This window comes from Diplotaxodon limnothrissa, linkage group LG13, assembly GCF_057381915.1.
Source record: "Diplotaxodon limnothrissa isolate DT_005_m linkage group LG13, D_limnothrissa_male_GT1.1, whole genome shotgun sequence".
NCBI lineage: Eukaryota > Metazoa > Chordata > Actinopteri > Cichliformes > Cichlidae > Diplotaxodon > Diplotaxodon limnothrissa.
This window is the reverse complement of record NC_140608.1, coordinates 14439344-14558257: the sequence shown is the minus strand read 5'-3', so window position 1 is coordinate 14558257 and position 118914 is coordinate 14439344. Positions and strand designations below refer to the sequence as shown.

The 118914-nt window shown below is 41.6% G+C and overlaps 9 protein-coding genes and 1 non-coding gene across 22 annotated transcripts; 4 read left to right on the top strand and 6 right to left on the bottom strand.

Annotated features, from left to right (window-relative positions):
* Positions 1-1278: 1278 nt before the first annotated feature.
* ubtd1a (ubiquitin domain containing 1a) lies at positions 1279-7585 on the bottom strand. 2 transcript variants are annotated; one of them, XM_085369301.1, is made up of 5 exons: positions 7534-7585; positions 7100-7186; positions 2483-2710; positions 1822-2007; positions 1279-1703 (listed from the first exon to the last, which is right to left on the bottom strand). In XM_085369301.1, exons 1-5 carry the CDS (start codon positions 7583-7585, stop codon positions 1489-1491), a joined length of 768 nt encoding a protein of 255 aa, XP_085225427.1. In that variant the 3' UTR covers positions 1279-1488. The 2 variants fall into 2 exon arrangements, with proteins under 2 accessions (XP_085225427.1, XP_085225428.1); XM_085369302.1 differs by lacking the exons at positions 7100-7186; positions 7534-7585 and adding an exon at positions 5655-5727.
* A 3044-nt stretch (positions 7586-10629) lies between these two features.
* Positions 10630-15575, bottom strand: zdhhc16a (zDHHC palmitoyltransferase 16a). The gene is made up of 11 exons (XM_085369300.1): positions 15539-15575; positions 14372-14629; positions 13625-13819; positions 13438-13526; positions 13078-13106; positions 12834-12967; positions 12580-12663; positions 12395-12480; positions 11113-11236; positions 10897-10967; positions 10630-10764 (listed from the first exon to the last, which is right to left on the bottom strand). Exons 2-11 carry the CDS (start codon positions 14603-14605, stop codon positions 10662-10664), a joined length of 1149 nt encoding a protein of 382 aa, XP_085225426.1. The 5' UTR covers positions 14606-14629; positions 15539-15575; the 3' UTR covers positions 10630-10661.
* Positions 15576-15944: 369 nt separating this feature from the next.
* On the top strand, positions 15945-19448 carry mettl18 (methyltransferase 18, RPL3 N3-histidine). The gene is made up of 2 exons (XM_085369299.1): positions 15945-16139; positions 18403-19448. The coding sequence occupies exons 1-2, from the start codon at positions 16035-16037 to the stop codon at positions 19369-19371; spliced, it is 1074 nt and encodes a 357-aa protein (XP_085225425.1). The 5' UTR covers positions 15945-16034; the 3' UTR covers positions 19372-19448.
* Positions 19449-25285: 5837 nt separating this feature from the next.
* Positions 25286-35853, top strand: sufu (suppressor of fused homolog (Drosophila)). 3 transcript variants are annotated; one of them, XM_085369940.1, is made up of 12 exons: positions 25286-25614; positions 25962-26096; positions 26367-26503; positions 28628-28770; positions 29691-29776; positions 30270-30342; positions 31514-31667; positions 31774-31876; positions 32316-32450; positions 34272-34410; positions 34494-34562; positions 34660-35853. In XM_085369940.1, exons 1-12 carry the CDS (start codon positions 25466-25468, stop codon positions 34747-34749), a joined length of 1413 nt encoding a protein of 470 aa, XP_085226066.1. In that variant the 5' UTR covers positions 25286-25465; the 3' UTR covers positions 34750-35853. The 3 variants fall into 3 exon arrangements, with proteins under 3 accessions (XP_085226066.1, XP_085226065.1, XP_085226067.1); XM_085369939.1 differs by having other exon boundaries at positions 31511-31667; XM_085369941.1 differs by lacking the exons at positions 34272-34410; positions 34494-34562; positions 34660-35853 and adding an exon at positions 34038-34117 and having other exon boundaries at positions 31511-31667.
* Positions 35854-37254: 1401 nt separating this feature from the next.
* On the top strand, positions 37255-49771 carry LOC146620014 (E3 ubiquitin-protein ligase TRIM8-like). Its single transcript, XM_085369934.1, has 7 exons — positions 37255-37529; positions 38069-38657; positions 43598-43693; positions 44031-44264; positions 44500-44531; positions 48358-48473; positions 48580-49771. Exons 2-7 carry the CDS (start codon positions 38088-38090, stop codon positions 49218-49220), a joined length of 1689 nt encoding a protein of 562 aa, XP_085226060.1. The 5' UTR covers positions 37255-37529; positions 38069-38087; the 3' UTR covers positions 49221-49771.
* A 6946-nt stretch (positions 49772-56717) lies between these two features.
* On the bottom strand, positions 56718-63319 carry npm3 (nucleophosmin/nucleoplasmin, 3). Of its 2 annotated transcripts, XM_085369298.1 has the most exons (6): positions 63174-63319; positions 62886-62971; positions 62655-62774; positions 62487-62580; positions 60761-60870; positions 56718-56923 (listed from the first exon to the last, which is right to left on the bottom strand). In XM_085369298.1, exons 1-5 carry the CDS (start codon positions 63244-63246, stop codon positions 60761-60763), a joined length of 483 nt encoding a protein of 160 aa, XP_085225424.1. In that variant the 5' UTR covers positions 63247-63319; the 3' UTR covers positions 56718-56923. The 2 variants fall into 2 exon arrangements, with proteins under 2 accessions (XP_085225424.1, XP_085225423.1); XM_085369297.1 differs by lacking the exon at positions 56718-56923 and having other exon boundaries at positions 60018-60870.
* A 3442-nt stretch (positions 63320-66761) lies between these two features.
* On the bottom strand, positions 66762-79062 carry oga (O-GlcNAcase). Of its 4 annotated transcripts, none has more exons than XM_085369930.1 (19): positions 78556-79062; positions 78071-78122; positions 77881-77978; positions 77625-77755; positions 77356-77527; positions 77160-77258; positions 76774-77058; positions 74898-75056; positions 74600-74790; positions 74092-74367; positions 73800-74003; positions 73147-73321; positions 71656-71709; positions 70174-70259; positions 68954-69058; positions 68067-68158; positions 67794-67986; positions 67538-67697; positions 66762-67258 (listed from the first exon to the last, which is right to left on the bottom strand). In XM_085369930.1, the coding sequence occupies exons 1-19, from the start codon at positions 78719-78721 to the stop codon at positions 67122-67124; spliced, it is 2835 nt and encodes a 944-aa protein (XP_085226056.1). In that variant the 5' UTR covers positions 78722-79062; the 3' UTR covers positions 66762-67121. The 4 variants fall into 4 exon arrangements, with proteins under 4 accessions (XP_085226056.1, XP_085226057.1, XP_085226058.1 ...); XM_085369931.1 differs by having other exon boundaries at positions 74107-74367; XM_085369932.1 differs by lacking the exon at positions 71656-71709.
* A 2744-nt stretch (positions 79063-81806) lies between these two features.
* pprc1 (PPARG related coactivator 1) lies at positions 81807-91050 on the bottom strand. Of its 2 annotated transcripts, none has more exons than XM_085369294.1 (14): positions 90954-91050; positions 88983-89069; positions 88697-88846; positions 88444-88518; positions 86283-88356; positions 85281-85334; positions 84432-84492; positions 84109-84179; positions 83277-83994; positions 82998-83186; positions 82816-82894; positions 82616-82737; positions 82147-82298; positions 81807-82039 (listed from the first exon to the last, which is right to left on the bottom strand). In XM_085369294.1, exons 1-14 carry the CDS (start codon positions 91032-91034, stop codon positions 81939-81941), a joined length of 4014 nt encoding a protein of 1337 aa, XP_085225420.1. In that variant the 5' UTR covers positions 91035-91050; the 3' UTR covers positions 81807-81938. The 2 variants fall into 2 exon arrangements, with proteins under 2 accessions (XP_085225420.1, XP_085225421.1); XM_085369295.1 differs by having other exon boundaries at positions 84109-84176.
* Positions 82383-82522, bottom strand: LOC146620011 (small nucleolar RNA SNORA50). The gene has a single exon (XR_014906729.1). It is a non-coding gene; the product is annotated as a small nucleolar RNA SNORA50 (small nucleolar RNA).
* Positions 91051-98990: 7940 nt separating the features above from the next.
* Positions 98991-114166, top strand: ldb1a (LIM domain binding 1a). 5 transcript variants are annotated; one of them, XM_085369293.1, is made up of 11 exons: positions 98991-99065; positions 107778-107880; positions 108183-108227; positions 108434-108509; positions 109292-109394; positions 110014-110186; positions 110273-110395; positions 110496-110573; positions 110709-110832; positions 111007-111149; positions 113063-114166. In XM_085369293.1, exons 1-11 carry the CDS (start codon positions 99038-99040, stop codon positions 113114-113116), a joined length of 1050 nt encoding a protein of 349 aa, XP_085225419.1. In that variant the 5' UTR covers positions 98991-99037; the 3' UTR covers positions 113117-114166. The 5 variants fall into 5 exon arrangements, with proteins under 5 accessions (XP_085225419.1, XP_085225418.1, XP_085225416.1 ...); XM_085369292.1 differs by having other exon boundaries at positions 111007-111155; XM_085369290.1 differs by lacking the exon at positions 113063-114166 and adding an exon at positions 112178-113056.
* The last annotated feature ends 4748 nt before the right edge of the window (positions 114167-118914 follow it).

Here is a 118914-nt window from a genome sequence, read left to right as displayed (position 1 = left end):
CTGCCATTTTAGGTACACATTTTCAACTGCTTTATCACAAACATCTTATCAGCCAATCACATGGCAGCAACTCAGTGTATTTAGGCATGTAGACATGGTCATGATGACCTGCTGAAGTTTAAACCAAGCATCAGAAAGGGGATGAAAGGAGATTTAATTGACTTTGAAGGTGGTGTGGTTCTTGGTGTCAGATAGGCTGGAATGAGTATTTCAGAAACTGCTGATCTGCTGGGATTTTCCTCACACAAACATCTCTCTTACAGATGATGGCCTGAAAAAAAGAAAATCTAGTGAGCAAAAATGTCTTGTTGATGCCAGAGATCAAGGGAGAATGGAGGACATGAAGGTAACATAACTCAGATAATGTATGCAGAAGAGCATCTCTGAAGGCACAACATAGAGATGGGCTACAACAGCAGAAGACCAGCTGGTGACAATCCTGCGATGCAAGAACAGTCACACGGGCTTACCAAAGTTGCACGATCAAAGATTATAGAAATGCTGCATGGTTTGATGAGTCTCGGTTGCTACTGTGTTATTCAAGTGGTAGGGCCAGAATTTAGCGTAAACAACACAAAAGCATGGATCCATCCTGCCTTGTATCAATGATTCAGGCTGCTGCTGGTCGTGTAATGATGTGGGGGTTATTTTCTTGGCACACTTTGGGCCCCTTAGCACCAACTGAGCATCATTTAAATGTCAGCGCCTACCTCAGTATTGTTAACCATATTATGACCACAGTGACAGTGAGTTAACTGAGAGATTTTCATCAGCAAAAGGGGGTCCAACCCTTATTGGGAACATCCAGTTCCAATTGCAGATCTTGGTGCCAATAAATAAATGAAAAGAACAACTTTAAATTTATAATATTTATTAAGTTATTCAAGTACAGTGAGCATCATATTTGTACATCAAACTACACCTTCTTGTTCATAGTGATAAAATTAAAAAAGCAAGTCTGGTCATCTCTTATTCCCTTTAAAAAAGGTGCCTTCATTACATTCCCTGTCTTTACCATGAATGTACAGTAGTGAAATGAAAACAGTGTGCACATGAGCAAACAACATACAGTGAACGTTTCTACTACCTAAACAGATGAAAGTAAAAGAGTTAGAAAGAAAGATTTTTGTCTAGATTCTGAGGTGAACCATATTTAATTTATTCATAAGCACCAGAACAAACAAACATGACAAGAAGGGAAACCCATGTAAACAACAAAGCTGTGAGTTCATGGCTTCACAAATAGACGGACACTGGGATGTGCATCTTAGGGCTCTACTTTTCACCTAAAGTGTTTCAGTGCTTTTTTCCCCATTTGGAAAAAGGAAAAATAGAAAAAGGAGCAATACAAAAAGCAATATATTTTTATATAAAAATGTACACAAAATTCCACCGCAGAATTAACTGGACAGTAATGTCACCAACTCCTGTTCCAGCAGCCCACCTCTGGCACATTCATGATCTTTTCTTCACCTTGCTTTATTTGCCTCAGTTAGTTATGACTGAGGGATTTATATTGACAATCACTTGGACGACAAATTCCTTTTGGATTTTAGTATCTTGCAGGCGAGTCTTGTCGGTCAGAAGCTTCCCAGAAAAGAACCACCTCTGGCGGGACACATCAATTTCTTCCTGTTCTTCTAGTAACTTCTTTAGCTCAGCGATGGTGTCTGCCATGCTGGCTGTGAGACGCACATCCTTTCCTAAGGGAGAAGTAGAGTTGACACAGATCTTTTTATCCAGGTAAAAAAATCTCATTTCCAACAATCCATGCATAACGTGATTTTTAGAGATATACAGATGCATAATTCCAAGTCTTACCAGTTGATAATCGCACCCGTAGCTGGAACTCTTCTCTGCTCGGAGAGGGCTGAGATTGTTTTTGCGTCGATTCGGAAACCTTGCTGTCGCTGGATGTTTCAGTGATGAGGTTGACAGGCGGGGCTAAAGTGTACGCTGGGAGCTGATAGCGGTTGCCCAGCTCATCGTAACACTCTGTGAGAGAGCCTGCAGAAGAGAAATAACCCAGATAAACAACCAGTTAAAAAAACCAAAAAAAAAACCCTTATCCCTCTCCACAACATACACAACTTTAACCTTGAGCTACACATGTCCCCTCATTTCAACTGTTAAGAAATCCTGTCTGAGCATCACTTTTCTTCCATTAGTAGCAGTTAAAAGCAGATGAGCATGTGAGAAGACTATGTGAGGACTGCTTTTTTTTCCAGCTAACACCACCAGGGCTTTCAGTGCATCAGACCACTCACAGTGGTCATGCAGTACTGCGACTATTATGTAACTACTACAACAGTAATCTCTGCACAGTTGATGGGATTCAGCAAACTGTTCTTTGACTTTTACAAATGATTACAGTGAGCTCTGCATTTACAATGGGAGGTCTAGTCCACTTACAGCGTATAATTTATAGCCAAATTATGCTTTCATATCTCAAAGGGGATTTTGTGTATGTGTGTTTGCATACCATGTGGTAATGTAATGCAGGCACCATCCACGATAGCCTGCGCTAGCTCCAGGTCATTGCACTCTGCAGCCAGGGCTGCTGCTCTGAGTGCGTCCCAGATTTCCTTGCGTCCATCAAAGGCCGGAGCTGTATCCCAAAATTCATCCCTCTTGCTCCTGAGCTGGCCCTCAGTCATCGGGTACTCACTCTTCCATTTTGGACGCTCTTTCTTTAGAGGCTCATTGCGTCCTTAACAAAAAGAGAGGGAGGGGTAAAAAAAAAAAAAGAAAGAGAGGTGTTTAATCTAATTTTACAGACTGCTCTAAGAAATGACCAAGAGACTGTGACGCAGAAATAATCCGGGCTACGCTTTTGAAAACAACTTCTAGTTTATAAAAAGTAAAACAACAAACAAACAAAGAAAAAAAACTTTGTTGCTAATTTATTCTAATTACATAATAAAGAGATTACATGGTGCGAATCCAGGTATCTGGTAGTAAACTACTTATTACGTCGATGTCTACTAAAGTGGATAAGGACATCACTGCTCCAAAAAAACGCCTGAGCTCTGTACTATTACATCAGACAGCCAAGGTCAGGAAATATTTTTGTTTTACTCTGATGTGAAGTGTCCTTAAAAGAATGTAGGTATAAATGCACTGAATGCATTAAATGTTCTTGGTTTGAGTCATGTAAACACAAAAAGGGACAAAAAGCTCATCTTAATACCTTGTACACACACACACACACCACAGTCACTATCTGTGATATTTAGCAGTTTCTGCATAGGCTGACTATAGCCAGTAACCAAAATGCGCTTTTTTTTGGTCTTGTTCTTTCGTTTTCTTTAAATCAGAGCTCCAGCAGCAGTATTTTGTACACCTACTGCAGGTGTTTCTTTGCTAGCTATTGGTGTATAGCTGCAGTACTGGTGTACCAAAAAGTCAATTTGCTTCACAGAGAAAGGAAAATCAAAGTGATTATTTATAGTGCTGTGGATTACTGCAGTGGCCAGTAATACACACATGCGCACGGACAGGCGCTCACTCACAAGCAAACACCAGTGGATTATAGGCAGTAAGCAGGTCCCACATAACAGGATTTATCTGTGCCTATCCCTTAAGGCATTGGATAGAAAGATGACAACCCTTTAGCCAATGAAAGGCAGCCAACAGACACAGATCTGCCACTGCACGCACGCATAAATACAAACACAAAGCCACTACAACTCAATTACACTGTCACTTTATCGAATTACGGAGTGTTTACAAACTGCTGCAAAGCGTGGTTTTGTCCCTTTCAAACCTGATTTTCCAACAAGATCAAAGGAAGCCTTTATAAAATCTTAAATAACATTTAGCAATGATACATATCCCAATAGACATAGATATTAAAGACATCTTCTGTAGCACTGATCTAGAAACCAGCTGAAATATTATAACACTGACCACACAGTACAAGAGGCCTCAAAACATTGTTACTAAATTCCAATGTAAAATTATGTTTTGAGTTATATGACAAATTTGCTAATTTCAGTTGGTGAATTCCCCCAAAATTTGTCTGGTTGAATTAAATTTGTACATAGACACCTTAATCCTAAAGACCGATAACAAAATGAGCACATATGGTTATATTAAATGTATTCTTTTGAACTGCTTATTAAGTTATTCTGCCATTTATTACTGTTTTTTACTCATTAAAATTTTTTACATTTAAGTTGTTTACTTTATTCTGTCTCATGTGATTTATATTCCTCCCACATTACCCTTAGGATTGAATTAAACAGACATGTCCAGCCTGAGCACATCAGAATGTTAAAGCTTTGCAAGTTCATTTATATCAAACTTTCAGCCTGAGCTTTCACGCAGAAGTACGACATTTATATTATTTATAATTTACACTTTATGCATTAAAAATGACGTGCAAACTGGAACTGTCCCACACTTCTAAACCCATGAGCAGAATACCCCTAAAATCTAGAGACAGCTATATAAAATGATGCCACCCTGTTCCAGTGTTTGCAGCTTTATTATATTCTTTGCTTTTACTTCTCTTACAAAAACATTTATTTTTAGCCCGTGTAATGTTGATTATGCAGCCAGGCACACATGCAAAACTAAATTAACATGCCAGCCAAACAAATGCAAATTAGATTGTTTGTCTGGAATCCTAACAAGTGACCCTGCCAGTAGACATGGGAAAATACACAGTGACAGTTTTGGGATTGTGCAAGTCTAAGACTTTCAGAATGAGAGTGCAGAACAAAACATGCCAGATTTTATTTCCTGGTTGTACATTTTGTTACATAACAGTATGTACAAGCATTTTTGCTTTGGTTGTGTTTACTAGATTGAAGCAGATGCAATCAGTGCTTCGTGATGACGACCTACAAAATATAAAAATGTTTCATCCACCTCGCTGCTGTACTCAGTTTGTCAGTGTTAGTGTTTGCATAGAGGGAGATCAGATTTGACAGCATGTCCTTTAGCTGTAAGACTAGCTCCCTGGAAAGATTAGCACTTTAAACTGAAGCGAGTGAGCAAGTTTGACTTTCCTGAGCTAAAATGTGCAGGTGGAAGTAAAAAAAGAAAAGAAAAAAAAGAATGGTACAAGTAAATCTCTGCAATAACAGGAATGAGATTAAAAGGTCTAATGTAGACCTGCTGCTTATGCAGTATGATTTTATATATCATTTTAAACAACCACTATAAGCAGGATCTGTGAGCAGTGTTGTATCTACCTACTGTAAAATGTGCATGTAAAACTAAGTTCATAATAACTGTATAATAGATAATAGAAAAATACACAAAGTCAGATATGTCAACATCTGTGCAAGTAAAAAAATGATCAACAAAGTCTTCATACATTTAAGATACACTTAAGGTGCAAAAGCTTTGCAGCTTTTACACCTTAAATGTTTTAACTAATAAAATGATGATCCATTAAAGCAGGCTTTAATGGATCATCATGAAAGTATTAAAGTCAAAGGCAGCACTGAAGATACAATTTGATTTTCATTTGTTATTGTAAATCAGTTTTTCAGCTGCGCTTCAAATGCTAATTTACCAATTACCACTACATAATGGGATTATAACAGCAAAAACATTAGTAAAGACTATAACACATACCCCTCTGGGGCATTTTATTGCACCCAGAGTAACTTTTTCCACCCCTGACAAAAATCTATACTTACTTTTAAGCAAAATCTTCAAAGGGGAATTTGGAACCTGATAGTAATTGTATTCCCTTGAGTTTGGTACTCCCATTGCTCTTCTGTCGCTGAGGTTTGATATGCGCCAAACTGCTGTACATCAAAAATCCTTAACGATGAGCTACAGTGAACGATCCCGAGGAAGAGGACAGTCTCCGCTCGGTCGGACCAGCTTGAAGAAACAAATGCCTGATCTAGTTCACCAAGCTGCGCAGACTAAGAATCACAGCTCTGCTAATCATTGTTACATTTCCCCAGTTGCTGAAAAATGACCCCCACCACTTTTATCCCCTTCTACTAACAAACACACCACAACCCCAAAATAACTTTGAATCAATTCATGGAAACAGGTAGAATATAGGAGGAGAGCAAGTTGAGTGTCCTTGGCAGAAGGTGGCGTCTTTACACAAGAGCCCTAATCCTATCAGCTCTATTTAGAGCTGGGATAAAAATACTCAGAGGCAAAGTGCTAAACCTATTAGCACACAATAAACCGTTGTCAGACAATTACAGTCTGATTCAAAGGAAAGCCAATGTCTACTTCGAGGAAATGTCCTGAACAGGCGATTCTTTTTCTTTTCTAAGGCTGTGATAATTATAGAAATACGATGCTACTTTCTCACAACTGACAATGAGGCAGTTCATTGAATTTCACCAAACTGTGAGGTCTGAGCTTATGATGGTGATCGAAATGTCTAAGAGGTCATGCCTGTCTTGCAGGTAATGTATTTCCTTCTGCATATGAATGTGTTTTGCACATAAAGCACATCATGTACCAAGTAGGTCAATCTCTGATTGAAAAACTCTCTGTTGAGGCTCCTGCTGCTGCTCAATGCATAATGAATGGCAGTCTAGCGCAGCACACAGCACACAGGCTCTGTGAATGGATTGAACAGTGTTTATATAATCTGTCCTATCAGGCCAGGTCCTTAAACCCAGATTAGACACATGACTAAGCCACGACACATTTAACACCTGAAACTATAAGTATTCAGAATAACAAAGGTGTAGCTAGGATGCAACACCTGAAACCCTGAGGCTTTATCTTACAGCCCATCTGGCAGGTGCTACATGAATGTATATGTAGTGTAAATAAAAATGCAGAAAGTGTCTCGTTGTATTGGTTGAATTCAATGACAGTAAGTCCCATTATTATGTAGTGTTTAACTGATGTGCTTAAATACATCACTATACAGTAATCTCCCTACCGCGATGGTAATATTGGAAAATAATAATTTAATACAAAAGTGCTGGTCAAGGAGGAATATTAGAAGGGTCACTCAAGCTCAAGAGTTACATCACCACAAACTGCAAGTCAGCAAAGATGTAGAGAAAGCCATTGCTGGTTTGTGCTTTGCGGACATGATGTCCTAAGTATGAAGCTGCACTTATTTCAACATCTGCGAAGCCAATGTCCAGCTTCTTACCTCCGCGTTTTTTGCTCCTTGTCGAGTTTCGGGCACTCCCTTGTCCATCCATCCTACTCCTCCCCACACAGCCTCCCATCACTGTCCCTACATTTCAGATCAAGGAGAAATCTGTCATATTTTACATATTTTCGAATATAAACGCTTTGAAATGAACGTGCAATAATGTCACATAAATAAACTGTTGGTAATGATGTGAAATTAAGTGCCTTATATGAAAAGCACCATCAGGGAATGACAGCTCAGCACGCCTTGTTCTTATGAGGTCAGACGAGCTGATGTGTTTACGTCACGTGTACCGCCAGCTGACGGGGACACGCGCCTGAAGCTAATGCCAGCTGATTATTGCCCACGCACGCGTCCAGAGTTGTGTTTTTGCACTCTTACATTTTTTTAAATGAATCCAAATCAATGCATATATTTATTTTACATACCGGAAATCCAGCCTGCTAGATTATGCATTCGTCTGCAGTTTGCCTGCCACATCCGAACTTCAGGTGAAGTTAGAGCCTCACGCGACGATCAGCAGAAGAGGTAATCAGCCAAGTAGGAGGACAGGCACAGACCCAGTGTGTCTGTGCAGAGGCGATGTGTCCAGGTGGCCTCTGCAGAGCCTTTAGTAAATCTCAGCCGTTTCTCCAAAAATATGCGATCAGTATCCACATTTCCTCCAAATCATAGTGTACACAGCCTACCAACACAATCCGTCCACACTGATCCAGAATTAAAGACTTGCAGTCTGTACGCATGCGTAACTTAGAGCGGTCGCGTCAGAACAAGACAGGAAACTGCTAAACCGCTCCTTCGGGATAATAGGATGGCTGAAACATAATTTAGCCGTCTTTTAACCACCATTTAGAGTTTGAAACGACAGGAAAATGTCTCTAAAATAAGTCCTGTCAAAGACAAAACCTTTAAAATGAATTTATTGGGTTATTGCACAATATATTGTTACATTTTTCAACTGGGGTTTTATTCTGAAATGAATGGCGGAAGTTTTATTTATCATTCTTAGGTTAATTGATGCTATACTGTGGTCTCCATAAAACGTGACATTTCTACTACAAACAACTGCAGTTTTAGTTAATTCAAGAAAAACACCACCGGCACAACTGTTACTCATCTATCTACAGTTTCAACTACATGAAAGTGCACAATCTGTCACATACAAATATGCTATTTCAACAAAGTTTCCGAAGAAAAACTAATCAAGCTTCTGAAATTTACAGCCTGTTCGGTCTATTTTGGTGGGTGGGTGCTCCCCTCCACAACACTGAATCTGAGTAACATGTTGCCTAACAAAGTGTGAAACACTAAATCAGTGTGGGACAGCTCATCTGACTAAGGTGTCCACAAACTGTGAATATGTTAAATCCTGACTAATCCTGTATTTGTGTTGTGAGTAATTAGTAGTTATGAATAACTATGGATGAATGCATAAAATGTGTAAATGTGTGTAACATTCTTGCGTTTTCTAACTTTTATAATCGGGGACTGTTGTTGTGATTTGGCGCTGTGTAAATAAAATTGAATTGAATTTTAAAATGAACCACTCACAGACAGTTGTGTGTAGACCTCTCGCAAGCATCTTATTTTTTTTATTATTTTTTTTTTCCTATATTTAGGTGACAGCACACAGACTGTCCACATTGAAATATCTAAATTTGCTATACGAGGACATCAGTGACAGTTTCAGGGCGTGAACATCATTCTACAACCAACTGACTCCCATCAACCCACACCTGTAGGACACACCTGCACAAATATAAAGGCATCTCTGTTACAAGTTATTGTGTTGTGAGCTAACATTTGCAGACAACATCCCCAACCTGTTTTTCTTAGCAGTGCGCCCAAGTGAATCACAGAGGTCACAAAAGCTTTAAAAATGTCAGCCTGCTCCAGAGTTTCCTATAGTTTGTAGTCTCCTGTCTATATCAGTGGTTTATTTCATGATGAGCAGTGTTTACAAGCTATAGCTTTTAAAAGTTAATCAGGAGCAATGAAAAAATAGCTTTTACTCCATTTTTGCACCTCACCAGCTGGTGACACCATAGGTGGCTGTCTAGTGTTCCTATGCCCAAAAAGTCACGATTATGCTGTATCCTTGTCTAGGCACATGGTAATCCATGCCAAGTTTAGTCCTGGCACAAAAAGCACAGCTTATCCGTTAGTTCATTTAGAGTGTACACAAGAAAGTGTAAAAAAAGAAACACATAATATAAATAACCTGACGTGTCTGATGAGGTGAGATGCATCAGTGTTTTGTTTTGGACAAGGTTCAGTCTCCCACAGTGGCATGACATATAATTCCTGAATACTGAGTACATAGAATTGAGCATCCAGTTCTCTGAGGGCTAAAAGATTATGTAAGCCACTCATCTCGCGATCTCCCTCACCTTGTTTTGACCTTCACAAAAACACATTTGGTTGCATATGCATCTGTCAAAACTGCCCACAACTAATTTGTACCATACATGCAATGCTAAGCTCGGCCCACAGCCATCATAAATCTAGCTCAGTAATTTCTCGCAGCAGTTCACATTATCACTTGTTACAGAAATAAATAAATAATAATAATTTTAAAAAAAGATTTTTCTTTCTCTTTACTATCAATTATTCAGATCTTTTAAACAATGAAGAGTCCAAAGCCCATATTTCACGTGTTAAATGCTGACATCTGCTGGGAGACTGTGTATTGACAGGTGTGTTTGTGTGTGTTTCAGTGAGTGGGCGGGTGTGCCAGCATTTCCAAATAATCCACCCCTTCACGCTGCATCCCTCTGCGTAACACTGTGACATAACCCCAGAGCTGCAGTTAGGAAGTGACCCTAAAGCAAAACATACAAAAGGCAAAAAAAAAAACCCCCACAAAAAAACCTCTGAATATATTGCTGACATGTATGTTGATATATATCCACAGCTAAGTATTTACTGTATAGTGTTATAAAACAGTGACAGTACCCCTTAAAAACACAATATTAACAATGTAGAATTTATTTAATGTTGTAAAGATTAACTTAATACGTACAAAATTCCGATAAATAACATCATAATGGTACTGCAATTCCCCGTGAGTGTTCAAATCAAATGATAATATCACACTAGGGTGTGCAAACAAGACAGGCGGAGGTGCCGAGATAAACCCGATGTGTCCATGACCTTAGTGTTTTTCTTCTGCTACTTCTTCTTTTTTTCCTTTAAATAAAAAACAGCTCAGGTCGAAGCTGAGATGGTTTGCTTAAAAAAAATTATTTAACAGTTCAGTCAGTATATTTGGCTTATAAAACTATCGAATTCATGCTCAGAGTCAAGTAAAACCAGTTCGTAAGACTAAGTAAAACCCAGTACAGAACAAACTGTGACACATTGCCTTGTTGAGCAATACAGACTGCAGAAGCAAGAGCAATGCAACAGCAAGTTTTTTGAGGTATCGGAGATTGACGTAAATCCTTTCACTTAGGTGTAGCCACCAAGCAGGAATCCTTTAAGCAAACCCGATCAAGTAGGTTGACAGAGAAAAGACTGGTAAATTAGACAAGAATGGATGCCTTAGCAGAGTCTGTCATACAGGTATCAAATCCTTTTTAACTGGGAAGACAGCCCACGTCAAGCCATCACCATGTGGGGGGTGAGCAGAGGGAAGGAGAACACGCGTCACCCAGTGACTAAAACCAAAAGACAAAAACAAAAGCAGAAATTACAAGAAGCACAAGGTAACATTAGTCACATAAGGTGCAGAAAACAAAACAGATTTCTGTTTCTTAGAAAACAGAAATCTGAGAGGGAGAGAGACAAACCTTCTCTTCTCCACACCTAAGAAGATTTTCCAGTTATTCAACCTGCTGTAGTTAAAGGGGTTTCTGTAAACCTGACAGAAAAACAAAAGAACAGGAACATGTTACAAATGACCAACGTCACTTTAACCAAAGGAAAATATATATATTTTGAGGATTTGAAGTCTCCTATGTCTTATCACAACATAACCTTCACATTTTATTTATGTTCATGGCTACCTTTCCCCATTTGGCCATCCGCTTTGTTTCTTTGCTGTTGATATGTCTTTCAATACTCGTCTCTCCTCTGGAGATGAGAACTGCATGCCAGAAGGTCAAAGCTCCCAGTGCCACTCCCACTGTGCTGTTACAACAAAGCACAATTCACTTTATCCTCTGCATGGATGACAAAGACAACAATCCTGCTCTGATTCAACTCTACCTTTATACCCTACTGCTTTGAACAAGAAGTAAGAAGCAAAACGAGTGTGAGATTACATACCCAGAATCCTTCGACCGATAACACTTTCTTTTTTTCCTCCTGCTATCTTCCTAAAGCAATGGTTAGATTTTTTTTATATTTCTTTGTAATTATCTTTAAATAATATCCATTAGCTCAATGCTCAAAATGAAGTTTGTGACCCCCTTGAAATTACCAGGATTTTTGAATGGATTATTAAAATTATGTATTCAAATATGTCACAATTACAAATATAATCTATTACTTGACTGAAAAACTCTCATTTTAATTCCTTTGTTGAGGAAGAAGCCATAGTCCAGGCTGAATAACCCTTTTATAATTTTATAATTAAATAATTTCCCCCAGGGATCAATAAAGTATTCTGATTCTGATTCTGATTCTGATTGATTAAGTTAGCAGTTCAATCAGACTTTAGCAAAAACTTTGGACCAGTAAATATTTCTGCATGTCTTAACTGGACAGCCAGGCCACCATCCCAACTGGTTAAGGTCTTTAACTGTCACTCTGGGGGGTTTTCCCCTCAACTGTTCTGTTGTTTATTTTTTTATTTACATGTGTACTTGCTTGTTGTAACTATCCAACCTCTCCTAAGCGTCAGGCTTCTGTCCTGACATTCTCCCGAAAAGGTTTCTTGCCACAGTTTTGGATTCTCAGTCTGGGTCCTAACAAAGCAGCTCCAAATCATGATGCTAGCTCCACCATGCTTAGTGCTTTTTTGTCTACCCATAAAATGCAGATCGGTGTCTTAGACGTGTTGTGGAACATCCAAGTGCATTGCAAAATTGCAAATTTTGCAGGTGATTGGCTGTTACCATTTATTTGTACACACTTTCTTATTGTGAATAGATGAATACCCAAGTATTTAGATTTTTTTTCTACTCCACTAAAATTTTACTTCTAATGAACTGGAAAGTTCCAATCCTGACTGTGAACAACACGACATGACTACATTTAATGAGAAATCAAAAATCCTTGTAAGTCAGTTATTAAAGTTTTTCTTGCATGTATGTGTGAAAAAGCAACATAAAATGCACTTTTTACCTGGTGAGGACCCACATGTAGATGATGCTCTTATGAATCATCTTATCCTTAAATGTGTATGGAGGAGCAGGGGTCTGATAGTGGGTCTTTCCAAAACAAAAAACAAACAAAAAAAGATAAGTAACTGAAAAAAAATAAAAATAAATAAACTCAATAATGCTGTGTGTTGGCTTTTGAAGCGCTACCTGGCCAGAAGGAAGAAGCCCTATAAGCAGTCCCATCCCTGTTACCGGTATTCCAGGCTTTTCCAATTCCAAATGTTTGAAGTGCTAATGGAACAGCCCACAAACCCAAGCATTAAAGACAGAAAAAAAGCAGAGTCAATAAAGAAATGCTAAGGCCCCAAAGAGAAAGACACCAGACATGGAGGCTTTAAAACAAATCTAACTACAACAAAGCACCAGCAGACCTACAGGCAGCAACAGCCCAACTATCTCACCTCGAGTGCATTGTATGCATCTAGGAACAGGTTTCTCCCACTGATGCTACAGTAGACACAGCCCAAGGTCATGAAGAGACAGAAGGAGAAGAAGTAACGGTGATTAAAATGGCCCACACAGTTATTCAACCAGGCTGAGGTGCTGACATTAAGGAAAATTATGTCCATCTCTGTCTATAAACATATACATTTTCTGACGTGCTTCTGAAATAATAAGCTGGAATAAATTCAGCACAAAGGATACGACAATGATGGTCCATTTTCAAAATGCATCTGCAAAAGCAAGAGAAAAACATTAGTTTGATAATTGGTATTTTAGTTGTGTGATTTTTTTTAAGGGAATGTATTCTAATCATATCTCAAACTGCAAAATAATAGTCTGGGAAGACTTAAAGCATGATAAGATTTTATGGAATGAAGATAGCAATACTAGAAAAACTAACCTAGAGATACAAGAAGTCAACTGTCAATGAAAACATCTTAATTTTGAATGTTGCGATTTGACGTAGCCACATTAAAGGTCTTGCAACCACCAACATACTTTAGCTTTGACATTCAAACACCTGATACTTATTAACATGTAATAAAACAGATAAAAACTCACCTGTTACAGATCCCACAGTGGTGTGTTCTTGCTGGTTTAGGAATAATGCACTTTTTGCAGACTGATACAACTGGACTGTCATGTTTTTCCTACGACAAAATAAAAGTTTGTTTTGTTTTGTTTTTTTAAATACAAAATTGCCAGTTTAAAGTACAAAAAAAAAAAAAAACTGTAGCTGATATCTTACTGTAGGGGGATACCCAGGAGAGGTGTTGGCGGCTTTGTAGTAATGGAAAGCAATCATGATGAGGTTCCAATGTCCATAACAAACATGCCAAGCGATCCACGGAGGAGAGTAAGTGTTGAGGATCAGAGGCAGCAAGACCACATAGGCTATCCCCACGATGGAGCTGGTCAGTATCACCACCAGGTAAACAAACACCTTAAAGAAAAAAGAATGATCAGACAATGTGAGCAGTTATGCAGGAAATCACATTAGATCTACATTTAAAGCTACATCCAAGAACACACATTTTTTTCATTACTGTCAAAACCCTTGGTGCAGGCTACTATCAAAGAGATTGTATGTGCCTACCCCCTCTTGTATTTAGGTCAGGAGTGTCTACACCCCAGATCTGAAACATTTTAATGAATGAGGATCTGTTGCTATCCAATAAGAAAGAGAATTGCCCCCGCGAAATGTTTGTTGTGCAGACTTGATATGACACTACCAATAATGATTATCTGAAGTTAGGGGGACTGTGATCATAGGAGCTTTGGTAGTTAACAAAATCAGACGTTCACAAAAAAAAAATGTCATTGTTTGTTGTTATTATACCACAAACAACAACTGTGACCTGTGTATGGAAGATCATATTTTGACCAATTCCAAGAAGGTTAATGTCCTTATTTTCCATCACTGCAGTGGTCTCCAGAAAATAAACAAAAAAACAACAACAGCAACTTTCTCGTAACCATTTAAAAGCACACTCACCAGACCAAACCACCGGGTGACGTAATCCACAGTCAGGAAAACTGGTTCAAAGACTGAGTCAAAAACCACATCTGAGTCTGTGAGCGAGTTAAAGTAGAGTGATTTTGCCAGCAGTCTCATATAAGCCCATATTTCCCTAATCCACAAAGGAAGCCTGTTCTGTCCCCGCCTGCTACACAACCGCAGCCGCACACAGCGCAGCAGATGAAACGCAGAGCTCGAACACCACCGCATTCTGCATTTGTAAAATGCAAGCACCTGCAGGAAGAAAGAAAACATTACGATTAATGAAAGTCAATCGTAAACTCTCACTTCCACACCTCTCCCAACCTGATGTGCAAGACTTAAAAAAAATGTGAGGAATGTGTATGCTGCTATGTCTAACACAAATTTCATATGTACAACAGGAATAATAAAAAAAAGGAATTCAACACAATTTGGCAACACAAAAGGAAAATGATAAGTTTGTTGATAACAAACAACCCAAGCCCCAAGGATACTCCATTTACTCTTACCTATAAGAAAAATAAATACATAGTTAACAGCAGCTGAAAAAGAGAGAACACGTCTGCCCTAATCAGCTCGGTTGAGCAATGTCTGACTTACCAATAGGTGAATTTCAGAGCCAGACAACTTGGACTTCTTTTTCCCAGTGAATTTGTTTTGACCGCTAGTGATATCAGTTTCAGAGAGCTGACACCTAAACTACTTCATTAGGTACGACTAAAGGCGTGAGTGAAAGAGCCAGAGCATTTGCAGGTACATACAACAGAAATGCACAGGTAACCAGAAGAACATGTGTTTCCAACATGTACCAGTCTTGCTGTGCTGCATTCCAGACAGGGTGGAGTCTGGGTGGAGGCTTTTGGCAGCTAGATAAGGTGTGAGGGGGACAATGATTTTTGTTGTGGAGTAGGCTGGTCACCTGCAGTTAATGACAAGCAAGCCAAAAACCACTGCATGGCGATCAGCCATAGCTGTCACCTCCCTGAATAAAGTAACACTCAATGTGTCCATAAGACATGTTGTTGTGAATACTCTCCGTGAGTCATAGCGCTCCCAAATCCCTTATTTTTGGATGTCACATACTGCTCTCCTTTTCAAATATTCGTCTCGCGCCGTGCATCATATTTTACTGATATTTTACAACATTTCTTTTTTACTCACTGTTTTATGAAGACGAGACCCCCACCGAGACCACCACTCCCGTCAACATTTTCAAAAGGAAGACAAAAAACGGGATTATAGCCACATATTAGCGAGGAGGAGCAGGATCACGGACCTGTGACAGTTAAGAGCGGAATCCTCCAATTAATGCGCATGCGCTGGAACACCACCGAACGGCATCGTGGTAGTCTGAGTCAGGAAGTGATTTCAACAGTTATTTTTACTTCAGGACTTGACATTTATGTTTCTGAATTTTCTGTATTTTATGTTATAACACGTACACATACGTATAACGATTCGGCTACATGCATAACTGAAATATAACATATAGCATAACTGGTGGGGGGGTCTCAGACTTTTGGGACATGTAGTTTTTTATCCATAGCAGCCTTGCTAGCTACGCATGCCATGTTGAGCCAGCCTTTGGTAGAACCTGTTTGAAACTGTGATCCAAATCTTCTATCCTCAAACTTAGTGAACGGTGGTGTCAGTCAGCATGTCGTTTTGTTTTAACTTCGACCTTCCAGCACAAACAACAGGCCCCGGAGACGTGGATGGAAATGAATTGCAGCACGGAAATAAAGATCATGCTGTCGTATCTGTGAGTAACATTAGCTTACCTATGATGTGCCATAGCTTAAGTTACTCAGAGTGCTCTAAGTACCGCCGCGTAACTAGTAATAGCAGAAGTAACGTTCAAGCTAGCAATTGCGGTGCTGTAAAGCAAGTTTAGACTTGGACCCTCTGCGAGAGTGTGGGAAGAACATTTATGGCTGCAGGCAGAAAACTTACAAAGCCCCAGAAATGTATCTGTCTGTCATAAATGCCGTTATGTAAGTAGTAACAACAGCACTGCTTTCCTATTCTTTTCCTATAACTTCCCATTATTTGTGATCCTTTGATATTTTTATCAAAGGATCACAAATAAGCCCGGGGCAACATCGAAATAAAGCAAAAATAATAAGGTTCTTGAACATTATAGTTTATTTTTTAACTGTGGAAAATCATCTGTAATAAAGCAATTGACTACAAGTACAGCAGACAAAATCTGCCTAGGTTTGCCTACATTTCAATATATTCTGTGATCTGTACATTAGAATAGATTACATCTAAACACGTGAATAAATATTTAAAAGCTGATATGAAAAAATATTGATTAAAAATACATCTAGTTTACTGCTACAAATGATAAATAATTCCGAAAGTCTTTAAGTAGAAAAATGAGAAGAGATTTGTGTAACATTTACCAATTGTAATGTAGAATAAATAATTTAGATTTTTTTTTTAAAGACAAGCAAATAGAAGCTTTTTTTTCCCGCCTGCATGGCAGCCCTGTCAAAATTATATTTAGATAAGACTTAACATTAAATCAAAGTGTAGAATAGTCCAAAAACAATTGTGAAGATAAACGTATAGAGGGGCGTCGGTGTAACGGTTAGCGCATTCCCTTAACAAACCAAAGGTTGGTGGTTTGATTCCAGCGAAATGCACAAATCCTCTTTGGGGTTACAAGTAAAAACATCCCACAGAAAAAGAAGCCAAATCAAACATGCAGCCCTAAACTCTGCGGCGACCCCTTGTGACGAGGGAGCAGCCAAAGTTAGCTTTAATTTGTAAAGATAAACCTGTCTTATGTTAAAGGGGACAAAGGTAAAAATCCATCCTCACTAAAGCACAAGCTGTTCAATTAAACAATGCTGTAAATTCTGACCGCATGAGCTTTAAAAAAGCAATAAAAATTCTTTAATTTTGTGTGTATCCACTAGAGAGCGTAGGCTGTTAACATCTGCTTGTTAACATTACAGGATAAGGCATGTTAAAGCGGAAACAATCCAAATTGTTAAAGTACTGTGTGCTTTGTTATTGTTATGTATGACACAAAACTTCTGAGGTATGCAACAGACTTTACTGGCATTTAAATCTAAACTGTTCGGCTCCACTGAGTTAGACGACATGAGCATTTACACCTACCAGTCCAGAGAAGCAAACGTCATTTCAGTCACGGTGACTCACATGGCTGATGCATAACATTCTCATGTTTGAGTGATTTATCAGTCAACTGACCTTTTACATCATTATTACAAGAAAACAAATCACAGTGGTAAAAGCATACTATACCTGGTATGTACACACAGAATTGAGTAAATCTTTGTTACAACATTTGAATAGACTAATTAACTTTAAACCAAACAACAGACTTTTATGTTTTAATAACTGACATTGTTGCATTTTATAGGTCCCAAAGAAAATTTCGCAACATTTATGTGCAGATGTTAGCCATTCTTACAGTAACATCAAGCCACCCCCCATTTTCAGTGTAACTGTCAAAGCGGTTTTAACATCACCACTAGTTATGACATCTTTTTTCCTGCATGCCCCACTTCATCCATCCATATTTTGGAGCAGCTGGAGCCTGTCCCAGCTTTCACAGGGCAGGAGGAAGGGTGCGTTGTGGAGAGGCTACCATTCTCTTACAGGGCTAACATAGAAAGAAAAATAACCACGCGTGCTTGTTTTTACACCTACAGCAAAATTTATAATCGCCAATTAACCTAACATAAAACTCCACACAAAGCCATGTGTGTGGAGTTTCAAACCCAGGACTTTCTTCCTGTGCGACAACAGGAAGACAGTTAACCACCACACCACTGTGCCGCCTGTGCTCCACTTCAGAAAATGAAAAAACGTTAGAACGCTACATACCAAAATATTTGTTACTCATTAACACTAACTTTAATAAATAAAACTGCGTTATTGTAAAACGGAAAACTCTTGCTCATGTCACAACATGTGACCATCACCCACATACATTGCTGAGGCGTGTGGTTTTATTATCAACTGTGCATACTGCTTTCTGTTTGCAGGTAGAGGACGGCCCCAAACCAGCACAACCAGTAAAAGAGGCCAGCGAGCACTTTCCGCCATCCGATCCACAGTTCCTCCTTATGGATGCCATCTTTGAAACGGTTACAGTTGGAACTCTTCCTCCTCTGCACTTCCTCAATGAGACTGTTTTTGAGAAGACTGCGTCAGAGAGAGAGGACAGCGAAAAAATTCTTTCACGCACAGCGGAGCAGAAGTCTGACCTCATCTCTGGTGTGTACGAGGGAGGGCTGAAGGTGTGGGAGTGCACGTATGACCTTCTGGAGTTGATTGAGAAAGATGGAGAGACCTTTGGGGGGAAGGCGGTTTTGGATTTGGGCTGTGGCGCAGGGCTGCTGGGAATACTGGCTCTGAAGAGGGGAGCCAGTCAGGTCCACTTCCAAGATTATAACAGTACAGTCATTGAACAGCTCACAGTGCCAAATGTAATGCTAAACTGCCAAGAGGATGATGAAGTAGACAGTGAAGATGACAAAGAAGGGAGTGGTAAGGGAAAAATGAAGGAGGAAGACTGTTCTAAAAAGAAGGCGAAAGGGCAGAAGGAGATCACAGAAAACAGCCCACCTCCTAAGAAGCAAGCCATAGACTTAGCCCAGCACCCATTACTAACCAGGTGTCATTTTTACTCTGGTGACTGGAGCACATTTCTCGCTTTGGTTCTAAAGGCAGATCCACCACCCAAATATGATCTTATATTCACATCAGAGACTATCTACAACACTGCGTACTACCCTGCTCTACACGAGACCCTGCGCAAACTGTTGGCACCAGATGGTCTGGTCTACCTCGCCACCAAATCCCACTACTTTGGTGTAGGTGGTGGACTACATCTCTTTGAAACATTTGTGGAGCAGAGGGATGTTTTCTCTGTGGATCATCTGTGGGATGGAGAAGAAGGACTTCAGAGACATGTAGTAGTACTGCGTTTTAAAAAGTCAAAGGACGCTTGAGTAAGGAATGTCAGGAACTCATCGGTTTTATCTGTAATTGATTTATTGATGAAAAACTGAATGAAAATAAAAAATAGAGCAAGGCTATTGCTTGATTATTGTGTGCAGTCCTGAATCAGCCAGCTGTGTCGTTATGACTCCTGTCTTTATTTTGGTATGTTAAAACTGCCGTGGTTAAACAAGGAAAAGCTGCAATGAAAACACACTATTGGCTCATATTTGCTCTTTTGTTACCTACACCTTCTTTCACTTCCTATATCGAAATTTGAATATGTCTGCCAGTAACTGAAGTGCAGTTGAAAGGGGCTGTTACAGGTCTTTAGATGCATGGAGAGGAAAGAAAGGAAATGGGCTCAGTGACCTTTGCGAGTGATTTCCCCAGTGTTCAAACACCAGCATGAAAGCCAGGCTTGTTTCTGAAGTCCAGCACAAAATGTCAATTGCAACTTATCCCACTAGCTCAAGGATGTAGTTTGAAAGTGGATTCTGGAGTCACTGAACATCAATGGTGGGACTCTGTGGGGTCTCTGTAGCTCTTATTCTACTGGTTTCCTTTCAGTGAAGTTCACCACATAATCTGGCAACAGTGCAAAATTAAAAAAAAAAAACATTTTTGAAAATGTCTACACATATGCCTATGCAGGAAGTATGGGCAAATATCCATCCAAAATCAAGAAAAGGAATTTTGCTGTAATTTTTCCATCTCCATGTGGAATCCCCTTTTTGTCCAGCTCAAGGAAATCCGTCTACTTTTTTTCGAATAGGGCTTTTTTTTCTGGGGAAGTATGCCTCAAGTCCAGACCAGTTTCTCGCATTTGAGGTGACTAAATAAGAGGATGAGGAAGTCAGAGGGTTTTCACAGGGTCACTCGGCAATGAAACTGAATAACACTGCCTGATGTGTTGTTCTGAAATTGTCGTTTTAGCCCGCCGACCCGGTCTCATCCGTGTGACTAAATACAACCTGTACGTGTGTCGTGTTTGACTATGATCGGAAAGCAAACAAAGGTTCTTTTACAATACAGCCCTATCAGACCCCAACTGAATAGATGACTCCAGCTACACAAACATTCTCAAGAATCTATCTCATCCTAAACATACCCGTGACGTCAGCACTGTAGAGACCCACTGATAAAATAATATTTAGCAAAGATTAAGAAAAAAGAAAAACTTTTAGGAAACATAATGTCACCAGCTCTAACATGACTGTGCATTTCAACACCCACAGTGTGTGGACAGAATTTCCAGCAGCTTATTATGTAAATATACTGTAGTGTTAAACGCTATTTCACTCAGAGAAACATAAAATACACCAAACATGGTTTCTGTTTGCATATGCCTGGCCGGCAAACTTCCACTGTGTCCGCTTCGTCATCGTCTCTCATCTTGACAGCTGTTCAGGGCCTGTGGGGGAATTCCTGGCCCCTCCAGTAGACACAGCCTTTCCCCTGCTTACTTTATGGGAACAAGGGGGCAGGGCAAGTCAGATGGTTTTCCTCAGAAACTATTATGTGTTGATTCACTGTGAGGGGGCGTGTTTTACACTCCCACTGCTTCCTTCTTACTGGGAAGTGACTGTCGGGCTTACCGTACAGAGGGAGTGTATGAAAAACAGAGAGGAGGGAGGCTGATGGGTGATGTGAAAGGTGGCAAGATATTTAAGTGCTTCTTTCTGTGAATGTCAGACAGTGTGCTGCATCCATCCCTGGGACCTGGAGGACATTGGGGAGCGAGCAGAATGTGCAGGTGATTTGAGGAGGAATGTATATTTGCCGAGTTTGAAGAAGCCTGCTGCTTTCTTTCTGGTGAGATGGGACTGCGAAAGTGTGTTGTTTTTAAAGCTTGACTATGAAATAATCCTGGGAGGCCTTTATGAGGAGGTTTGTTTATGACATAACCAGGATCAGGAAAGGAAATCAATGAAACCGAGGTAAGTATATTAAAAGAAAACTCTCAGTATGGTCAAATCGAGTGTGTGGTTTTCAAAAAGCTTATACAAAATGACATGTGTTTTTTGGGTGTGTGGGGGGGGGTTGAACATTTTTTAATTAGGTCAAAGAAATGCTAACTTCTTCATTCTTTGAGCAAAAAGCAAATGAAGGCTTTTAAACCTGCCACACTGTGAATTTTTTTTGATGTAGACTTTGAAGAAACAGTTAATGATCTCATAGGGGATTGGCCTTGTCTAGTGATAGGCCGTAGAACCGGTTGTTTCCCAGTCCAACTGCCGGAAAGATATGAGTTTCCTGAACATACTCAGGTGTGGCCTTCCTTCGAAAGTTCATCGTGCTGTACTGTACCTTAAAAGGATGCACCATCATAATGGATAAACTTGGATTGAGATAACACAGACAAATTATCTTCACTGTATCTTCACTGTCAACATTGACTCCAGGCCTTGAATGAGGTGTGGGGTGGTGGGGGGTTTCTTTCTTTTTCTCTTGTTAAATAAAAGAGGCGAGTCTATCACAGTCAGTTAATAGCATACTTACTTTGCAGGGTTCAAAGATACGTCGACTAACTGTATGTCACTAATCACACAGTCCTAAAGCGCTTTTACTGGGAGTGTACTGCTGTAACTGATGAGTCATTTCATGCCTTGACCAGAGTACTATCACCACGATCTGATTCAGTGCTTCCAGTGGACAGACTTGCATTTCAGTAGTTTTGAAGCATTTCCAGGAACACAGATGAAAAAAAAAAAAAAAGTTGGATTGCTCAAATGATCCTGAAACTCTCCATATGTTCTCTAACCACAGAATCGTTTCCGTTCTTGGGAGCTTGTTTCCCACTTTACTTTCATTTTCAACGTATAAAAAAAACACCTCTTAACCCCTGCAAATTAACAGCATTTTTTTTTCAACGACTTCATACACCACTTTGTTAAGCAAATGTTAAATGTGACTAATCCCTTCAGTTGCCACAGTAATGACCTCTTGCTCAATCTTACTCTGGAAGAAGTACAGCTGACGTTATCATTTCATCATTACCCAGCCTTTCTTCAGAAATTGGGATCGGTAACCTAACCCCAACATGCTTCTCAACATGTGTCACTTAACTGCAGCCCACATTTATTGTGAAGTTTTTAGAGTTTACTAATTTTATTATTCTTATAGTTGGCTTTTTTTTCATTATTTAATGGGAGATTTAATGAGATGTGAAAAGAGTTAGTATTGAAGTATGAGCTGTGTAAATCGATAAAGCCATTCAAGGATCCAGAAGTGCCCGAAGAACAGATTTTAATGTGTGCTCTACTATGAGAACTGAATTCCATAGATGGTGACATCTTCAGGTGTCATCTATGGGCTCAGTTCTTTTGGCATGGTACTAGTTTGTCAGCCGTACGGCGCAGCACCAGAATGCCGAAGTTACCACCGTGTGAAATCAATAAAATAATGCTTGGTGTTAAGTTTGTATGGAGATTCCTGTGAATGAGGAGTTAATTTTTAATTGCACATATTATTGCTGTGAATAAAGCATACATTTTGAAATGACTAATGTGTTTCTCAGTATTATTATAAAGTGTCATTATGTATTGTTAATAAACCCAATCAAAAGTCAACCGTATTTGTGGGGATTTAATTAATTAATAGCAATTTTTTAAAAGGAAAAATTATGGTAAAAAGTACGTCAGAAAGTTCAAGAGCTGCTCTGCTACGTATTTAATGCTGACATAATTTTACCAGCTCTTGCAGCATTTCGGCATTATTAAGCTATAGCCATGCTAAAGTTAAAAATGTTAAACACACACCCACACACACATATGTGTGTGTGTGTGTGTGTGCGTATGTTGCCTCTCATAAATGTTATTTTATTTTTTAACATTTTTAACTCCAACATGGCTATAGCTTAATAATTCCAAAATGCTGCAAGAGCTGGTAAAAGTATGTCAGTATTAAATACGTGCTTTCTTTTTGACTTAATTAATCGGTAATGTAAGTTTTGCCTTCAGTGCAAAAATCTGACGTACAACTTACAAAACACCACGTTTTTGTATAGTCATTCAGGACGGGAATGCTCACCTACATATATTGTAGTTATGTAGTTATGACACACCAGAACAGGTTTAAAGCAACTCATTTCTGGTATCAGCGTTGGCAACTCAAGTTAAATTAAGCAGTGTAGTGTTACACTTGGTGGGAATGAAAGACGTATGCAATTTCTATAATACTGTTATCACTAAATGACATTATGATGTGGGTCTTTGTAACCAGCACTGAAACAGTAAATATCAAGTGAATCATTGTGCTCACAGGGCTGCCACATCATTACATCTAAGCTACATTCAAAATGAAAGTGTATTAGCTATCTTTTCCTCTTCTTATCTACGCCCCGCATAAACCATGTCCCCTTTTGTTAATGCACCGTCCTTTTTAGTTTTAATTTGTGCCATTTGCAGTGGAGGCGTTCTCTCAAAACAGCTCCTAGATGTGTCTCTGAAAGTCAGTCTGGAAAAAGCCATACACTGTACACAAAGTCCTTTGATAATGTCTGGAAGCGTCATGACAGGACAATACATCATTTCCAACCTCAACTAAGAAATCTCCCATTTTGGTGTGTGTGTGTGTGTGTGTGTGTGGGGGGGGGGGGGGGGGGGGGTCCTTCAGGCTATACTCTTTTCTGGGACTTGTGCCACAGTGGTTAGAGTGGGACTGAAATCACAGAGAACATACTATACTACATTTGAACCAAATTTCACTTGGATAAACAGCATCACAGGATATAGTTATTTAGGTTGTTATATAATATATAGCAGTAGTTACAAGTGTGCCACTGCATGTGTAGACTAAAGTGTGTAATAAGTCACAAAGAACATATGTGCAAAACAAGGTTGCCACCTCTTAGTGATGAGGAATCTTATATACAGCATTACTATGCTGTAACACTGTGTTTTGTTATTCATGCATTCACTCTATTGAAAGAAATGATTGTGTAGTAAACTTAGGGTCTCTTTAGAAATGTAATAGCTCTTTGGATTCATACTTTTCTCTAAAACAAATAATACTTCCCTCCCTTCTTGTTATCATTCATTTAGAATCCAGGAAAGCTTCTGCAATGGGAAAAATCTTGAATAAACTTTAATTACTATTCGCTGTTTGCATTTTTATTCAAAACATGGAACACACAGTGTAGTGTCTTAGTGACTGCTCAGTCATGGTCACATCTTGACTTGTTGACCTTTTCAAAGGAATAACGTTTCAGGCTGGTTTTGATTGAACTCTCTGACTCTAACTGATAAAGTAAATAAATAAAGTCTAAACAGTGGGTGGATGGTTATTGCATGGGAGTAAAGCGAGTAAGTACTTTAAACAAGTAAGTTGATTTTAAAGGCATGTCAGTATTTCTATTATATGATGTGTTTTACCTTACTATAGTTCACACAAAGCTATTTACTTTTGGAGACTATCATTTTAAAGGACATACAGATTAAACAGTAAAAAAACCAAACAAAAAACCCCCCCAAAACGTTTGAATTATTTCCATTTAACACATTTAACGGCAAGTGAAAAAATCCTAAAATTTAATGCAAGACTTTATACAAGTAACAGACATTACATACTCTATTTGAAAGATTTTTTGCTGGTTATATTCTGTACATACACGTCACACGGGAGTTAAAAGATTTTTTCTCAGCAATGTATTTGAAAGAGTTTCTACTTTTTTGTTGGCTGTTTTTTGTTTTTTTGTCTTTTTAACTACCTAGCCATAATTTGCCTGCTTAAAAACATTAATACCCCAACCCTGAAAGTGCTTGTCCCCTTAACTATTTCATAAGCATCATTTCAGCCAATTACATTTATCCACAAATTCACACAACCGTTATCTTTATTTTCATTGGCTACAATATGCTGCCAGTCACTGACGCAATGGCCTTTCGCCAACCAATGGTAAGGTAGTTTCTTTGTAAAGGATGAGCAACAGGCGACTACCGAGTGGGGCAACAGAAAAGAGTTTATCGTTTGTTATTACACAGCAGTACTTGTCTGAAGCTTTTATGGTTTAGTTTAGCCTAATTTTGAACAAGTGGTAGTTGCCAACGGTAACTGTATATACGTTGTTTCTATAGAGTAACCCGGTTTATTCGAGGTCGTGGCATGGATGAGGTACGGCCTACCAGTGGTGCACAAGCCCACGGGCTGGTGCCGCTGTTTCCTCCTGGGCTGCAGGCTATCTATGGGGAATGTCGGCGACTTTATCCCGAGCAGGCAAACCCGCTTCAAGTAACAGCTATTGTAAAATATTGGTAAGTAACCCATGTTGCTGTTGCTCGTCTGACATGCGTGCGGGCATTATATTTGTACAATATATTTAATCTAAAAATAGCTAAATATTAGCCCAGAACTAGTTTAGCTTCCAAGCTAACATTGTAGCTAACCCAACATCCAGAAGCCATACTGTAGTTACTGTTATTCGGAAAGTTTGAGAATGTCTCTTCTAAGCCATACTGGCTTAAATCCAGCTTTTGAAATGTCTCTCACCACGTTTACACGTATAAATGACTTCCATTGTAACCCAGATGTCTTTACATTGGGGTGTCTACTCACAACAATAACAAAACTGTACATGGTTCTCATTCTTTGCTTCTCATAGGCTCGGTGGACCAGATCCGCTAGACTACATCAGTATGTATAGAAACGTAGGCTGTCCAGCTCAGGACGTCCAGGAGCATTGGCACTATGTGAGCTTTGGACTCAGTGACCTGTATGGGGATAACCGTGTTCATGAGTAAGTACTGTGTCAGTAACACAAATCTTGGTTTTTAAACGCCCCTCTGTGTGACCGTTTATTGAATGTGGGAAGTCATTTTGACCCATACAATATTTTAGTTTTCAGCCCTTTACTAAATGTCCCCTCCTGACCAACTGTGAACTCTGAATAGTTCGTTCATCTCAATAAGTATTTGGCTTTTCACAGCCCTCATGCATATACAAATAACACAAAAGTATAAGTGCTGACATTTTGTCAGTCCATTTTCTCATAAAGTTTGTTTGTCAGATTTACAGGGCCAGATGGACCAAGTGGGTTTGGCTTTGAGCTCACTTTTAGACTCAAAAGAGAGGTGGGGGAGACCGCACCTCCAACATGGCCAGCTGAGCTAATGCAAGGTTTGGCTCGCTATGTCTTCCAGTCAGGTAAGGGCACAAAGCAGTTCTGCAATTTATAAAAATGTTTGCATGGATAAAGGTCATATTAAAAGACAATCAAACAAAAGAATTGGAAGAGGTCAAAAACTTTATTGTGGGTAGTTTTGCAGCAAAAATATTTGTAGTAGTGCAGTAGCAAAGGGCTGATACAAGAGACAACCATTCATTTCATGCTAACATTCATGCTTAGGGCACCGCCATGCTGCCATCTTAAACAACAGAAACAAACTATATTAAGTTGTGATAATTCATCAAATTGAATGCCTTTCAGACTAAAAATAAATTTATTTTCATAAATAAATTTTGTTTTATTTTTGTTGATTTAAACATTGTATGGAAAATAACTCAGTACTCAGCAAAAGACTGGTTAAGTGGTTAAAAAAATAAATAGATCGTTGTACTGTGATGTCATAATTTTATTTTGACGTGGGTGCTGTCTTTTGGGATATCTTCTCCATTCATAGAGCACCAGGTGTCACTCAAAGAGAATGGGAATAACGTTACTGTTATACTATTCCTTTCACTATTACCATATCTCAAACCAGTGTAGCGTCTGTGGGAGATTTTTAGACTGATGTGTTTCGCCTCTTTCAGACATGCATACCCTTCCATTAATCTGATAGCGTCATGTTGGCTTCATATATGAATGTGCACCCTGGTCAGTTCGCCATGAAGATTCAAACTGCAGGCTTACTGCAGATCAAGTTAAGTTTATGTATTGTGGACATGACACAGTCTAAATTGTGAGTTGCATTAACACGCACAAGGTTATGACTGTGCATGTCGCTGCAGTTAATACATTCTATCTAGATGATACATTTCTGGTCAGATCAATGTGCAAGAGTTTGAAATAGCCGCTGGAGCCTTGTACAGTGGACAAAGAGCAAAGATGGCTGGAACTGAACCACCAACCTTTCACTTGCCACTGCACTGTGGGGCTGATATCATGGTTCTCTTATTACTGATCTGAATAAACAGTATCAAGACAGCCACTGAAACAGAAAGGTAAAGTTATTCCCGAAAGAGGGGATAGCTTGTTAAAAGAAATGCATATCATGCCTCTAGCAGTGTTCCAGAGATTTGAAGAATCTACGCAATGGTGCACTGATACTGGTTGGTGGCACATGGTGGCCCAAAATCTGACAGTTTGCTGTTTTGTTTTGTTTTGGGTTTTTTTCCATTTTGCAGCCATCTGTAAATTCTTGGTCATTCACTTAAAAATTTGTAACACAGTGTACTTATTTGTCACACGTTGTTTGTGGTCTAGCAAATGATTTAACTGCAAAGTTTTAATGTGATAACTCTCTATTGGCCAAGCAAAAACATGGTGGTGTGCCAAAGAATGTGTTCTTTGTAAAGGTAGCTTGAAATCCCAGTGATGCATGTAAACAAGCTTAACTAGAGGAGTCTGCTCTAGCTACAACACACATTTATGTGTGTTGTAGCTCTGGGTATTGAAAGGACATCTAATTTCCCTTTTGTTATCTTTTGCTGTTTTTAGTAGGATTGTTTTCACAAGTTCCAAACAAGACAGTTGTGGTAGTGTGAATATATGTACTCTGCATGGGTGTATACACTGTTGCTAAGCTCCTTTGAATCCAAAATTTGTGTAAATAATGTAATTCGATAGACAAGAAGGGAGCATGCAGAAAGAGAAGACTTTTTACTCCAGACTCACCTCTACTCAGTCCTTCTCTGCTTTCCAGCTGGGGTCAATTTGTGTGTGGGTGGGCTAGGCCCCTAAGCTAAACGAATGCTGATTCCTGGCCATCTACCCCCCTCTCGTTTCTCCTGAAGCAAGTCTGGCGTGGGCGCGTGTTACCTCGCAAACAGTCAGATTAGCTTCTACGGAAAAGTAGTTTTTATGGTTTTCTTTCCATATTTGGGTCTCATTTTGACTGTTTTTCCTCTTACTCATGCTACCTCTTTTTCTGATCTGCCTCCCCTCTTCTCATGTTGCTGGACCATTCCGTCAATGTTTATGTACAGTCAGATGATGAAATGTAGGATTGTTTGAGCAGCCATGACAGGGTGTCTGCTAGACAAATTATAATCCCATGATTTGTTTTTATTTTAAAAAATAATGTATTTTCTTTCTCTTCACTCATGCAGAAAACACATTTTGTAGTGGTGACCATGTATCGTGGCACAGTCCACTAGACAACAGTGAATCTCGTATCCAGCATATGTTGCTTACAGAAGACCCACAGATGCAACCGGTTCAGACGCCATTTGGCACAGTGAGTTTTCTCCAGGTGAGTTTTTAATGTCACTTGTCACTAGTGTAATCCACTTGACAGTAGGCTCAAAACGATTCTGTGTTGAGCTAATTAATGTAAGATTTGAGGTATTGTGTTTGTGTCTCTTTGAGTAGGTTTTTGCCTATGCTGGATTATGCAACCTATGTAAAAATTGTGTTGTGAAGTCCTTCAAAAGTCCAACAGCAGAGGATAGCGGTGACTGTAGCTCAGGGGGTAGAGCAGGTCATTTACTAATCAGAAGGTTGGTGGTTCGACTGGCTCTTCCAGTCTGCATGCCAAATATCCTTGGGCAAGATGCTAACCTCAAGTTGCTCTCAGATGCATCGGATTGAAAATGAATGTCTGTGAATGTTAGCTAGAAAGCACTTCCATGTGCTTGTGTGAATGGGTGAATGAGGAAAGTTGTATAAAGGGCTTTGAGTGCTCAGGCAGAGTAGAAATGGGCTATATAAGAACCAGTCCATTTACATTTTACATAGCTTAATGTCGATGATGCTGTTCATGGCTCACATAGTTGTTGGCTTAAAAGTGGCAGCAGAGTTCAGGTTGAACAGGAGAAGCGCAGAAATCAAAGATTTTAAAAAAAAAGCCACAGACAGGTGGCTACAATGGATGCTTTTTATTCTTTTGTTTTTTTAGCTGATATAACTGTGTTTTATGGCTGAAGGACCAACAACGAAGAGTAGCTTGCAGACCTGTTGTTTGCGACACTGCCCCCTTGTGACGGTAAACGGCTGCAACAGTTGCCTGTAGGCAAACGAGGAGAGGAACGCAGTATCAAAAATCCATCTTGAATTGTCAGATGATATTTTGGCATTTATTCAATATTATGTAATGTTACCCAATATTAATAAAATAGGTATGGGGTGTCTTACAACAGTTGGTGTAAAAACCATAAAATATGTGTCTCGTAGATTGTGGGAGTATGTACAGAGGAGCTGCAGGCGGCCCAACAGTGGAATGGACAGGGTATCCTGGAGCTGATGCGTGGAGTCAGAGTGTGAGTAGAACTGTGTAGCAGGTGATCTGGTCAAAGCTAGTTTTACTTTTTATTCTGTTGCTTAGCTTGGATTTACACGTAGGTGTTGATTAGTCAAACCTGCGTGTCATTTTTGTGTAGAACTCTCATGAAAGTCATCATTTGAAGTGGAAAGCATAACTTGACTTAAGCATTACACACATATTTTTTCCCTTTTTAGTGCACTCCATATCTGGCGGATAAAATCGAAATGATTTACCTGCTCAGTCACAGTATTTTTCTCTTGTTTTTCTGTCTTTCCTTTTTTTTTACAGTTGCCTGTAAATGGTCAATCAACTTGTAGGAACTGAGTTGAATAGAAAACACCATTATGTGAATGCCACTTTGTGCTCAGTTTGAGTACATTGTGAGCAGCAAGTGAGGAGCATAGTTACTAGTTAATTTATTAACTTGGTGTGTTTAACTTGAAGTTAATGCTGACCTGAACTAATGGTGATGCTTTTCCTGTGCACAGAGCCGGTGGCCCCTGGCTAATCACTGACATGAGGAGAGGAGAGACCATTTTTGAAATTGATCCACAGCTACAAGTAAGCTTTACTCAATTCTGCACCATGTTGCTTTTATACAGTATGACATAAAGAGGCATTTTTATGGTCTTTAATGATTTATTTATTTTGTGTTCTGTTTTTGGAAACATTTGTCATCGAAACTTAAGCATGATCAAAATCTACTGTTTTATATTTCTTTTAACTCTTCTGTAAAGAGTTAAGCTTAGTGTGACTCAAACGAAACCTGTTGCCACGCTATAGAAGATTAGAACAAGTAGCACTGTCTTGTGTCCTGTGGCTCTAGAGCAGGGATGTCAAACTCACTGTTGGGTAGACTCTGGCCCCCCAGGCCTTATGTTTGGCACGCCTTATCTACAGAAAGCATACAATAGGGTGTGAGCAGAGAAACTGTGGTACTGTGTCAGGTTGTCAGCAGAGGAGAAGTATTTGAGGGTAGTGCAGGACATTTATGAAGACAATGAGACAGGGGTGAGGTGTGCAGTAGGAGTGATAGATGGGTTCAAGAGACCCACTCTGTTGGTGGAGAGGTAGTGGCCCTAACAAAAAGACAAGGGGCTGAACTGGAGGTAGGAGACCTGAACATGCAAAGGTTTTCTTTGAGCGTGACCAGAAATGAGCATATCCTATGAGCATTGGATTAGAAATGAGCATATAAGAGCAGTTTCAAGACAAAGTTAGTGAGGCAACGAGATGGTTTGGACATGTGCAGAGGCGGGATAGTGGATGTATTGGACAAAGGATTTTAAATATAGAGCTGGCAGGCAGTAGGAAAATGGGAAGACCACCGAGAAGGTTAATGGATGTAGTGAAGGAGGACATGCAGAGGGTTGGTGTGACAAAGGAAGATGCTAGTGATAGGGTGAGATGTTGGTAGATGGTCGTTGTGGCGGCCGCTAAAGGGAGCAGCCAAAAGAAGTAGTAGTGGTTGAAAAGAAACCATTTGAAGAGCTAATTGGTCCTGGTCAATGATTTGTTGATATTGGAAGCGAAATCTTCTACAAAGCACTTTAAAGGGAACCTTTTCTTCATTGATATTATTGTTTTTGGTTTGTTTTGCTGTCACAAGTTTTATCACCTCTTTTTTGCCTGTAGATATTTATGCATCGTTTTCATTTCTGAAGAAGTTGACGTTGTGTTTTATGTGAGCTTGTATTGACAATTTGTGTATATTTCTTGCCTATCTAAGCAGGAGAGAGTGGACCAGGGTATCGAGACAGAAGGCTCGAACCTGAGTGGGGTCAGCGCCAAGTGTGTGTGGGACGATCTGAGTCGGCCGCCAGAGGATGAGGAGGACAGTCGATCAATCTGCATTGGATCACAGCCACGCAGGCTCTCAGACAAAGGTATGCCAGCTTCCAAAGAAGCGCATACGATAGATACTCAAGCTGAGCAGAAATGCCTAACCTAATGAAATAATACTTGTTTCTGTCTTTGTTTGTGGGCTGACAGACACAGAGCAGATCAGGGAGACTCTGAGAAAAGGACTGGAGTTTAACAGCAAAGCAGCCCTACCACCTATCAACAGCCAGAAACAGAGCCACGAGAGACCGCAGTGAGTGTTCCTCCTACACTCCAGCACTCACAATCTTAACATGGGTTCAGCTCAGCACAAGGGTTGCGCCAGGATAACTCCCTCCCTCTTGTGCTGTGACTCAAATCCCCAGTGACATCTGAACTATCATCATCGTTCTTTCTTAGCTACCAGCATATTATGTTGCTGTGTTGCTATTCTGTTGCTGCTTTTCTGTGGAAGTTTGGGTCTTCTGCTGTATCAGGTAACTGCTTCATGAAAGGAGTTGCGAAATCTGTTTGTGTGCATGCGCACGTGTGTGTGTGTGTGCGTGTGTGTGTGTGCGTGCGCACGTGTGTGTGTGCGTGAGCCAAAAAGCTGCCTTTCCCTTCTTAGTTGTTTTCTAACAGACTCATCAGTGAACATACCATTTTCTGCTTCCTCACTGAGATTATTTTCTTCTTCTTTCTGTGTTTATCAGGAGTCGAAAGGACAGTTTGGAGAGTGAGAGCTCAGCAGCTATTGTTCCTCATGAGTTGGTCCGAACACGGCAGTTGGAGAGTGTCCATTTGAAATTCAACCAAGAGTCAGGCACACTGTTGCCCCTCTGCTTGCGGTAAAGCACCATTCTTCTTCTCCTACAACCGCTGGGCAAATTAACCCTTTCTGAATGTATGTGAGACCGAAAGGATACCCCAGATATTTATTTTGAACAGGTGTGGCCGAATATAATGGCATGTAGGACCACTAGTTCCTCAGGGGTGAATGAGGAGGTTTTCTGAAAGGCACCCTCAAATATCAGTTGAACTTCCTCCCACATGTACTTTGATATCACTTCAAAGTCTGAAGAAAATAACAAGTTAGCTGCTTTTTAGTGGGCCTAGTGTTATCATAAGTGAGCAGAATGTGAAACGGCTTAAAGTCGATATTAATGTTACCTGTAACATCAAAGAAGTGACATTCAGGAATTTAGTATTTGTTAACAGTGGACTGTTGGACGTAGACTCTGATCCTCTAGATTTGTCTAACATGTTTTGGTGTTTTTACATCTATTTCCTAGCTTTTCTTAAACAGAGAAGTCAACGAAGGTTATTAGTGTACATTGACAGAGCAACTGAATCAGTGCTGTCAACACAGCATGTGGAGCATGTCTGGCTCTCCTTCCTGCTCGCCTACACAGCAAGAAGTGTATCAAACAGCAGGAAGAGGATTTAGGACAAAGATAGTACATTAATACAGATTAGCAGATATAAATTCAATGTTAAAGTTACCTCCATATGTTCATGACAGTCACATGGTCTATAAATCCTTACCATTTCAGCCATCTTACATTGAAGAGAAAAAAAAATGTTAATCTTAAAATGAGAAAGAGAAGAGAGCCTGCACTTGGTGAAAGGAGTCCGTTATTGACAAAAAGAATGCAGCTATTGCCTCTAACGTGAGTTTTGGAATTCACAGTCCAGTAATATCTGGATTTTGTTTACTTTTTACTGGGGATGTAGGTGACATTTATAGGAATGTGTATAACCAAAGAAAATGCCATTTAAGCGGACTATCCGGTCGAAAGTCTCCTTTGTACCATTTCCCTCTAATGCTGAAGTGACAAATGGCAAACTTGCAATAGCAAACAATAAGATTTCTGATATACTCTGTAACTTGTGGAATTTACAATCCGTCTGGATTTTTTTTTTTTTTTTGTGGGAGGGGGGCATAGGTGACATTTATAGGAATGTGTGTAACCAAACAAAATGCCAACTGAGCGGACTATCCAATAGGAAGTCTCTTTCCCACCAGTTTCAACCTGCTTTATTTTTAAACTCATTTTTAGGAGAGAACAAGCTTAGAGTTACTGTACAGAGAGAGCTCTGTGTAAAAGGAGGAGAAATGTGTTGAGAACACAGTGTTATGTCCCAGTTATATGATACCGCAATGAAGGGCGATTATGTCATATTTCCTACAAACTGTCCTCTGTGATATTAATGAAACAAATCTTTTGGATCTTTTTTCTATTCCTCCCATTGAAAACTGCAGAACATAGTGTTTCTCTTAATTTAAATTCATTTAAATAATTAACTGACTTTAAATGTTTACGGTTATTTCTCTGAATTAGAAAGCACTCAACTCCTCAGCATCGACTAACAGATTTAGTTTAATTCTCGTGGTTATTTCAAGCATTTTGACCTTGATTTATTATCTTCAACAGGTCAGTTCTTTAAGGCTTCCTCTGATGCAAAATGGCAAACTGCCTTTCCTCAGTCACCACAAAAAAATTGTTCAGAAGATAAAAGGTTAAAGCTTATAAATTTTAAACGCTTACTAGCAATTTCTTTATGACATAAGAAATCTTGTTTTATGGCAAACATAAATGAAAACAAACACAACTTATGAGTGTAATCATGTGGTTAGTTCATAATGGATTGTGTTTGATCTTTTACAGGGGGCGGTTGCTCCACGGGAGACACTTCACATATAAAAGTATCAACGGAGACACGGCCATCACTTTTGTGTCTACAGGAGTTGAAGGTGCTTTTGCTACTGAAGAGCATCCCTATGCAGCCCATGGCCCCTGGCTTCAGGTACCCACACGGAAACTCTGACCTCTGGCTGTTGCGTTCCTGTTTAATGAGTTCATTTTCTAAATTCTGTTCTCCTTTCATAGATTTTGTTGACTGAAGAGTTTGTGGAGCAGATGCTCGGGGATTTACAGGAACTCAACACTCGTGATGAGGCAAGCAAAAACCCCTTGCAGGTTACCTTTTACTTTCAGTTTTAGGCACTGTGACTACATGCCTGGTATACCTTGCATGTGTTTTCTCTTTCTGCAGACAAAGTTGCCAAAGGAGTACAGCTGGCCAGAAAAGAAGCTAAAAATCTCTGTTCTACCAGACTCTGTGTTTGATAATCCACTCCAGTGAGACTGACACAGAGACACTTGCTCTTTTGAAAATGCCAAGAAAAAGACGTGTAAACATTTCCAGAGTGGACCATCAGAAACAGCAGACCTCCCTGGACTCTGAGAGGCTGTCAGAGCTTATAGATACGTTGTTCCCACTGTGGCTGGCCTCAACTGTTTCACTCAAAAAGATAATCTGAGGGATGAACTAAACATTTCTGACTGTTACCGCATTCTCAGACTAGCACCATTGTTTACAATATCTGTATGAGGCTTTTGAGACTATCAGACCAGCCAGTCCAGATGGTTGGCTTGTTAGAACAATCCTGTTGGTCAAACTGGATGCTGTCAGTCCTCCAGGTAGTTCAAAATATACATCACTAATGTAGTTGAGCATACATCCTGTGATCTCCTGACATGCTGTCTAAAGCAATAACTGAGCAGCAGTTCTCAAAAACACTTCTATTTATTCCAGTGGCCTTCGAAAGGGAAGAAGAATAACCAGTTTAAACATTTTTTATCAGTGTTGTTTTTAAACTGAGCTGATATGTATAGTATTTACAAATGCTGGACATTTTTCTCTGATATGTTTGTGGTCACGCCAAAGTTTGAACCATTTCTGTCTCAAATGTTTCATGTTTCAGGAACACTAGTCTGACAGTTAATCATTGTCTCATAGCCTGTTATTAACTGTCACTTTTTAAGTACCTGGCAAATGCTGCAGGTATAACCACCTCGATTGCTCCTCTGTGCCAAGATTATAACTCCAGTAATGAGTTAGGTTTTCTCACACAACACCCATGTGTAGTGTCACTGTTGTAGATGTTAATAGACTGTAATCTGTGATCATGGCCTCCTCAAGTGCAGTTTCCAGTGCCTACATATATGTAACATATGATTTGGATCAGTGGACCTGTTTAAAAATGAGTAAACCTCCACAGTGCCTTTCCCTCCAGCCGAAGGGGGGAAAAAATCCCAACATATTTTCCGTGATTGTCAATGCAGCCTGAAGCTCCTGGATTGTTTGGACACATCATTTTGAATCGAGCCTGCTGCATTCACTCCCTTTTTCTGATACTGTTATTTCACTCCATATTCATGCCAAAAAAAGAAGACTACTTTTACTACAGCATTTTCCTACAGAAATGTACTCATAAAACATGATGTTACCGTTTTCTTTTTTTATTCAGAATGACAAATAAAATTTTGATTTTTTTTTGTACTGAATTTTTTAAGCACTATCTTATTGACTGAACTGGCTGATTGTAATCCCAAGTGCATTAAAGTGTGTATGTATGTATGTATTTACACAAATAAAGCTGGAACACTAATTCAGAAGTACTGTGGAACATTATTTTTGAATTTTTATTTATTATTTTTTTCTATTTTATTGTGATTTCCTGTAACGTGCAAAACAACAGTATTACACTTTTTCTGAAAGTAATTAAGTAAATTTATTATTTATGGCTATGTCTAGGTTTCGATTTTCAAACTTTCAGACTCCCAGAAGAGTAAAAAGCTCTGGTGGTCTACTTCAGGTGTGTCAAACGTGGATTGGTGGCACGGTGGTTAGCACTGTTGCCTAATTGGACAGACTGGACTCTTTGGAGTTCTGATCTGGCCCCTGAGTTCAATTCTTTCTGTGTGGAGTTTGCATGTTCTCCCTGTGTTTGCGTGGGTTCTCTCCGGGTACTCCGGCTTCCTCCCACCGTCCAAAGACATGCAGCTTGTGGGGATAGGTTAATTGGATAATCCAAATTGCCACTAGGTGTGAATGTGCGAGTGAATGTGAGTGTGAATGATTGTCTGTCCCTGTGTGTTAGCCCTGCGACAGACTGGCGACCTGTCCAGGGTGTACCCCGCCTTTCGCCCTATGACAGCTGGGATAGGCTCCAGCGCCCCCCGCGACCCTGAAAAGGATAAGCGGAAGCGAATGGATGGATGGATGGATAGTCGGGCTGGGATTCTTACTTCCAAATAAGCTTTACAGTCTGATGTTATTAAAATATACTTTTAAATAGATTGTTAATATTTGTGCAAACTCTTCTTAAGAAGTCTAATCTTATTAGTCAACCTAGGGCTGCCTCTGGCCCCCACGCTCACTTCATATTACACTTTTACAGGATGTCTGCGTCACTGCATAGTTTTAACACTCATCACTGTACATTTCACAACGCTATGTAAGAAAAAAAAAGACTAAAATTTATTTATTTATTTATTTTTTACCTAAAAAGAGTGACTAATTTGAAATCTACTCCACATTACCTTCCCATGTTTTCCACTCTTTTCCTCCCCACATGCACCAACCCTGTCACGGGCCCCTGGGGCTGGGGGTGTCGGGCTCTGCTTTGTCCCAGCCAGAGACTCTTCTTCTGCTTCAAAGCATGAAGAGCCACACAAACGCCTCCTGGTCTTTTACAGTCTGTCCGGTAGAGTTTGCTGTGGCCGTTCATTCGCCTTCCTCCTACCGGCTCCTCCCCGCCTGTGTATCAACTCCGTGACGGGTCACGTTATTGGAGGTCGGCAGTCGGTCGGTGTGGAAGCACTGCACTCTCTTCCGACGAGTGACTATCCTGCCTGTACTTACCATAAAATATTACTCAGAAGAGTTGACGGGAAAGCGAAACCAGACGAGAAAACCAGAGGGGGACTCTTATAAAATCCCGGCTTTGAGCGCTGCGACCGACAGAAGGCTGTAATCTGAAGCAAGAGGAGCGAGGATCTCACCGCGGACTGGATGACAAGCTCCACGGTATTATAGGTGCACCGGAGTCTGCCGACGACATGGAAGAGAAATAGTTGGTAACGTTACGCCTTTTCTTTTAAGAATACATCTGTTATGTTTCTGTGGGTTGCTGTAAGAAAAGCCGAGGAGTGCCTTCGCGTAATAAAATGTCAGTGTAACAGTTTATTTGACAAGAGTCACATTTGTTGTTCAGTGTCAAGTTCCCACTCGCTCTCAAAACGCCACAGCTTGTGTCGTCCTGTTCCCCATCGAAGCCAAACATTACGCTGAAATATGAAGAAATGTAATTTATATATATTTATATATATTTGGTGTTGGGTTTCAGTGTAATGGCACTCTTTTGCTCTGAAAAGCAGGTTGTTACTACTTACTTTAAGCTTCATTTGTTAATTGCTGTGCCACTGTAATGCACTCCTAATAAGCCTGTAACTCAGTGCCCTGTGTGTTGGTTTGGCCTGTTTCCAATCTGTGCCATTTTAGTTGAATATAAGTGCAGTAAAAATTAAACTGTAATAGGCTCATTTTTTTTAAAAAGCAGTGGTTCATTTAAACCAGTTCTTAAGCCTTTCCTTTGTTTTGTTTTGTTTTTCATCAGTTTGGATTCAGCCGAGGTCATGGATGCAAGCTGGAAAAACTGCTTCGAAGAGGAACTTCTGTGTCCCATTTGCCTGAATGTTTTCGACGAGCCCATCCAGCTGCCGTGCAAGCACAACTTCTGCAAGGGTTGCATCTCTGAGGCTTGGGCCAAAGACACCGCCGCGGTCCGCTGTCCAGAGTGCAACCATGACTACGACCAGAAGCCCACACTGGAGAAGAACTTCAAGCTCGCCAACATAGTGAAGCGCTTCAATGCTTTGAACACTGAGAAAGCCCCCCCTGTGCTGCACTGTGTCCTCTGCAGACGAGGGCCCCCGCTGCCCGTGCGGAAAGTCTGTCTGCGTTGTAAGGAGCCCTGCTGCCAAACTCATATCCAGACGCACCTACAGCAGCCGTGTGCGGCGCCGGGACACCTGTTAGTCGATGCTGAGGAGCTGAGCGCTTGGACCTGTCCCAGTCACGAGGAGTACAGGCTGCTCCACTGTGAGGAAGAGCAGGTGGCTCTGTGTCCGTTCTGCTGCATCTCTCACTGCACTAACCAAAGACACACAGTCTGCGATGTTGATGCGCAACGCATACAAATGCAGGTACAAATGCGCACACACACACACATACACACACACTCTCCTACAGGGCAATGAAAAGATTTCATTTGGTGCACACAATTCATGGGTAATTCTTTCAGTTCGCTAGTCTATAAAGGCCTTCTCTCTTTCCCTCCTCTTTAATCTGATGTAAAAGGACTGGACAGGTGAAAGCCACCCCTCTGGGTACATGGATAGCACACAAACACACATATATAGGCATACTTCACACACACACACACACACGCTGCTTTTAACCTTGATCATACCACCCACTCTTTACCGCCACGCCTTCCCATTAGCAGCGCTGTGCCCTTCGGATAAGTGCTGTGATGCAATCTGCATCCACCGGAAACGATGACCTATGTGCGGTGAGGGGCGGAAACGCGTGTAGTTTGTTTATGTTAGCTGATCAGTTTCAGGGTTCCAGGGTTGGAATGCTATTTTAGGGACATTTAGCAGGGAGGAAGAGGTGGAAATGAATTGAGAGTAAGAGCAAAATAGATCCTAATCTGGTTACGAATTGGCAACAATTAAATAATGAGCATGTCTTGGCAGCCTTGACCTCAGGATGCGTAAAGAAACGAGGGCCAGCATGCCATGGCTGCCACCGCCATGTGGGGTTTTCCTCACTTTATTTCTGTTTCTTTGCTTTTCTCAAGACTAACGCAAGTAGCAAGGTGTAAAAACAGCCACCCACACCTTAAACACATTCCTTCCCTTCTCCTCCCTATCTATGGAAGCAATCAGAAGCAGATTTCTTTTACAGTTTGCCCTCTCGTCGTCTTTTTGATACTATTTAGTGAAGGCATTATTCCACTTGGGGAAAGTTACACATATTTCTTTCCAGGGTAAGTTCTAAATCAGTTGACCCTGGTTCAGAGCTATTATTGGGACAAAAGATGTCTGTTCAGCCCTTTCCACAGCTGCTCTCTGTGCACACTCATATGCACACACCCAGCCATCTTTCTGTTCTTTCACAACTGTATTTTCACAGAGCATATTGCACTGTGGAGTCACACTGTCCATCCCTGGACCTTCAGGCATATAATACACAGTGATTTATTGAGAAAAAAAAGTGTTAATAGCAAAAACTGTTGTGCTCCTTGTGTGCTGGGTCATTTGTTAAAGTAATACGAGACCACAGTGTCTTCTCGTCATTATTTGCTGAGAGGTCGTTCTCCTTCGCAGAGCTGTGGTCTATTTTGGTCTTAAATTCCCCGGGCAGCACTCTTGTTGCTTTTGGGATAAACAAAGACACAAAACCGACGTAGCAATGTTTGTATCTTTTAGTTATCTTTGGCTCTCAAAGGAGACTTTTACATTAACCTTTTGCAGACATGCTGGTAATTTCGAGATGAGAAAAGAAGCGTAATATAATAGTAATGTTCTCCCTGGGACAAGCGGAGGAGGAGCCCTCCCACACAACCTCACCTTGGCTTTCTCAGGCACCTCAGCAGGAAACCGTCGCTCATGGAAGCTCTGCTGTTTGAAGCTTCGTGTATCTGGGCTGGAGTGAGTCAGATACCCAGAATACTGAGGGCAGGCCACTGACATCAGAAGTAGGGAATAGTTGTCAGTTGATTGTGAAAGAGGCTCTCTGTTCATTGAGCCTGAGGCTCCTCATTTAAACATGAGCTTCCTGGCAACCTGTGGGTGTCTGGATGCCTAAATAGGACAGTGGGGAAAGTGATCATTGGCGGGCTTAAGCTTGATAAAGGTAGGCTTTCATGCTGCTACACTGCCCCAGCCCCTCTGTGCTATTTCAAACACACAAGACAAAAAAAAGGAATTGGAGGAAACACGACAAAAAGAGGAAGACAGAGTTGCTGAGCAGAAGCATCAAGACACAGAAAAGCTGCTGCTATAATGTGAAGCCAGCTCACATAAAGCAGCTCACGCACCATTTACGATACTAATAACCCAACAAAGTGCTCTTTCCTGTTTTGTCAATGCAGCATTCACACTGAGCTCGTGTGCGCCGTGTTACCAAAGTGATGAATAATACCAGTGCACCGTCTTAAGTTCAAAGGCACTGAGGAGGCAGGACATGAAAAAGTGAAGGAAAGAAGAAACACAGGCAGCCAACTGACACAAGTCCACCAGTTTGCAGGGTAGTGTCAGCTGTTACGGTTACTATCAGGTTGTTTGAAGAGGAGTGTTTAACTAAACTGCCTCTTGTGTAAGCAAGATGTGGTGTTGAGATGGAGTACAGGTGTAGGATGTGTTACAACTGTGCGAAACAGGATTAAAGACTACGCTGCTGATTTTCAACGTAAAGCCCTGCCAATTACACGAGAAGTGTTCGCGCTCAGTGCTAGCTGCATCTGAGAAAAACACTCAAAACAACATTTCATTAGTGAACATGTAAAATCCACTAACTGAACACATCACAGTGTGCTCGTGGTTTCTATATGTGATCTCATTGTTGGTGCACAAAGCAGAACTTGATATGTTATGGTGAAACCACCAAAAGCTTTAGATAACGACTCTGACAAGTCATTTGGAACATGAACCAACACGAGGCATTAATAATGCTTAAACTGTAAAGTCCTTAATAGAAATGTGCCTCAACTTTAATTGGGAGAATTAAGAAGAATAGTCTTCGAGGTGTGTGGTACAGGGCTTGCTGCAGCCCTTGCTGAACTTATTGTTGTTCTTTCCATGAATGATATGAAAACCTCTGCAAGTGCAGCTGTTAATTACATTCACCCGCATGGCTGTATGATATAGGGCTTACTTCAACAGTTCACTTTATTTCTGCACACACACTCTATAGGTGTCAGTATAACAGCCCATTAAGCTGTACTCATAAAAATGTATTCTTGATTTCACTTGTGGGACCAATTTTTTAAAAACATAGTCAGCACTGCAGGGTGATGCAGCAGTTAATTCACGAACGAAATGCAGTGTTTTTCCTTCTCAGCACTTAAAGCTTCCCTCATCGATAGTTTTATAGCTACCGTGGATCAGAAACTGTGTAATGTTAGAGATGTCGCTGATAGAAATGACTCCGAAGCTCAAGTGTCAGTGGCAGTTCCCTCAGTTCAGCTGAGCTTTTGAGCATCTTTCAGTTAATTGATCCGGTTTTACTTATTTGGGTCACTCCCATCCACTACTTTTCTAGCTGTAGGAGACAGCTGTAGACAGCTTTGAGAAACCAGCTGTCCACTGCCTGCTCAGCATCAAATAGCAGAGTATCTCAGTCACATTAAAGTTTACAAATGTAGAGACTAGCTAACAGTAACAAGCAGTTAGAAGACAAATAGGGGTTGGAGTACACTAAAAACAGAGCAAAATTGGTGGCTAGTAATATTTTTAAACCTTTATTTAACCAAGAATGAAGTCTCGAGAGTTAGCATGTTTTGGAAGAGTGTCCTGGGCCAGTATAGGCAGCGTTAACTTCGGGTGCAGAGCTAAAGCTCCCAGAGAAAAGCTGCACAAGCACAGGAAGAGCATGTAAACTCCACACACAAGGGCCCTGCCCCAGGTTCAAATCCAGAACCCTCTTGGTTTGAGGCAATAGTGCTAACCACCAGACTACTACGCTGTCCCAAAATGAGTGCCTGGATAGAAATTTTGTCAGTTTTTGTGGCCAGCCTTAAAATATGCTGAAGCAGTAGAAATACCACTTTTGGGTCTTTCCCATGTCAGTGCATTTACTCTCAGCTGCCCAAAATACATGTCATATAATCCACTCTGCTTCCTTTGAGTGTTAGGGGAGATAAACGTATTCCTGCTGTTTCCTAGGTGGACAAATCAGTAGTCTTCTTCACTCAAAAGAACTGTTCTGATAACAAGCATAAGTGAGTTATTATGGTACATTTGGCTACTATTTTATGCCATTTAGAGTCTTTCTTTGTTATTTTGTTGAAACTATATACACTGTTGAAAGTGTTCACTGTGGTAAACTATAGTGGCCAGCCTGTGGATGTCCATTAGACAGCACAACGTGAGTGTTGCAAGCAGCTGAAGAGGCCTGTTGCTGTGATACCACAATGTGACTACCCTGAGACTCACTCACTCGAGACCACAGGAATGTCCTCATTCTCCCTATCTCTCTCTCTTTTGGGCGAAACTTTTTTTTCTCCTTTTTCTTTTGGTTTCGCTCTCTTTTTGTATGTCTTTCTCACTCTCTTTCTATCCATTCTTGGCATGTGCAAGCATCGCCTTTCCTCTCGTCCCCTTTCTCGGGTGCATGCTCATTGGGAGGGAGGGAGGAGACCTCGGCGCTGTGCACACAGACATGACAATCTGTCACTGACACACAGGCCAATGCAAACAATGGGAGCAATGCATGTGGCAAAATGAGAAAGTGCGGGGGGGGGGGGGGGGGGGGGGGGGGGGGTAGTGAGGCACCCCCGCTCCCTACATACACATGAGATTTCACATATGACTACATACACAAGACTTTGTTGCCATGACAGCAGGTTTTCTCTTATTTGGGTACGCGGCCTTTCCAATGCAGAAACAGTTCATTAAAAAGTCTACCTGCCCTCCCCTGTTTCTAGTTAGTTGTCAGTCTGTGACAGCAGATTGATTCCCAGCCTCTGCAGTAAATGGGGAAGGATTATGTTCAGTGGATTTTTTTTAACTGGCTCTTGGCTCTTGTGTACCCACAGAGGAAGTAAGCTTGTCCCAACAATGGAGCTCATTTGACACAGCAGGGTCAGCGTCAAACTTTGGAGCAGTCAGAGAATGATTTGTGCAGCCATGTTTGCCTTTGCTCTCCGAATGCCTAAATGCATGTTCATGTCGCTGGCAGCTGACTGTGGAGAAAGTTGTCTCGATGCCTCGTGAAAAGCAGCTAGGTATGCTGCGGTCACAGCCGAGGCCCAAGTTTTTCAGAGTTTCTAAATGTATGGGTATCTTTGTTTTTAATTTTCAGGGCATCTTGTTGTGGTTCGCCTATCTAATCCGTCCTATCTGTCATTCCTCCACAGGCCATGCTAATGAGGCAGCAAGACAGACTGGAAGGTCGTGTTCAGAACATCGATGAGCACCTCAACAAGCTGGAGTCAGACAAGACACTGATGAAGGTGCATTTTCAATTCCGAATGTTATGTGAATGTTATCAGCATGGGGGTTTGTGCTATAATTTTGTCTGCTGTAATGAAATTACTCTACCGTTTCTCACTCTTGGGAAATCAAAGGTAAATGTAACTTTAACTATGACTGGCAGGTGCAGCAAAGTGAAAATGGATTTAACAAACGACTTTCCCACTTTCATATTGAACAAGAACAGCATAGATTCCATAAAATTGTGTGTCTGTTAATAAAAATTGTAGTATCTGTTTGTTAACATCAGTACTTTTAGTCATTTAAAAATGCATTTCTGCGTGTAAACGTGCATACTTGTGTATCCTGTGACCACAGGATGCAGTGTCTGAACTGAAAGAGCGTGCAAGAGCCCAGTATCAGCGGATGCATGCGCTGCTAGAAGCAAACCAGGCTGAAACCATGCAGATGCTGGAGAGCACCTACAACTCGTACGTGAGGAAGAACTCCCAGCAGGTGCTGCAGCTCAACGAGAGGCGCCACGAAGCAGAAAAACTCCTGAGCTCAGTGCAAACATTCTTCCAAAAAGCAGGCAGTTTGAATTTCATGAAGGTACAACAAATCTGCAAATTGTTTTTTCTATTTATCGAACATGAACCTTTATCTCTATGACCCCTTTTCACAGTTCTTGCATCTGCATCAGACAGTGATACTTTTGAGGGATATAAAATGATGTTGTGATATGAAAGCATGCGCAGTAAACCCTGATGCATCTTATAATAACTGTTAGTGAGACATTTGAAGGTGTGTGGGAATGACCCGTGAAACTTTTGTTTTTTCATTTCAGAATACAAAACCTTATCAGCTCCTCATGGACAGGTAAGAAGTTATTCTAAGATATTCATTTCTTTGGACTAACTCAGTGATGTTTTCATGCAAGCTTTTTAGTGCACTGATCATCATCTTTATTCATTGTGAGAAAAACAGCCAAACTATCAAATATGTCCTTGTACAACATTCAACTGTTGCGTTGTTTTCAGTGGAATTAGCTAAATGTAGCTTTAGCGGGTGTACTGGTAATAAAAGCAGGCAAAAAACAACAACAACTCCAACAGAGGTCAAGCAAGCGAAATATAAGCAAAGGTCAGAGAAAACAGCAGTAGAACAGATAAACCCATGTGTTTCCCCTATGATGTATAAATGGAAAATACTCTGTGATGAATTATTTCAAAAACCTGATCATAAGCAGGAGGGGTTGTCTCCTTGCCACATGTTATTTGCTTGTTTAATGGTGGGACTGGGTGAGCCTCACAGTTTTCTAACATGCTGCAGTGATTTTAACTATTCATTTGTCACTCCTGGCCTCAACAACTTTTTTTTAGCACTATGCATAGTGTTTTTAGCAAGTTAAACTTTGACCCTGCACACTACAGCCAATGGATCTACAGTCCCCTGGACATAGGGTTGCCAACTCCCTGAAAAATAAATAAGGGACACCTCGTGGCCAGGGCCGGGCAACCCAGTTGTCTTCACCCTTCCCAGTGTGGTGAATTTTCTAGCTCTTTTTTTGTGTGTGAAATTATTTTTTTTAACCATTTGACTTGAAGTTGATTTAAGTAGATGCATATTCTATTCTTTGTGATATGAACACATGTGAAACAAGTGATCATTTAGCCATTTATTTTTAGCTCAAAATGACAACATTAACACATAAAACAGGTCTCTTTCTTAAACAGAAGCCTGTCATGCTTAACTTTTGAGAATATAAGTAAATCTTTCTTTAAAAGAACTCTGTCCTACTTAACTTAAAATAATAGAAAATAATAGAAAGAAAAATATTCTTGTAACAGTGCACATTTAGTGCATTTAGTACAATTGGCTTCAGCTGAGGTATTATTTCAGCTTTTCTAATGCTAATCAGCTGCTCCTGTTTGTAAACCCGCTTGTTCCCATGATTACGCATCATAACTCATCATCATTATTCATCTATGTATTACTTTTATGTATTAGTCATCTATTTATTGTAATCATCTATCCTTGCAGTTGTTTATTACACAAAATAAATTATATTATCACACTTCTGGCCACATAGCGCTGATATTCACTGCACATGCCCATATTAACTTTTTCCAGCCAGGTGTTTTCCTTTTCCCATTCTTCCCTTTCTCTGAGGGGAACAAACATTGCTGCTCTAATGCTGGGCTTACACTGTGCGATTTTTGGCCCATTTTGAGACGATTTTTGAGTCGTGCGACCGTTTTGGTGATCGGACCGATTTTGGCCTTCATCGTGCGTCGTGTAGTATACGTGGGGTAACGAGAAGTGATTAACACCTCACGACCAGCTCCCGATCATCAATCGCTCGTGAGGATCTCACCACAGGGGCTCACACTGCTCACGCGCAAACACGTAAACGTCGGTGAAAAAGACGGCGCAGCACGGCAGTGCAGCGTGTGATCTGGACACAAGCGATGGAGGCACAACTTGTAGAACTTTGGAAAGCTCATCCGAGCCTTTTCGATGTGGCATCACAAAATTATCACGACCACAACAACCGTGAAAATAGTTGGATTTACACTGCTGCTCAATCACAGCTGCCTGATCATGTTTTTCATTAGCAATTTAGCAAAGTTGATGGTGGTGGTGTGCGTGTCTGTGTGAGTGAAAGACAGAGAGAGAGAGCGACAGATTTTCTGTTATAACCTTCATTTTATGGACGCACAGGGTGAGCTCTCAGGTCGCATCAGAGCATCGGGCGGTATAGTGTGAGACCTGCATCGTGACCTACCAACTTCTAACCCCTGCGAGTCAATCGTGCAGTTTGAGCAGGAGCTGAATATCGCGACTGAAAAAATCGCACAGTGTCTGCCCAGCTTTAGGTGTACTGTCGTCCGAGACTTGCACCGCAGTGTCGGCGTTTGTTTCCCTGTTGGCCATGCTTCTTGTTGTGGTCATCTGTTGTCTTCCGGTATTTTCTCCGCAAGCGACCTTTCCTCGACCAATGAGATGAGCGGTAATCTGAATTGTCATACTCGAATTGTCATAAGTGTGCTGTCAGCTCATTGGTCACAAAGCAGGAGAGGGGCTGGGAATTATGTTTTCAAACAAAGCGTTAATTCCATTAACATTTATAGACTACTTTTGATTCTCACTGTATTACGGGACAAAGTGCGTCCCTTATTAGCTCAATACGGGACGTGTACTTTTTTTTCTAAATACGGGACGATTCCGTATTTTAAGGGACGGTTGGCAACCCTACCTGGACAGCATGATTTTGGTGTGGATGTCCAGTCTGAGGTGGATGGGTTCACCTCAGACGTTCACTTGGCTGCAAAGTTTTTCCCGATAGTCTTCTTTCTGCCATATGGTGACATTTATCTTTGGCTGTCGGGGACTTTCAGTATATACTCTTCTTCACAACAATTTAGGCCTCATCTTCCTAATATGCTAATATTAGCCTAACCATAGCGCTGTAGCTAGCTACCTCATGGCTAGCTACAGGTAGCAGGTCAATTGATGGTTTATTCATGTATAGGTTTATTTATGTAAATCACAACAACAGTTGTCTCAAGAAAGTATTCAACAATGAAGGAACCCCCTATTAGTAAGCACTTTGCAACAGTAAGAAGGAAAAACTTCCTTTTAACAGGAAGAAACTTTAGGCAGAACCAGGCTAAGGGAGGGGCAGCCATCTGCTACAAGTGGTTACGACTAAACATTCAAACATCCGTTATTAAGTTTGCAGTTTGTATTATGTCAAGAGGTATAGCATGGCTGTACTTTTTTTTTTCGTACTTCAGTAAAAACATGTTATCTCATTTGTAGGTGTCAGCTAGTTCACATCTAAAGCTGCATCTACACAGGAAGTGATTAGCACTTAAAGCTGATGGTTGATTGCTAGCAGACATGCCAGGTTCCGGTTGCATAGCTAACCGACCGATGTATTTACTGAGCTCTCACATGTCAATAACCACCATTCTGTGCAGTAATTGGTAGTGACCTCCCCTCAAAGTAGAAAATTGTTTTATCTTGACTTCACATCACCAGTGGTTAGTCAGGTGAAGTTGACAAACTTTCTAAGGTCTGTGCTCAACATGTCGATTCGCAAATCTTGTGTTGAGGCAGATTAGCTTCTAACTCTGCTAGACCTTATTACTGGGAGAAAAGTCACACTAGTCATTTTATTGTTGAAAGAAGTTGGACTATTTTTAACTTAAGCATTTCAACATGTTATCGTTAGGGGTGAGTCGGTGCTTGTTTGCTTTTGGGAACTGATGGAGCATTTAGACTTGAAAGTCACTGGTTTTCAGACTCAACAAGGGGATATTTCCAAAAAGTTCTTACAATGGCCACTTCAAACTGGGTTTTAAAATGCCCAACCTTTGGCACCAGAACTTTTACAGTCTGTTGTAAAAACAGGTTTGTCTGTTTAGCCAATTTTGTAGCTGTATCAGTTTTAATAATGATTAAACTGGTGCAATGATTACAGTCAAACTTTGCATCCTATTTAATCATGCAGTGAGCTACCAATGGAAATAACCAAGCTAGCTAAGGTAGTGTTGATAACTTCGCAGCACTATCATCTTGTCCAAATTTAATCACAGCCAACTTTAAAAAAGAATATTTATATTTTTTAAATCTCAAAGTGCAGAGTGTCTCTAACAATTCGATACTAATGATTTTACTGTTGTGTTTCTTTTTACAGGTCAAACTCACATCTGAATAGCATTATCCCTCCAGTCAGAGTGGGCCAGCTCCACTCTCATCATTTGCTGTCCGACCTGTCAACAAAAGAGAAGAACTTGCGAAAAATGCTGGAGGGTAGGATTAAATTACAGAAAAATAACTATAGATGAGTTTTTCAGAGATGTATTATCATTAGAATTAGCACTCATCTCTCTGTCCTACCTCTACTTGTCATTCTCAGAACCGTTCAATGAGTCGCCTCTTCTGGAGATTGTGCAGTCTCACAGCAGCTCTGCTAGCTCCCAGTTGGGGACTAGTTCAGGAATACAGAAGAGGAAATACAGCATGGCGTTCCTGGAGGCTAACCCAGAAAACTCCCAGAATCCTCCACCTTTGCTCTACAGCAGCAAAAAACCCTTCCTGGCCAACCAAGGTCACCGGGCATCATCTGTATATGCCTCTGAAGTCCTCTCACAGAATCCTCACACTGGCCCTGGTCATAGTCGGCTCCTAGATACTTCAGCCCATCACATGGTGGGTCTAGGGTCCAGCTCTAGCCACCACTCAGGAACCATATTCCCATCCTCCCACTTCTCAAGTGTTGGTGCCTCACAACAAGCCGTGTACGAAGGGAGGAAAGTACTGATGTGTACTTGCTGCTCCAGGGCCCCTGCTGCTTGCGCCCGGCCTCCGTACCCAGCGTCGGACACCTTCCCCTCTGTGACCTCTCAGGAGTTTGCCCCACATGCCCCTCTACCTGCAAGTCAGCCACTGCAGCATTTTCCCATGAGGGGACTGATGGAAACATCGCAGACAGCCAGACATGCTGAATTCTATGGGCTGTACGGCCAGTCTTCAACCAAGCATTACGGGACCAAATAATAAACCCAAATCAGCATCCGTTCTGTTTTATTAGATCACGTTTGGCATCAAGAAGTTCCATGTTTGCTTTTTTTTTTTTTCTCCTTTCCATTTTGATTCAGAGACGCAACCCCAGATTATATCTCCACACACCTTTATGACAATCACTCTTGACATTTATTTGAAACCATTTGGGGAGAACATGCCCTGTTAACTTGTGTAGCTCTGTTTACTCCCCGAATCACAGTGACAGTACTAATGATCTAATTTGAAAGCATTATTTATTGTCTGTTTCAGTTCGACTGGAAGTGCTAATGTGAATAATGTAGTCTTAAATCCATTCAAACTTAAGAAATGACATATTCTTCAGGGGTCCTGGCATGGGACTCCAGAGACTCCAGTGCCTAAAGAGACTGTTAACACACTTGTATTGTACTTGCAATTTCCTAACTCTTGATTAATTCCTGTTTGCAGCTGAAAGCATGCAGGGAGCCTCTCCATGCACTCCAAAGTCCATGTGGCTTTAGAAAAAAACAACAAAAAAAAAAAACACTGGACTGCAAATGTTTTGTTTTTTTCCAGATTCAGGTTTTTCCATTAGTTTTTTTTTTTTATAGAAGATTATGAATAAACCAAAATCTTTTGAATAAATAAAAAAGCATATTACATGACCTTTCATTGTATTTTGAGCACTGGTTTTCAAAAGTAATCCGCTGGGTATGCTAGTGTGTACTTTAAATCAGGTGACGCGCTGGTTATTTTAAATGCCGTGTCTGATTATAGTTTGAGGTCTATTTGTCCTAAGAAGCAAATTGTGCGATTTGTTTGGGTAAAGAGCTTTTCCAGGGTGACTCACTGAGTTACACATGAAAACAAAAAATAAAGAGAAGGTGTTACAGTGGTACATCCGACCCTGCTGCTGACCAGCAAAGCTTGTAAAACAGAGAGAGGGAAAAAAAGACACTGAAAGGCGGAGGAGGTTACAGAGCGGCCCACAGCAGGCCCATTATCTGCCAATTTAGGACAGTTCACTTCCTTGTCAGCATCCTGGTCTCTGGCAAAAATCTCTGTGTCATCCCTCTTTGTCTTGTTATTGGAGCTGGTTGTCAAGTTAGGTCAGAGAACAGGAATAACCAATGAGCAGCACCTTCCCTCTCCTCTCTCCCTTCCTCTATCATTTTCCAGAGCTCGATGCAGAGGAGGAGAGGAGGGTTAGAGCGGAGGATGATATAAGCGCAGAGTTTTAATGAGGATCTACTTATCTGTCACTCATACTCCTTTCATTGTTCCCCTCCCCCATTTAGCGAGATAGCAGGAGCGAGCTTGGGATGGTGGGGGCAGCAAAGTCAGGGTCGAGGGGGGAGTAGCAATGGTAAGGCACATCACTTATTTATAGGTTATAAAACCTTGCTCCCTCCTATATGGTCCAGTCTGCTTTTAGTTTTTTTAGTTGTTGTTTTTTTGTCTTCTTTGAAATCTGTTTCACTTCCATGATAACTCCCTCCCTTTAGCAGCAAATGCACGAGGGAGAGGAGTGAGAGGAGCTGAGGTTTAGTTACAGTGTGGCAATCTGACAATGTGCGTATGTGTGTGTTTGTGTGTAAGCCAATTAGCATTCCCCTTGTTCACTGTCCCTTCTCGCTCTGTGTGTGTGTGTGTGTTATTAATAAAACATACAGCAGATGTTCCAAAGGAGCATTTTATCCATATGATCATTTTTATTTATAGAGCCCTATTAAATCAACGATCCATTCTATAGAGCGGGGTTTGCATGTGCTGTTTTTCTTTTTTTGTTAGGTCTCATAAAAGAATTGGAAATTTTGTTGAATCGTTCTCTCGTGCATTGTGTTGCCCTGTCCTAACTACAGGCACAAACACGGGGCTGGACGAAAAGCCTCTATGGTATGCTTGTTCTTGGTTTGCGTTGCCTTGTGTGCGGGCTCTGTGCAGACGAGTTGAATCCTGTTTTATAAGTGAATGTGTGCTCAGGTGTCGCCACACAATCAGGCGGTTAGTGCGTTGCATCGTATATGTGCATAATTAGGCTTGTGTGAGAGCTCCGCGAGGTCACGTATAGGGTAAAGGCTGATGCGCTGACAGCTGTGCTCTGTTGTGGCAGGTGTGTCGGGGCTGTATATGTATGAGAACAACACGCCCGTGCCTGCAGCAGGACATGAGCCTGCAGTACGTGTGCTCAGTGTGCAGGAAACTGTGCAGCTGTTGTTTGTATGCTTTTGCCAGTGACTAGAGATATTGGAGTCAAGGTAGGAACTGTTTCTCTCTTTTTCTCCCCTGACATTTATTACTAATTCTGATCTTCAGGGTCTGTTTACCTATGATATGATCTTGATACTCTGACAAATGTTTGCAACCTCTAATGCCAGTAATAACTGCAATATTTGCATCACAGCCCGAGCTGAAAGTGAGACAGTGATTTGGAAAGTATTCAGGCACCCTTTTCTGTGTCAAGCCACACTAAACCACACGTTTCAGAGTGGTTAGTGAATGTATTACTGACTAAAAATCATTCATATAAGTAGTGTTCAGTTCTTTATACTTTTTACTTGTCCTTTGGCAATAATTGGAGCTTCTAGGCTACAATCTTTGCACACCTGGCTTAAGATAGTTTATTTTATTCTCTGTGACAGCTCTGTCAAAGTGGATAACAAACGTGTACAAACTGACAAGTTCAGATCTTGCCAAAGATGTTTTAAACGGTTTAATTCTGCTCCACTAGTTACAGTCTGAGACTTGTTTCGAAACCACTTTTCTTTTGGGTGTAATACAGATGTCAGCTTAAGGGATGCCGAAGTGACCTCTGTGATGACGAGTCAAAGAAATCTACAACCTCCCCAGTTTGTCTGGTAAGAGCAAGAGGATTGTGATGACAATAAATCCATGTCAGTAAACATATATCTGTTGATCATTCATTTATTAGAAGGAGGTACTCTTCCATGAATGTGCATACATAACTTAGTGTTTGTGTGTGTGTGTGGTTTCTGACCCACCCAGGACCAGAGAGAGTCTTTGCTGAGCTTCACAGATACTCCCACTGTAATCCAGAAACACCAGTATAACTGTCCCGAGAAAAGGAAATAGCACAGCAGTTCAGTCATCCCCAGAATGGCTGACCTTCCTCCCCTTGGCTTAAGACTTCCTTGTATTCCCAGCATTTTATTATATGTTTGGGGCTATTCCTCATCATCGATTGGGAGCAGTACAGAGAATAGATGGGGGGATGGATGACCTTTTGAACACTGGGTGACTGTTGTCATGAAAGGCGACTCCCACTCTCCCAAAGCCGATGCACTCTGGCGATGGTATCTTGCAAGACCTACATGCATTTAGCCAGAATCCTTTTCCTCATCCTTCCTGTCGGGCTTTCTGACCCCAGCTGCAAAGAAGACCATCCAACAGCAGTGCCTGTGTCCCACAAACACGATTCTACATGTTTGCTGAGTTTTTATTTTCAGACATCCTTTACATGTGATTTGAAACACATGAAGCAGACTGTTATGTGTCTTTTACTCAGAACTGCTCGCGTCTGGTGGCGGTCAAACTTCCTGCAGGTTCTCCGATCTCTACAGAAAACATCTGAAGTCTTCTTGCAATAAATGCTGAATTCTTGGTCACATACCAGACCAATTAAATATTTACTCAGACATCCTACTTAGTCTGGCTGACTCTAAGAAGAGCCCTGGTCATTCCGTTACTTGGGTGTTTCTCCTAATAACCACTCAAACCTTTATAAATGGATTTAGAACCAGCACCTCAATGCAGTTTCCAGTCATAATGGCTGCTATTGTCTTGCTGTGCAGTGTGAATTGTAGAAGCTTTATATACACAGGTGTGTGCCTTTCTAAACTATGGCTAATCAGTTTGCCAGTTTGCCACAGGTGGACTCCAGCAGAGCTCAAGGACAGTTAAAGTAAACAGGATGCACCTGACCACAATTTGGATTCCCACACAAAGGGTGCAATGACGTTCGTAAAGGAGAAAATGTTCTAAAATGATTTTACGTTATGTTCACAGTGAACACAATGGAGTGTGCAACAGCTGAACAGATCTAGTGAATTTTTTCAGCTGGGTACGGTTTGACTTCCTCTGTTACTCAGACCTTTGATTAGTATTATTGACATAGTCAGAAATGCATTTGCGCAGCTTCCAGCTTGTGTAACCGCCCTGCCTGTTCCAGTTCAGCGGTGGATATTAGAGGTGGCTGACATGGATGCATTATGTACTAACTTACAGTATGGCAGAAATGCATTTGTCACACAAAGCTTTAACAGTCCTTCCATTAACACTGACAGGAACATGAACATGCCCAGCTGAATGCATACGGAGCAGCCATTCATCAACCAAGCAGAATTCTAACCTTCATCTGATAAGACCTTTGAAATCTGTGCCAAAACTCTAATCCAGGATAGCAGTGCATACACACACACACACACACACAAGTGCACAAACATCAAAGACAAAAATCTGTAGCCAATGTTTATTGATCTGCAGGTCTATTTTTGCTCGGGGAAATCATTCTAACATAAACCAGCCCTCTGTCAAATTTGAGCTGCAGGGAAACAGGCAACATTCATGCAATGCATGTTAGAGTGAAGCAGTGAAAATAAGCAAAGGAAGATGTATAAATGCAGGTAAGCAGAATCAGTGGATGTGCATATATGTGTGTATATTTGTGTTTTTGGCTGTGTATATATGAAGACATGTGAGATCAGTGCTTTTGAACGTGTCAGAGATCTTTCACGGAGACAAGCTGGATTAATTAGAGACAGTACAAAGTGATGTCAGTCGTTGCCATAGGAACTTTGTGCTACACTAGTGACACACTCAAGTGTCAGAGGTGCAAACTATTAAAGTGTCTTTACTCTTGTACTCTTGGAGTGAACCATTGCGGGGGGGTTAAAGGTTGGTTTGGAAATGATCAAAATAAGAACTGTACTGAAATTTTACTTGAATGAAAACCTTTTTAAAGTCAAACTTGAACATCATTGTTGCAAATGGCAGCATTAAATGTGAGCTTTGTGGATTTCACTTTCAATTTGAGTTTCAGCCAAGTATTTACCAAACAAGCATCAGTTGCACTTTACCGTACATGCTGGTTTCTCAGGAAGACATGCAGTTACCTACTACTTCGTTAGCTATACCTCGCTAGTGACGTCTTGCTCCCCTTTTAATAGACAACACATATGAAAGGTGCTTATTGGATGGAGATCTGGTTACAGTGGAGGCAATTTTAGTGAACTCACTGTCATGTTCAAGAAGCCACTTGAGATGATTTAAGCTTTGTCACATGGTGTATTACCTAACTGGAAGCAGCCATCAGAAGATCGATACAGTGTGGTCATAAAAGGGTGGATGCACTGGCAGCAGTAATGCTCAGGTCGGCTGTGGTGTTTAAATTAAGCTCAGTTGTGTGCCCAGAAGACATCCATCACACCATTACACCATGAGCCTTAACCACTGAAGGCAGGATGGATCTGTGCTTTCCTGTTGTTTATACCAGATTCTGAACCTATCCTGTGAATATTGCAGCTGAAACCTTGAATCTTGTTCCTGGCTAACAGGAGAAGCACCCAGTGTGGTCTTCTGCTGCTGCTTCACTGATGTTCATCTGCACAGCATGATTGTAACAAGTGGTTATTTGAATTACAGTTGCCTTCCTATCAACTCAAACCAGTCTGGCCATTCTCCTCTCACCTCTGACATCAACAAGGCACTTCCCCCCAGAGAATCTTACTATATATCCATTTTTATTTGACAGTGAAATATACTTTAGCTATGTTTTATGTTTTAAGCTATGATCTATGCATATATAACACAACATATGATAAATATATTATATATAATACAGAAAAAACAGGAAAACTCATAAATATAAGGAACTTGATACAGTTTCTGATTTAAATATTTATTCATTATTAGTGTTTGTTTTACAGGAGAATATATTTTAGATAGGATTAGGCTACAGATGTTAGTCATTAATGCCATGTTTACATAGTTCTCACTACAGTGGTTTTGGAAAACAAGCCAAACTGTTTAGCCCTCCTTGGCCTGTTGCTTTGTGTCCTGATTCACAACCCCAAAAAATAATTAACATTTTCTGATAGCATATGGTTCAGATTTGGCCTGGGTTATCATCCTAGATGAATGAGCCTTCGTAGGGTTAATAATCGTCCAGTTCATGCAGGATCGGGTCAGAGAAATGGTGAACAGCTGTGGGCTGACAAATGACACTTCCTTCATTACCAGCACAGCTGAACTTTGACCTCGCCGGTCGATGCATGTCAGACATGGTTTGTCCAGGACCTCCAAGTTCAGCAGGGTCTAGAGCTACGATCCAAACTGCACGTTTGCAGGATATAGTCATATTTTAAAGAGTCCTGTTCTGGCAGTGAAGACTGATGCTATGTTGTGTGATCTCTTCATATGCCATTGGTTCTCAGATGCGTTTTGCATGCCCATCTTCATATGCAGAAAAAAGCTAATAATGCCAAAAGAATTAATGTTAAATTTTAGCGAAGTAAATGTCATCACAATAACATTTTTGTCCTTTTTTCTTTTTAAATTTGCCCTATAAAAATCCTTTTCATTAAACTTAGTCAAATTACATATTTAACCTGCTCAGTCCCAACACGTATCAGTGCCTCTTTTCCCCACCCGTGAGGCCCAGCATCATCCACCAGCAGCTTTCTGTTTCGTTAGCTTTCAATGAGCTAATGAAAGAAATTAGTGACTCAGTATCAGTCATTTCTATGGTGAGCTAAGCTTTGGCAAAGATCAAGCTGGATGCTTTCTCCATTGTACTTCATGGTACTTTCCTCTCACTGGTGACTAACAATGAATAAAATCACAAATCAACCATGTGGCTTACACATTTACCTGGGAGGAGACAGAAAATCCTCTGGATTTACATCAGGAAGAGCATCTGGCATAAAAAAGAAATCTGTCAAACTAAACATGCAGAGCTACTTGGTGTGGCAACACGGGTGTGGTGATCCCTTGTGAAAGTGTTTCAGTGAAAAAAAATGATGATATACTTCCACTGTCCCTCAAATGTCTGTGACGGTAAGGAGGGTTTCAGCAGTAGATTTGGCCTCCCTTTGTTAGTCAGTATATTGTCACAGACCCAAGCGCTGCTCTGGACACAGCTGTAACCTCTACTTGAAAGTGAGCGTTTAATGCCCCACGCAGATGCTGGACCATAAAACCCTGATAAGCAATAAAAGTGCTGCAAAGGTTCACAAAACTCCCACTCAGCACCGACCAGTTGGATGTGGTTTATGAGTCAGAAAATAAGAAGCAGCACCACCTGCTCCGAGTGAAGGTGACATTAACTAGTTGGAAGACTGTTACACGCTGATTTGCTGTGTGACGCATCACCGAGGTTTTTAAACTGTAGTGGTGTGGAATCTGGTGAATCTTCCCAAAAGGTGTGACACATACACTCATCCAAAATCCAGAGCAGGTAATGTAACGTCATGTGGGGTTAGTGCATGTGTTGTTTTTTCCCCTCACAGACTAGAGAAAAAGATGGCTTTACTGGTCTGCAGGTAGCAGAAAGCTGCCGTCAAGGGGTCAGGTGCCCATTTCTCAAGTCACCGTAGTGGCAGCATAGCTTGTGGTGGTGTTAGGCTTTTTCGGACATCTGGCAGTGCTGCTTGTAAGCAATCGCTCCCTCAGCTTTTCTTCTGTGGGACTGCTGCCCATCACTGTGAAGAGATGATCAGTATAGATGTCTGTGTTTAAAAGGATTTTACAATTTCCAACTCACTATAAAAAAAAATAAGTTGGCAAAACTTTGGACAGCAGTTTATGTATTTTGCAAGTAACCACTCGGTATGCATGGCTGTGTAGGTTCTCCAGTTCATGGTAGTCTTAAAGGCTTGAAAAAAGAAGGCAAACGGACTTCTTTAAGTGTGTGAAGACATTTCACCTCTCATCCAAGAGGCTTCTTCAATTCTAAAAACAAAAGATGGAGAGTCTCAGGTATTTAACCCTTAGTGGGGGTTGTCCCCTTTGGAGGTGGTTGTTGACCTGCTGTTGATCATGTGTGTCATCACATGAATCAAGGTGTGGAAAAAGGCGTTGGTGATTACCATCACTGGGGTTAAGTGTGAAACCACTGTGAACCTTGCCCTACTATATAATGTGACCTTTGAGGTCACCTGAGGCTAAGTCTGAATCGGGTTTGAAGTGCGTGGGAAGGGTTCTCAAAGACTGCGTTGTAGGCGGCTGACAGTTGGTGTCTTGAAACACCACCACTGTTCAATGATGGTCGTTCACAGTAAAGGAGGACATGGATGACCTTTATGCTTTAAGTGCAGGTGTACAGCTGAGCTTCTATGATGAGCCATGTGTTTGTGGGGTGGCTGTCTGGTCTCTCCTGTGTAGCAATCCAAGTACTCCTCACTGCACTGCACAGCATACAGTCTTATTTAGCTTGTATTTGGGAGTTTTTTTTCTCGGGATATAGTGTTTATTTCTAAAGATATGGCTGGATTTGAAGGGCATTGGTGGGTCATTCTTGGAGAAAATTCTCATGAGCTTCTCTGGTAAACCTGCTACCTGGGACTCTCCACCTTTTGTTCTTAGAACTGAAGACGCCTCTTTTATGAGAGGTGAAACATACTTAAGTCCAGGTACCTTTTCTGTTTAAAGCTCTTAAGAACCACACCCATCTAGTTAGAAAAACTAGATAGGTGTGTTGATGATGTGGCACATGGTATTACAAATCATAGGAACGAAGTAACATCCAGTGGCAAATACCAGGCTGTAAGTGGTTTCAGTTGGATATTTTAACCAGTAAGTCTGTGAGTATTTAATACATTAAAAAAAAAACTACAGACATACAAGTGGCCAAATTGGGAGTGCAGGTTTTTGCACTCATATTTCATCCTCAGAGGTGCTGCTCGGCTTGATAAAGTGAACAAAGCACGTCCAGCTGACAGTTGAGTCGGGTTCACCAATGATGTCCTTTTCCTCTTGTCTTATCTTTATGCACGCTGACTGACAACTTTTGAATGGACTTTGAATGGTTTACTGGCAAACGGCCGTTATCATTCAGATAAACTCTTATACAGTGAAGCATTTTAAGAAACACATTCAAAAGTGCATTATGTGTGATGAGGAAGCTCTCAAAGGCTGTATATTCAGATACATTCTAAGCACAATGGACATCAGTGAGGTTGAGTGAGGTGGCTCTGACCTGCAGGTTCAACAGTTCGCTCCAGCTACCCTGCAAAGATCGTGCCTTTACACAAAAGTACTCTTGCAGATAATATGAAGCTAATTCAGGATGCAAGCTGACTGTATCTGCCTTCATAAAACTTTTACTGTCCTCACTATTTTCATTCTCACCCTTCAAACACCCCGATCTCTCTATTGTTGGTGGTTTATGGACAACCTGGCGAGTACTGTTGCGCAGGCTAGTTAACTGCAGTTGGACGAATTTTTATGGACCCGTCTTTTTGCTTGTGGTTCTATTTTGTATCTCTCTGCTGCTTGTTTGTTGCTTTTACTTCCTTTCTGCCAAATTGAGTTTTGGATCTGATCATTTTGAAAATCTTTTATTACAGTTAAAGAGATATACTTTGGAACTGAATATGCACTGTCCGGCAAAATAAATGCCAACATGTTTCTTTTTACTGGAGAGTGCAGATAAGAGCCTCCCATTAGACTTGAGGTCTAGCTTCCGCTGCCTGAATATTTGGGATTGACCTTTTTTCTTTCTTTCCTGACAGCATTGGGCATATTCCAAGATGACAATGTTGAGATTTATCAGGCTTAAATTGTAAAAGGCTGGATCAGGAAGCTGATCCAGCCTTTTACATCACAATCATCCTTAGTGGAAGTCCCCTGGAGAGAGCTGAACCTGACTACCAAGATCCAACTGTTCAACTCCAGCTATAAAGTCAGTACTGCTCTACGGGGCTGAAACCTGGAAGACAAATAAAACCTCAAAAAGAGAAATCCAGACATTCCTCAACAGCCGTCTCAGGTTTCTCCACGTTCGCTGGCCAGACCCAATCAGTAACACCAAACTATGGAAAGGAACCTGTCAACTCTCAGTAGGAAATCAGGAAGAGAAGATGGTGCTGGGTAGGGTATGCTTTACGCCACAGGTGTTGAACTCCAGGCCTCGAGGGCCGGCAAAAAAGATGGGCTACAGCTGGAAAGAATGGCCCAGGACAGAAATCTCTGGAGACCTACCTTTGGCAGCGGTGACGGGCAGCAGTAGTAGTAGGATCGGTAACCATGAGACACAGACTGGACCACAGATGCTGACCACACTGAGAATCTTTAGGATGTGCTAGACAAGACTTTGAGCAGAGGTTCAGCTCTGAGCTAAATAAGAATATTTCAGATGGCTGTAGTTTCAGGAGCTTTAACAAAGACACTTGAGAAAAAACAAACAAACATCTTGATGCATACTCAATCATCCAGGTAAGTAAAGCTCCAAAAGTTGATTCTGTTAATCTGGACGTAGCGTTTTCAGTGGGAGAAATGTTTTGTCACTCATCCAAGTGACTTCTTCAGTCTCAGCCGACTGCTTCTTTTCGGTTTCTCCCACTGAAAACGCTACGTCCAGATTAACAGAATCAACTTTTGGAGCTTTACTTACCTGGATGATTGAGTATGCATCAAGATGTTTGTTTGTTTTTTCTCAAGTGTCTTTGTTAAAGCTCCTGAAACTACAGCCATCTGAAATATTCTTATTTAGCTCAGAGCTGAACCTCTGCTCAAAGTCTTGTCTAGCACATCCTAAAGATTCTCAGTGTGGTCAGCATCTGTGGTCCAGTCTGTGTCTCATGGTTACCGATCCTACTACTACTGCTGCCCGTCACCGCTGCCAAAGGTAGGTCTCCAGAGATTTCTGTCCTTTTATTTATTGTGCTGGGATTTCTCATTTATTTGGACAAAATTGCTTTCTTGTTCTGACTTTAAGTACAAATCTTCACATTTAGGATTGAAACATCACGTAGAAAAACAGTATTCTGATATTACAACTGGCAGGATGACACTCCTACGAATCAAGACGTGCGCACATCATCATCCGTCTGCACCACTCGGTTTGAGCTGGAACGCATTTTCTTTCCCGTCTGATAAGTGGACGACAACGTTTTTATTTATTTATTTTTTTACCAGATCGGCCTTTTTAAACAATACCGGGATCCGCTGGTGGTAAAAAGACACCTCTTCCACTACCTTCAGTGGTGACTGAATTATATACAGTATAAAACTGTGGGTAGCAAAAAAAACAAAAAAAAAAACAAAACAAAACAAAACAGTTCTTCTACAAGCGAGTTACACTGCTGCAATGCTCGCAGTGAGAAACAGAGGAGAGGCGAGAACATCAGAGCCAGTCGTGATTCCTCCGACTGCACCATTAGCTGCCACCACACACAGCGTTCTCGCGGCTGGTGTGGAAGAAGTGGGAACTTTGTAAAATGTGTCCGTCTGGTACAAAAAAAGTGTTATTTCTTAAAATGCATCAGAGAGTGAGCCATTTCAGAAAAACAAAACAAAACCATCGGTGAACCCTCCACCTATTGCTTCTGCTTCTTCTTTGCTGGTTTGATAGCAGGCAGCTCTTCCTCTTCTTCTTCCTCCTCCTCCTCTTCTTCCTCAGACAAATTGGAGTCTTCGACCTGTGTGGCTGAGAAGATCAGGAGAAAATGTCAGCTCACCGTGTTACACCGAATCCTGGTACCACCATCTCGACTGCGTGTGCGAGACTTGGCCCTTAAATGTTCTGTTATTTTGTTTCATATTAAAAGAACAAAAGAATAAAAATAAAAAAAAACATAGAAAATGGTGAACTCTTTAAGGGCCAGAAAGGTCGCTTTACTGAATGTGCCCTCACAGTTGACCCTCACGCACACACTAACTTGAAACAGCAGAAGAAATAAAATTGTAAGGTGTAAGTTGCAGATTTCTTTTACAAAGTTTTATTGCCCAGAGACATATTTAACCTTTTGTCTAGCAGGGTGAGGGAGCACCAAGGTTACTCCAGGTGTTTCACTATACAGGACGTTCATAGCATTCATCTGTATTGAAAATTAAATGCGTTTGGATCCCAAAGCCGCCGCTTTAGACTGTCGTTTTTCAAAGGCTGTGAGGTACAAAAGATCTTTTTCAAAATATCATAGGTGTTAAGCACTTAAGCCGAAGGCAACTAAGCTTGATTTTCAGGTTCACGTAGAAGTGTCAGGACCGCCTCCAAGGTGATAACCCCAGTGGAGGTTAAATACCTGGGATTCCCAATCAGCTTGTAGAACTGAAGAAGGCTCTTGTATGAGAGGGGGAACGTCTCGGGGTAGGGGGACTTAATTTGAGTAAACGTTCTTTTAAAAGTACGATGAATAAGCTGGAGCTGCTTATAAAACAAAATGAATGGGTTTGCATCAGAAGTTAGTGAGGGTCGTCTCTGATTATGTAGCTACACACACACAAAAAAAAAGGGAAACTACTGTTACAGTCTTCAAATGACGATAGCGATACATGCTGAGAGGTCAAAACTCTTTGTTAAAGTTACGGAGGAATTGTTAAACATCTTCGTGGGGGGAAGAGTTTTAGGCAAACTAAACAAGCCCTGCCTCCCAGCAAATAAATAAGAATGAGGATCCATATTTATAGATGTTGTTCGGCACTGCTTTCACTTGTGTGCAAATCATTTCCCCCCAGTTATTAATTACAACGCCTTCACTTAAAATATAGAAAATTAAAAGCTGACACAGGATTTCAGCAGATTGTTTTATCCAAACTTTCTAGAAGAAAGCTCTTGATTTTTGAAACAAGGACATTATTCTTACATGTTATACCTACCAAAATTCATGCAGTTTAGAGTAATTCAGGGTTAGGGGTGACATATTGGAACTCAGAGGTTTGAATGTCTGGCTCTTTGCTTTATTTATTACGTCACACTGCGAAAAACTGTTGCCCATCCCTAATATAGACCAATAAGTCAACCAATCAACTACAGCCAAGCATTACTCTAATTAACTTCCTTAAATGTCAAGCAGAGCAATTTTTTTATAATCAGCTACAAATAAAAATACAAAATTCCTGCTGCATGTTTATTTGGGTCAGCCAACTCAGTTTGAAAAGCAGAGTACCTGCACTGGATCAGTTCCTATTATTCACTGATTACTATCATTTTGATATAAATACAATGAAGGGGCTGAAAACAGATGAGATATTGTCAGTGAGCTTCTTAGAATGTCAGTACTGGCAGTGTTAAAGTGTTAAAGCACAAAGAAAGTAGAGTATTACCAATAAGGTGTAGCCCACTGACAGAAACTGGCCCTGTGCCGGCCTTGAGTCGGATGGTGACTGGGGCTTTCAGCTCAAACTCTCCCAGACTCACCTGTCGACAGAAAGCATCAAAGTTAAGACAGATCAAACTTCAGCTGTGTGGCACATCAGCCTCAGTTTACACACCATGGGGAGACACTTGATGTGAAGGTTGGCAACGGGCACCGAGATCGTCTTTCCTTGGTGGTTCATGGCTGTCACCTCCACCACATTGCTCTCCTCCTTGGCACCGTTACCCAAGCAAACCTGCAGCAATCACAACACCGAACATCACTGTTGCGGACAGACTAAAGTGTGACTGACTGGTGTGTTCGTGCCGCTGGTAAATCCCAATGATGGTAACAAAACTGTACATACTGTTCTGAGTTCAAGGAAGTGCTCCAGGTCCTCCTCCTCATCTCCTTGGAAAGTGTAGAAAGGTACTTTGGAGGACAGCTCGCAACCTGGAATAACAGTAAGACCGGCAATTAAATGACAACGGATTTTATTAACCCCCCCTCAAAAACAAAAAAACAAAAAACAAAACAACCCAAAACAAAATCCCCAGTAAAACAAGGAGGAAGAAATTTCTGTAGGAACATCACAGCAGAAACCCACGTGTGCGCCTACAGAACATCTCTGACAGACTGTTTAACAGGCCCTTACTGAACAGGAAGCTCTCCAGCCTGGATTGACCGCTCGGTCCGACGTCCGAGGATTCATCGTCGTGGAAAGACATTTTGCAGAAGCGGTAAAAGTTAAGTATTCTGCTGGCGCTTTCCTGTCTAACGAGCTCTCCACGATAAATAACAAGCACGTCGCAGCCTACACGCGTGCCTGATACGTCATCAGTGCGCGCCCGTGCCTCCTTTTACAGAAATCAGGCGCTGCCGCTGCCTGAGTAAAACACGTGATGAACTTCTCATTTACCTGAGCTGATTCACAGCGGTGGCTAATAAACTTAAAAACTATTGAACTTAATGTAAAATACAGTGAAATATAGAATATTACAGGTGAACAATACTATCTGCTAATGCTAATAATATCTGCTTAAACTTAGTCCCTTCAGAGCTGTCTTCGTGACATAGATTCACCCAGGGGGAAACCTTCCTCAGAGACTTTTGTCCATATTGACATTACAGCACCACACAGTTGCTGCACATCCATGATGGGAATCTCATGTTCCGTCACATCCCAGAGGTGCTCTGTTGTTGAAATCTGGTGACTGTGGAGGCCATTTAAGTGCAGTGAACTCAGTGTCATGTTCAAGATACCAGTTTGAGATGATTTGAGCTTTGTGACATTGAGTGTTATCCTGTTGGAAGCAGACATCAAAAATGGACATACTGTGGTCATAAAAGGATGGACATGGTCAGCAACAATACTCAGACTGGTGTTTAAATGATGCTCAGTTGGTACTAAGGGGCCCAAAGTGTGCAGAGAAAACACCCGTCACACCATTACCACCAGGAGCCTGAATCTTTGATACAAGGCAGGAATGAGCTCGTGCTTTCAGCTTTTTAACGCCAAATTCTGATCATACCATTACAAATGTTGCAGCAGAAATCCAGAACGTTTTTTCCAGTTCTGGCAATCTCATGTAACTTGCAGCCTTGGGTTCCTGCCCTTACTTGACATGAGTGGCACCCCAGCATGGTCTTCTGCTGCTGTAAGCCATCTGCTTCAGTGTTCAGAGATGCTCTTGTGCACACACTGGTTGTAAATCAGTGGTTATGGTTGTTTTCATATCAGCTCAAAAGCAGTCTGGCTATTCTCCTCTGACCTCAAGTCATTTCTACGTTTAAAAAAAACAAAAAAAAAACAAAACTGCTACTCACTGATTTTGATTTTTAAAACCACTTTCTATAAACCCTAGAAATTACTTTGGGAAAAATCCCAGTAGATAATCAGCTTCTGAATACTCAGTCCAGCCTGTCTGGCATCACAGATTGCACATTTCAAGTACTTTAAAAAAATAAAAAAAAAAATAAAAAAAAATAAATCACCTTTTAGCTCCATTCTGATGCTTGGTTTGATTTTGAGCAGGTATGTTGACCATGTCTACATGCCTAAAGGCACTGAGTTGCTGCCATGTGATTGGCCGATTAGATATTTGCCTTAATGACTAGTTGAACAGGTGTACCTAACCACTGGCTGTTGATTATTACATAATTGTTTGCAATAAAGATTCTTTTAACAAGGACATTAAACCAAAGGTCACTTCGACCCATCTGAACAGGTCAATATTCCTTTATGTAAAGATATTACTTTCCCTTTACTTCTAAAAACCTTACATGAAATCTTTCACTGCAGACAGGTATTAAAAAATATTTCTAGATAAATAGTGGCGCACAGGACAAAGCAACAGTCACTTATCGTTTATTAGTTTTTCCATTTTATATACTTTACATACAAACTTTACAATGGAAAACTCACTTTAATGATCCCCCCACCCCTTAACTGAAAATCTACCACTGGAGCCCTTTCTCTTTCACAGCCAAGTATTAATCAAATCTAGTTGGCAGAGGAGAAAGCTCAAGCATCAGCAAACTGCAAAATGAACCATTTAAGACAAGTGTGAAAATTATACTGCTGTTTCAGCAGACAGATAGCAGATCCCGTGGGCGAGTTTCACACCTGGCTGACAGGTAAAACGGCTGTACAGGACAAGAGATTAACTAAACCAGCATCAGTTTCAATATAGAAAACAAAACAACACTTTATGATCGACAGAGTTTACAGACTCTCCGAGAACAACAGTATTATATTCATAGGGTTGAGTGGCATGCTTCTTCCTCTATGTAGCATGAAGATGAGTTTTTTTTTTTTTCCCCCAGCATCTGCCACAACAAATCCATTACAACTCATGCACATTATGAATGCACAGTTTCAAAACATCACATTGGCAGGCAGCTACTGAGTAACAACCACAGATCCTCAGTTAACCGGTTAAACACTCCTATGAGTGACAGTGCTTTTTAAAAGAAAAAAAAAAAAATTCATAAAAGCAAATTATAGCTTTGACTTAAAAACACATTCAATGAAGAGCTTGTGAGGGAGGAAGGGTATGAATTTCGGCTCCAAACCACGTCAACTGAACTAAACAGTGTTGAAACCATTGCCATTTTCACATTTGGTGACAGGATTCAACAACCTCAGTGATCCCAAGAGCGCCTCGCTGAAACGCAGCTGAAAATACATGTACTGGTATGCAACGCTGAAACAAAGCATTAAGGGATGACATGAGTGAATTTGCCCGTCAGGTCTGGTGAAATGAGCAGTTTCATATTAGTGGAGGAACAGAAGATTTCGGATTCTTCATCATTTCAACCAAAAAGAAAACAACAAAACAAAAAAACAAAGCAACGCAAAAAGCCTAACACATTTTGGTCCCGTGGTGTACTACTCTCAGGAAGTGTCGATTTAAACATTCGTGCTTTCAAACAGGAACGAAACAAACTGTGGTAAATTTGACATTTTAACTACGCAAAGTTAGAAAGACAAACATTTCAACAATATTAGATAAACATAGAATTTAACTTAACTAAAAATGGTACAATATCAGCTTTTTAGTCAGCTTAGTTTACTGAAGGGTTTCTGTGCTTGCGTTATGGATCTGGTAGAGCAAAAACCAAGACGCTTTACTGTGAGTGTGAGGCTACATCTCTGGAATTTGAAAAACAACAAGGTCAACGTGCCATCTCTAGCTGTGTTTGAAATTATAAGCTAAAATGATAAGGCAAGGAACAAAAAGGCAATGGCTGAAAAACATGTTAATGAACACATGAAAGCTTTTATTGCTTTCCAAATGTCTACTACTAGAACAGAAATTCAAAAGGACCTCTTTGACGTTTGCTTTGTTGGCCTGTGGCAACAATTTAATTCAGGGCTTGGCAAAACCTTAAAAAGCTACAACTGTTCACCCTTCATGTGTACACACACACACACAGTGCTTCAGATCAATTTTGTCAGAAACACACTACCTAAAAAGGCATCCATCTCCAAGTATGTGGTGGAGCGACCGAAAATACCACGATGTGAAAACGAAAGGCAAACTCTCAAACAGCACTTCACATCCTGCATAAAGATGTTTCACCTAAGCCAACGACTATACCATTTCTCCATGTCACATCTGGGAAAGCAGGATGTAGCGGTAGTTACGACACTAGATGCGTGCTACCCTCATTTCACAGCTCAGCCTTCAGATACAGACGCCGATTTCAGGCATGCGGGTAAAATTCATGTAATGGCCACTGGATTTTAAAAAAAAAAAAAAAAGAAAAGGGGGGGGGAGGTGGGTTAAGAAGGTCTCAAGGAGTCATCTCTTCCTTCCTCCTAGGAAGGAATAGTGGGATCAGAGAAGGGGTTCCACTTATGTGTTACTGAGTGAAAGAGATTACAGATCACTCCTTGGCCTTCGACGTGCTGAATCCAGTAGAGCCAAAACATCTGGGGGGGGGCCACAGGCATCCGCTGTGCTTCCACACAAATCCTAAAAAGAGCCCAGATTGGTAACGTGATATAAAAATCACCATGAAAGTTTTCTCATGAAGGTAGCAAACACGTTTAAACTATGTCAACTCGCTCTGTCCGTCATTGTTGCAGGATGTTTCTTCAAAGGCTACGGCCCATAATGATGACGTCTTTAGGAAAGCCCTCCATTTTGGCCACTTCAAAGCATCCCAGCTTACTATAGAAGTCCAACATTCGCTTATCAGTCTGTCGAACCTTACAGAACGAGCCGTGGGATCCTGAGAGAGAAAGGACACAGAAAAGAGAACCAAAGTTCACTACCCTTGGTTTATTTACAGTAAATCTAAAAGGGGTAAAGAAGCCTTTATGATAAAAAACAGTCATCTAGGCTTCTAATCTTGTCGTTTTGGACTTTGGCCTCATGCACACATTACATGTAGATAAGTGAACCTTTGTTTTCCACTTTACTAAAACTTGAAAAATAAACTTAATGAATCAATACTTCTATGGAGTGGTTATGAGGCAGGGGGCTAAAGACATGATTGGCTGCTACCTACCGTTGGCCTTAAGAGAAGATAACAGACAGCCCATCATGCTTTTGGCCACACTGGGGTCAGTGACTTTGGCGTGAACGTCAACCTTGATGAGAGAGGGAAAGTTGGAGAGGAAAGAGTCCGGCAGACCCTCCTCCTCTTCATGGAAACTCAGTATCATCTTCTACAATAATGAAAGAGTGCTTTAGTAATCTTAATAAAAGGACGCACAATCATAACGCTCAATATTACGATAGAAAGAAATGGATTATAAGCATACCTCAGCCTCTGTGAGGTCCTTATCACAGTCAGGTTTGTGGTATTTCTCTTGCATGAAGGGAATCCAGCTCAACTTGCATTTCTTGATAAAGGGTTTAACATCTACGGTGCCGAGAGCATAACCACAGATCCCTTCATCATCCTCCAACACAAACCCATAGTCCGAACTGAGTGTCAGGAGACCTCCTACTAACCTGTGAACACAGATTAAAGCCTTAATAAGGGGAATGGGGAAATGTGTGGACTGCAAACAAATGCATGTGCCTTTTCTTACCTGTCTCCTATGAGGTCAGGATCGTCATCAGAGAATGGTACATCCTCCGTGCCTTCACAGTACATCTCTTTACATATTTTATAGACTGCAGTCTGCATAATGAGACCGATAACAGCTGTTAATGAAACCGTTGCGTTCACACCAAGTTTAGCAACTTTAACTCTACTTGAATAAGTGACTCATAAGTTATATGGATTCTGCGAATTACTCAGCTTGCAGTTTACATTAATATTGGTCCAGACTTGTAGCTTTTCACTACAATCAATATAAAGACAAAAATCCATTATTTATAATAAATCCCACATTTTTTTATTTTATTTTTAAATTTAAACATCCCCTGTGAATGCAATGTTACAGTCTCATTTTTTGTTTCATTTGTTTTAATGTGTTCAACGCATGTCGGCAACACGCAGCTTCATGGTCATCAAAATTTGAAAAAGTGCTGAAGGCCTGGCAAAAACTGCTTATAGGGTGGGGTTTTTTTTTGCTAGATAATGTAATAAAGACTCAGAGGAACTAAATAAGTGACGAAATACAAAATATGGTCACATATTAGTTAGAAGGGATTTTCCAGAAGTAAATCAGTTTCATACAAAACATGTGGATGTCCAAGACAGACATGTTGCAGCTTCATCATTTTGTCACTTATGTGAAATGAGGGGAAGACGACAGGATACTTATACAAATATCTGAGGTCTGGTGACAAACTGTTTTGTGACATTTAATGAGCAAACCTAATCAATTAACAAGTAAACGTGCCAAAGCTAAAGAAATTCCTTCAAAACAAGACAATTTTGCCGTGCTTGACAACTGTTATAAAAAGGACTACAGGAGTGTGGCTTAACTAAAAAAAAAAACAAAAGAAACAAAAACAACAAGTATCTCACCTCATCTTTGGGAAAGTACGGCCTTATGGTATAGATTTTTGAGGATGGCAATGAAGGTGGAGGTTGGTAGAAAAGATCGTTTGCCCCATCTATTGGCAACAATCGCTGTGGATATCAAAATAAGGAGGGTCAGTTTCACAGGGAAAAGGTGTCGTGCTAGTCTGGCTGACTGCCTCACTGTGTGTTTGCCAAGTTGAACCACTATCAACCCAAAAGGAACTAAAGACAGAAAAGTGCTTTGGAGTCTGAAGACAACTTGAGTATATAAACTGTTGTTCCTTGTTGACCTGACAGTGGACAACAAGAGCAAACCTCACTTCTTTCTCATTTTCGCTAAAGAAACACAGCACCAACTACAAACAGACATTTGCAAACATAACAAAAAGAAAAAAAAGGCTCGCGTTTTGGTCTGACTAAGGTTTTACTGGCTGAAGGAGATGCTCCTTTCCCTTTTGTAAGGCATCGCAATACTTCGCTGCGCAGGACCCTCCTGTTGAGAAAAATAATGATGCTAGCGCAGAAAGACCGAGAGAACTCCAAGCAACAAAAAACCAAAACGGGGAATTAAATGATTGCCAACTGAGTCACTCAACAGCATTTTGGTTGCCATTGGGAGTCTGGGCTGGAAACACCACTTTAGACTGGACTGATGTGTTTAATCATGGAATTCTCTCATCGCGTACATGCTTGCGTTCTCGCTGGCGCTGCGATGCTTGCGCGTGCGCTCGCAAAGGGCTGGCTTTGAGCGCTGTGCTTTCCTGCAAAGAAATGATATGTCATGAAAATAAAACCTAACCATACTCGCTTGCGCTGCATGCGCCAGGGAAAAGCAGCATCTCCTTCAGCAGTTGCTGAAAGAAACCAAAATTGATCAGAAGCAGCAACACAATCAGAAGATGCCACGCCAAACACTGGCTTTAAGTTTGTTTGTCTTTTTCCCCTCCCAGCATGGAATTCAGGTCACCCACTCCCCTCACAGATATTGCCAATATCCCAAAGTAATGCCAGGGCACAAACATATTTGGAGATCAAGTGGAGGGGATGGAGCCTGGATGTCGTGAGCATAACTCACTGCAATCAGCTCACCTTTGACAGACCAAACCCCTTCATACCTATGCACATAATACCATCGTCGCCTTTGCTCACAGCACTCTTTTTTCCTCTCTCTCTCTTTTTTTTTTTTTTCCATTTGATTGCTGTAAATTCGGTGCATTAGATACCTGGAACTCTCCTGCTAGACCTCCCCTAAAGGCCCATGGCTCTTGGTCTCCTCTAAGGAACTGTGCTGAGGACTGACTACGACACCCTGTTAGGAGCAGAGCCAAGCGGACATTGTTACCACAGGATGGGGCTCTCTGATACAGATGAAGGGAGTGGGGAGATGAGAATGAAGGGGGTCATATATCTAATAGCAAAATATTTATGAATTTTTATTTTTTTTAATCATTAAAACATTAAAAAAAAAAGGACCCAATTTGGAATTATATGTAGAGAATATATTTTACAATCAAATGGGGCTCAAGCATCTAAAGCTTATATATGCTAGAAGGAATCTGGTGCAAGATGCACATTACTTTTACAAAAAAACTGCTCTGCACCTTTGTAAATGCAAAACGTTACCCAAAAGCTCCATGTGACATGGTGTCCACGTGGCAAGTTATTTGATGCAGGTCTTTCATTTTCAGTGTTTCAGGAGGGTAATTCTCATTTGAGAAGCTGACAGACTTCATGACCAATACAGAGGGGGGGGGGGGAGATAAAAAAAATAAAATCCGTCTATGGGCTACCAAAGTAAGCTTTAGCTGCCGTCACCCCACTGATATTAGCACCTTGTGTGAAGTCACATTCTCATTTTATCTGCCTTGTCACATGACGGGGGGGGGGGGGGGGGGGGGGGGGGGGTAGCACAAGTCATTAAAAACCAGGAAGACGAGAGGCAGCATGATCAGCATTTCCAGACTTAAAGGACCTCTCAGCTTATTATTAAAACCCAATCAATATAAAGACAAATGAGCAAGCTTCTGATTCAAGTTGCTAATAAAAACCAACCCCTGGTTGACAAGAAGCCCTGTCATGTGACCAGACAAATGCAGCGCGCGTGCAGGACACCTAACAGTGCTTTACATGTAAATCTCTCCCTGATACCTAAAACATTCCTTTGATGAACTGACAACACAGCATACAGATGCAGCCACAGGAAGGAACTGGGAACCTGGATATCCAGATTAAAAACCACAAAGGGTACCGCAAAAGACTAGCCGATTATGTAGTGCAACGGCACCGATCCAGCACTGTGACATTTATGCAGAATAACATGGAACATTTGTTCTTTTGTCTTTCTGCCCCCCCACCCCCCCCCCCTTTTTTTTTTAGGGTGAGTCCACTCAAATATTACATATTAAATATAAATAAAACCAAGTGTAAGGTCCCTTGAGTGAGTGCATCTGGCTGGTCTGAGCCAATTCTACAGGCCTACTGACAGAAACAAAAAAACAAGTTAGAGAGATGCTGCCAAAGAGAAATTTGGGAGTTAACACTTAGTATTCAGACTTTAAAATCGCTGCGCAAAATGTGACTTCATCCAGAGGGCAGCTTGCTTTCCTCCAAATCTTTCCTTTACTTTTAAATTTTTAGCTTTAAAATAAAACTACAAAGATCAATTTGATACATGAACATAAGAGACAACGCCTGCATATGCATACATCGGCCACTGTCGATCCAATAGCAGTAGAAACTTGTACTGTGGATTCTTCCATCTGTACATAGTGAAGGGAGAAAACAGTAGAAAATAGTTATTAGTAAGTGTTCTCAGTGCAATAACCAGGGAGGTTGTGACTAAGTGCCGGCTGCACAGCTTCCACTAGGGGGGAAAATATGGGGACTGATGAAATGAATGCTGATAGCAAAAGCAGAAGTCAATATTTGGGAACTTCATGCAGGTAACTATATTTATGGGGCTTTAACTTCTTTGGTGAGGCTTGAGCGTTTAAGACCATTTACTGAAGCATCAAGCCGGCAGTGTGGACTTTTAATGTGGATTTGCCAGTGTGGGTATGCTGCCTGCTGTGTACTGTGGGCCAGAGACCTCAGCTTTACCATATAGCCAGACAGGACAGAAACCTGTGAATGAAACTGGGTTACAGGGAGTAACCTACAGGCCATGCTGGTGCTTCAGACTAACAAACAAACACTCCATGAAAAGATGGAGATGTCATGAGAAGACTCCATGTCACTCATGCTGTATCACAGGACATCACCTGAAAGACTAATTTAAGAGAGAGATGAAAGTGGGAGGGAAAGAAAGAATATCCTCTTTTACAATGTGATGCATTCTCCTCTGATACAGAGTGAGCACATGATTCAGTAGCTTAAAAATCCAACAACCTTCTTGTAATATATGCATGCGATTCATATTAAGGACAATTTAGATATTTCTGATTCCTTGTTTATGCACCAGAATGGCCTTCCACAGTGAGTCAGTCAACTTGCTCTCCAAGCTCGCGTGCGCGCTAGGGCATGGAGGAAGGGAGGGGGGTTGGGATTTCCCCTGTGCCCATCCCCACAGACGGAGAAATGGAAGCAAGTGTCTGTGTGGGAACGCAGCAGTGATGTTACTGGATACACAGCAAGCAGCAGTAACCCTGCTGGGACATTTTCTCCACAGATACTCAGTTTAGACAAACATGGAGCAAATTGTTGTGGAATAAAAAGGGAGCACAGCAGCAGTGCAAGCAGCATTCAGTCAGATTAGAAAAAAGAAGAAAAAAAATCAACAAATTAAAGCGCAATTAATAGATTTATATCCATTTAAATGTGATGCATTTGACCTAACCCATTTCTAAACTAATCAAATAACCTGCTACCAATTTCAGCTGGGGATATTTGCCAAAAACTAATCCTACATTAACTGATGCAGAAGATTAGAAATATTACTGTTATTCAGATTGTTGTCTCATATCATTCTTAAAAATAACATAGTCCAGGTCTAGAATGGAAACCATGCAGCTAAATGAGCCATCATTACACTGTTTGTTCTTTCATTTTTTATTTATTTATTTTTTAAATGATGTGCTTTAGTAATTTGTATGCAACTGTGTTCCTGAGAATGGTAAAGGATTACAACACTTGAATGGACTCTACGCTAAACTACTGCTCTCTAAGAATAAGGACCCCGTGGTTCCCTTTATACATACCGAGCCACTGGACAAAAGACTTGACCATAGAAATGATGCTCTTGATGTCCCAGAGGTAAGAGTAGAGGTCATACAGGATGGTGCGGTTAGCTGTATTAGATAGCCGTGTGAACATCTGGATGACTGAGCAGCACATCTCCTCAAACTTTTCTGCCCGTGACTGCCATTCGGTCACCTGTGTTCAACACAATGTTTGAAAAAGATAAATACTGGTGGAAAACGCAAGCATTAAACCACTTAAGAGTTGTGGTAGCAGGAAGAAACCCCCCCCCCCCAAAAAAACAAAAAAAAACCCCACTCATGTCACTTATGACATATCATATACAAGTGTCCCAATAGGCCATGAGTGTTGAAATTATTTACAACTGTACTTTTCCACTGTGACGTGTGAATATGTAACTAAAAGCAAAACAAGCTGCATAGAAAGGGAAGCCATAGTTTACACAAAAAGCACAGCACTAAACTGTAGTCCAAGCACACCATTTGCCGTCATAACCACACCACCCAATGGGCAGTATGGGTACTACACAGCCACCATTTTGTTTTCTGCACCATGAACAGCATGGTTACCGGTAGTTGATAACAGACTAGCCATCTAATGGACCTCCTTCTCTGAACACACTCCATGTGCGTGTTTCAGTAAAATCACCCACCTTTTCAGATTCTCTCCTCTTGCAGTTGACACTAACGACGCTGCTGTTGGCTCTTAGCCAGTTGAACTCCTTTAACATTTGCATGGCCTTGGGTCCATGTTCGTAAGGCAGATAAAAGAGCTCTGCCAGCAAGCACAGGTCCTCCAGGGTAAGAGGCTCTGCTGTGAACAGTGCCTTTTCGTTGGGCCCTGGTACAAACACTTCCTGTGGACCCAAATCAGCAATGAGACTTTGCAAGCATTTTAATTTGGTTTTTGCCTTCAAATGCAGATATAAAGGAGAAATGACTCACTAATGTTTGCAGCACCTGTTTGAGCTGATCATCTGTCTGCATAGGGGCGATATCATTACCAGAGTCCTCTTGAATTGACTCCTCAGGAGATTTGGACTCTGCCAGACTCTCTTTGTCTGTATCCATAGGTTTGAGGTCCTCGGCCATCTTGTCAGCTAAAATAGGACCTGCATGCTTCTCTTCTGGGTCGACTTCGGCTTCTGGCTCTGCCTCATCTTGCTTCTCAACCACCATCTCCATGGGCTCCTCATCTGAATCCTTCTTTTCCACCTCCACCTGCACATGCCCAGTAAAAAGTTAAAGTACCTGTAGATAGTCTGGTACAATCCTCTGTCTGGATTGTACCAGACTATAAAGAGAGGACAATTACTTTCATTATTAGCCCTTTAATCAATGACCCAATGGTTATTTTACTGGGTGATGAGCTGCATGAACAGAAAACAAGTACTTTTAGCAATTGAGTTAAGGTCACACAAGTGCTACAACTGTGTCATAATGCAAACTCCACCTCCTCTTCCTCCTGAGGTCTTTTTGCCAAAGGAAGTGAGATTGGATCCAGGCACAGAGCAGGCATTGCTGGAGACATGATGGGCTGCTGGAACACAGTTGTGACCGTTGTTGAGGAGCAAAGAGAGGGAGCAGTCATGGATGACACATCTATGCCCGTGCCTTTGGCACCACTCTGAGGCACCTGCCGGCCTGTGAGAACAGAGTGTCAGTGCATACGGTATGGTTTTTAGGCATTTCAGGTGATGCTGCTAAAAACTCTATTAACAAAAAAAAAAATTAATGGAGATTAAACTTACTGTTGTATTGGTGAGGCACACCAAACTCCCCAAGCCATTCTGTGAGAGCCAGTTTTAGAGCAAGTTGTGGGCTATAGAGCATGTCTGTCTCAAGTTCTTCATCACTGCCTTCATTCTCCAACTTAATCTGGATAGAAACGGTGCTGTCCTCACCATCAGCTGGTAAAGGGGCAAGGTGGGGAGAGAAAAAACAGAGAAGTACATCCATTAATAATCTGGATTTCAGTGCAAGATGACAGTAACTTCATACTGAGAGTATACTGCATCAACACAAAATAAGCATTATATTGATAATGACACTTTTGGAAACTTTAAAATCCTTGTAACTAAAGATTGTGTACCTACCCATGACTTCAGACTTTGATATGAGGAGCTGAGGCCTAAACTTAATGAAAGGCGTTTAAGAAATCCAATGCTCAGGATTCTTTTCACTCCATGTGCGCTTGTATAAGCATTACTTAGCTTAAATAGATGTATAGTATATTAAAACCAGACTGCGGAAATGTTTTCCTAGTTTCGATAAACCTTACATCGGGTGTTACATTTCCCCAGCTAACTATAAGTACACCCCCACCCAAATTTTCAAAACCCTGTGTGTTTTATTTTTGTTAAATTACCCCTTTGCCTCAAAGGCATAAAGGGTTTTGATTAGAGCTGGGCGATATATCGAGTTTTTAAAACATCGATATATTTTTATACGAGATATAAGATGTGACAATATCCTTTATATCGATATAGTCTATGTTACGTTATAATTATAGTTGTGGAGCCGCAAGTTTGCCTCTCTTTCGTCCACTTTTGTCTCTACGCAACGTTACTCCGCCTCGCCTTCACTGAAGACAACTCCCCCTCCTCCCCCATCGCTTCACGTGCAGGCAGCGACAAGACGGACACGGCAAATCTCCGTTAACGAGTTACTGCGCATCGCCCCATGCGTGGGGCTGGACGGCGTCAACGTGCTAACGAGCTAAACATGCTAACGAGCTAACAGCGCTAACCCTAAAATCCTTTCATTCTCTCAAAAGTTGATAGCGCGCCTTATGTATGAATTCTGGTTGTGCTTGATGGCCGCGAACCGATTTTATGTGGTACACGGCGCTCAGCAATCTGTCAAAAATGTTTGAGTACGACTTTGGTAAGCTACGGAGCTGCACCGCTTGATAGATTGTCGGCGTATTACGGCTACCGAGGAGCTTCGCGGAGTGATACGTACTGTGCATCAACGTAATATTACCGTATTGTGTGTGTATAAGGACCATAAATGGCACCTGTAAGAGAGGTGGTTATGAAGCGGATTTCAAACTCCAGGCTATCAGTCACACAGTAAAACTTGGGAACAGAGCAGCTGTGAAATCTGTCTTTGTTATTACGCTCAGCGTCTTTTAGTTTACATTTTGACTGCACAATTGTGAGCTCTTTGTTTAGCACAAAAACAACCTTGTTTTCTTTTATTTATGGAGCATTATTATTTAACGAATTCTCATAATTTAATTTTGAGTAATTTTTCATGTACATCTGTGCTGTATGTTAATAAAAGTGCCTGTGTGACATCTGGGACACAGCTTTGACTAAGAACTCTCTTTTTGTTCTTACTTTATGGCTTAAAAAAAAAAACAAAAAACAAAAAAAAAAAAACCGATATATATCTTATATCGCCATCCAGCTAAAAAATATCGAGATATGAATTTTGGGTCATATCGCCCAGCCCTAGTTTTGATAAAATTATTTGATACTGATCTTCATTTTTCCCCTCCTTCCTTATTGCTTAATGAAGTACATTTTACCCACTCATTTCAAGCTGGATCTTTTCTGTCTGTGGTATGCTTTGAAATTTGCAGAATAACTAAACAAACAAAAGAAAATCTCTGTTGCTTACTCATGACCACATCCTTGCGCACACCGTTCATATTAGACTTGTACCAGGTGGCCAAAGTGTGGATTGCTACAAAGTTGGATTCAAACTCGCAGTTTGGATTGGTGAGGACTCCCTTCAGTCTGGGGATGAGCTCTGTGGAGCGGCCCTTGTAGGGACCCAAGAAAAGTCTCTTCTGGTCATAATCATTGGCATGAATATTGTCCCAGATTACTGGGGCTCTTCTCAGGATTTTTGACACCTCTTCAATAGACTCCACTGTGATGTCTTTGGAAACCACTTTGGGGCCTACAGAAAAGTCAACATATCCAAATAATTATTCTTTTTAAGTCTTCAACATAGACATGTATGAATAGGTTTGCAATTTCAAGGAAAACTGTTAGACTTGCCTGTCCATAGCACATCAATGTCAGGCAGGAGCTTCTCCCCTACTGTGTGGAGGTAAGGGGACTGAGGGACACTTGGGTAGCAAAATGTTCCACAGTACTCTGAATTTGACGGTGAGAAAAATAAGTGAGCAAGTAGCGCAAACACACACAAAATGAGCAAATAAGGCAGGTACAAAAAACAAGGAAAACAAGTTACCTGTGGGACAGAAGAGGAAGGTTTCAGGCTCGCCAAGATATTGGTAGATTTCATTGGTGATAGAAACCTGAGCGTGTGCAAAAGAACTGAACACTTCTTTATCAGCAGGGCACATGTTGTGGTCAATATCATCAAAAAGTAAGGCAAAGGACTTGCAGCCAAAGTGTGAAACCTGAAAGGGAAGAAATGACATAGTAAAATACAGAAAACTGCTGTAGATATCCATCAAGAAGGATTTCAATGTGTTCTTCATAAAAATGCTGCAATACCTGATCAAGTTTCCTCTTGAGTGCAGAAACCTCTTTTTGGTTGGAGAAGGTAATATCTAATCCAGGGGAAATGGCATAGATGAACTCTATCCCATGCTCATTAGCAGCACCGATTAAAGTCATGAGTTGCTCTAGGAGACAGGAGAAAGACAAAAGTGTAAATTATTGTGCATTTATAATTAATATGCAATTGGCTCACTTTAAAAGTATCATACAATCATTCCCCCGTCTCCCCAACGACATTCTTGGTAATCACCTGCTTCCTCCACTGAATACAGCTCCCTCCAGAACATTCTGTGTTTGCAGTCATCTTTGGGTGCGTAAAGGTATGTATTCAGTCCCCATTTCTGCTGCCTGTGAAAATCATTTTTTTCAGACTCATTAAAACAATCCGAGTTACCCTGCTATAATGCTGTCAACATGCAGTCTTAAATGATCCACAGTACCTCCTGAACAGCTCTTTCCTCTGTTCCATTGTCCATGGCCGCCCATAAAAGCCTGCGTTAGAAAGCACGACATTCAGTTTCCACGCACCCTGCAGTCCTAATGTGCGTTTCCTGCATGCACAGCGAGCTGCTTAGTCGCTTCGACAGTTTGCCCCTTGGTGCCGACGTGCTTGAATCTGCTTAATACTGATCTTCTGAATTACTCAGGAATGTGCCCAAATAAAGACGTCCCTTTTAAATTCATGAAGTGTAGCACTGTGTTCATCATGTACAGACAGACAGCGGAATTACTGCAGCATTTCGACGCCTAGCTTCTGATTGTATGCGATTAACTAGATCGTGTTGTATATACACGTAAGCCTATGAAATTTTAAAGGGTAATTTTTTTTATTAACCAGCATATTTGCATTTTAAGATACAAATTTATTATTTATTTATATATGTGACGATACCAAACTACATACATAATCTTTCTCCAACATTACCTTCCACGACTCCGCTTATAAATTTTCTGAGGCCCGTCGTTTCGACTCCGATCACAGTCTCTTCCACCGGGCCAGGGACCTCTGCACAAGGCTCTCCGGAGACTGGGCTGGGGCTCGGCTCACCATCCACTTGAGGAGTCTCTAACGTATTTTCTTTTTGAACCATTTTTCGACGTTTCGCTCGATACAAAAGTCACGAAATTTGCGACGAACCCAGGGAATATTTTCAAATGTAGGTCAGCAGGCGAATGCTGCCAGGCAAACCTGGTGGAAATAAACCGCGTCACTCTGAGCCTAATGTTAGCTAACGCAAGGAATCTATCGAGTTTTCGAAACGAAGACCCTGACTGGTTTTACAAGCTGTGATATAAATTACTATCAGGTGATACAAATCATCATTTAGTTTGGCTAATATGTAAACAAAAACCAAACACTCGCTCGTGGCTGTCCGTGCATTTTCTCTTCTTTATGGGTGGATTTGACCTACTTTACGTCGTTTCTTCCTGTTTACACCAAGTGCGCATGCTCACGAAACCAGTTCAAACCAGTCACAACTAGATGTACGTGACAAAACACCGCAAAGATTTTACACAGTTAAAGATATAGCCTACACCTCAGTTCACGGCATGATAGGATTAGCCTCCTTTGTAACCAGTTGTGGGCAAAATGTACATCAAAATTATAACGACATCCGTTTTTTTTACTCAATACACTTAATAGTAGTCAGATATGTAGCAATAATGAAGCTAAATAACAGATTGGTTTATGCGTGATTACCCACATCATCATCAATCTCTCTCATTTATCAATGAGCGGGGATACAAAGTGTGCACGTATTTATCAAATACACAAGAGGGTGGCAATTATTCGCTCTGTTGGTCGACTGCGTTGAACATCTCGCCGGCTGTGTAATATCTTTAAATTCCAGCCCATATTAGGAATGCAGCTAAGCTCCAACACCACTTTCAAACAGAGGGGAGGTGCTGCTCATCTGTTTATGATCTGTGTCAGCAAAATGCGCATGCTTTGTTCCAAATCGTCAAGATAATCCAGTTATACTTTTCCACAGTACACAGCGCGCTTTACTACAATGACTACAAAACAGGGTTGCGAGTTTTCACAATATCCAGGGGGTGAGTCCAAAGATTAGGTCAACTAGTCAGGACAAAAAAATAAATTCAATGGCCCTGAATAGATTTGTACATGTTTTTTACACAGTCATTGATGCTAGCCAAGAAAAGTTAATGAAAGAATTGCATAAAGAGTAAAAAAAAAAAAAAGAGTATCAAAAGGAATATAACAAATGATTAAAATAGTGGGTAGCTGTTATATCAAGATCCCTCTCCTATCAGCATTTATAATAAATAGCAATAAAACAAACAAGTAGCTAACAATAAACAAATCTAAAAATGCCAACTATACACATATTAAAGCTTTATACAGATGTGCAAGGTTGCTTTGAGGTATTGCACTTGTGTTGTGTGGTGGTGTTTATGTGTGAGAGGTGCTGATGTGCGTGTTCAGTACAGCTGATGGCTTGTGGAAAAAAACTGGAACAGTGTGTTAGTCCTGGTTTGGCTGGACCTGTAGCATCTCCCTGAGGGCAGTGGTCAAACAGGTGGATGTAGGATGGGTGGAGTCTCTGCAGTAGTTAAATGCATATCTTGAAGACATTAGTGCCATATTATCCTAATAAAGCACTTTGCTCTCAGGCTGCAGGCCTACATGTGGTTCCTGGAGTTTCTAAAAGTAGAACAGGAGGCACAGCTTTCAGCTATGGAAGCTCATTTCCACCACTGAAGAAAAATTTCCATCCGTAGTCAAGATTTCAGGTTATCGCAGTAGTTCGACTTACTCCGTTCTCTGAGAAAATAACTTGATATTTGAAGTAAGTTAGTTGAAATTTGGAATTATGGATGGGGTTCAAAGTATTACGTTTTGGTTCAGTGGTGGAAACAAACTTTCATATTTAGCTATCAGGCCCCTCTCCAGTGGAATCAGCTCCCAGTTCAGATTTAGGAGGCAGACACCCTCTGTACCCTTTAAATGTGGCTAAAACCTTTGTTTTTGATAAAGCTTACAGTTTGGGCTGGATCAGGTTAGGGTGCCATAGGCTTAGTATGCTGTAGCCCTTGCTATGATGCGCTGTCACAGCACTTCGTGACAGTGCAGACTCATTAAATTGTTTGGGTTCTCTCCCCAATACAGTAAGATCTTTAACTTATGGTATAAAGTGACCTAAAAATGTAACTGAATAGAAAACTTTGCAGCACACACATTAAAAATATGACAAAATCCATGCAACAGGCTTGTGGCAGTGTGACACCTAATATTAAACATGGCTCTTTTTCATTGGGGTAGTGCAGAAAGCTATGACAGGGAGAGAATTTCACCTTTTTAGAAAACACAATGATTACCACAGCAGGAAATGCTGGTTAAATCTCAAGTTTAACCAATGACATTAATAAGCACATTTAGCTGAACAGTTCTGGGGTTCTTTCATTTAGATCGTGGCTCAAAGAGTTGGCAGTTCGTCTTGTAACCGGCTCGAACCGTCTCGGTCATTGTGTCCTTGGGCAAGACACTTCACGTACCGCCTACTGGTGATGGCCAGAGGGGCCGATGGCGCGATATGGCAGCCTCGCTTCTGTCAGTCTGCCCCAGGGCAGCTGTGGCTACAACCGTAGCTTGCCTCCACCAGTGTGTGAATGTGAGAGTGAATGAATAGTGGAATTGTACAGCGCTTTGAGGGCCCCAAAAAGCGCTATATTAATACAATCCATTATTATTTATACCAGCCCACTGGGACGCTTAGCAGAAATGAGCCACTGCTATTGTACTCAACTCTTTTCTTCTTCAGAATTACAAAACTTGAATTGATGAATTCACTCGGACCCTGAAACCAAAGCACCAAGTCTGAACCATCACATATTCCATGAAATTAACAATTACATCACAGAAAAATTATAAATTCAAATTTAATTAAAAACAGTGAGAGAAAAAAAAAAGAAAACTATTTTTCTTTTTTATTGAGGTCTGTAATACATTACAATGTAATACATCCTCCTCCCAATAATTAGGGAGCGCCATTCTACTTATTCCACCCTTTTAAAAACATTTCCCTCTCCATTCAATTGTACATTTAAATAAACTTTAAAAATTATTGTTGTATTTATTCCATTATTCAATTTTTTTGCCTCCTTTTGCTTTTTTCATTATAAATCTTCACTTCAATAGAAGGTGTTAGCTTGCAGAAACAACATTACAAAAAGAACAAAAAACAAATCCCTAATGCAACAGCTAAACTGTAAACAGTGTTGCAGGTGAGGAGCCATCGTCAGCTCTGAGGTAAATATCTGCTGCGTCCTGCTGCAGGCCTCTCGTTACCTCTTCTGATTCTGCTGGGCCTGCCTCAGTAAAGTGTCGAAGTCTAGTGCATGATACTTGCCTTTTGCAGGCGTTGGCTCGTACTCTCTACTCGAATCTGAAATGATTATAGAGATGGAATTGCATTAAAAATAAGAAGAGGAAAAAAAAAAATCAAAGAGTTATGCAGAAACTTTTTTTGCATCTGGAAATTTAAAAGCATACCTAAGTCAGCATAGTTGCTCTGGCAGAACTGTCTCCTTCCACCGAAACAGAGATCAAACGGCAACTCGTCAGGCTTGCGCAGTTTACTTCCATTCTCAATCGCTGTGAAAGCATCCCTGGTGTTGTAATAAGTCACAAAGCCGTAGTTGTCCCTGTGGCAGATGACCAAAAGTTTAATTCCTCCTCATTTTTAGTTTGAGCAGAGAGGGCAGCAACAGGACTCGCACATAGCTTCAAGGTGTAACTTGCTTTTAAAAGAGCCACCTGGTGGTGATGCCAGGAAGCTCCAGTTATGAACAAGCCTGAATTTGCTTTAGCACTGTAGCTTGGCCTAAGAGGTCATAGACAAGACCAAGAAGGTTCAAAGACAGTGCAACTTTCTCATTTACAAAACCTTCCCAAAAGCTCTATGCTAAGAAAAAGTGGTGATGTAAGATGTTTGCATGTATAATACGAGGAGCTTACTTACCCATGGTCTCTAAAGTGCAGGGTACATTCTTCGATCTCACCAAAATAGGAGAAGCGCTCTTTTAGTTCTTTTTGGGTCATCGTTCCCCGGATTTTACCAACGTAAACAACGCGGCGCTCCTCCTGGAAGAGAGTCCATCAGTTTTACATCATAACTACTGGAATCATTTCACTTAATTATACCTAGAATAATTAACTTACAATGGCTTTCTCCTTGCGTCTCTTCACCTCTTCCGCATTTGGCTTTGGAGCATGACCATAGCTGGGCCGATATGAGGGACTGAAGAAGAAAAGATGAAGCCTTTACTCGTCATTTCAAGGTTTCTCAAAGTATATGTAGGGTACAAATGAAACAGCTACCAAGAGAAGTCACAGTACTGTACCTGTACAATTGTCTGCCTTTACTCCACTGATCCCGTCTTTGAGGGGACCGAGATCGTGACCTGGAGCGACTCCAAGAGCCAGAACGAGAAGAAGAATAGGAATACCTTCTCCTTCTGGGAGGAGAGCGGGACACAGAAGGCTGATAGGAGGAACGGGACGAGGAGCTGGAACTGCTCTGGTGACGATACCTAAAAATCAAAAAGAAGGAAAAGGGAAATCATTACACATCAGTGAAGAGGTTTAATGCATCTGAATCAAACACATGTCTTGGGACAAACCTTTTCTTTGTTGGAGAGTGTGATCTAGACCGAGATCTAGAAGAATCGGAGTCTGACTCTGAACAGCTGGACATTGGACTGGGAGAATGATGTGATCTTTTTCTAGACCGACCTCTGGGCCTCTCTTCAGAACTACATCTGGGGCTGGGTGTGCGAGAAGCAGCATGGCGACGGTATGACCTTCCCAACGGACCTCTCCTCGGGCTCCTTTCCTTCAATTCAGTCTCTGGCCGAGTAGGAGAAGCATCTGGAGTCTCCATAACAGAGCTTTCGTCCAACCTATTTGCCTTGGGCTCCAGGGGCTTCACTGGACAAACTTGTGTTTTGGTTAAAACCGCCTGATTTATGGTAGATTGGAGAGATGATGCCAGGGCAGCTGGGGTTGTTTGTGTAGTGGTTGGAGTATGTTGCCTGATGGGTTTAATGGTGATAAAGGACTGCTGTTTAATATTCCAACGCTTGCCTGGCTCTGCAGTGGGAGTGCCTTTGTTGGGAAGGCAATAGTCATGATCCATGCACGCCAAATCGGGGGCTACAGTGGCAGCAGCGAGCGTGGGTTTGCTACGTGGCCTGACTGAGGGCAGAGGCCGAGCTTCTATCTGGATAACTTTGGAGGGGCTCGACTTGGAGGCTTCGGAGGCTTTGCTCTTCCCAAGCAGTGCCACAGCTGCCAGGGGTTTCCACATTTGATGAGGAGGAGTGGCTGGAGGTGTCAGAGCTGAAGCAGAGGGAAATATCATGAGTACTTCAGACTTCTGTATACACTGACATAAATGAAGCATTTGAGCAGACAAAACATCTCTAAATTAATCAAGTCAAAATGCTCATTTACCTGCAGTGCTTGAGATGTCACTAGCTTTTACACGTTCCACAACAGACTTCTCTGGAACCAGTTCGACACTGCTGAGCAAGCACAGGCGTATGTTAGTATATCAGCGGTAAACAGCGTAGGTCAAACCTCGGTGGTCTTCAGCCCAACCCGAGATGGCCCTTAGTGCTGCCAGGCACTGGCAGGATTTGCGGTAGGTCTTGGCATGAGGTGGGCTTGGACCACCTCCTCACATACACAATCTGTCACACAAATCAAACGGTTTTCACTCTCACAGACAGTTACTCACTCACACAGAGCAGCGTCAGGGCTGTAGGGTAACTCACCTCGAGTTTCCTACAGCTGCTGCTCTACCAGAGACCTCCGACACACATTGCTCCTCTTTGGCTGAAGGGGGAAGGAATAGAAAAGTTAGTGCATCGGTGCACAAAGTGAGGTTAAAAACTCTCAGTGGAAATGTTTTTAGTACAGGGCTTATTTTCCATAGGACTGAAAATAGTCAGCAGCTACATAAAGCGCATTTAAAAAAAACAAAACAAAACAAAAACAAACCCAAACACTTGACATAAGTCAGGCCTTGTACATCCGCCCAAACAAAGACAGAAGGGCTCGAGTTAAATGGATTTGCAGACGGGGCAGAATTCCAGTAGCTGAGCAGACAAGTGCACAGAGCAGCTTCTCTGGCCCCTGCAGCATCCATCTCTCTTAAAGGGGAATGTTACAGTTAAAAACAGAGATGCCCCACTATCTTTGAATTTAAACAAACGGCTTGATTAGAAACACAAGCTTGGAATTCACCCATTTACCATAGTAACAGACCAACTACAAGGCGGTTCTTGTATGTGATTTGCAAACTAAAGGAAAGGTCATGCATGAACCCCTGTTAAGCACACATCTCCTGAAGTCAATCACAACTCCTACCCACTAATCCACTACTGCTAACCAAAGATGGGGCTGCAAGCTTGCATACTACATTGCACCATTACAAAACCAGGAAAACTGATCCTCTGACCACATTTAGCTTGGTACTTCACTATGTGACACACGGAGCTACTGGCCTAAACACCCATCTAATTATAATTCAAGGAAGTAAAATAAATCCGAGTGTGCAAAACGTTCAAACGAAACCTCTGAGATGGAGTGGATACAGAGAAAACTGAAGCATTATTAATTACCTTGGGTTTCCTCAAACTGCTCCAGTAAACTGGTCAGATCAGCAGCTTCAATACCTGTAAATAAAGGTCATTATGTGATTATAACAGAATGATGCTCATTTAAAGGCAAACTGCAGAGCTTTTTATTTTCTCTCATAGATATACTGCCAGCAATAGTGGATGCTCAAACAGTTTAATAACGTCAACATGTGTAAGTAAACCCAAATGATCAGGCTTCAGACACTTTGTTCTACTCGTGGCTCTGAATGAATTCACTGATAGTGGACATCATTAATATGGCCATCTCCACCTGGGGTGTGAGCACAGAAGCTCCACCCACCTGCTGTTCAAAGCTGTTGTTTACAAGAAGCAGCCAATCAGAAGAAAGCTGGCTTAAAGGGAGAGTGACCTTGACGATTCAGGAGTTAAAACTGCTCATTTTAAAAATCAGAGTGTGAAAGATTGAACTGAAGCCTACTTTAAGCATTATTTAGAGCTGTAGTTAAGCAGAGGCCAAAAACATGGCACTTTAAATGGGCAAAAAAGCCCCCCTTAAACTATTACATGTACTATAATGCAGTACACAAAAGCTCTTTTCACAGTAACACTCAAACTGAGCAGAACTACAGCGGTACAGAGAATAGACTGGACACAGGACAAAGGCTCAGCTGAAAACGTGACAGCCAGGAAACAGATTATTGTACGTAACAGTCCTGAAGAGCACAAATGGGTCGATTTTTAAAGTGACACTGTGCATTTTCCTGCTTTCTAACAGTAGACAATTTATAATTTCTAATATTGGATTCTTGCACATCAGCCTGCCACTGGAGCAGATTAAGCACAGTGAGTTCAAGTCAGCAAAGCTGTGGCACTGACAACAGTTTATAGCATATCAGTGAATTACTCTTGTCAAAGAAAGATAATACTTAAAAACAAAAAAGGAAAGAAGAGAAGGTATGAGAATGTTTCTACTCCTAAAAACAAACTAAAGCTTTTAAAACACAAGTTTAACTTTAAGCTCACCTATTTCACTTGTGAATGCTTCAATCAGCTCCTGTGTGGAACTCTTTGCTCTTTGGGCTTCCACTGGTGTTGTGGGTGTTTCTTTAGTTTCAGCAACAACTGGTTTTGTTTTTAGACTCTGGGAGTTCGAGAGACTAGCAGCTGGAGTGGAACACAGCTGGGTACCATCAGCTGTGGATTTGGAGGACTTGCTATCAGACGCAATGGTGATATTTAAGGAAGTGAGAGCAGTGACCTCAGGCACTTTCTGGGAAACCACAGTGGTCTTCTGGGGGACACTGGGAAGAGATCCAGTAGCAGCAGTGGGTTTTATTTCATCTGTAGTGGTTTTAAGAGTGGTCTTGGTGAGCTCTTCACACTTAGATACAGGCTGAGAGATGGGGACTCCATCTACTCCATCCATCCCTCCTGAAAGAGCAGGAGAACATTTCCCATCTACTGAAGATGCGAGCTGAGTGTTAGGAGCCCCAAAGTTTTTAGGCACATTAGGTGCTGCAAGCTGAGTAGTGATGTTTTGGGGCATGGCTGAATCTTTAACTACATTAGGGACCAGAACAGGATTTTTCTGAGGCAGACTGGGCGGTTCGGGTGTTTGTTGGGGTTTAGGAATTGAAGTAGCAGGTGAAACCTTGCTGGAAGGGGCAACCATGTAGGCAGGTGGAGCCAGCAGTGCCTCGGGGGTCGGTGGTGCACATGGTCCTCTTGGTTGCCACGCAGGTTTGACCTCCTCCACCTCCTTTTTTGCCGGCTGGGTGATGGGACGTCGAGGATCCTTGGGGCTTGGGTCAGGCAGGCAGGGAATAGGGGGAAGCTCTTTGGGAAGCTCTGGGAGGCTAGGCCACTTGGTGCTATTGTTGCGTTGCTTTTCCACTGGAGCAGGCCTTTTCTGTTGTCTAAGCCGTCTATACTCCTCTAAACTAAGTGCTTTGGGTTTGGGCTCTGGGACTGCCGGAGCCACGGGAGGGACAGCCTCACTAGCACTCAGCATCACCTCGCGAGTCACAGAGATGGGAGCAGCTGTCGGGATCTCTGAAGACACCGGAGAGAGGGAAACAGGGGGAGCTGCTAATACATTCACGAGCTCAGTGGGGGCTTGGACTGGCTGTTGTGAAGCTTCACTGGGATCCTGAGAACTCATTGTTGTGGGTGTATACCTGTCTTCACTCTTCCCAGGTTTAGCACTTAACAGCACTGTGTCCTGTCTAGAGGACAGAGATTTAACTTTAGTTTGTTGCACAGTCACTTCACTGATTACTGCTGTAGTGGAGGTCTGAGGTTGAGTTTCAGTTTGGCATAGCTCTTTTTCTTTAGGTTTTACCAGCGATGGAACTTGGGTTGAGGCAGCAGGAACTTTTGGGAGTTTTTGTTTCTTTTCTTCTTTGACAGATTTTCTTTTGGGCTCTTTGGGCAGTTCCTGTGCTGCATTTCTTATGGTGCCACTCCGAAGGACTCTTCCTTCCACAAGATAAGGATGAGACTGTTGCTTGCATTTCTTTTTCTTTTTCCTCCTGGATGGACTTTTCTCTTTAATTTCTTCCATTTGGCTCTTAACGGTCTTCTCATCTATTACATCTAAACACACTCCTGTTATTTCTGGGGATGTGATTTTCATGGGTGCCTCGTTGACCGTTACATCGTCTTCGTCATCAACAACTATATGCTCTGAACTGTCTTCTGCTTCATCTGAAACTTTCTGCTCTTTTTCTGAAAGCTGCTCTTTAACTGGTAGATTTATGTCTGTCATGGCCAGGATGGGTTCTCCATTTCCCCCCCGGTCCACAACCTCAAGCACTATGCCTCCTTCCGGCATAATCTGTTCCCCTGCCTCATTCTCCACACATACCGACAAGCAGTAGGGTTGGATATGCCTGACCAGGTCGCCCAGGCTAATCGAGACACCGTCTTCATTTGTCTGTTCCAAGGTAAGAGGATGTAGGAAGGACAGAGCCTCCCAGTCTAACAGGTCAGCGTCAGGACATGAGTCAAGCCCAACTGGGCTCAGCGTGAGGGAGCTGTCTTCCTCTTCCTCCCCATCACTCCTCTGCATAGAGTTTTTCTGTATCCTAGGGAGGCTCTGAGTATAAATGGGAACATAACTATCTGGTTAAAATCTGCCTACAGTACAAGATTATTTACATTACTATAAATAGGAAGACGCTACCTTTCCAGTTGATAAAGGCCTAGATGGTGCGTCTTTCTCTGTAGGGGAACGTGATAAACCCAGTAATTTCCTGAGCTAGAGAGTGAACAAGAAAAAAAATACTGATGTTAACTTTAACAAACTAGCAAACAGGTATGTTCAGAATAACAGAGATTAGCAGAGCGTTCCACTCTGTCCTGTGCTCAAAGATCAGATTGGGGAATGTTGAGAGCAGAGATAATTTCAGACACATGTACAACTGCTGGGCACTAACCGGAGACTGTTCCCTGCCCCTTTGACCTGACAGCAGGTCTGAGTCAGGCAGTATGTCAAACGGAGACAGGTTCTCATCTTCTACATTGTCAAGAATCTCCGTCAAGGCTGTTAGCAGCGTGGCTTCGTTGTCATCATCTAGGACTTTGGACTATATAAAGGATCAAAACAAACAATTAGGTCAGAGTCTGGGACATTAGGTAGTGTAATATACAGAGCTTACAATACTGTATAACTCCTTGAAGTTGATGAAAACGTAATACTACACAATGTGAAGTTAGTCTTGCCTCTATTGTCGGTGTGTCCTCAAAGAAGGACAGATTTAAGCAGCTTTGAAGGGCCTCCAGAGTTTCTCCGGAGCTCAGCTCATCAGTCTAAAGAGGGGGAGAGCAAACAAATGTCAAATCTGAAATAAGCAGTCAAATCAATAACTAACTGTTGCTTTAAAAAGAAAGAAAGAAACAAACCCATAAATGCACAAGTGAAAAAAAGAACTTCCACATTCCTCCAAACCTTTCAAGGCGAGGCACCATTGCAGTGTCACTAATGGACCACTGGGCTGCCTCACCATCACGAGTGGACTTGTGTCATTTCAAAAAAACCACATAAAGAACAGTGTGCACAAAAGGTAAACAGAGAAACAGGTCAACAAATCTCATTCATTCATTTTCATGGCCGTGGCTCAAGTGAGGCATTTATAAACAAGAGCCTGAAAAGGAAACCTCAGCGGGCAAAGGAGGGCACATGTTTTTAATTCCAACTTGCAGGAGGAGGAAAAACAAAATAGCAGAGGCTATTCTGTACATAAACACAACTGGATCTGCTTTACAATGAATTAAAAAAAAAAAAAAAGAAAAGAAAAGAAAAAATCCTGAATCATTACTTAAATTATGCACATACTAGTAGCATGTTCTGTGAATACCAAGACCAGTTTGACCAGTGTAAAACGTATTAGCATGCGCTTTGATATAATGTTGGCTGACTTGGCGTAAAACTAATCTTCGGGTAATCTTCCAGAACCATAAACATGGCAATAACTTCTACAAACGGGCCCTCCTATCACTGGAAACATGACCGACAAAATTAACTTAATGTCGCCATGCAGTGGTCTAACAGAGCCCCACGTGTTTCTATCTACACATGCACACAGCGTGCAGACATGTTTGATCTTCGCCTCACCCCGTCCAACGACAGGCCACCCAAACCCACGTGTTGCACTACAACAAACCAGAAGCAGGGCCTTCAGCTCTTCTTCCACTGCTGGCTTAAATTCATGCGACTAAAAAGCAAAAATCTTTAATGCACAAATTAACACGTCAACGTGTTAACAAAACCACAGTTCGCGGACTCCGAGGGAACGGCTTGTGAGCTTTAATTTGACTGTCTCTCGTGCGCATGTGTGGGGGAATCCAACATGTGATCCCCCACTGAACCACATGTGTACACAGAGTTAAGTTTGAATGAAAACTTGCATATAACAGCAGTGCCAGTGTGAGTATGAGTACGTACAATGTTAGATATAAAACAGCATCATCATCATCATCATCCCTGAGCTGTTGACACTTTACTGCAGAATGATAGGGCAAAGCATGTAAACTACACAGCTAAATTAATAAAGCATCAGATCAACTGTCGCGCAAATAACTCTGTTTACAAAACACTTATTTCAGTGGTTATTATATACACACTATATTGTATTAAGTTGAAGGACTGTAAAATAATGGGGCAGGGTTAATGCGATTTTTATTGCCACGTGTGTATCTGTGGATGAAGAGCAAGACTATCGGGTAAAAAGTGCAGCAAATGAGATTAAAAGCGTAATATTGATATCATCTACACAACTGGAGGCAATATCAGGCCAACTACTGATAACACTGCACAACTGTCACGATGATATTTAACCGCTTGTTGGCTTTATGTCAGAGAAAACCTGCCTCGTTCACTTAGCCAGCCGGCCAGCCAAGCTACACTGACTCACCAGCTAGCGTTACCAAACGTCCATGAATACAAGAAAATTTAACCAGCGAGCATTATTTATCAAAACATGAGACCACGGAGTCATAAAGCTGCAACAATCACTAAATAAGATGCGCCTTTTCAGTGAGTTATAGTTGTTATGCTACAGTTGCATCCACGTGTCACTTTCTCGTGCACAGTACATCCCGTACAGATGAGCACTCTGCCCCCCAAAAGTCACCCAAACACTACTAACAGTGGACCCAGATGCTAGGAAATAAAGAATAAAACATTTTCGTTACCTCGTCTAGTGTATCCAAAGGGAAAAAGTCCATATTGCACGCTGTTAAAGTCTCCTCGCCTGTTCCCCACCGCGCCGCCATCTTGGAGGTCTACTCCCTGCCCAGACTCGTTTCAGAATGAAAAGTAATGAATCAGAGGTGCACGCAGACCGGCTGGAGACACGTGGTGCAGCATTCCCGGCAAAATGACGCAGAGGGGGTCAGGGGTTGAGCGGCCACGTTTCTTTGTAGTTCCTGTAGTTCCAAACTAGCTCGCTACCCACGTTTTCAGCCTCATGAATGAATAGTCAATAGTCAGTTGCTGATGTAGTCCAAAGTGCTACAATGTCTCTCTTTGCTACAAGAGAGATTTGGTACTTATGCGTCAAAGACAACGACGAAATAACAATGCCAAACTGTTTTTCTTTTTTCGGGCAGGTTTTAATCGGCCTTGTTTTTGCCAGTGAAGAATATCAGGTTATTATCAGGTTATTATCTCAAAATTTCAGCTTACTTACTGTGTATTTTTACATTTTTTGAAATATTTAATTGAAATTTTGAGATACTAACCTAAAATGCTGACTTACTGATGCACTGTTGATTCTCTATGTGCAGTTTTTAATTACAGCCTAAACAATATGAGTTTTGAGACCGATACCAATGCCAATATCTAGTATAATTTAAATATCATATATTGGCCTATATTTTTTTCTTTCTGACAGAAGAAACATAAACAGATTTCCCTAAACATTTGTTATGTATGGTTATTTACAAGCCTGTACTAAGATGTGGTGGTAATGTATTTGTGAATTACTTTGGATGACCTGGTTGTTGTTTGTGCCCTCTGGTGGACACACTGTGAAACAACATTGATAATATAGTTGAAGGGCAATTTTCCTGTCTCTCCTTTACTTTTAAAATTTTGATTTATAGGCCAAAGACGGTGGTATATTGGCAGAAAACTATTATTGGCCAATATATCAGTCGTGCTCTAGAATTTATGTTCCAATGGCCATAAGAATGAAGTTAATACAGATTATCCTTCAAAATAACTGCCCAAAATGACTAACCCAATCTGGGTTGGTCATATTGAGTAGCGGAAAACATTGCAGTTCAACCTGGCCTTTTGTTGAAATAATAGCTTATTATTCTTTCATTGCCTGTTTTTAATGATCTTTTTTGCTATGTTTTTTTTTAAATCAGGTTTTTAACATGGTTTACATTGCTATTAACCATGTTTTCATATTCTATTTTATTTTATTGTGACTATTCCTAGTTCTGACTTTGCTTGTCTGTCGTGTTTACACAGTATGGAGCATTAGAAAAATGAGAAACACCTGATTGAGAAATGACCCGAGGAGGAAGACAGAGGCATTGACCTAACCTGCAAATTCCTAAGATCTCGATTCAACTGAGCAACGACGGGATGCACCAGGACAAGCTTGATTAAGCGAGGCCCCATCCTTCACCCCACGTGTCCCAAACTATTTGTGTGATGTCTTTTAGCGTGCTGTTGGTAAGAATGCTTTCTCAAAGTAACCACATTAGTTTTGGACTGAACAGGTCAGCCACAATAAGGACGCCTCTCAAAATGGAAGACTTAAACATTTTACCAATGAGAGTTTGAAGATGTAGCAGTTTTATTTATCACAGAAGAGAATGCATCTGAAATACAGACAAACAGAGTAGCAAACCACAATGGAAGACCACAGAGTGTGCACATGTGTGCTTGTGGTTGGGCTCACCTTTAATCCATTTCTACCTTTGAGACACAGGGAATTGCCTATGGCTTTTCCTTGCCAATACAATAGGAATCCTAATGAGAAACACATCACCCCCACTTTTGTATTTGACCCAGTTTAATCTCTCCCTCTGTTTTGCCTATCTTCTTGTGCCTTTCATTTATTACTTCGCATGACAAAAGATTTCCACCATCGTCTTTTACTCACGTCACCAAAGCTCTGAGGGGAAGCACTATGTCTCTGCAGTGTGGTGTTTGGTTAGTCTGAGCGAGGTTGTCGCAGTGGTAATCTTTTGCGCAAACTTGATTTTGTACGTGGATTATTCTAAAGAGTGCGTTACAAAAACCATAACTCAAAATCAGAAAACAGAGTCTGACAAGAGCCCGTGACTTTACTGTAAAATCTTCATCAGTTGTGTGATTTGAGTGATTGTCCCCATCACTTGACCCAATATGTTACGTGCTATGTCGATAAAACATAGATGTAAATTACCTGCCGCTTTATTAGGTTATTTAGTCAATGACGTGTCAGCAGTGCAATGCATTTAGCCACGTAGACATGACTAAGATGACCTGCTGAAGTTCAAATCGAGCATCAGAATGGGAAGTAAGGTGATTTAAGCAGAAACAAGGTGCTGCTTAAAGATCAGGAGACTGACGCAAGAGTTTTCAGGAGCTTACCAAAGCTGGACAATAGAAGACTGGAAAATGTTGTCTGGTCTGATGAGTCTCAGTTTCTACTGCAGCATTTGGATGGTAGGGTCAGAATTTGGCATAAACAGCATGAAAGCATGGATCCATCCTGGTCACCTTACTACCACTTGACCATCCTTAAAAAGCTGCGGAGTACCTTAGCATTGACGCTGACCATGTTCAACTGTTTATATGTACCCAATTATCTTATGGCTACCCCCAGGAGGATAATGTGCCAAATTAAAGCTCAAATTACTTTCTTTAACATCCAACTGTGTGATGCTATCAGCAGCACCTTGTAAATCTATGCTGTGAAAAATGAGTAAAGGTGATCCAACCTGGGAAGATGTACCTAACAAAGTGGTAGATGAGTCTATTTAGGGAAAGATTGTTGTTCTTTTGCAGTGGCTGTGGTTAGCATATTTGATATTTGTGTCCATGTAAAAAAAAATGTTCACATTAAAACAGCAACATAAGTGCCCTCAAGTCCTGGAAAGCTCTCCCTACTTCCTTGTTTCCACCGTCACTGAAAGTAATTATAGGCTAAAACTGTGGGCGCCAGATGGGAAAGAAGCAAGAAACTGCATTTTAGCCACTGCCAACTGAACTGTTTGAAAAAACCCATATATATTAAGATCTTTTTATATTTGCTTGGAAACTCAACTGGAAATAATGTTCATTTTAGAAATGTTTGAGAGTCATTTAGGTTACCGTGTTGACTTCATGCCATGGGTTCTGTTTTTCAGTGTTAAACCAAACTTGAATTCACATATACTGAATCATGATTTGTTTCCCCTTGTAAGAGACCACTCAGCTAAAGGACATACAGACAGAGATACAACCTCAAAAACCCAAAACAAGAAAAATTATTTTACCGTGCTAACAAACTCAACCTATATACTAGCAGATTAAACCATTTTAAATGCAAAGGGGGAAAATACAGACCAAATGACTAAAATTAATTAAAATAAATCCTGTCAGCCCCAGACTGTGACAGCAGATGGTTCAGTCCATAATGATTTGCCTTTACATTACAACTAGCTCCACCCTCAATCTTGTTCTGCTAAAACTAGGAGGGACTGGAGCAGGAGGCTGGACACTCACACAGGTAATTAAAAAAAGTGCCTTCTATAAATCAAATGTGTGCGCACATCAGTTAGAATACATTGTAGTGTGTTAAATTGTAATGAAACCAGTTACCCTAACTAACTTAGCTCTGTAATGGCAGTGGCTGCAAATGAACTCAATATATGAATGATGCTGGAGTGTGAAACCTTAAACCTGTATGTCCGATGTCATGCAACTGTAAAGATTGGACAAATATTACTAAAGTTGTATTTTATTTGTGTTTCAGATGGCATGTTAATGAAACACTGATCCCTCTAAAACAAAAACAAAAAAAAGCTGACAACCACCAGTGCTCCCCCTCTGTCTTTGCTACATTCACAAGATTTTCAGAAAACTTGACCTCTTACCCTGACCAGGTATCAGTTTGAAACTCCTACACCGTCTCCTTTTTTGAGTTTCGCATCCGCAAACCTTGGTGTCAATATTGTCTGCTGGCCTGCCCGGCAGGGTGACGACGATACTCCATCAGCCTTTTACAGCTGAGGGGAAAACCTGGATATCAATTTGAAATTGGGTTTTGATGTTCCTGAGAAAACACACCGAACAAATATGTTTGTGCATGATGTGGAGGGAATTTTCAGCCTTGGTTAAGGTATGCAGTCTCTGATAGTTCTAGTAGTAGTTTGAAGTAGGCCTACTGCTTTTTTTTAGTGTTTGAAAAGGTTGCAGTTCATCCTCTTGCTTTTCTTGTCCACATATGTCTGGGTGATGGATATTAAAATTTAGACTGTTTTTTTTCTACATAAAATTATATGCTAAATAGATGTAGGTATAGACAGAAAAAACAATGTCTGGAAAGAAGTGTTGCATATTTGTTCCTACAGTAATGTCTCTGCTTGCCACATGTTTGTCTTTCAACTTGAACGCCAGGGAATCTGTTTATTTTGCTGATTGTCATCAGCTTCACTTGTGGGGCATCACTGCAAAGCACTGGCCTCATTGCACTTGCAGTGTTTCATATTATCCATGTCTTGACACAAAAGACAACAATTTCATTACTTGATGCTGACAGTTGTCCCCGCCCCCCTGCATTTAGAGTATAATAAACCTTCTCTGGCCCCAGTTTTCCAAGTTTCCTGAGACACAACAGACCCAAAGAGTCTGCTTCTCATTATCTGTCATGTCCAAATGAGTCAGTGCTGCCCACGTTTCCTCTGTGTTTTCCTTCAGCGTATCAGCGGCTGTATACTGTACATCTGTGGGAGCTGTAGGACTTATGAGCTTGTCTGTGTGTTGGAGAGACGGGGAAAGAAAGGAACACCACTGTGCCCCAGCACACTCCCTAACTGCTACCTACCGCTGCTCTGCCGTTGCCATGGATACAGTGCCCTCTCTCTCCCCTCTCTCCTGTCTGTCGGTGGGTATGGAGGGATGGGGCTCGAAAGGAGAGGAGAGAAGTGGCTCTGGCTGCTGCCTCTGCGTCATATTCATACCAGTGCAGCTGAGAGCCCCCCACCACCACCACCACCATCACCCCCTCCCTCCTCTCATTTCCCCTCTTCCACCGCCTCCCGCCTCCTTCCTTCCTTCCTTCCCTCCCTCCTTCCTTCCTTCTCATCATCCAATTTGCTCACTACTAGACCCCCACCCCCCCACCCCCCAACCCATTTGTGTCTCCTATCTGCATCTGCTCATCACATTCTTCCTCCCTCACTCTCTCTCTGCTGGCCCAGCTTGGTTTCCTCTGCGTGGCTGGCCTGAGCGGACTTTTTCGCGCGAGTGTGGTAAGAGGAGAAAGAGGAAGACAAAGGTAAGCACAGATATGGAGGACATTTAAGAGTGTTTGTCTGTAAATGAGAGAGTGAGAGAGACAGTGGAGAAAAGAAAAGCGGGGGGGTAGAACACCTGGAAGACAAAAGAGTGAGAGGAAGGCGATGGTGGCACCAAGAGCCTTTCAAACATTTTAATAGATATTTATGAAGAATCAAGGTGCTCTGTGGAGTGTTTTTACACTGTGTAAAGACAACACACTAGGATGAGACGCATGCCTCAGTAAGCCAAGCTGGCAGCATGTCTGTGTGCAGGCACTTTGCTGTCTGTCACATAGTGTTATGGAACTGCTGCTGCGTGCTCCCACAGTGGAGAGAAGGAGGCGAACAGAGGGGGGAACTTCATTATTCTCAGAGAGCTTTTTTGTGCAATGTGTTGACAGAGCGGGAATCTCTGCATCTGCACAAGCAGGGAGAGTGAGAGGCAGAGAGGAGAGTGAGAAAGAGGATGAACAACAGTGCAGTTAGTGCTGAAGCGCTCGGCTTCAAAGCATTATCACTCCTGGAAACAGGAGCCATTTCCAAAAATCCCATTCGCACACCCTCCCTGCTCTTTCTTCCCTCACGCTCTTTATTTCTGTTTGTTTTTCTTGCATTATTGGGGATGTCTCTGTTGTTCTCTCATATCTTGTGTTGCTCAGAGTTCACAAGTAGCAGGATGTTGTCTTGATGTCAAACCCACTGATCGCGACCATCGAGGTGCACAAAAACACTGAACTGTGACGAAACGGCAGATTGAGATGAGATGACTCCGAAAGACAAACACCGTTGAAACAAAAGACGCCAAAAAAAGTCTGTGTGTGAGAAGGGCAAATGAAAAGAGGAGGGGAGAAGACAAGTAAAGGGAAACGAGGACGCCCGCAGGGTTGTTCATTGTGTCTTGGTCCTAAGAGCAGTGTCTGACACTGTGTATGACATTTAACTGTGATGCGTCAGCTTTCATTTCTGTGGAGACAGTTGTTTGTCTTGTGTTGGCATATTGGTTGTGAGTGACAGAAAATGGAAAACAGAGGTTTGTTAAACGAGGCTTCAACTCACTTGGGAGTCCTTTGTTAATGCAGGGACAACACGGATATCATAGACCAGTGGTTATGTAGCCCACTATCAACAACCCCCCCCCCCCCCCCCCCCCCCCAGTTTTTCACATAGTCCACACATATGTCATATTTTTAAACTAAATTTCAACCCAAACTAGGCAGCACTGTTTAAAAAAAAGAAAATGCTGTAAAATTGCCAGCTAACCTGTAACCTGGACTGCATGACATACACTATTCTACTGGCTTCTATTTTAGCCATTTATCTTCTACTTTAGCTGTTTACTAAACTTTTTACTTGTGCCTTTTGTAGCGATCAACCACTGATCCATTACTTTTGAGCTAACTGCTATCTATTTTTTGACTCTTCTGCGTTACTTTGTGTGCACCCTAACTCATTATGCTGCATTAAAAAAAAAACAGTGCAAACTTTTTCCATGGTTTTCCAAATTCTGACTGGTAATGCAGAAATGGCCTCTGGGACACATGCATCTTTGTTTAAAAAAAAAAAAAAGTATTCTGCCCGATATTTACTGACGCAGTTATGACCCAGGCTCATTTCCTATCATCTTTAAACCTTTTCACCGTTTCCCGTTTAGTCTCAATAATTTGGTGATAATTCACCGCATAGACTTTCACCCATTTGACAGGATGAAGTAGATGAGCAACAAAGACATCTAAATTATGAGAGTCGGTTATGTGCTTGTGTGTTTGTGTAGTGATGTGTGAGATTATGAGATTATTGGCTCAGAGAGCAGGCACGCTTGGGCCAAGAGAAGTTGTGGGATGAAAGGAAAAGGAAACCAGTGAAATGGAGGAGGGAGAGGAAATTAATCACAATCACATCAAGCTGCAGAAAGGTCAAAGTAATATCAACAGAGTGAGGAGATTAAACTGACAGTTCAGTAAGATTAAAAAGCCAAAAAAAAGGAAAAAGAAGTAGGGTTTGCTGAACAGACGTTTGCAATGGAGTCAGACTGTTTACACTCAGCTCTTGGTTGTGGGCTTGTGCGCATTTGCGCACGCACGCGCCTCCTGCCTCCCATGGGTCTCCGGTGTCCCTGCGCTCCAGGTGGGCTTTGCATTTTTAATCGATACTGTCTGTAGTGATTAACACCCGCGTTTTCTCTGCAGCAGAAAAACAAAAGGAAGGAGAGGGAGACGGAAAGAGAGATGAAAATCTGTCATACATGAGGCACGGTGTGTGTGTGAGAGTGTGTTTGTGCATGCGTGTTTGTTTGGCGGTAATGACCCTCTGCCTCTGGGCTCCTACTGAGTATGTTTATCTCCCACAGCAGCACCGGGCAAAAATAGACGATGCATCACTGACACGCACGCGCACACACACACACCTTGTGCAGTTTCTCTTTTTCCTCTCCTTTGCTCTAATTGCCTCCCTCCTGCATTCTCCATTTCACACACGCTCCCTTGCTCCAGTCCATATTACTTACTCCAGTCTCACACACTCTTTTCTTCCTATTTCACTCCTTTCTCTATTTTCCCTCCCACTTGTGTTGCAATATGCCTATTAATGATGCAGCTAGAGCACCAGTGCCAACTTCCTGCCTCTGACGGAGAGAGAGAGGAGTGTAGTTGTGGTGTACATGCCCTGCTTTGTACCACTCCCTCTTATCTCTCCACCCCTCTGTCTGTGTTGTTTTCCTCAGAGTTGGCCCATGCGAGCAGCGTGTGGACTGAGTGCAGCTGTTTCGTTTAGAGAAGAACCCAACATGTGAGAAGATGTCTGTTGGAGGTTGTGCATGTCCCGGTGAGTGCCTACTCTCTCTTCTTTATCTCTTCCTGTCTCTGATCTCCCTCTTTCCTCCTCCGTCTCTGTGCTCAGTGGTGCTGTCAAAAAGATGACTTATGTAAAAGTGCTGCAAACCCCCCTAGGGCCAACGTCAAGCTATGCGAGTGTGAGTTTGTGTGGGCATGCAGTGTGGCGGTGAATCCATGCTTCACTCGCAGCACATGTCCTAAAACAAGGTTATAGACTGAGGCTACCACACTTTAGGATTGAGTTGTTCAGCAGAGCCTCTCAGTCACGCTAGCCTGCTGTGCGGTTGATCAATGGCTCTTTGAGTTTTACCACATACAGAGACTGAGATATCAATAAGTACTCCATTTCTCAGCTTCATTTGGCCACTGTAGTTTTGCTTAACGGATATTAGGGCTCTTGTACATCTAGAAGAGTTGTTGGAACTCACTGCTTAGTGTCACATACATTTTAGATTTGTCCCGGGGGTCAGAACTGAATGAGGCAAAAGTACTTTAATTTACTTGCTTCAAAATGGTTTAAAGCTCCCTTGATGGATTTAAACTATTAATGAGGGTACTTAAGACTTAACCAACTTGCCTAGAGTTAAGCTACATTTGGGCTATTGCACAGCTCTTTGTCATTGTGACTTTGCATTTTGCATTCCTGCATGTCTTTCAGAAAATAAGACTTGCACTCTTAAGCTTTAACGGTTAGCTAAAGTATGGATTATAACCACAGAATTGAGTGTTATTGATATTCAGGATCTACAGTTGGCTCTTGTGCTACTCTATCAGAGCAAGAGGAAGAGCATCTAGTACAGTCGGAGTCTGTCTGCACATGTCAGTCTCTGGCAAGCAAAATGTTTTGGCAGTTTTTATCAAGTACATCTTCTAATCTGTTCTCTTCATGGTGTGTTTGATCCCCCTTTTTTTGACTTTGGAGCAATTTCTCTTTAAAAGTATCCCACTGAGAGCAGGCAGGCTACAGAGATGGTTGCCTTGCACACAGTGAAAAGCCTCACGGTGCCAGGGGACGGGCTCTGTGCATCACATTGGAAAAGATATCAGATAGAAATTGAATCGTAGCATCTGCTCGGGGGATTTTGGAGAGGGCAGATTGAATTAGGGTGTCAGTATCATTTTAATGGGGCTGCTCTGATTCATGGGCAATCAGCTATCAAATGGAGTAATATTAGGGCCTCTGCTTGATGTCCTTCTCTCAGATGTTTTTGTTTCTGTACTATCTAGGTTCTTTTCTCCCTCCTGTAGCATTTCAGTGACTCTGCCTCCTTCGTTCCCCCTGTTAACAGACCGTACTGTGGAGCAGAAACTTTTAATGACATCCACATGTTTTTGAAGGATGTACGGAGAACACGGTCCACCAGAGTGATCTGCCATGTGCATGCCGTGTACCACCGCTTAAACAGTCACAGACTTACATAGGCTTACACATGCGTGCTTGGAAAAATTTGCAGTGCAGGATGCAAGTACACTCGCTCGTTTGTGCACCATCACGAGGAGCCTGCTAGGACAAGTTTAGGCTGGTAGGTCTCACAAATAACCAGAGTCATGTTGATCCAAGCTGGTTTGCTGTTTCTCTCTCTCTCTCTCTCTCTGTCTCCCTCCCTGTGTCTGCATGCTGTAAATCATTATATTTGAAGGCTGGTTTGTTTACATTCTTGTATGTTCCTGAATGGGAGATCTTCCCCATCATTCCTGCATGAATCTACATTGTAAAAACAAGTTGTCTATAGTTCTAACATCATTTTCACATTTATTCGGTCAGAATTGCACAGATGTGTTTTGTTTTTTCACTAGGCATACTTGCTGTTTATAAGCCAGAATAAAGAACGGCATTCTCATGGCTGTCTAGCTCGGTGACAACCCTGTGACATCCTGCTGTTGTTGTGACTTTGCTGTGAATTAACCTTTTTAAGGCTTTGTTCCTTGCGTGAAGGAGATTCGTCCTAACACAGTGGAGCCAATCACATCCTTTGTTCAGGCTAAATGGTAAAAATAGATTGCTTGTGAGCTGAAGATACCCCCCCCCATTCTCGCATGCACCCACTCAAGCATGCGCTCCCCTTTGCTCACCACTCTCTCCGTCTCTCACCCATCCCACTCTAACCCCTCCCTCCCATTTCTGCCTTCCTCATCTCACTCTCTCGCCCCTCTTCCTTTCCCTCTTTCACCCTCTCTTCCTCTCCCTTTCAGTCACTCCTTCATCCCTCGCCTACTGCCTTTTGCAGTAAAAGTGGCGTTACCTCATGCAGAAAGTCACGTGGTTCCTGATTAAAGAAAAGTGACTTAAAGCAGAGCCAAGATGGCAGCCAAACAGCTAGGATTTTTTTTTTGTGTGATTACTGTTACACAACAACGTGACTCCTTCAGCTTTATCTCACTGAACTGAAAAGCCTGCCTCGCTTTCTTTTTCTCCTCAATTCTCTTGCTTCTTCTCCTTTCCCCGCCTCTCTCTATTCTACTGAGGCTCTCAGATCTTGTTTGCTAGATCAAAATGGCTGTGTGTGCAGAGGCAGAGAGAAAGAAGGAATGCGTGGGAGACAGACAGAGATGCTGGGGGAGTCGGAGAATTTTTTTTTTTTTGTTGGGGGGGGGGGCAGGCAGAGTGGAGATGAGCTGTAGTGATGTCACATCTGCTGCAGGCTGACAGGATGGCAAGAGAAAGCTGGCATGTGCCACCCAGCTGAAAACAGGGGGAGGATAGGGAGACATCGAAATGGGGAGGAAATTATTTTTCTATTGAAGCACACCTGTAATTGTAAAACATGTACAAGCTAGTGAAGACGACAGCAGACTGCTGTAAAAACAAAGTATAAGGAGAGCTGAAAACTATATCTTTGTGCCGCCTATGTGGACTCAACACCAGGAATAGTTTATTAATCCAACCAGATTTGTTTTTTCTCCCCCTTTTTATTAAATGTATCATGAATTATTCAACCTGTGCAAAGTAAAGTTAGTGTCAAGATGGGTTAGAGTGCTGAATGGCAAGCCTTATATTTGATCAGTTTTATGCAAATCAAGACTAATATTGAAACACTGACATTATTGAAGGGAGTTTTGCTGTAAGTTGTTTCTTCTGCTTCTAATTTTGGGTAAGAGAGTAAGTGATGTTGTGCATCGCTTTAAGTTTACATATTTCATTACAATTAAATGCTGTGTCTTTATACCCTTTTGGGGATTTCCATGCTTAGTCTCTAAATAATATCGTAGTCTGTCTTAGTTCTTAAGTTTAAACAGCTAAAATTTTATCTGGAGAACTTACCACCCCCACGAATTTCATTTCAGCAGGGAGACTGTGAAATTCATTTTAAAACCTAAAATTTTAACTCTTTCCAAGGAATTTGTTAATTCAGTCTGGCTGCAGGTCCGAGATCTGTGTTGTTGCTACTGTTCACGACACAGACCTTCACACAGACATGAGGTTTTTCTCTCTGTCGTTATCCTTTGCCATGTCTTGAACACACACTGTTAACTTCCTCTCGGTAAACCACAGCAGCATCCTCTGGGTGACGCCTGTGTTAGGACAGTCTCCTGCCTTGTTGCTATCACTTCCAGTCAGGTGTCACAACAGTTTCCCAGACAGGCTTATACTTCCACTGCGGTGTCTAAAAAAGCAGCAACAGGAATTGGAACATCCTCTTCTTCACCAGCTTTCTTCAGATTTCCTCAGTGCTGCTAAAAGCTCTTTTGTCACACGCTTGGTCAAAGTCGTAATGCATTTGAAGGGCCTGGAAAATGTTTTCGAGGCATAATTACATGTGGCTAGTGTGTGATGACCTACTTTGTTTATCAATATCAGTTTTTCCTAGTATATTATTTGCCTAAGCAAGCCAGAGTTTAAATAACCAATGAATAAATAAAAATGGAAAAACCTTTTTTTGCAACAATGAAACAAAGCACAGAAGTCGAGCAAGACAAAGCAGACTGAATGCAAGTCGGCCCAACTCTCTCTCTGTGTGTGCGTGTGCGTGTGTATAGATAGATAGATAGATATAAAAAAAAGACGATATATCGGTGTTTGTACACGAATACCTGTGCCGTTCAAAACCTCCTTTTCTGAGACCAAAATAGGACTTAGTTCCTGCGCTATGGTGCCTTTAATGTTATCACTGCCTGCCAGGTGACTATGTGCTAAATGTGACTCTTACCGAATACAGATTAAAGAGGATTCAGTTCAGAGTAATGCATGTGGTAATGCATATTGCCATGAAATCCACACTAATGGATTTTGTGCATATGTATATTGTTGATAATAGAATTTAATATACAACTACAGCGGAGCATGTACAAATTTGTTGTTATGGCCAAAATCAAATATTACTGTAAACTCCAGGACAGTAAATTCATTCTACTTTGAAGCATGAGATAAATTTTTTTTCTTTTATCAGCATTTGCCAGCAGAGGGAGATGCTGTCCTTTCACACCTCTGTGCAAGTCCATCAAAACTGACTTGCACAAGGAGTTGATACACCAGCCAGCTTTGGTTTTGTTCAACAAGCGATCTCAAAGTTGGGCTTGTGTTATCACTAACAGATTAGACCACAGGTGGTGCATCCTTCTCTGAAAACTGCGTACAGCAGTGCCTGCTTTTTTTTTTTTTTTTTTTTGCATACAGTTTTACATATCTCTGCTCTATATATAACATAGGGTTTGTGCGCTGAGAGACGCTGGTGTGGGTCAGATGTGTTTACTGTACATCTCAAAAAGCATAGCTTCACTTCCCTAGGCTGCACTCCTGGCTTATAGAAATTCTAACTGACTGGCAGCTCAAGTGAAAGCCTCAACAAATGAGCTTAAAATGCACTTTGAGACCACAAATGGTTCTCTAGGCCTCAAATATATTGCTTGTAAACATTAGAGTGGTTATTGATTAAAAGTGAGGCTGCAGATTAGCCTACGCGAACTGAGGCTATGACGGGCACAGAGCTGTGGTTGAAAAGATTTGAGTCATCAGCCGCGTCAATCACTTTTAATAGGCCTTTACAAAGCTACAATTAAAAGCGCTATGTCGGTAGCAAGTCATAACTGATTTAATGGTATAAATAGGATGTTTGATTCACACTCCATGAAAAGAATAAAGGTTAAGGGGTTTTAAGATTGTGCAGGACTTGGATGACCACTAGTTTAAATGGGTCCAGCACTGCTAACACTGTGTTACTTTTACAGCATATTCTAAAAGGACTACTCATTCTTCATGAGTGATCATTATGACTGATTGACTGTTTCAGTGCCCTCACACAGAGCTTTCATAAATGGTCGGACACTCTGCGTGGGAAGTTGAGAAGAAATCATCTCAGACACTGCAGTTTCACGGGACATAATCCTGTCACTTTGATCCACAGTTAAAGTAGGAAAAAGACATATTTTATTGCAGCCATATCTGATCATGAAATCTGAGATTCAGCTTTTACTGAGCAGTAATGAAGTCTATGTAACTTTTTAGATTAAAAATGCTTGAATGAGGGGAAAAAAAAAAGTGCAGACATAATGATGCATTTTTTTTTCTTTTTGCAACACGTGGTTACTTGGTCAAGTATTAAGATATTTAATTATCTAGCACTGCAGTTAGGGAGCAATGTGGTGTGTTTTAAAAATCAGCCTGTTCACACACAATTTTAACAAAGTGAAGTGCAAGATAGTTAAATATCTGAGATATGTCACATGTAATACTTGGACAAAAAGATAGACTTGCAAGTGAGCTACATGTTTCAGTGTATTTCACTTGTGTGGCATCTTATTACAATGCTATTATAGACTATGACACTTTATGACTTGTAATAAATACAGTAGTCAAAGTGCAGATGGATATTTGATTGCATCAATAAAAGAAGAAAAAAGAGCTACCTTACCCTCCTAAACTCTGCTGACCCAAATATTATTCATACCCACTATACTTCAGCGCAGGGCTGGCACAGAAACGGCATGGCCCACAATGCTGTCAGACTGTGGAATAAGATTAAGTGAGACGGTTGTTCCTCGCAATGGGGACCCACCTTGTACTACACTGGGGGCCACTGGTCTACTGATGGAACAAATTGGGGGCCCCAATTTGTCTTGACTGGGGCCTGAGATTTTTGTCCCGGTCTGTGTGTAGGGATGGGCGGAGGAGCCTGGAGGAAGGCGGGGCCTTTGTTTGTTCGTGTCTCGGCTGGCAGGAACAAAGGGTCCGGTAGTAGTAGAACACAGTCCTCCAGACAAATGACATTTAAAACATATAAGCAGGAATTGCAAATTCACCAGAAGCGGGGAAGTAGCGGGAGTGTTTCAGTTCCCGTCGTCAGCTGTTTGGTTTAGGACCACAAGAGTACATTATCAGCGGCGGAGAATTCACCATCCAGCCGCTCCGGCTAGCAGCAAGGCTAGCTGGCTAGAAACACCGACCCGAGGTGTTGAGCAGCACCGCGTTTAGGTGGACGTTTCTCTGCAGGTAACTCAATCGAACTGCTATACCAGGTTAGCAGCATCACAGGTTCACAATATCCGCTGAAATTGATCGTAAACAGACACGGGGGGATAGGGAGCGGAGGGCGGTGATATTTAGCAAGTGGGTTAATAGCTTAGCAATGGCATCCGTTTTCTGCAAACGGTTAATGTTAATGAACGCGGCCCTGTGGTTCAGTTTACGCCTGGCCCGTGCTGTTAAAGTGGATGCTCGCGCATTTTTACAGGTATACTGCTCATGCATGTGAATACACGGAGCAATGAGGTGACACCAGAGAGCTGTGCAAATACGTTAGGAGTCTTGCACATAGCTTTGGATGTTTTATTGGCTGATGGCCATCCTCTGGATGCAGCTCTATTGTTTGCATTAAGCAGTTTGGGCGGACTGAACTGCATCAAAGTCCAGTTAAGTTAACCTTTTGTTAGCGTAGTGAAATATGCATCGTGATCTCTCACCTTGTTAAAGTTTACTCTGTTCAAGGATGCTTAAGGACTGTAGTCATTTGTCAGTACGTGACATCCTTTAACCTCAGGTGCCTCTGAGCCTGTCTTTTCGTGTTAGTAGTTGTTTACATGCATAAGGATCTAATGATCTGCAGGGTTTTTTTTTTTTTAGATGGGTTAGTACTGCTGATTGAACCTCATATTTGTGTGTGTATTTATGTTAGAGGTGAGAATCCCCCATGTGTCAACATTTTTTTTTCCTCAGGGCCTTTGTTTTAAAATATCTTTGCATAATTTGATTGTAGCTTCATTGTAGCTGTTTCTGTTTTCACATTAAGGGTTGTGATTGAAGAAAGGTTGTTTTTTTTTTGTTTTTTCACAATAGAGATGTGATTTGTTACACTGGACATTATGTTTTGCACAAAGCTGTGGGATCAGCATCAAAATGAACAAAGGCTTATCATATGGGCCTGAATGCAGTCTGGGACTAATGGCTAGACTTGCTGGGGGTGGGTGTATAGGTCAGAGGTAATGTGTAGGGAACCATTGTTGGGTGGCCTTGAGCAAGATCAGCCTCATACTAATAGGGAGGAGAAGATGACCTACCATGACTCTTGAGAGTATACAGAAAGAAGGAAGAAAAGGGTGAAAGTAAATGGAGGAGGAGTTGTAGTAGTGTGTGGTGAAGGAGGACAATTAATGTTTTTCTCTCTCTGTTTGAACCTAACAATCACCATTTGAGAATTGGTGCACATGTAGATAACTCGATCAGTTCACAGAAAGTGGCAAAAATCTTACATTTACACCCCTCTATGGTTTTGGTTTGCATTAGCATGCATGGCGCTGGGAGTCGACGTTTCTCCCCCTGCTGGTTTTAATTAAGTACAGCCCCCTCTTTCCTATGCCAAGCAGACAGTGACCAACCGTTGTGCATAAATTGTAGGTCAAATTAACATTATGCAGGTGCCTGTTGGGAATACCACATTTACAGGCAGTGTAGGCATTGTTAAACAACTGGATACAAATGGGTTTTGCTGTTATTTAAATGTTGCTAATACCTGCCTATCAAAACATACTTTAAATTCCTCATGTTGGTGCCCCACTTCTGTGTCTGCTTCAAAGGGTAGGGGAACTGGAGGGTTGCTGTGACTGGCCGGTCTGACTCAGATTTCTAGGGGTTGTTTTCCTACAACCTGGGTATAAAATATCTTTTGAGACCCTAAAACTTGAAGCAGCTGTTTGTGTGGAGCCTTCTTGAGTAGATGTTTTCTCAGCACTGCCAGATTGTTTGAGCATGACTGTGTTATCTGGGCAGACAGGGGTTAACAACAGCCAGTGTAGGGATGGGGGGGGGATGGGTATAGAAGAGGCAGCAAGAGGGGGGAGTCCAGCACACAGTGTAGAGAGGCATGGTTTTAGGTTCACATAGGGCTGTATGTTGAGAGGAGGGTCACCAGTAATGGTACAGGTGCCACAAAAATACAAAAAATATGCCAGTGGATCTGGTTTCCACTCATTTTGCAGTTTGTGTTTTCAGATGTCTACAGGTTAATAAATATACCCCCCCTCCCCAAAACAATCATTTGTTTTCTTGTCCATTTAGCAGATTGAAGGTGCATTAGATGATGAGAGCAGCAGGAAATTGTTATGGCAGTGGGCTTTTATTTGAACAAGTCTGAACAAAATCATCCAACATTAGATTACTGAGATGTTGCTGCGATTTGAATGAGCTAAATCCAAAGTAATCTAAATCTCCTTTAATTCTCTGCCCCCCCTCCCCCCCCCTCCTCCTCCTCTGCTCCGGGGTTGTGTGCAGGCTGTTCGTCAAAGTCATTCAAGCTGTACTCTCCTAAGGAGCCCCCCAACGGCGGCAGCTTTCCCCCCTTCCACCCAGGCGCTATGCTGGACAGAGATGTGGGGTAGGTCTGAGCTGAGCTCTCAAGGGAAATTTGTGAATTCATTCAGCCAGTAAATTATGCCATTTGTTACCCTCTTGATGTCTTATCTTTTGACTTCTTGCAGGCTTCTTGTTTTTATTATAAAATCAGTTTTCTTGATGTTTACTTAAGAATATAAGACGTCTGTTTTTACATTTATTTATTTAATTTTAATAATATGGAGAGGTTATGAAATGCAATCTATTTGCAGAATGTTATTAAAGGCATACATGCTTGGTGGAGATTATCAATATCTTTTTTTTTTTTTTTTTTTTTTGTCCTAGGCCTACACCCATGTATCCCCCCTCATACATGGAGCCTGGAATGGGGTGAGCACATTGATGCTTAAATAATTAACGCCATTTGATCCTGTTTTAGGTCAGAAGTCCTTTATATAGCATATACTGTTCAAAAATTTATGCTGCATTTAGTTTGAAGCTGCTCTTGGATTATTGCTTTTGTTTGCACTACGGGTGTAAGTGCACTGAAGCAGCCCCCACTGCAGGGTGTTGAATATCCCCATTTTCTGTTTCAGGAGACCCACACCGTATGGGAACCAGACAGACTACCGGATATATGAGCTGAACAAAAGATTACAGAACTGGACAGAGGTGAGAATCGTTTTGTATTTCACACAGTGTAGTAGCAACCCAACACAAACTGTTTCACAAAAACACAGAGCCTGTCTTTTATTTCCAAGCAGGAAATGTAATAAAGTCCTCGTAGAACTACATTTTGCAGATCCTGTAAACCACTTACCGGTACTGTTGCCCTATTTTTAGATTTCCCTCCCAACAGCTGTTGATGTGTAGGTAACCATGTTAGGGATTATGCGAGAAAATTAAGTCAGAACTCAGACTTGAGTTACATCCAGACTCTAATAGGATTATCTGATAAACCTGGCTAAAACATAATTGGAGTACCAACTGTTTCTATGCCTAAACGGGCAAAAGAGTAGCCATTATGTGTTGTTACGTTGTGAGGCTGTTTGCACACTACAGGAAATGCTACAGCTGGAAGAACTACTGGAATTGAGTTTTACTTTCAGGAAAGTGAATTGTTGGGTTTGGTTGCTTATCCAGGAAAACACACTTTAACATTTATCTTTAAGAAAATGCTTAAAGCTGCTGAATGACTATCATCTGAGGTGTCACAGGGTGAGATTCAGGTACACCATGGACAGGTCGCCAATCGCAGGGCTTTTTGCGTGCGTTTCATTCTGTTGTCCTGAGGAGTAGAAAGGTTATAGGAGAGGTGCAGGTATATGAATTTCTAGTTCTTGTTTTTTTCAAATGGCATCTGTTCTTCCTTTTGAACATGACCTATTTTAACATAACTCACTGCACATTTTGAGGAATCAAAAACTGAAAAATGTTTCTTCTTCTGCTCATAGGACTGTGACAATCTCTGGTGGGATGCCTTCACCACAGAGTTTTTTGAAGATGATGCTATGCTCACGATCACTTTCTGTCTGGAAGATGGTCCAAAACGATACAGTAAGAAATATGTTTTCAAAGAAATGATAGCTGCTTGTCATTGAATATGTTTTATTTTAACACCCTACAATAATAAAGAGAAAACCCCAACAATCAGGTGACCTGCTTATGAGCAAGCACTTGGCAACAGTGGGAATGAGAGACAGGACAAAAGACACACTGTAGAAAAGAACCAGAGATTAATAATAACTAATGATTAAATGCAGAGTGGTTTATAATCAGAGTGAAAAGAAGTAAGTGAAGAGGAAACACTTGCTGCATTATGGCAAGGCCCCAGCAGCCCAGAGCTATTGGAGCATAACTAAATAGGATTGAGGATCACCTGATCCAGCCCCAAATATAAGCTTTATCAAAAAGTAAGGTTTTAAGCCTAATCTTAAAAGTAGAGTGTGTCTCCTGAATCCAAACTGGGAGCTGGTTCCACAGGAGAGGGGCCTGAAAGCTGAAGGCTCTGCCTCCCATGCTACTTTTAAATGTCCTGCTGTCTAAGAGAAGAGTGGTCTGTTGGGGTTGTACCGTATTATAAGGTTTTTATAAATCAGATGACGGCTTTTTTTTTTTTTTTTTTTTTATGTCCTGTCAGCTTTAAGCTTTTAACTTTGGCACATTTTGTCTGCAGCCATCGGCAGAACGTTGATTCCCCGGTACTTCAGAAGTATCTTTGAGGGGGGCGCCACTGAGCTCTTCTATGTTTTGAAGCATCCAAAGGAGTCGTTCCATAGTAACTTTGTGTCTCTCGATTGTGACCAGTGCACCATGGTGACCCAGAACGGCAAACCTATGTTTACACAGGTAATGCCAGTGTGGATAATAGACGCACAATTGTCTCTGAACCTTTTGTTGAGATGGTAACCCATGATCTCTGCTGTTTGATTTAGATTTGTGTTGAGGGCCGCCTGTACCTAGAGTTTATGTTTGACGACATGATGAGGATCAAGACGTGGCACTTCAGCATCAGACAACACAGAGAGGTCCTACCGAGGAGCATTTTGGCTATGCATGTGAGTTGCCGTGTAAACAAGCCCCTCTTTAATACTCAGATTCACGTACCGTGCGTGCAATTGGTCATTACTTGTTTGTTTTTTTCCCCCTATCCTCCAGGATCCCCAGATGCTTGATCAGCTGGCTAAAAATATCACCAGATGTGGGCTGTCCAACTCCACGCTCAACTACCTCCGTGTAAGCAAATTTCCTTCTTGATCTTGTTCTTTTTTTTTTTTCTTCTTTTTTTTGGTAACATATTGGTGAATTATCTGTGTTTGGAACAATCTAACATCTATCATTCAACTTTGGCCTCTCTCGTCTTCCCTTAAGCTATGTGTGATATTGGAACCCATGCAAGAATTGATGTCTAGGCATAAAACCTATAGTTTGAGCCCCAGAGACTGCCTGAAGACCTGCCTCTTCCAAAAGTGGCAAAGAATGGTAGCGCCTCCAGGTAACGCGTTTGAAATAGCCAGTGGCATTTATGATAGTTACCCTTTCAATTTAAGCTTTGAAGCACCCATACTAAAATCCAGCAGCTGCTGCGTGATAGTTTCTTATCTGTAAATGACCTAGAAACTAGTGATTTATAGAGATTTATGTGAAACATGTCTTTCTGTGCTTGTAGCTGAGCCTGCCAGACAAGCTCCAAACAAGCGGCGGAAAAGGAAGGTGTCCGGCGGGAGCACCGTGAGCTCTGGCGGAGGCAGCAATAATAACAGCAACAGTAAAAAGAAGAGTCCAGCCAACAGCTTTTCACTCTCCAGCCAGGTACCTGTAAGCATTACATCTACTTGACTTCTGTCTGCACCTCCAAACTTCAGCTGAGCAAGGCATGGGGGGGAAAAAAAGGGTGTAAGGGTTGGAAAGAAGGGCAGAGGGGTCAGAAAATTCTTTGTATGCATATATTGGGTGGGAGCTGGGGTTGCTAGCATGTTTAGTTGTAGTACCAGGTTTGGGTGGAGGTAGGTCAGGGAGGCATTTGGACTCGGAGTTTGGTGGGATTAGGTTTTTGTGTGTGTGTGTGGGTGTGTGTGTGTGTGCGTGTGTGTGTGGTTTTGTTTTTTGTAATTCTACAGAGGATAGATTTAGGTTTTAGACCCCCTCATGTGATCCAGTGATGGGCAGTCCCTGGTCCTCTAGGGCCACAGGTTAAACGGTCTATCATATAGAGGAGGTACAACTGACCTCCGTCTCTGCTTAATATATTTTGGGTCTGTGGGGTAGGGTTAACCTTGCTCTGATTTCCAGTGGGATAGTTAGGCTTTCACTCTAAATCTGCCGTGTTATCCCGGTCTTAGAGTTACCACTGAGTCTATCAGAGCACGTGATTTCACACAGCACTGCTTGTTTGACTGAGCGAACGAGACCCGAGGTGGAATGAAAACCCCCGTGATGCAGCACTCAAGGATCAGGGATGCCCACTTCTGGCCAGTAGGAAAGGCTTCTCGACCCTGGTTCTCGGGACAGGGAGTCAGGGCCACATGGACTACTTAAATGTCTGAGTAGATGACCTGAACACACATTGTCCAGTTGTGATTTGGTTCAGAATAAGAGGACACTAAAATGGAAAGCTTTTAATACTTGGGTTCCCTTGATTTCCAGTATAATGACGTTCATAAAACAAATAAATGTAATGCTGGAATTGAGCCCAGTCAGATTGCACCTAAAGCAAAAACCAAAACGAAATGAACAACTACAGAGTTGAGTTCAGGGTTAGTGACCCATGCGTGCAGTCATTCCGCGCACCCCCCTGTATTATGGGGATAATTTGTACCGGCCCTTGCTGTCCCCTTTAGGATGTGATGATGGTGGGCGAGCCCACTCTGATGGGAGGGGAGTTTGGTGACGAGGACGAGCGTCTGATCACGCGGCTGGAGAACACGCAGTACGATGGGGCGAATGGCCTGGAGGATGAGGACAGTTTCAACAGCTCACCTGCACTGGGGGCACACTCGCCCTGGAACAACAAGGCACCCTCCAGTCAGGAGAGCAAGAATGACAACTCCCAGTCGTCCCAGTAGACGAGGGGGGTCCCAACTCGTTTTGTTTTTGTATTTTTTTTTTCTCCCCCCCCCCAAAAAACTTACTGGGATCCACCTGAGCCAACATGCTAGCAAGAGGGGTCAGGGAGGGCGGCTTCGAGCGCTTATGTTGAGTTAATTTTTATTTGTGTTCTTTCATGATAAAAGGAGAGTGGGTGGTGAAATAGATTGACCAATCGAGCTTATTGCCGTCACACAAAGGCCAGTTCAGCCACTCTACCTCCCTCACATGATCATTGGTGCTCAGCCTTGGCCCTAGTCTGCCCGGCTACAACCAGTCCTCTTAGTGGTGTGGTGAGTCTGGCGGGCTGGCAGTGTGCGTGTATGTGTGTTTACCCCCCCACCTCCCTCGTCCCGCAATCATCGCTCACCACAATGTTTGAGCCAGAGTTGGCGTGTCCGGTTGTCCGAGTGCTCGCAGCGGCGCCCATGTCAGCGGGTTCTTGTTCCAACCTCGGGTCTCTCAGGCGTGCGTTCCCGTCAGCCTCGCACGTCACTGTTTCTGTTGTGCTCATGTCACAGGGAAGGAATGCTTAGCTTTTATTTGACATGTTTTTGCAGGCTGCAGAAAACTGTGTGCACTCTTAGTATCAAAATTCAACGTTCGGTTTTTAAAAACTCAATTATTTGTTTTTGTAGGACCTGGTTGGAACAAAAACCTGTACAGTGCCGGAGCTTGAGGACCGGAGTTGAGAACCACTACGCTAAATCTTAAACACACACAAACACTGACAGACACACACCCATACACATACACACACATGCAAACACGCACACACTCACAGCAGTGCGCACACACTAACACGGTTACCTTACACCTTCAGCATAAAACGTTGAGGTACTGGAGAAAGGTGGTATGCAGCGTGTCTGGACCAGAGCACCAGGCGCTAACAGAAGTGTGTTTTTATTTTCTATGTTTTAGACTTGTTTTGATTTTGTTTTGTTTTTCAATTTTTTTGTAAACAATTTCTAAAAATAAACAGACAAGCAAGCCAACAAAAAACACCCCAGAATATTCTTTGCACTGTTTTCCACTATTAACGGCAATCTATTTTTCTTATGAATTGACGGTGTATTTTTTTTCCTTTTCTATTATTGCTAATGTAAGAACTGTAAACATCTGAAACCTGCAGTATATTAATGTAGAAATATTGCTGTTAGATCATTCTTATTGTGATGGTAAATAACTTTCATGTAAGTCTATCCTTGATATGTCATCCATGTGTCTCAGACATCCAGCTGTCATCTGGCCCATTGGCTTCAGTGCTAAACAGGCTGGAGACAACAGGGCCAGTGCTTAACTATCTGATGCGAGTTCAGAGTAGCACACTGGAAACCAGTTTCCCCAGGTAAATTTCCATCGAGCACCTGGTTCACATCTGTTGTCTTATCATCGCAGAACTGTTTGCTTTGTCTTCAGATCTCTATATTGGGGTGAGGGTCCTCTATTCAAAGAATATAATGATAGAAATCAAATTTGCTACTCAAATATTTTAAAAACAACTTTTGATGGGGTTGTAAAATAAAAAATAAGACTTTTGTATTAACTTAAGCTTCCCAGAAATGTTTTTAAGTACAATTAAGAAAGCTGCAGACCAAGGAGCTACATGTAAAGATTCTTATACTGTTTAAACGGCGCTGTTTTATGTTATATAATGAATCATTTGTTGGCTTTACTCCTCATGTTTGTGTCTGTGCTTGTATATTTTTAGGTAGTAATTTCTGTAAAAGTTATTCTATGTATTCCTCCCTAGAACTATGAGATACTCAATCTAATGTAAAGAGATGAAAAACCTCTTAAGTTTTTTTTTTTTGTTTTTTTTTTAAAAACGTGATTTTTAATGGTACAATCACTGACTTAAAAAACAATTTTTGCCCGCATTTTAGGAAACTGTATTTATTTTTCTATGTACTGATGTTCTGTTTAGGTTGAACCCACCTGTACAATATTCATGATGATATATGGAGGAATTTGTGGGGCTGCTGAGTCAGTTAATGCCAACGGAGGTCATTCTGTTGTGTTTCTTACGGAGATGCAGTTTGCACATTGTTCTGTTGGCTCAGTATTATCGAGGAGGAATTTAAATGCCATCGAGGGTGTGGAAGCGTCAGGTGTATTTGAAAACCAGTAAATGGCAACGGTGACAGAAAGTGTTGACCTCAAAGTCATCCAGTTGTATGCCTCAAGTTCCTTAGATGCTGGAAATGTGCCACAATGGTGCGACCTTTATTGAAATTTAATAGGATTGACCAAAACCTTTTAATTATAATACTTATGGTCTTGTTTTTAGGCTATTTGATGTCTGTTTTTCAGATAAATGTTAATATCTGAGAGATGAGTTTAACAAAAAAGGAAGGTTGACCACTGACATTGGATCTTACCCTTGGGGAAGTTGGTCTTAAAGCTGTGGTGTCAGGGTTTGCAGAGAAATAGGGAAAAAGTTGCCTGACAGCATCACCCAGATGCCGGCTAACAGCTGTTGCATGGTAATTTGTAGACTGTCCAGCAGGGGTCTCACAGAGCACATGAGTGCGCAGCCTGCCAGAAATTCCTCCATCGTTTTTGGCTGAAAAGCCATCTGTAAATCTACACTAGGCTGCAGGCTATTGTGTTGAAATCCTTATTCATCGTCTCCAGCACCCCTAGTCTACTTTTGTGGTGTTTCAGTTCAGCAGGCAGACAGAATTGAATCTAGGAGCAACTTATCAACACCCTGTGTTTTCTGTTTGGGAAATATAAGGGTGTATGAGACAGAGATGAAATGGCAATGCACCCATAGCTGGCTCCTGTAGCACCTCATCATGGGGGTGGTTTTATATCTATATTTTTTTGCCAGGTTTCTGTCATTGATAATTCATGTATGGTATCAATAAAGATGAATTTTCACGGAAAAATGTGGTTGTCTTTATTGCTGGTGATAGAGGAAGCTCTTTGGCGTTTTGTCACACATAGGTGACCGCACCCACAGCAAATCATCTGCAGCCATCTCATCTCACCGTGTCCCTTAAACCCGTCTGTCACACCAGCTCTGCATATCCGCCATAAATGTTCTCTGTGGTCTTCCCCTTTTTTCCCTCAGTTGCAGCTCTCGTGTCACCATACTTTTTTCCAATATCCACCATCCCTCTGTCTCAGCCTTGCCTCTCTGTTTGTCTCTAAACCACTTGACCTGATCTTATTTTCTTCAACTTTTCCATCTCCAGCTCATCCTCCTGTCTTGTTAGTGTCACTTTTGCTGCTATCCTCCTTTCACAAGTCAACACAAACCCTCCATGGCTTTGGATGGGTGACCCCAGGTATTTAAACTCATCTGCTTTCACTACCTGTGCTCCTCGTTTCTTCGTCGTTACACCTTTCTCCTTCTAATTCACACCCATGTGTTCAATCTTGCTTCTTAGTCATTCCTCTTCTCTCAGGAACTACTACTCTCACTACATACCCTCTGGAGACTCCTGCCTGACCTCATCTGTCAGCCTGTCCATCACCATCGCAAACAAGAAGGGGCTCAGAGCTGATTCCAGATGTAATCCTTGCCCCACCTCGAGCCCGTCTGTCACTCCTACCATACACCTCACCACTAACTCCCTGCCCCCGTACATGTTGTGCACCACATACTTCTCTGCCACTCTTGACTTCCTCATGCAGTACCACAGTTCCTGTGTTGGCACCCTTTTACATGCTCTTTCTCTACATCCACTAATGCACTAATACTCCCTCTGACGTTTCTCTATACTTCCCCATTAAAGATTTTTCAAGCAAACATCACGTCTGTAGAGCTGTTTCTTGGCATAAAGCCTTACTGCTGCTCACTGATCACCTCTTCATAACTTACCTTCAACAACTTTTTCTCACAACTTCCTGTTTTGTTTTGTTTTTTTATTGGCTGTATACCTGCTGCATTGCATGTTAGAGAATCACCCACAACAAATAATAACTTCCTCAAAGCAGGATTTATTTTCCTCATTTACAGTTTTTGTTGTTGTGCTTTGGAAGAGTTCCTTTGCATGATGTACAGTTCAATATAATCCTTATTCATCTTACATAGCTGCCCTTTAGTTAATCCACTGTCTGAAATTTAAAAAAAAAAGAAGAAGAAGAATTAAAATCGTTGTTTCCTTCAAACCTACCATCTTGCCTACTTTCTCCTGACTGTCTGCCCTTGGTAAACATGAGATTTGAACAGCAGGTGGGTGCGGTCCACTATTGTTTATTCACAGGTTATGGATATGTAAAATCTCTGTGGTAATACATACTCTTTAAAATCACTTGCCTCTGGAAAGAAAATTAACGTACAGACGAGCAGAATGGGTGCACAAGAGTTTTCTTGCTGAGACAGTGTGAAGACTAATATGAACAAGACACAGCAGCACTTGTTTTGAGTTTATAAATGCCAGATTATCCAAGCTGCATTTCCTGAGGTGAGTCATCTCTCTTTGTTTTTTTTCCCCCCCATTTTAAAAGAACTTCTTCACTATTTCTTGATTTCTGATGGCAGAAATTGTCAAAGTCTGTGTGGCTTTTATGTATATGTAGCCATAGTTACCCATAGGTTACCAATTAAGTAAAGATCGGCGCATGTCTTTGTTATTGATAACTGGCAGAAAATAAACTTAAGATACTGTAAAACAGGTTAAACAGAGAGTGTTGATTACATATTTAATTTTTTAAAGTACATTCAGTTTTGTTGCAATTTATCCTGAACTAACAAAAACTTCTTTAGTCACCAAATCACCCCCATGTTCACAAGCTGAAAGGAGAAGAAGGATCATGAGCGCTGACATAATAAACAGGATGAGTCACTGGTGTTGCCTTATCATTCACTGAATTCTTGCTGGTAAATGGAACATGCTGCCCTTATTGATGAAAAGTACTGTTATGTTGTTAATCTGCCCTCTTAGTTCTTGTTTAACTGAGAATTACATGACCTGTGATGTTATTTCAAGAGCACACAATTATTAAGGACAATCAGCAAGTCAAGCACTGCAAGGTGTTGATGTCATCCTTGTATTAAAGCTACCTGACAGGGTTATAAACCGGAAAACCTAAAATTTTAGGTTATAGTAAAACACCTATAAGCAATCAGCAAATGATTGTTGACGTTGGACAGAAACTCTTTGAATTCTGTTTGCATTATGGAAATTAAATGCATTCCTATTTTACAATCCTTTCTTCGTTCCATGAATGCACCTTCTAAACAAGAAATACCCACCTCAGAAAGGTTACGCTTTGTTACACAGAGAGGGAAATGTTTTTCCTGCAAAATGTTTTAGAAAACGCTGTTGATTCTTTCCATGCAAAAATGTTAACAGTATGATCTGTTGGACTACATCTGTTTCTGTGTGGACAATGTAACAACTTGGAAACGATTCCGTGTGTTCCCTAATAATCCACCCTGGATGACACACGGAGTTCAACAACTTATTCGAACAAGGAACAACGCTTTCAAATCCGGGGACCAGGAGGCATACAGTGCTGCCAGGGCCAACCTGAGAAGAGGCATCAAGACTGCCAAGCAGCAGCACAGGAGGCGTATCGAGGCCAGGTTTGAGAACAACACAAACCCAAGGCAGGTCTGGGAGGGCATCAGGGCTATCACGGACTACAAAAGAAGAACACCATCACCCTCAGCCGACAGTTCTACTCTGGCTGAGGATCTAAATCTCTTTTATGCCCGTTTTGATAGGGAGAACACCGACCCTGTCCTGTCCCCTCTCCCCTCAACCGACCCTGCTCCGGTCCTGAGCACTCATGAGCTGAGGCGTGTGTTCCGGAGCATTAACACCAGGAAGGCGGCCGGGCCGGATGGAGTGCTGGGCCGGGTGCTAAAAGACTGTGCTGCGGACCTGGCGGACGTCTTCACCTCTATATATAACACCTCGTTGTCCTGTTCACTGGTACCATCCTGTTTCAAAGCAGCAACCATCGTTCCCATCCCAAAACAGTCAAATGTCACATGTCTGAATGATTTCAGACCTGTGGCACTCACCCCCATTCCCGCCAAATGCCTGGAGAGACTGGTCATTAAACACATCAGAGCTGCTTTTCCACCATCTCTGGACTCGCACCAGTTTGCATACAGGGAGAACCGGTCAACCGAGGATGCGATCGCCATAGTGCTGCACACATTACTGAAGCACTTGGAACACAGGAACACCTATGCACGGCTCCTCTTTGTAGACTACAGCTCGGCTTTTAATACCATCCGGCCATACAAACTCCGTCCCAAACTCCACCAACTGGGACTTAACTCCTCTCTGTGCAACTGGATTGTGGACTTCCTCACTAACCGTAGACAGAGTGTCAGAGTGGGTAAGAACACCTCTTCCACCCTTGTGGTCAACACCGGTGCCCCTCAGGGGTGTGTTCTGAGCCCTCTGCTATACACTCTCTTCACCCATGACTGTATTTCCTCCTGCGCGTCCAATCTCATTGTTAAGTTTGCAGATGACACTACAGTGCTCGGACTTATATCCAACAATGATGAGACAAA

What these genes read in the sequence shown, in the direction of transcription:
- ubtd1a (XM_085369301.1), bottom strand. Translation starts at nt 7,585, where the DNA reads ATGTGGCAGGCAAACTGCAGACGAATGCATAATCTAGCAGGCTGGATT. An exon ending in TCTAGCAGGCTGGATTTCCG is followed by an intron (nt 7,187 to 7,533) that starts GTATGTAAAATA and finishes TCTGAAATGTAG; the next exon opens with GGACAGTGATGGGAGGCTGT. An exon ending in CTGCATTACATTACCACATG is followed by an intron (nt 2,008 to 2,482) that starts GTATGCAAACAC and finishes TCTCTTCTGCAG; the next exon opens with GCTCTCTCACAGAGTGTTAC.
- zdhhc16a (XM_085369300.1), bottom strand. Translation starts at nt 14,605, where the DNA reads ATGCGGTGGTGTTCGAGCTCTGCGTTTCATCTGCTGCGCTGTGTGCGG. An exon ending in CTCCTGGGTATCCCCCTACA is followed by an intron (nt 13,527 to 13,624) that starts GTAAGATATCAG and finishes ATTTTGTCGTAG; the next exon opens with GAAAAACATGACAGTCCAGT. An exon ending in GAAAATGGACCATCATTGTC is followed by an intron (nt 12,968 to 13,077) that starts GTATCCTTTGTG and finishes TCAGCACCTCAG; the next exon opens with CCTGGTTGAATAACTGTGTG.
- mettl18 (XM_085369299.1), top strand. Translation starts at nt 16,035, where the DNA reads ATGTCGTTTTGTTTTAACTTCGACCTTCCAGCACAAACAACAGGCCCC. An exon ending in AAGATCATGCTGTCGTATCT is followed by an intron (nt 16,140 to 18,402) that starts GTGAGTAACATT and finishes TTCTGTTTGCAG; the next exon opens with GTAGAGGACGGCCCCAAACC.
- sufu (XM_085369939.1), top strand. Translation starts at nt 25,466, where the DNA reads ATGGATGAGGTACGGCCTACCAGTGGTGCACAAGCCCACGGGCTGGTG. An exon ending in GCACAGTGAGTTTTCTCCAG is followed by an intron (nt 28,771 to 29,690) that starts GTGAGTTTTTAA and finishes TGTGTCTCGTAG; the next exon opens with ATTGTGGGAGTATGTACAGA. An exon ending in AACTCAACACTCGTGATGAG is followed by an intron (nt 34,563 to 34,659) that starts GCAAGCAAAAAC and finishes CTCTTTCTGCAG; the next exon opens with ACAAAGTTGCCAAAGGAGTA.
- LOC146620014 (XM_085369934.1), top strand. Translation starts at nt 38,088, where the DNA reads ATGGATGCAAGCTGGAAAAACTGCTTCGAAGAGGAACTTCTGTGTCCC. An exon ending in CAGACAAGACACTGATGAAG is followed by an intron (nt 43,694 to 44,030) that starts GTGCATTTTCAA and finishes CTGTGACCACAG; the next exon opens with GATGCAGTGTCTGAACTGAA. An exon ending in TATCAGCTCCTCATGGACAG is followed by an intron (nt 44,532 to 48,357) that starts GTAAGAAGTTAT and finishes TTCTTTTTACAG; the next exon opens with GTCAAACTCACATCTGAATA.
- npm3 (XM_085369298.1), bottom strand. Translation starts at nt 63,246, where the DNA reads ATGTCTTTCCACGACGATGAATCCTCGGACGTCGGACCGAGCGGTCAA. An exon ending in ACTTCCTTGAACTCAGAACA is followed by an intron (nt 62,775 to 62,885) that starts GTATGTACAGTT and finishes TGATTGCTGCAG; the next exon opens with GTTTGCTTGGGTAACGGTGC. An exon ending in CAGTGGGCTACACCTTATTG is followed by an intron (nt 60,871 to 62,486) that starts GTAATACTCTAC and finishes TGATCTTCTCAG; the next exon opens with CCACACAGGTCGAAGACTCC.
- oga (XM_085369930.1), bottom strand. Translation starts at nt 78,721, where the DNA reads ATGGTTCAAAAAGAAAATACGTTAGAGACTCCTCAAGTGGATGGTGAG. An exon ending in AGGAAAGAGCTGTTCAGGAG is followed by an intron (nt 77,979 to 78,070) that starts GTACTGTGGATC and finishes TGATTTTCACAG; the next exon opens with GCAGCAGAAATGGGGACTGA. An exon ending in AGAGGAGAGAATCTGAAAAG is followed by an intron (nt 73,322 to 73,799) that starts GTGGGTGATTTT and finishes TGTTGAACACAG; the next exon opens with GTGACCGAATGGCAGTCACG.
- pprc1 (XM_085369294.1), bottom strand. Translation starts at nt 91,034, where the DNA reads ATGGCGGCGCGGTGGGGAACAGGCGAGGAGACTTTAACAGCGTGCAAT. An exon ending in AGGACACACCGACAATAGAG is followed by an intron (nt 88,847 to 88,982) that starts GCAAGACTAACT and finishes TCCTTTATATAG; the next exon opens with TCCAAAGTCCTAGATGATGA. An exon ending in GGGGCAGGGAACAGTCTCCG is followed by an intron (nt 88,519 to 88,696) that starts GTTAGTGCCCAG and finishes TTCACTCTCTAG; the next exon opens with CTCAGGAAATTACTGGGTTT.
- ldb1a (XM_085369289.1), top strand. Translation starts at nt 99,038, where the DNA reads ATGTCTGTTGGAGGTTGTGCATGTCCCG. An exon ending in AGATGGTCCAAAACGATACA is followed by an intron (nt 109,395 to 110,013) that starts GTAAGAAATATG and finishes TTTTGTCTGCAG; the next exon opens with CCATCGGCAGAACGTTGATT. An exon ending in GGAGCATTTTGGCTATGCAT is followed by an intron (nt 110,396 to 110,495) that starts GTGAGTTGCCGT and finishes CCTATCCTCCAG; the next exon opens with GATCCCCAGATGCTTGATCA.